The following is a 144,179-nucleotide window of genomic DNA, read 5'->3' on the forward strand; positions in this document are numbered from 1 at the left end:
GACTGTTGAAACTGTATTTCTCAGCTGTATAAATTGCAGGCAGAACATTTGGTTATATCCAGAAGGCTGTAAGCAGCTTTTTCAGAGCCTGAACCTCTATAAAGGTATAGGTAAAGGGTAAAGGGACCCCTGACCGTTAGGTCCAGTCGCAGACGACTCTATTAATTAACCACCCACATTAATAGCTGGGAGGCATTGTAATCTAAGACTGGATAGTCTTCAGAATACCTATATGTAGTGGGCACTGTAACCTCAGCTCTTTAAAATCTAGGCATGCAATATAGGATTGCAAACCACTATAGGATTGCAAAAGATATCGAACATAGGACATATGAATCCTACTGCCCACACTCTGCCTCTATCAGGAAACAATAAACATAATTAATGCAGCAATATCTCATTTTCTAACATTTTCTTTAAGTAATTGGAAACAGCACCTTGTTAGTCCCCAGTGGTCCTATAGTTCTAAAGGTTAACTCTGTAAGATTCACTTCAATTAGCAAGATATTCCTCACATCACATCAGACTCTCTTTCAATTTCAATAATCAGACAGTCTGTTGAGTGTGCCAGCCCTGACCAAGCGTGGCTTTAATGTAAATTTAAATCACAACAAATGTGCAGTTACCAAAGATGGAGTTTTGTACGCACAAGGTTTTTGAAAATAATGGAGTCTTTGTGCTAGAAACAGTTCAAGAGTGAGCAAATATGGTAAAGAAGAATTCAAGTGCAACCTGTGTTCATCTGTGGCACAAAAGGCTTGGGCATAGAGGCTTTGGGATTATAGCAGACCTGCCAAAGAAAGGTTTGGTGAGAAGAATGGAAATTAAACCTAGCAAAGTTGACCTGAATAGTGAAATATGTGGAAGTTGTTTGTTGAGGAAGAGAACAAGACCTTCTATCCCCAAGCAAAGCCAGAAAAGTTCCACATAGCCTTTGCAACCTATTCATACTGAAAAATGTGGTCCAATTCAACTGATGTCTCATGAGGAAAAACAACAAAATGTGAAAATGACTTTTCTGCTTGTATATGTTGATAACATGATTTTGGTTACTGTGAACAAAGATTGTACAAAAAAATTGAGATTTTTGAGAATTTACATGCTAGATTAAAATTGATTAATTCAAATTAGGCATATGGACTGTAAGAAAAACACTGGGGTCTAATTTGAATCTGTTTATAGTACAGTCAAACCTCTTCTTACGTCTGTCTCCACTTGCGTCCATTTCACCCAATGTCCGCAGCAAACCCGGAAGTAACCGGAGGGTTTGCCGCCGGTCGTGCATGCGCAGAAGCAGCACTCACCACCTGCGCCTCTCCCAGCAACCCGTTTCAACCTCCGAAACAGATTATGGTTGCAGGTAGAGGTTTCACTGTAGTTTATAGGTGTATATAAACTATATATTGTAATATATTGTAAACTATATATTGTAATGGCACCACAGTCTCTGCTGCGCTTTGTTCCAAAGGAAACAGAAACTTGGGGTAAGCCCTTGGATTCTCGCACTGGGTGGAGATGGGGTGTTGTGTAACACTATTTTAGATGCATGGGATGCATTCTAAACATATAATATATAACATCGAGGCCATACTAAATGTGTGAGGCAATCAGCTGTAACCTTCCAATCCTCTTCTGGTTTTCTCTCACCCAGCCCAGCTCTCATATCCAAAATGAACTAGGCAGACCAAAGCGAAATACACTAATTTCAGCAAATCTCTATGACATAAATCTGAAGCTCTCTTTTTAATATATTTATATATAGAGGGTAGGAGTTAATTGTTTCTTTTGATTTCAGAATGAACACATCCCATGCATCTTGGGGAACTGTGGCATATGGTATGATTACTTTCCCCTGCAGAGTGACACCTTTTGTTTATATGGACGTAAATACAATGTATAACCCTCTCATGTGGTGTTGCCACAGCTAAACAGAAGACAGGCACAGGGAAGCTCACCAAAGCTTTCTTCCTGGCAGGGGTGTGGGAAGGGGTGTGTGGTGGGTGCGGCTACCCCGGGTGTCACCAGTGAGGGGGGTGACAAAATGATAAAAATATGAGGTCGTTTTTTAAAAAAGAAATGGGCTCACGAAACTTTTTAGTTCAGTCCAGAAACATAACATAATGCGGCTGGCGCTAGGCGCCTGCCCAACGCCTCTCCCGCAGCTGCCCTACAGCTGAGGGGGAGGTTGTGGAGAGGCTCCACGCAGTGCCCCTGCCTTGGCTCGTCCCCAGTGGTGGAGCTTCATGCTCCTGCACCAGGGGTCGGAGAGCAGGTGGGGGCAGGGCTGGCTTACGTGCTGGGGGCGTGGCGTACGTGCTGGGGGCGTGGCATGCCACTCTTCCCGCATCCCTCTTCTTCTGCCAGTGCTCGCCCCGCCCCCATGGGTGGCTCTTCTTTCTCTGGCTTCATCCCCCTTCATTCTACCCTCTTGCCTGCCTACCATCTTCGCGTTGCTTCCATCTTCCCCCTAGTTGTCCTCCTTCCTTTGCTCTTGGATTTCTCCCCACTCCCTTCGCTGCTCCCCACCCCCACATCTCTTTGATCTTCTCTCCCCTCGCCCATCCCTCTGTGGCATGCCCCATCTGCTTTGCTGGAGGAAGGAAGTTGGAGGGCAGCTGCCCCGTCCAGTCAATTGCAGCAAGGGCTGCGTGCGGCTCTCTCCCTTCTGCCTCCTGCGTCCTCCTCCTTCTCCTCGCCCTAGGCTCCCTGCAACCTCAGCAGCAGCAGCGGGAGCAGCCGCTGCGGGGGCGTGACCAGGTAGGAGGGGCTGCGAAGGGGCGGATCTCCCAGCAGCACCACTTAATGAAGTGGAGCCCCAGCCGATGTGTGTACCACACTGGGCACCAAAGCAGCTAGCTTCCCGGAATTACCTATAGCACTTTGGCTACTTCCCAGGCTGTGTGGCAATACAGGAAATGGGACAACTGACATCATGGCTCATTCAACACCAACATACCCTCTTCTGGAAACCTGAGCAATGGTGAGTGGAATGGAACACGAGATTTCTGGTGTCACTAAGTGGTGCAGGAAAAAGCCATGATAAAAGGCTCTCATCCGTTAACGGGTTTGCTGTGAAAAGTTTACTGGTTATGGGATGGAACATGTTGTTATCCTTTTTTAAAAAAAGTTAATATATTTCAAATTACCTGTCTCATTCTACTTTGGAGGGCCCTCATAAGCATAAATGTCTGTGCTGCAAAGTGAGATGAGTAGTGATTAAGACTAAGTGGATCTTGTTAATTCAGCAACACTTTAGAATAATTGAACATGAATAAAATGGTAACATTAAAATGAACTTCTGGAGGAAGTACATACAAATCCACATTAGCTGCATATTAAGTTCATCATGACTAACATTATTACAATTAAAACAAAGATGATAAAATAATGACTGGCTACTTATAATTGCGTTGTTACTATTTCTAATCTTGCCACTAAGTAGTAAAACGTTTTGGGGTTTTTTTAAGAGAGAGAGAATGGGAAGACAACTGTTGGAACTTTCCTTCATCAGGAGTCAAATTCTCATGAACCTGCTTGATTATCAAGGTCTTAATTAGAGGCACTGCTCAGAGTGTTTCCATTCTCTGAGGTAAGATTAATGGCAGACAAAGAAGAAAATGAACTTTCTGGTTGGGCTGTCTTGCGACTCTTCTGTCTCCTCAATTTGCCAAGGAGAGTTAGCTGAAGACAATGAGTAGTGTTTCCAACTCCTTGATCAGATATTTGGCTTTTCTTATTTACTTGAAGCTGTTTTAAAACTGTTTTAAATTATGTTACATTTGTTTTGTCCCTTCTGGAGTTCTAGTGTATGAGTTTTTCATCAGGAAAGGAACGTGTGCCCTGGGTCTCGACGAAGCTAATTTCTTTAAATGAGGGAAATTAGCAATAAGCCAATTTCCCTTACCAATCCTAAGTGGGCTTGGCATAGTGATTTAATTGTGGGATCATTTGATCAATATTTGACTTTTTGCAGTTTTACCTTGAAGTTGATTTTGTCTCTAGGAAGATGACTGGGTACAGATGCCCTCCTGCCTAGACTCTGCTGCAAATATTTGCAACAGTATTCATGCAAGCAGAACCAAGAGAAAGTCCACATGGTTTTGGGTGGAACCAGCAGGATATAATAGTTCTCTTAGTTCTGTTTATGCGTACAACACTGTCTAGATCTTAACGGAGACGCTTCAAGAGCCTATTGCCACAACCACCAGCATGTTTAGGAAAGGAAAGGCAGTGAAGGTTCATGGTAGAGGAACATTTGCAGCTACTGCAAGTTGGAATAGATTTGAGAAGCAACTATTAAATTACATTTCCAAACTGTGAAAGTTGAGATTTGCCTCCTGCAGAATCACAGCCATGGATCATAAGCAATGTAAGAAAGGAGGCACTCCCTACATTATTACTGAGTGCAAAGCCAAAACAGACTCTCATCCTTGTCAGCAGACAGACCACAAAAGTATATACTAGCTGAAGCTTGAAAGATGATGTCTCCAAGGACAGCCCCACTTGGAGTGCATTGCATTAGTCTATTAGCAATGCATGGGTGATGGCAGAAACTCATGCATCCATATTAATCTCTATTTAAAAGGTTTCCCTGTTGTAGTTTCTACCTGTAGTTTGGGAACTATTTCAGATTAGAATTACCTCAAGAATGTGCATACCTTGAGATATATAGGCAGATCTCACAAGAGTGGAAGCTGGGATTTTGCTGGATGAGAAGTTTTTTAGATTATGTCACAGCACAACATTATTTGGAGGGGAAAAATAGTGGCAAGCGGGGCCAAGGCAGAAGTGAGCAAATGCAACAAACAAACAAACAAAGAAAGAAAGAAACACCTATATTCAAAGCCTTAAATGCTCCTACAGTCCTTGAAACAGTGATGGATTGAAATGTGAAGAGCTAAACATTATAAGAAAAGCCAATATTAATGTGATTTCAGATAAACATGTATTTGTAGATTACTATATATCCGCGGTTCACATAAATGTCTGTTCTTTATATCTGCTTTATAAGTCAGTGATGGCAGAAATGTAGAAGTCAGTCTGTTAGTATAAAAGGTGACATTTTTACATGGCTTTTTCATGATACCCCAAGCCTATACACATCTACTTGGAAGTAAGTGTGCTTGGGAACTGCTAAAAAGATCACTTGGGTATTGCTGAATAGCTAATGATGGAGATTCACAGCTTCTTTGTGTGAGATTTTTCCTCATCTGACATATTTGGGTCAAGAGCACTGAGAGCTAAAGTTCAAACACAGGTCAGCGCTGTTTGGTAAATCCTGGAAACTGACATAACCTGTTCTATCACTTTAACCTCTAAGACTTCTGGCTCGGCATATAGTTGTACATTGTGTGTGGTATTAACAGTGTTTGACCCATGCTCTCAAAGCTGGACACTTTCAGGTGTCTTCATCATTAGTTTACACAGGTCACTGCTGAACCAAAATTGATTTAACCTTAAATTGGCCTGTGGTGTCTGTCCTGAAAATGTAGGTGAATGGCTGGAGACACCCACAGGATGTTACGTTGAGTTGCAGTCAACTGAAGATGGCAGTCATGTCCAGTAAAATGTCTGAAGGCAGAGATCTATTTTAGATGCATACGACATATACTTGGCCATTGTTGTTTTGTGTTTGCCAAGCCAGTTTCCTTTGTCTGCCTGGGCTTCTGCTTGCCTTCTGCTCTCTTACATTTCTCCATCAGACAGGCAAGGTTATTTTTTAGCTTGTTTCTGACCTCTCTTGGTGGGTAGAAGGATAAATCTCACCCCGACTTCTCATTGAGTATACCTTGGTGTTATTCCTACTCAGTGCTTTTTTTTAAAAAAAAAAAAATGTTTAGAGGTACTCTCATTTTCCTACTCATATTGAAATACTGCCGCTCAATGAGGCCAAATTTAGATTCACAAAATGTTTAGGGTTATGTGTACCCCTGCATCTCCCCAGAAAAAAGCACTGTTCATACTTATTTTACAGTGTTATGTGTGCACAGTCCCAGCTTTGGATCAGGCTGAGGAATTGTGTATACAACAACCAATTTTTATGTGTTACTCCCCAGTTAGAGCAGGAATATATAGCTCAAATTGCTCAGCAGACCACATTTCCATTTCATTAACTTGAAGGTCAGATAGCTCACTCAATCTTTTTTGGTACAATTTTAATGCAATGCTTAATTTTCTTTCTGGTATCATAATTAAATTTTGGGAATACTCTTGTTCTTCTATACAAACTATAGGGTTTTCTGTTTACACCCTGCGTCCCCCAGGGATGTTCCCTCACTATTTGCCATTTTACTGTCCATTGGTCTTTGTAGCAATCACATTTACACCTTGCGAAAGTGTCATTGCAACAGATCACAACCATGGTACTTTTAGCAGCATGAGCTTCTGCCTAGTTTTTCCACTCTGCTCAGACATTAAGTACAGGTGTTTCTGGCAATCACTTTCAGAATGCTAACCTGCATAACAGCACATTTCAAATGCTGCAACAACACTACTAAAAGGCTGGCAGGAGATAAAGCCGAGGATGAGAGATGGGAAGGGAAAGCAGGCATGGGCAAACTATCACCAATGCAAGCCTCCTAAAAATCAAAGTATGCTCAACATTTAACAGAGCTCTGAGCTGCAGTGCATTAGTTGGGACTGCAACAGTGTCTGAAGAAACAGACCAGACCATTCTCAATCATACATATTATGTTTGTATAGTGCAGGGGTTCCACATGGATGCCTGTCTAACTTTTTTGAGGTGGTTTAAGAACTGTAGGAATCAGGAATATATCTAATCTGGCATCTGTATGGGCTACCCATGCCGTACCTCACCCAAGTCCAAACCAGATGTGATGTAAATAGTAGCTACGAGGGGGTCCATGCAAGAGGCAGTGTCTGCAATGATGGAACATGAGAGTTTAACAGTTCCGCCACATCATGGTATCGCCAAATTTAGTCACTGATGCTGCTATTTGTGGACAGTTTGCCTCTGTTCGCAACAATGGTGCGTTACCTTTACCTTTCATGCATCCTTTTTAATACGTCTGGATAATGAATGAAGGGGAAAGTTGTACTTCTCCTCTGTGCATGCATTAACTGCATTGGCAACACAGTTTTTTAACTACATGGATGCAGCTCACATATTCTTTTTTATGCTTTTGATTAGTATGTAAAAGGTGGGGCAGAAGTGTAGGAAGGTCAGGTGGTACCCGGTGCGAAAAATTTCTTGTCACCGCCCCCCAACATTGATTTTTTTTTTTTTGCCTGCAAAAATAGTTTTACATTATTTCATATTTTCTTACAAAGGAATGTGGATTATGCGCCTCTGATAACAAGGAGGTGACTGTGGACAGATACTTCAATCTACAGGCTGGATTGTGTTTTGGCTTCACTGAATTGAAATTTCAGCCTTCACGACATAGGAAAACAGCCAAGTAAACAGTTATTTTCATGGAGGAGGGTCAAGATATTAACTGATATGCATGAAATTTCTGATATAGCTATATAATCCCTAGTGTAGTAAGATAAGACCTTTGGAGCAGGCATTTTCAAAAAAAGGTTTTTTTATGAAGCGCCCTAGTAGGGCAGTAATTGTTCCTTTTTGACCCCTCCCCCCGCCCCCTTACTACGCCCCTGGGGTGGGGAAGTTGAAAATCTTCCCTGTAGTGAATTCGATACATTTCTGATGCAGGGCCAGCACATGCTTTCTGCCAAAGAACACTTACCCATTTGTGCCCTTTTGCAAAACACAGGAAGAGAAGTTCAAGTCACACATCCTCCATTAGCACTTTCAAAGTAATGCGTGAACTTGCTCTAAAACTTTATTGTTACAGCCAGCTTTAGATGTCAAAGCGAAACCAGATAGAGATAATTAAAGCTCATGGCATGCATTATATTTTTTAGTGGATACATTATTCTGTGGGTTTATCTGGTTTTGCTTTAAAAGCATTGTAAGTACCAATCCAGAGCCTTCTAAATAAATACATACATAAGGATTGATTAAAACGAGTAATCAGTTTTGCAGCTGCGAGTGTGACATCAATGACTAATTTGCAAAGATTATAACATTACATCTACTTAATTTTAGATCGTTGTTAACAATGCAGAAATCCAGTGAGAGCTGCCAAAGGGAACACTTTTAGTTTGGGCACTGAATTAGCAAATTTGGTGACCCAAATGCAACATCTGGGTTAAAGAGTGACAAATGTAATGATTCCTGGGGTTCTTAAATGTCAACATGACTCTTGGCAGTTATGTTTGAATTGATATTTGAAGAGGCTGACCTTGTGAGCCAGGATAAGAAAGTAGGCGTTTTAGAAAGGGAAACACAATCTTTTATTATATAGGCTGGGATTTGCTGCTATTGTAGATGGTTAGCAATAAAACAATTCAAGATCTACAGTGGCGATTATTCCCTTATCATCATACAGAACCATTCTGAATTCTGGATTATAAATGACCTATATAATATTTAAAAAAGAGAAGGATGTGGCATTTATTGGGGGATGGTAAAAAATACATGCAACACTTACCGCAGAACCGAAGATTTTGCTTTATCTGATCAAAGTAGTAAAGATTTTTGTGTGTGTGGGCAACATCCCTACCATCTCCAGAATAATTGCAATCATCTCACATCACTTGCCACTTTGCATTTGTCTGTATTTCGTATTCATTGCTGAATGATCAGTGAATCAGTGTCCAAGGCATTTTTGTGGCAGATTTATTTAAATTTATTGAGCTCTTTAACATCTATCTAGCCTCAACTACAATAAGCTCTTTATGAATTCCACTTTCCTTGCTCATAACTAAAAGAGGACATTGCACAAGGAATAACAAAACTACAGGCTATGAAAAGTATTAGGAGAACCCTATGTCAAAACGGACAAAGAAAAGCTGGTATTATGCTATAAAAATAATGGCTTCTCTGTCTCATGGGCAAGGAGAAATAACTTTTCCGCCACATAATAAATTTATTAACCTTCCCGACCTCATCATTCCCACCTTAACTGAGATACAGCATCAAAGACAAGAACATCTGTTTGACAGCAGCATTTTCAAATCTATTCAGCTTGTTAACAGGCACAATGGCTACAAAGTCTGTAAAAGTTACTGCATCAGCACCACCTTGTGGGAGTTTTCAAAAACTGCTAAATCAAATTGTACCACTTGGTTAATAGCGACAGCTAGATGCTGATGCCTACAGACTTTCATAAATGTATTGGAACTGATTATCGAAGGTGTTGATATTTTGAGCTCAGATATGCAGCATTACTGAGCCACATGTAGAGTGCTAGGTGAGGACACAATTTATAATCATCTGCAAATAGCTCAAACCCACCCCCATCTTTCTTACTATCACTCATTATCACAAGTGATCTTATCTTTTTTGATTTTATGCATCTATATTAAGAACATAATTGTTGCTTTGCTAGATCCTAGCCAAGGTCTATCTTGTCTAGCATTCTGTTTTCTACAGAGAGATGACTCTGCCTGCTGAAGTAGAGGACTTGGAAGTGCTGGCTTTCCCCCATTGTTTCTCTGCAGCATCTGATAAGCAGAGATATACTTATTCTGCACATGGAGGCTCAATTTAGCTATTATAACCTTGGTGAATCTGTCTAATCCACATACCTATCTGCCACTTTTAAAAAATCCATTGACTTTCAAGGGGGGGGGGGAGGAACAGCTTTCATGAACCAGTTGCTGAATCTCGGTTGCCGTCAGAGTTTGATTTAGAGTATTGTACAAGTATATTCCTGTTACCCGTCTGTGAGTCCCCTCTAGCCATTGTCTGAGTTTGCTGTCACATCATGGAATAATCATGAACATTTCAATTGTCAAGATGAGTGTGTCAGCAAAGTAGAACCAACACTGTAGCTTCTGCAAGGGAAGTGGACAGTCAGATTAACCAGCATTAAATCTGCACACAGGACCGGAGAATGGAGGACAATTACAGGAGAGAAGATCACAATGAGAAGCAGGGACCTGAAGGAAGGTGGGTGAATGGTCAGAAAATCAAGTGGCAGAACAAACAGGGAGGTTGGGGTGGGAAGATGAAGGAAATAAGAACAGTGGGGAAGGAGCATAGGAAGATCAGTGGTACAGCATCTGCCAGGTAGCCAATTTCCAGGTAGGGCTGGGAAAGAAACCTGCCTGAAGCACCTGCAGCGTTGCTGCCAGTCAGTGTTAACAATGCTGAGGTAGGTATCCCAATGGTCTGACTCAGTATGAGGCAGCTTTATGCTCCTGATAGCTGCAGCAAGCAGCTATGCTATAAAGCCAGAGGAGAGGAAAGGAAGAAAAATAGGTTTTACTTGTGGAGCCTACGAGGAAAAGTTCCTAAAATCAAATGGATGAAGGAAAAAGGGAGATTCCAGGACTTGACAACCAAGAGCCGAAACTAGGAATAAGACTGGTTGTGTAGTGCTGCCACGAAAGAGATCAACAAGTAAAGAATGTTTCAGTATCGGTGTCAAAAGCACAGTGAGCATATCTAGAATTCACATGCTGGTTCAGATGTCCATCTCCCTGCACATCGTGCAATTCAGGAGGCAAAGTATGATTTCATAAACAATAACATTAGTTTTTGTGCCCATTTTTATACATCATATGGATGTACAGAAAGAGCTGTCGTTACTTAGCTCATTTAGTTAGTTTCTCTCTCATAGAACACACACACACCTGTTCTTGCCGACAGGATTAAAAGGCCAATACTGCTGCCATTGGATTATGAGTCTGCTAGAGCACAGGCTGTTTATAGAAGGTTTAATCAAAGCCAGAGTGTGAAGGAAATTGGTCAATGCGGGTTTTACCGCTCCTCTCGTTTTGGTGACTGACATTCCCCTTTTTGATGGATTTATTTTGTTTATAGCAAATGAGGCTGCCCTTTCTCCATGAGCTTTCTCAAAAAGCACCACAGAACAGCAAAACATAAAACCCAACGAATGCTTTAAAAAGGAAGACAGAGATTTTATCAACAAGTACAATTATAACCACAAGATCTATACATCAAACCATTCCAAATCCATCTCTCACCAGATGCCTTTGAGCGGAAAAATGCAGATGTGGATAAAGCTTGCCAAAACCCAGACTTCTATAAAATAAGGAAGCTGCAGATTCCAAAGCTAGAAAATGTGTACACACACACACACACACACACACACACACACACGTCTGTTAGAAATCTGCTTCCTATTTAAAACTGGGTAGGAAAAAGGGAGAAATGATCATATTTCTTCTGGTTTTCAATGCTGGAAAAGAAGTGGTCACACAGACAACCAAGTTAGAGATATCAGGTTTGCTGAACATAGAACAGCTGGTTCTATAGGAAAATGTAGCGAACTGGTACACATCAATTACTGCTTCAGCAGGCTTCTGACATCAGGAAAATATTATGAGCTCAAACTAGAGAAAGGTATGCACATGAAAATCACACTAAAATCATTTCCAGCAATGTGGATGATATTTTATTGGTCGCAATCCTGCCTAGTTGGTTGTGTTTATATTTCATTGAATCTCGTGGGACAAAGGAATCTCTAACTTTTGAATGTGTGAAGTGTTAATACACAAATCAAAGGGACACTTTAAAAACACATTTGCAGGGATAGCACACAGCTGTATACATGCCTAGGTTCGTAATGAAAGTATGTACTTGGAACACAACCCGTTGTGTAGTCAAATATACTTCCACAGGCTGTAGAAGTGTGCTTAACTCTTGTGTTGGATTGTGACCTTGTTTCTCTACTAATCCTAAACAGGATTTCCAAAAAGATGGAATCATGAAGCACTTATTGACAAGGACACTGCAAAAGGAAATACAGTAGCATTGTTATTGGCTTAGTAACAGTTCCATAGACAGATCAAAATCAGGTATCAGACTGCCATTCTTACAGGCAGAGCAAAGGCATAACTTTAATAAATAACAGCTTCAAAGAAAGCACTTACTAGTTTTAGGTTCCAGAAACTATAGTTTTGGGCAATAGAGACTATATTGCAACTGTTAGATTGGGTCAGCAAACAACAGCTCAAGTGCAAACTCATGAAAATGTACTTTGCATTTTACATTCATTCTGCCTAATTTTCCAAGCTTTATTCCACACGGATGGATTAGATCTTTTCTAAAACATTTCCCTAAGCTATTTAGGCTCTTAAACAAATCAAGTCATAAAACTACTGATCAGCTTCTTTGTTTAAAGTTAGCTTCAAATACTTATCAAGCATAAAAGAAATTGCAATAAAGAGTTTGCAGTGGTAAAATAACATCCATTCTCCCTAGAGCAACGTAATTTCAATAGAACGTTTTTTGCCATTTTAGGGTGGACAGGGCAATCTATTTGCTGCTCTCCCGTTTTGCTGAAGCCAGATCATGCTATTAAAAAACTGCCGGAAAGTTTATTTCACTAATAAAGATACAAAGCCATCTGCAACTTTTCAGGTATTCTTATTTTGGTACAATGCAGTTGCACGCTCTCCCATTTATCCAAGAACTCTTTTTTTCAGTTATACTACAAAGGCACAATTATCAACACCCTGGCGCCCATGTTTATCTCTTGTGTATACTACTTATCTCTCCTGTCTCCCAATTCATTTTGAAGAACAGCAACCTTTCTCTGCCCCTTCAGCATCACTTATGGCTATCATCATCTGACTAGACTGGTCTCTGTTGCTAACCAGAGTGAAGATCTTTATTTATGTTTTTGTTAATTGCCCCATATGGATTTTTTTTTTATAGAAGATCAAGTGCAGTTGAAAACATTTAAGTTATCTGCATACATTTAAGGCAGTTAAAAATTGACAATGAGTCCAACACTCCCCTCTCCAGGTACTGCACTTGTTTCTTCTTTTATTTGCTAATGAACACTTAATATACAGTGTCATCAGACATTCCCCTACAACTCCCAAGATTCCTTTCTCCATCAGTAATTTAGAATCTTCCTTGATATAATTACTCGTTTGGTTTTCTGTTGTGTTAAAAAGGTAAAGGGACCCCTGACCATTAAGTCCAGTCGTGACCGACTCTGGGGTTGCGGCACTCATCTCGCTTTATTGGCCGAGGGAGCCAGCGTACAGCTTCTGGGTCATGTGGTCAGTATGCCTAAGCCGCTTCTGGCGAACCAGAGCAGCACGTGGAAACGCTGTTTACCTTCCTGCCGGAGCGGTACCTATTTATCTACTTGCACTTTGACATGCTTTCGAACTGCTAGGTTGGCAGGAGCAGGGACCGAGCAACGGGAGCTTACCCTGTTGCGGGGATTCAAACTGCCGACCTTCTGATCGGCAAGTCCTAGACTTTGTGGTTTAACCCACAGCACCACCTGCGTCCCTTCTGTTGTATTACCACTTTATATATACTTTCGTTTGCCATTTGACCACCCAATAATTACACATTATATGGAACATGGCTATTTTTAAAAATAAAAAATTGTATACTCTTTACATTTTAATTGTCTTCAACAATTCATATTATGACAAGCAGATCAGCGGTGGTGCTAATTGCAGAATTAAACCCAAGCAGACATACATCTGCACAGGATTGTGGCCTCTGAAAGCTAGCAAAAGTTTCAAGATAGTATGGTAGGCCAATAGTCACATCCAAGTAACTTGGTGGGAAAAAACCATTTCATCCAAAGAGCTGGAATGGACTTGGGCCAAAGTTGAAGCCAAGGAATGATGTTTCAAGAGACAATTATGAAGTAGGGACACAGGGGTGAGAAGACAGGGGCAAAATCAAATGAACAGACTGGAGCAGGTGAGAAGGACCATGGACAAGTATCAGTGTCAGACAGGAACCAAGACAATACAGATATGTAGACCAGATAGGGATGATTCTTGCATTGATTAAAGGAGGAGGAAAAAATCAGGAACTTCAAAGGAAGAAGAGTTTTATTTTACAGTATTTGAATTCATCTCAGATACTGTGGAGACACATTCTCATTTATTTCCAAGATGTACCAGATTTTTCTTTTGAAGTAAAAGGCATATTAGGTAACCATGTTTCAGACTGATAATAGCAGGCCTGAAGCCTAAATATTCTGCTTGTCCTAGAGGGGATTTCCAGATATACAGCCTAAAATCCACTGAATTAACACAATACTACTGGAAACAAAAGAAGTTTATAAACTGAAAACTTTTTTCTGTACGAAATAAAAACTAAAAAGCAAGAACCGTATTCAAAAGCTGTGGTCAACCATTTCCCCTACCCCAAACAATGGGGAGACATCACTGTCACTTACAGCAATAGACGCTATTAAATTCCCTGTGAAATATTGCATCCAATGAAACCTCTGTATAGTTTTGCAATGAGAAATATAGTGCTAAAGCTGTTTGAAATTGAAGAATTAGAGCTGTCTGCACATAATTTTTTTTTAATTGGTTAAACTTAATTTAGCTAATTGATTTGCATAGACCACAGGAATATTACCAATAAATATTTTTTACTGAGATAATAAAAAATGTGACAGACAGCTTACAAATTATCAGCCCTATGAGAGTGAAGTGACCACCTTTGTTGGCAGGTGTTGGTAGGAAGAGGCAGGAAAATGGCACTTGGGGCTCCCTCATCTTCCCATCCCCCACTTCCACAGGCCTAGTTCCATCCTCCTAAGCTGGCACCTGGTGGCAGAGAGACTGGCTTTTCGCAGACCTGGGTTGGTGCTGTGCTCTCTCCCCTAATCTGCTTCAACTAGAGCCTCACCAACAACACTTTTGAGAAAGGCCCCTGTCTGATAAAGCAGGCAAAGAGTCAGGCCATGTGTTCTAGCAGGCTCACATGATACATACTGGTGCTGCCACTGCTGTGCTGAAACCATTTTTGGGGGTAGGCAGCAAGCAGGCATCAACTGGAATGGTGCAGAGATAGCAGCAACATGTTGGATGGCAGTGCTGTGTGTTTCAAGGGACCTGCCTTAAGTGCCCTGTGCTAACCTGTTCTTCTTAGGTATGGTGGAGGGTGCACTGAAGCAAGATCAAACTCCCAGTGTATTTAGCTTCTGCACATGCATATTTGTAGACTATAAGTACAAGTCATCACAATGCATTATAAGAAAGCCACGCTTTTGGGGGGAAAATTCAAAATGACTACTAACTGAAATATTCTGTTTGATACTATTTTTTGGCAAATGCTTCTAAACCCAGGAAATCAAAGAGCAAATAAATGATTGGGCACTTCTTATCATACACAGTTCATAAAACATAAAAAAAATCATAAAACATAAAAAGAAGGGTGATATTTTCTTTTGCCAAATGACACCTTTTGATCTGCAAATCACACATCAAACTGTATAACAGGAAAGCATGAATAACTGAACTGTGTAACAAAATTGTTTAAAGTCACTCTGTTTTCAAATGAATGTGTCCACTTATAAAGCACCCTTTATGATGCACTATGTTATTTAGTTTTAAGGAGGAACCCCAATTTTGTTATTTCCAGTCAAATAAGTGGCAGGTATTTCTGCATGAATCCAGCCTGCCTTGACATTGCTTTACAACTACAGTCTCAGGAAAATGTTATTCAAAGTATATTTATTAGAATAATTATTTCTACTAATACACTCTTCACATCTTTTTTTACTTATTAAATAAACCGAACCACCTCACCAGTACCTTGAATTTTACACATTGTAACATTCTAAACTCTTTAGATACATTTGTTCCACCACATTTTTTTTCCTAAAACTCAGTGAAGACAAGAGGATTCAGCCTTGCATAAATGCATTTATTCTCATGTTTTCCTTTCTTTATACATGTGATTAATCGATGTAGCCACTGTAGCATATTCATACTTGTTTTGTTCTTGTTCTTTTCTAGTTGGTATATAAATTGCTCAATATTAAAAAAAAATCAGGTGGCTCTTCTAATCACAATAATAGTATTTTAAAATATTGAGGGAATGAAAAATTTTGTTCACAGGGAGTGCACGAAGTACAAAAAGCATGTCACTCTCATCTTCAAGCGAAGTACTGTTAGGGTGCTATAAGTGGAAGGGGATGCTCCTGCTGGTGGGTGGCGAGAGAAACCTTGATCCTGATGAAAATCATGCTGCAGAATATGGACTACTGATGTATGAATCAAAAGTAATCTGAAGACAGAGGCCAAATTGAAGTCACCATTGTTTTCTAACAGTACAAGTGTAATATAAAACCAGTCGGTTCTCCCATGTGTTGGAAAGCCATGTCCCACTATAGGGACATATCACCACATGTTGTGGGAGTGTCAAAAAATAGAAACATTCTGGAAAAAATGTATGCACAGAAATATATTTGATGACAAGGCAGACAGTCCCCATGACCCTAGGACTCACTGCACTTAACTTGCATGGTCAGGATATGTTGCAAATTTGAAATAAAGAACTAATGACACCTCTATTAACCTATATTAACATAACACATCTATTAATCTATTAATTCAGTGTGTGGTGGCCATGAAGAAGGCAAATACCATGCTAGGGATCATTAGTAAAAGAAATGAAAATAAAATTGCTAATAGCACAATGACATTATACAAGTCTAATGTGCAACCACATTTGAAGTACATTTCTGGTCACCTCACCTCAAAAAGGATATTATAGAGTTGGATATTATAGAGTCAGAAAAGGGCCACCAAAATGACCAAGGGGAAGCAGCGACTCCACTATGAAGAAAGGTAGCAGCATTTGGGACTTTTCAGTTTAGAGAAAAGGCAAGTAACAAGCAACATGATAGAAGTTTATAAAATTATGCATGGTATGGAGAAAGTGAATAGAGAAAAGCTTTCCTCCCTTTCTTATAACACTAGAACTTGCACAGATCCAATGAATCTTAGAAAGATTCAGAACAGATGAAAGAAAGTACTTCTTCCTGGAGGAGGGGGCTATTGAAGGCTAATAGCCTTGATGGCCATGCTCTACCTCCACAGTTGGAGGTGGCAATGTTTCTGAATACCAGTTGCTGGAAACCACAGGAGGGGACAGTGCCCAAATCCTGCTTGCAGATTTCCCACAGGCACTTGGTTGGCTCCTGTGAGAACAGGATGCTGGACGAGATGGGTCAATGGCTCGGTGTACAACCATTTCACATGTTGGGCACATTTATGTTTGCAACCAGAACATATGCACTGCATGCAATTGAGTCAGGTGTAAACTTTCTCCTGAGAAAGGATTTCTGTGTTAAAGTCAGATTCTGCCTCATTATATAGAAGGTGAAATTTTGGAAGTTTAATCATTCATCATCCTGCCGGTCATACACAGTGTTGGTACAGCCGATTCACAATATCTCTTTTGCCGCTATTCTATAGGGTTCAATGTGAGCTGTTTAGTCATTTTCAGCAAATTTTAATGCATGTGTGTTCAGTGCTTTTATTGGCACTATCCTTCTGAAAACCAGTCTTTTATTAAACACCGTGGAACACAATCAGTCCTACGTCTTCGATGAAGAATGAGGGAGCAACCCCCCCCCAATATTAGCAATAACAGTTATTATCTTATTTTCCACACAAACCTTTCTGCTGCTAAACAAAAACAGTGTCAAGAAGCACTTTGCCACACTGCATGAAAAGCCCAAAAAGTATCAAACAACAATAACTTTTGACAAAATGTGAACAAATACAAAAGCAGGGATGAAACAAACCTTCATGGCTTTCATTATCAGAAGTGAAACATCACTTACTTGCAACTGTGCCTTGAATGCAGCAACAGGTTATATTGAATTGTAATATTTTTAAAGGCTACCTGAAGTACGAGATACTGTGCAACTTGCACAATACCAAGCTAAGGATTTAAATGGGGCACAAAGTCTGGCAATGGTATGGTACACTGTGTAAACAGCAAACACTTAAAAATAAATTAAGAAGAGGGAATTGGAAGGATGTGTCACCTGTGTGCCTATGTACAAAATAAAAATAAGAAAATAGCACAAGGCTACCTGATCACCAGCAAGTCAGGAACAAATAAAGCAAAATTAAGCCAACTCTCTGTGCTTTTAATAGGAACAATGCACAACAATTGCTAGGATCCAAACCAGCATGGGAAATAACTAGTCAGCAATTCCTACCCAACTTTTGTAGATATATATCGAAAAATGCAGCATTTTTTTCCCTCAGTGAGGCACAAATGTCTATGCAAACAAGAGTGAAGTTTTCATATGTCCCTAGTGAAAAGTAAATGCTATTAATCAATACTATGTATCTCTGCTAAACATACAAGCTCCAATAACTGCATGTTTCTAAAGAAGCAAGGGAAATAAATAAATAGAAAATTAAACCTAGATTTCAATTTGGCTTCTATTCAGTTTCTTTCGGATGAGTGTGCCCAAAAATCAAACCATGTCTGCCAGATGTTGAGAGAAATTGTGGGGCAGGGGTGGAATGCATATGCAAGCCCACAGTTCTGGCAAGGAGAAAAGAGGAGTATAGTGAGGCTGAAATGATTCTTAGAGGATAAAAGAGGTTAATCTGGTCACTTTGGCAGGAAGGTGTGGGGATGGGAACATGCTAAGGCAGCTTGGTGACCCTTTTAGGCTCCCTTAGGGGTGATTGCAAGAGGCAGTGGAAGACAGAAGTGCCTGGCGTGCTCTGGTCCATGGGGTCACGAAGAGTTGGACACAACTAAACGACGAAACAACAACAACAACAACAGGGGTGATTGGTGGTGCGTGAGGTCTGCATCTAAGGGATGTATGGTCTGGGATGAGGATAAGGGCCGCTTCTGAGGTTGACCTGCCTCACCAATGCAGAGTTGCAGGTCCCTGGGGGGTAGTGATGAGAGAAGGTCTCCTTACTCACCTTCAGGGTGTGGCTGGGCTCAGGGGTAGCCAGATATGGTTCCCTGGGCCCAGCAGGGGTTTGGTTGCCCTTAATGCTGCAGCATTTTCAAAAAGACAAGCAGCTCCCACACCCATAGTTTTCCTCTGCTGGTTTGGTTTTATATAAATATTCCCTTATTCAACCCAGCTATACATCTCTGTGTGTTTATTTGGAAGCAATGCTGTTTTGCTATCAGACATGCACATACTTTGTCAAGAAGGAAGTCTTGTTCCGTAGACTATTCCATTTCTACAGTATTTTCAGAATATGAAAACTACCAACGTATACTTATTTGGAGATCAATTGAGTGACATATTTTGTCATAAGGAGATTCTTGCACAGTTCAAATGGCCAAGAGAATTAGCCCTCGGCATTGTTATCTGATCATTCAGTTCAAGGTGACAAACATTTAACCACTGAGGAGTTTAATGACATTCACAACAAGTCAGACCAACAGCCTACACTTGCATGTCCTCTGCCTGCTATTGGAGAATCAATTCTAGAATCAAGTTCAGCAGGGGAGGCACTTGGTAGCCACTTAAGGCCGGAGCTGATCTTGTAGTGTAATATCACTATAAATAATCCTGCAGTGCTACAGTTCCCACCAGTCTCTGTAATGGATAAAAGAGGTGAAGGGAGCCAGGAAGTCAGGAACTAGCCACATAGTCTAATCTAGATTAGGATAGATTATTTAGTCTAATCTAGAGATTAGACCAGGCTTCCTCAACCTCGGCCCTCCAGATGTTTTTGGCCTACAACTCCCATGATTTCTAGCTAGCAGGGCCAGTGGTCAGGGATGATGGGAATTGTAGTCTCAAAACATCTGGAGGTCCGAAGGTGAGGAAGCCTGGATTAGACTAACTGTTACTGGAACAAATAAGTTAAAACTATTCACTCTCTAAAGAGAATTGTTAAACAAACCCAAGAGACACAAAAATTCCCACATGGACAACAATGCTACAAACCAACTGAGGACTTTGACTTGGAGACTCTAATAATACAAGGCAACATTTATATGGCACCAGTAGAAATGACAGGAGGTAGGATCACAAAGCAGCATTTTGACAACTATGAGAAAGATAATTATGCACCTTTCTGAACATCACTTTCCTTGTCGCCACAGCTGGCACAGGTTATATTATAGGCTCCATGGATATATTATAATTTATTTATCAAGGTTGTTCAAATGTGCATGGGGATGCAGATTTGTCTCTGCACCACCAACAAAAACGCAACATTTCTGTTGCAAGGATATTGGTGGCATGTGTCAGACCCCCCCCCCCATCACAAACACATGCCATGGCATTATTTAAACTTTTTATTTGTTTTATTTTATTTAGAAAGTGAGTGCTCCCAGTCTTTCCTTGACAGTCATTACCAAATGCACCTTTATGTTCTGTTTATAGAATCTAGAGTACTTTGTGAATGAAAAATTATGTTCAAGCTCTGTAGTTTCATACCAGAAATGTTAGAAATACTGATACTGAGCAGACACACTCAAGAAACCATTTTCTGTTTTTAAGAGGTCTATAAAAGGGATGTAGTTTCCATTAAATAATTGGTTTTACAACAACAAAGAGCATCTAGTTTGCTAAGTAGGAAAATGACGCTTATTTCACTGTGTAAGAAAGTCATTGGGTCCTATCAGACACCAAAAAATACACTAAATCAAACAGCACTAAATGTCTTGCCATCCCAGATCCCTAGGATTCCAAACAACGATGCAAAGAGGATGGGGGAAGCAATAGTAGGACAAATGCACACTTCAGCGGCATAACCTTACACACAGAAGTACAAAGGTGAAAGAAAGGACAGCTCTGAAAAGGAATCAAGATTTCCTTCAAGAAATATGCTAGGAATCTAGAGGTGAAAAGCACAAAGAACTCAATTATCTTCAGCAGCTGACTGATCTGCTTTTTCTTCCTTGACATCCAGAATTAATGACCTTAATTTTGAGCTTCAAGATGTGAGGAAAGGGGAACCTGACAGAAACGTCTGGACCATTAAGTGCCTTCAAAATGAACTTATGTAGTCCTAGAAACACTCTTTTCATTACTTTTCTAGCACTGGAAGAAAACAATTGAGAGAATAAGTTGTGATTGGGGTGAATTCTTTCGAAAACCATGAAAGATTTTCCAAATTTACCAGTGTCAAAGCAATGTGGTGTCTTCATCTCTCTCTCTCTCTCTCTCTCTCTCTCTCTCTCACACACACACACACACACACACACACACATGTTATGTGTAAGCACTCATTCATAATGTGCAAGTTCGAATCTTTAATCTACATAGAAACACAGGGATGCTGGTTTTTATTGAGTCAGACCAGTGGTGTACATCTAACTCAGTTATTGTCTACACTGACTGGTAATGACTTACCAGGGTTTTAGGCAGGTGCCTCTTCCAGTCCTGCCTGGGTATGAACCTGGGAAGATGCTCTTCCTTTGTGCTATGGGTTTCCTGCCATAACCAGAGATCTAGAAAACCTCTGTATGTGTGGTCTTGTGTTGAAAGTGGAGTATATTCAAGATGACATTGGAGAAAAAGCAACCACTGTTTTGATGGGATTGCTGGGAGCAGAATATTAAGAACCTTATTTAATATTCTCCGCTATAAATCCATAAATGCAACTCTTCCACTTTGCCTTCAGTATTCATTCAAGACAGAATTCAGCAGCAAGTTTGATTCATCAGACAATGAAATTCAAGTCAGATTGCAAATATGTTGAAAACAAATGTTGCTGACTTGGCAATGAAATGATAATATTTTCAAACAGCTATGCAGGAATTAGAGATGTCATAGAATTCAAATGGAAATGGGAGTGAAAATGGCTGTATGTTCATCAGAGACCAGGGAAGGAAATCACACAAGTGAGAACAGTATTCACTATTGTTTTTTTCTAATCTGCAAACATTATGCAAATTATTACGTTATTTACTCCACTGTTTTTGACATTTCTGCTCAGATTTCTCCTCAAGCCTTACTAACTGAAACTCATCCAACACAACAGGACTGGACAGTTTTCTGGACAACTCTTTCGAGATTTATCTGCTATAACAGTGGAGTCAAGCTCCCCACTGATGCAAGTGATTTTATTCTCAAAATGCTCTGTAAATAATTCCTTTCGGAGAGTCTGTAAAAGGCCCCATACAGTCCAGAAAAGCTCTGCTAGACAGCACTGTGAGAATGGATTTCTTCACATTTAGAAATGTCATACTGAACTCTGTCAGACTTACTTACAAGGATAGAATCAAGGTTGCATCGTTTATAGTTTAGGCTCATGTATGAAAATAATTACCCTGGCTACTGTTACATCTTCATTACCTTTATTTACTTTTGCTTATTCCAAAGGCCCTCTAAGCTGCAGGCCACGTTCCAGGGAATTTATTCATATTGTAATGAGTATGCAGATAACATAAGCTATTATCCCAGTGTGTTCAAACTACTCCATTTGTTGTTTGCGTACAACACAACGCTCAGGGAAATGACAGCACTGAGTACTCTCCTATAACTCACATATACGAGAAAATAAAGTAAACCAAAATCTGCCATACTATTTTCTTCTGAGATCATCTTGCTAACATGGGTGTTTTGAGAGAATAAACATGAAAAACCCCCAGAGATGAAGGACCAAACTTGGGAAAGTGATATGACAGTTAAGGATAGGCAGAACTAAACAGTTCAGCATCTTCCATCTTGTGTCAGGGAAATTAACACACAAAGCCCCTGACAGTTCAGTTTGTAGCTTGTAACATACAGGAAACTATCTATTTTTCTGCCCTGTGAAAATGAGTGGTGCACAATGCTGTGAAAGAATTTCTTATTCCTTTGAAGCTAGAAGCTGCAAAGGTAACCACATTTCCTCAGTGGGAGTGATCCCCACAGGAACTATAGCTGAAGCAAGGTGATTTTCAGCAGCAACAAATTCCCCCTACTTACTGAAACAGTAATACCAAAAATTAGTCACCATTAGGGCAAACTGTAACAGGCCAGCCTGTAGCACCCATGCTGTTAGCAGGTGTTGATCATGCTGGGAAAAGGTTAAGTGGATTCTGTTGACTCACTGAAGCAGGTAGAGTTTTATGTCCGTGGGATGCCAGAAAAGTAGGACTGGTCTAGCAAACAACAAAGCTTTATGCTGAGAATTGCTAAGGTGCGATAGCTACAGTCACGGTCTCCAAAGAAATGTCAAGCCGCACAGCCAAGTTATAGCTATTCTCATCATTAAGCAATGAGGCTAAAGTTATGACATTGTCCCATGAAGATTGTGCACTGCACAATGAAGGGATTTGTTTTAGAGCAAAGGTTGTGAGGAACAGTTCATTACTGTTCTGAAATCAAATTTTAGAATATCAGAGAGAAGAAATCACTGCTGACAAAGCAGACTTTCCACTGCATGGAAAGGTGCTGTCTAATACCGACAGACCACAGGTCGGCAATTTTTTTGGTACTCAAAGGCCACATGGAGATGTGCATGGACACTTTTGGCCAGGACAGGCTCAGTCAGAGCATGAGACTCTTAGTCTCGAAGCTGTGGGTTCAAGCCCCATGTTGGGCAAAAATATTCCTGCATCGCAAGGAATTGGACTAGATGATCCTTGTGGTCCCTTCCAGCTCTACAATTCTATGCTTTTTGACATGCCAGTAGCTGTGGAACACAAACACTCTTATTCAGTACATATGTCTCATAGTTTTACATGCTTGTCTCACATTTAAGCACACACACACTCGCTTAGTCACATTCACACTCGCACAAACCCTACCCCCTTTCAAACACAGGATCGTGTGCTTCCCATCACACCCACACCCACCCACACACCCTGCTGGGCCAGTTGATGGTTTATTTTGCAGTTCAATTCAGCTGGGCAGCAGGAAAGAGATCACTGACCCTGCACTCATAGGGAATGGAGCAAGTAATATCCTGCATTAGTGAAAAGGTGAGTGAGAGGTGACATGATATCAGTTCATAAAATTATGCACAGCTATGGTATAAACCACTGAGCCTTGGGCTTGCTGATCGGAAGGTCGATGGTTCGAATCCCCACGATGGGGTGAGCTCCCGTTGCTCGGTCCCTGCTCCTGCCAACCTAGCAGTTCGAAAGCACTCCAAAAAGTGCAAGTAGATAAATAGGTACCATTCTGGTGGGAAGGTAAACAGCGTTTCCATGCGCTGCTCTGGTTTCGACAGAAGCGGCTTAGTCATGCTGGCCACATGACCTGGAAAAACTGTCTGCTGACAAACGTTGGCTCCCTTGGCCTGTAAAGCAAGCTGAGTGCAGCAACCCCAGAGTTGTTCGCGACTGGACTTAACTATCAGGGGTCCTTTACCTTTTAATGCTCTGCCTCCATAGTCAGAGGCAATAATACTGCTGAATACTGGTGCCAATGGTGGTGCCACTTCTTCACCAGCACTGGATGTGGCAGTACATACAGTGGTGGAGGAAGCAGAAGGAGCGGCAGAGCTAAGTCACACTTCCTATTTCGCCTCAAGCGGTGGAACAGGATGCACCAGCCCGACATCATACCCATTCCACATTTGTAAGAACTCAATTGTTCAGTGTGGAAGAGTCTAAACTTAGGGACGCCCTACCTATTGAGATCAAGCAGATGCCTTCACTGTACCCTTTTTGAGGCCTGCTGAAACATTATTTCTTAGACAAGCTTACCTATTCATATGCTTATAAAGTTGAAGTAATTTTAATCTGTTTTAGTATTTTAACATTTGTATAGTTGCAAATTTTGCTTGCTTTTATTGTTTTATCTTTTGTAAACTGCTTTGAGTTTGTTTTTACAATTCATTGGTGCATACATTTTATGAAATAAAGAAAATAAAAGAATAGATATGCTCTGAAACAGAAACATTCTTCATATACATATGAAACAGGTGCAGATACATATATTTCTATATAACCCTCCCCGTCAAAGGGACATTCGTCATGGTATATTTTCACTTACTGAGCAAAGAAAAGCAAACAAACAACATGTGAAAAATACCAAATTCATTAACTGATCCAAGATGCTAATTCAATGAAGTCAATATAGGTAGATCTTAAAAATGAAATACCTTGTTGACTGACATATAAATAAATAAATTGAAGAGGAAACCATGATCAAAATATGTTTCATTTATTCCAATATTTAGCATAAACATATAATAAAGCATTCAACAATAAGTGCCCAATGATGCCTGACCTCATCAAGCGTATTTGCCTAATTGTGTGTCCCTTGTGGATTTTTCATAATAATATACAGATTTAATTTAAATAGTCTTACAAATTCATCACATATATTCTCTGAGGCACATTTACTGAACTTACTTTTAAAACTTCTAATGAAGTCTCCTGATATGAATTTTACACTCAGCATCATGATTTGAATTAAATATTATTGAAGGTGTTCATTATTGGTTATGAAATATAATTAAAGTGATGGGCAACTTTAAATAAAGTAATAGGCAGCCAATTCTCCTGTAGTTCTTAATTCAAATAAGATAGCAACCTATTGAGAACTCTCCTTAAAGGTTACAGGTGAGATAAGCACTAGTAATCTTAACATAAAGAATCAAGGGTTATTAGCTTTAACTAGTGCAATTTTAGCCACAAAACAGGAGAAATTGTGTATAGTAAACACAATCAAATATTTGAGAAAGCTAGAGTTGTCAGCAACGTCTCAAAGATGTGCAATTCTTAATGCTGAAAGTGAAAATTTCCTATTTCCTATTGTGGATGTCCTCCCCCCCCCCCCCCCGAGACTCCAGCAACGGCAACAGACACACTCACAGATTTGCAAAGAGTATTGTTGGATTCACAATGAAGGGAGCATTTTTGTGGGAGCTCTTGATCAGTTAACCTACTTGTAAATAAACAGTTGGATCAGCATGGTATTGCTTAAATGTGTGCTTTTGAGTGGAGACTGAGGCACTGTTAAGCAATACCACAGTTAAGCCAGAAGTATGAATGGGAAAAATACAAAAAAAGGGGGGGAGGAAATGGGCATGCAATGATAATTAATGATGTACAGTAATTTATGAACTGTGATAGTTACCTAGATCTATCTCATTAAAAAAAGGTAAAGGTACCCCTAACCATTAGGTCCAGTCATGACCGACTCTGGGGTTGTGGCGCTCATCTCGCTCTATGGGCCGAGGGAGCTGGCGTTTGTCCGCAGACAGCTTCCGGGTCATGTGGCCAGCATGACTAAGCCACTTCTGGCGAACCAGAGCAGCGCACGGAAACGCCGTTTACCTTCCCGCCGGAGCGGTTCCTATTTATCTACTTGCACTTTGACGTGCTTTCGAACTGCTAGGTTGGCAGGAGCAGGGACTGAGCAACGGGAGCTCACCTCGTCGCGGGGATTCGAACCACCGACCTTCTGATCAGCAAGTCCTAGGCTCAGTGGTTTAACCCACAGCGCCACCCGCGTCCCTGATCTATCTCATACCTATGACAAAAAGTATCCTGAATATGTGATTTTAATGATTAGGAAGACATAGATCTCTGCAGGAATAAGTGGAAAGCTATTGGACATTGATAAATAAATAGATTCCCACATCTTGGTTCAGAATGTTCTCTCCTAACATGAGCTAAATTAGGCTCAATTTGGACCAGCCCTAAACTGGTTCCATTTAAATACCTCCTTCTGAGCTCCAGGCTTCTTTTGTTTCCAGTGTTCAAAAAGTTTCCTTGTTTGTTTATTCTAGCTTTGTCTGGCTCATGTTTTAAAAAACACTGGAAAGGAATCAAGGTTCCTTTTCACAGAGTTGAGGTACAGAAAATGAAATAACTGCTGAGGCATTTCTGATTTACAGGATTGTTATTAAGGTCATAGCTGTGGAACGATTGCCGGTATTAATCCAGACAGAAATATATTATGCAATAACTGTCTCCATTTTAATACATAGTCTAAAATCCAGTTACAATATATCAACACTTTACCGCTTATCTTCTTAAGGTTCCTCCTAGTTCAGAACACAGACAGGTACGGTAGTTTGTTCTGGAAAAAGTTTTCCCTTCTCAACTTAGTACAAACCCACACACCCACAAACCAGTTACTGCACCACAACACAATAGGCCATTATCAGCAACTGATATTCATAGTCATATGGACACTGACAGTGGAGGGACAAGACAGCCATTGTGGCTAGTATCTGTTGATAACCTTATCCTCCATGAATTTATCTGTTCTTAAATGGCTTCAGTCCTGTAGTCCAGTCCTAATTGCCCCACTGGCTCTGTTAAACATGGCACTGATCCAATCACACCTAGATGGGAAAGGGTAATGTATGTGATTGGTCATGCTTTTTAAAGAAGCTTTACTTTACACAGAATGCTATATGCTGTTCTTCCTGCCACATAAAGGAAGCAAACTCTTTTTCTACTGCTTTAAAATACAGTGGAACCTCAGGTTACAGATGCTTCAGGTTACAGACTCTGCTAACCCAGAAATAGTACCTCGGGTTAAGAACTTTGCTTCAGGATGAGAACAGAAATCGCGCGGCGGCAGCGGGAGGCCCCATTAGCTAAAGTGGTACCTCAGGTTAAGAACAGTTTCAGGTTAAGAATGGACCTCCAGAACGAATTAAGTTCTTAACCCAAGGTACCACTGTATGTTCCAGAAAACAATCGTTCAGAGACTTTTATTCCACAAGACACATCTAAACATCCAGATGAGGAAACATTCTGTGAAAGCTTCCATGGGGCTAAACAGTTAATAGTGAATAGGAAGTGCTTGTATACATGCTGTAATAGCAATTTAGGGTGAAGTTTGCCCTTTTCGTTTCAAAACAAGAACCCTGTAATACACAAGGGAAACAGAGTGGTGAATATGAACGAAAATGAAAACAATATTCTTCTTCAGAAAGAGCTTTCTTCTCAGATGGTTTATGAGAAGGGCACAAATAACTAGCTTCAGGTGTAGATGGAAGGACAGTGTTTCTAATGATGGAGGTACTTGAAATCAGATGGTTATTGTTTGCAATAGCTTTCAGCTCTATGAAGATTTATGACCTGGTCTCACTGAACAACCACTGGCAGTGCCCTCCTCATACCCTCTCTAAGGGTGTCTAGTGAAAGCAAAGATGCTCACCACTTTACAGATCAGGCGTTTCAAGTCTTACAAGCATATTGCTACTATTTTGCAGGTCTATTAACTGTAGTAGCTCTCAGCTCCTATTCACCAACTCCACTGATCTAAAGATTATTTAATCTTAAAACTGATTTCTGTTTCTCTGTGTGTCCATTTAGTTATTCATTGCAACTGATGAGCAAAGCTGGTTTCCTTGGAAAGCAATTAAGACCAAATATCTGAATTTATAAGAGAGTAATTCAACGCATGTTTATTCAGAAGCATCTCCCACTGTGTACAGTGGGGCTTACTGACTGGTGAATGTGTATAGCATTGCAGTCTCAATCTGTTAATTTATTCGCTGTTACATAGAGCCAATAATCTCCTTTTAGAAGTAATTGATTGTTTACACATCATTTTGAGAAGTCTTCAACGGGCATGGAATTGCATTTAGCACCAATACATTGCCACATTTGATTGAAATAATAATAATAATAATAATAATAATAATAATAATAATAAATTTATTTATATCCCGCCCTCCCCAGCCGAAGCCGGGCTCAGGGCGGCTAACAACAATAAAACAGTACAAAAGTACAGCACAAACAACACTCTAAAATCATTCATTATAAAATACAGGAAAAATAATCTGCATTGTAAGGGCATTTAATATTGCTTTCAGAACTGCACTTTTAAAAGAGGGTTGGGAGTTAATATACAAATTTAACCCAGGGGCAAAATTAAACAAGGAATTTTCATTCTGCTGTTGGTTAGACTACAGTAGTCTATAAACAAAAACCTTCACATATAGGTTTGTACTATGGCTATCACTCCCCATCCTGAAACTAAACACATTTACTTGAAAATAATTTGAAAATTACTTTCAATTGAGTAATATGTGTTCTGGATTATAGTAGTAAAGAGTATGAAATAATGCTAGCAATGATTATAAATTGTCACTAAGTGGAGCTATATAGTTATTTGGATGACCATCTTGCACATAGTGAGGAAGCTGAAAAACCATCTGTAATTAATTTCTGCAGGAAGAGGTTACACTATGTTTACAAAAACAAACAGCAAGAGATGAAATTCTGGGAGAAACTTCTGTGAAGCATTTATTTTTATGCTTGTTAAATCTAGTGGCCAGGATCCAAGAAACATAAGCGGAAATAAGGACTCCTCCATGAGTTTTCTGAAAATATAAGAGGAACAAAAGAAGCTAAGGCAACCAACGTCTCCCCCCTTGGATGTTCAAAAATTGATACACAATAAGAATGAATGATTTTCTTATTTGGGCATTTGTGTGCAGCTCATTTCCCCATACATTAAAGCACACTATCCGCTTTCCAATAGCACGAGGACCAACACTGCCTTTCAGTGGAGGGCTTAAACCCAAATGTGGTGTTTTGCTAGTATGATTATTAAAATAAAATAACGATTAGTAAAATAAGGTCAATTCCAATTCAAAACATAGGCAGAAAGAAACACTGTTCATGCAGAACTCTAAATCATTCTGTTGGGAGTCTATAGAAGTACAGCAGGCTCCCCACTATAGAAGTTCAGTTCCAACAAGTGGAAGGTGGTAGCAGGATTGGGCCATTGAAAACATAATAGAGATAGTGGGGCCAGTGAAATTATCCCTTCTTATGTCATTGTAATTGCAGGAGATTTATCTACTCTCAGGCCTGCTTCAGAAGCTCCAGCTGGTGCAGAATGCAGTGGATGGCTGACAGTATGTGACACCTCTACTAAAACATCTGCACAGGTTGCCTATATCGTACCAGGCCAGGTTCAAGGTACTGGTGTTGATACGTAAATCCCTGAACCACTGGCTCCATGATACCCGAACTGTTATATCCCAGCCCGATCACTGAGATCATTCAGAGGTGTGCTGTTGGTAGCCCACCCCATGTTACAGAGGCTCGACTGGTCTCTACTAGAAGTCAATTTTTCAAAAGAGAATCAAATGTGCCATTCTGTCTGTTTCTCTTAAATAAGAAAGTATGGGATATACATTCATAGATCTAGAAGGATCTTATACCACAATATATCACCACCACCACCACCATCATCATTTTAGCACTATGCTACTTTCACTAAGGCTCTGGCTATGTTGTCCCCTGGAAATGTTAAGACCTGTAGTTCTGATACTGATAGGCAAGCTTTTGAGTTGTTCCAACAGTCAGGCCCCAGAATTAATTACGTGGGAAAATCTGTCAACACTTCTGTTTTATGATTAAGTATTTTCAGTACTGGTTTCAGAAGGGTGCAAGTCTCTTGTCTTGACAGCCAGGCCAATAGCTCCCTTCATGTCTGAGATACTTTTATCTGTGGGCTTGGTTCTGGTTCATTTGGTTTGGTTTTGTTTTTAAAATGTATGCTACTGTTTTACTTTTTCCTCAGTTTTCCCCTCTCAAAGTTCATCCAATTCTTTCTCACCTTCCAGCTGATGCATGAGTGCTCTCTCTGGATGAGTTACAGGTAGGTAGCCGTGCTGGTCTGCTGTAGTCAAAACAAAATTTTAAAAAAAGTTTCCAGTAGCACCTTAGAGACCAACTAAGTTTTGATATGAGCTTTCGTGTGTATGCACACTTCTTCAGATACACTGAAACAGAAGTCACCAGACCCTTATATATAGTGAGAGGGTGGGAAGGGGTATTACTCAGAAGGGTGGTGGGAATGGGTGATTGGCTGATAGGTGTGGTAAACCTATTGACGCAATTGGTTTTACAGGAAAAAGCAAGGGGTGAGATAGCTAAAAATAGCTTTATCATGTATAATGAGGTAAGAATCCAATGTCTCTATTCAGACATGTCTCCACGGTTTTAAGTTTGGTAATAGGTTGCAATTCAGCAACTTCTCTTTCTAGTCTATGTCTGAAATTCTTTTGTAATAAGACAGCTACTTTGAGACCTAAGTGGATCTTACCTCTCATATGTGCTTCAGCTTCCTAAAATTTAGCATTGGGAATTTTTGAGATTGAAAGGTGTATGCACGTCTCTGTTGCCTTTGTATCACCTGCATTTCAGGTAGAGGCAGCACACATGCCATGCACAGCTATACACAGACACAATGGACATTAATGCAGGCCCACTAATCACATGTAATTGATTAACATGTAAGTTTGAGCTGATATAGGTATTAGTGCATTCTGAGAGACATTTCACACTGAGTTTTGTTTTTGTGTTTTTAACATCAAGCACATGTTTACAGATCTGCAGTGCTCAACACACCCACAAAAGGTAAAATGGGAAGAAGCCCAAGAGCTAAATAAACAGCACCTGCTTTCTGTGTTTCTGTTCTTTCAGCACTTACTTGTATTTGTATGGGTACAATTTTCAGGAATAGAGTAGCCGGGGAATTTATTCAGGTGTGCATAGGTGGATGTTACTTTGGTCCTGATTTACTGCTACATGAACTCTCAGTGTCCTTTCCACAAAATACTACACCTTCATGGTCATGTAGAATTGTGGTACTTCCCTTGAGGCTAAAAGTGCAGAGAACAGCTCTATTACTGGCAAGTCAAAATGCTGAATGTTTCTCATACCGATTGCACTGAGACCTCCAGATTTGACCAGGCAAATATTTTTCATTTTCAAAGCATGCTGCATGTTATTCTGATGGTTTCGCTGCTAGGTGAAATATTCCCCAGTCCAGTAAATGCTAGCTGGACTTTGTTTGGCTAAATACATTTTCCAACGTGATGTAGAAGAATATGTCACAGTAATTTGTTCACAACATTGCTCAGGGTGGTGATTGTCCAAAACTAGCTCATGGCTTTAAGCATTACATTCCTCTGACTGCTAGGTAATGTTTCCCATTTTGGCTTGTATTTACCTTTGTTACCTGGTACCCCACCGAACATTGATCTCCAGCTTTGTTAATATAAAGCTGCTATGTTTCTCTTTCCAGAATAATTTCCAGAAGCGAATAATTACACAGAAGTAGGAAGCTGCAGCAGGTGCTTCACAATTCCTGGCACAATAGTATGGGGATCAAATCAGTGTGGGGAGCAAAACAGCTAGTTTTACCTGATTGCTCAACAAGCTCTCTTCCAATTGTAAGAGGCTTAAAGGACTGGGTCAAGTTTGTAGAATTTTGTGGAATTAACTAAATAGTTTTAATTGAGTTTTGAATATGTGTGCAATTAATTGCTACTATTTTGAATTTTATTATGTTAATATCTTCATTAGGAGGTCATGCAAACCACTATTCTGAATATTGCTCTTTATAAGGTAGAGTAGGGGGCACTGGGAATGAGTTTATGGAACCAAGGGGAATATAAGAGTAGAGGTAGCAATAACCAGTGAAGATATGTCGTAGGCAGGGAGGGCGGTGTAACATTCTCTAGGCTACATAGCTATCATTTTATGTAATATATATAGCATATCAATTATGCAATAATAGTATTCTGAATGAGTTGCAGTAAAACTAGCCTAGAAAGAAATAATCAGCATGATTTTCTGAGCTGAAATTTGGGGCCAGCAACTTTTCTAAATAACATTTTAAACCTCCATGTATATTAATGAAGATAATAAAGATATGATAACACAAGAATTAAAAACCCTTTCAATAATTAATGGTTAGGTTGATCTCATAGATATAAAACCATCTAGGACAACCCATGTATGTTTTAGAAATGCCACTGCAATGTCTGATTGGCTTGATGTCTAGTTTCACAATGGAACATGATAGCGTTCAACTATATGTAGCAGCTTAAAGACGAAAGTGGTCTATTTTCTATTAGTGACACAGGTAACTAGAGAACTAGTCACTGCAGTATCAAAACACTGATGATAAAGGTCATTCAAGCCATGGTCCTTTCCCTTCTCCCACCTTTGTGCCACTGACTGGATGATTCTCTTGATGCGTAACTTCATCATAGAAAGAAAAATAATAGTGAATGGATTTAGCCATTCACTTTGTTTTAGAGATACATATTACTGTATTTTGTATCCATAAAACTGGTCTACAAAAAGATCAAACACAATTAAAAGCTTTATATTTGAGTAAATACTAGGATAGAATGCATTCGCATGCATGAGCATACTTTTTGATCACAAGTGCAATGTTCAGCCAGTTGGCGAAGGAGGTGTGTGTGTGTGTGTGGGTGTGTGTGTGAAAACTTTTAAAAACAACCACCACCCTAGGCAGACATCTGAATCAGGTACCAAGGTCTACATGCAGCAGTTTGCTTGTTAATAACTAAGGTCTAAAATGAGTCAAACAGAAATAGAATGCTGAACAATTAAGATTCTTCCCATAAGCCCATCTCTATCATTTTATTAAAGGCAACTGGGAAAAGCCTTACTGAATTAGTAATTCTAAATTATATTTGAAGAAAACAAATTAATGCAATAATTTTCTTTTTGAAATTAATTAAAATCTCAGAGGATCCTATAACACATTTTGTCTTTACTATGCAGGGGGAAAAAAGTTACGAAAAGCCTTACTATGCTGCTTTAGGCAAGAATCATTGTTTCACAGTCACGGGGAACGACCAGTATTCCCATGCAACCAGCTTGTTGTACAACATGCACATTTTGCTTTTACATTTATGCAAGCATGAGAAATGGATGCTTCTCTGATTTGGCTGATTTTTAATGTGATGGTATTTGAAGAGATACCTACTAGACTGAATAAACCATGTACATCAGATCATATCTCTTTCATTATCTGGAAGGGGGGAAAACCAGGTTATTGGTTAAATGAAACCATAGCTATTTATTTCTAATTCTTGGACTTCCACATGGCTCTCTCATTGCTAAGCCTGTGCATGCCCTTGTTTGCTTGTTACATGAACTTGCAAATGGCATGTGGAACTATAGAGGTATGATCTTTAATCTGGTGCTCATTTTGTGCCATGGAATATTGTGCCCCGTATATTTACTTGAATTGCCTTTTTGTGTGGGTAGATGGAGCAAAACCAACTAAGTGGCAATTTGGATTGAAAAACAGGGCGGGGGGGGGGAATGCTTATTGGTCATTGTGTAAAATTGCTTTACAGTTTGCACTGCCAGATGTAATGCGTACAAAAAAGGAAAATAGCTAGTTCAAATATAGATACTAATACATGCTACCCAAACCACTGTTGTCCATGCAGTTAACTTGTTGCTATAGACATAGCACCAGACAAAGGCAGGCACTCTTATGGTTGCTGTAAATGAAGCAGAGAATGACACTAACAATCTGGCAAGTTGAATTGGAGGCCTAAACACATGAGGGGAAAAGTTGCAAGACATGGGTTTGGACCATGGAGGGCAGAAGGATAGCGGGATTTAGGAAACAAAGGTGACAGGGAGAGGACAAAGGGATGAAATATTGAGAAGTAACCTGTTCTAAGGAGAGGGAGCAAGTTCCCCAATTTCCACTGTGATCTGAGATTTTAGCATCATGTCTATACAGCGCGGTTCTTTGAGTGGCTAATCACAAGCCTTGTATGCCACAGTCTGCCTCATTTAGTATTTAACTGATACAAATTGAAGATATCACTATCAAGTTATTCAAAAGAATAAATTATTGATGTTGAATTAAAATTGGTTTTTGCAGTTCTTGATCCCAGGAGTACAAATAATTTCTTAACAATGAGGTAAGCCAGTCTATGCTTTCACACTCATTGCACAATTCCCTGCTGGGTGAAGGAAAGGGAATCATGTCTTTTCGGGGTATGTGCAGAGTGCCAGCTGAACCAAGCTCCTTAGTAACACCATGCAGATTTTTTGAATGTTTGTTAGAAGACAAAAAAAGGGCAGTAGTTTTCTAAATTGGCATAGAATAACGTACAAAGCCTATATTCTTTTATGGTTTTCAAACTCTGAATAATGTTATGGGATGCACATGGCACAGATTTCCATTTTGTAGATGGGAGAATTGAAGCTGGAGATGGAGTGAATTAATGAAAGCCACCTACGATGTTCATGGCTGAACCTATAGCCAAGATTTAATCCATTTATCAGATCAGCTCTGTGAGATATTTTCACATTGAGCAGGCTTGAAACGACTTCCCCACATCTTGGGAATGGCTGATGCCATTCCGATTACATCCTGGGTGAAGTCATTGATGGTTGTCACATCTGGGTTTGATAATGCAGAATAAGTTCCACTTAAGGAAGAATTTACTTTCCTATTATATCATATTTTCCACAATGGTTTGATCAGACACCATGAGGAACGTTGAATTTGCTATAGAAGCACCCAAGACTGACTAGTGAAATGGCACCATGGGAGTTTCACTCATTAAAAGATCCATATCAGGAAAGATTCCTATTGATTGTTTTAAATGAATTCATATCTGGCCAACAGACTTGCCCTTGGTGACAGCTGGACAAGATTTAGAAACTAGGAAAACTGCATGATCTCCCAATCTTACTAATATACATAGCAGACTAGCAATCATGGTGGTGGGGTGGCTGAGGTGGGTGGGGCAGGTGGGGCTTTTTTACTGACCCGGCTTCTCAATGATGTGCATCACTATTACCTTCCCTCCACAGCAGTACCTATTTATCTACTTGCACTGGCGTGCTTTCAAACTGCTAGGTTGGCAAGAATTGAGACAGAGCAAAGGGACCTCACTCCATTGCGCGGATTTGAACTGCTGACCTTCTGATCGGCAAGTCCAAGTGGCTTAATGGTCTATACCACAATGCCACCCGTGTTTCTGTGCGCTCTGGCTTCTGTCACAGTATTCTGTTCCACCATAAGCGGTTTAGTCATGCTAGCCACATGACCCAGAAAGCTGTCTGTAGACAAACGCTGGCTCCCTCGGCCTATAGAATGGGATGAGCACGTAACCCCAGAGTCGCCTTTGAGTGGACTTAACCATTTGGGGTCCTTTACCTTCTTTTTTTTTTACCTGTATCACTATTAGTTACCAAGGGGAAGAGGGTCAAGGCAGCAGGGAGCTTGGTGTGGTGCAGGCAAAACCGTGGAGCTAACCCACTGCTCCAGCCATGGTGCCTGCACTGATCTCCCTGTTGCCTTGTGCCTCTTCCTCTAATTAACCAGCAGCAACACATGGTACTGGGAAGTCAGATCAATAATGCAGAGCCACTCTTCCCGCCACTACTGCAGGCTATTTATTGACAAGCAATTCTCCTGAACTCTACAGGTTCAAATTGAAGACCCATGAAGAGGAGCAGCAAAAATTCAAGTGAAAGTGAGAGTAAGAATGTTTTGTGTACATTTGATTGTAAAATAAAATATATGCAAAGGGACTTGACAGGAAGTCAAAGTTGAAGAAAAGATTTTGGAAGATAAAAGGGGGAAAAATATTTACTTTCATTATTATCATTTTGTGTGCAGGTGTGGGTGTGTGGGTGTCTGCACATATGTGTGTTTTTGTATGGAATGTTTGGGAAGAAATAAGACAGTAAATAACAAATAACAAGCTAAATATTGATGTATGTAATTTTTATTTCTTAATTAAATTTAGTGGTACTATGGCTGTATTGTTTTTTGTAACATAAAATAATTCAATAAAAATTATTAAAAGAAAGAAAGAAAGAAAGAAAGAAAAAGTAAGCTCATTTATCTTGCTGTCCACCAATATGCAGATGCTGCAAATATCACCCTATCTAAAACATTGATATCCTAAATAATCAACAAACAGGCAACCACTCTGATGGCTAAATGAACAAGAGATTATACAGAGATTCTGTTTTGTTTTTTTAATTTCTGGTTGAGCCCAAAGATTTCTGCATGTTCTGATAATGATAGTTATCTTTATTTAATTGATTTATTTTTTATCCCACCCTTCACATAACTTACAGATCAATAAAAATAAGACAGTTCCTGCCCTGAGCCCTACATTCCAAAAGACTCCATTTATAAAACAAGGACTAGAATATATAAGAGGCTATTGTAGAAATGTTGTCATTGCTGGTTTGTTTGAGAGAGAAAAATAACTAACTTAGCTAAGACAAACACAGAAGGCCAAGTCAACCAAAATAGCCTACAACACACCAGACTAAAACATCCCTATTGTCTTTTCATGAACCACAACAGCTCAGAAAAGAAACAAGTCATGATCAAAAATTCTAAACTGAAATTGGGGCTCCTTGGTGTGTCCCGTATTGTCTACCATTCTAAATGCAGGCAGATGGAAAATTCTGTGCCCTGCTTCTGCTGAAGGACTGACTAGAGACAAGGTCAGAGACTGCATGAAAGGAAAGTAAGGCTGTGTACTTGAAAGCAAAGCACCTTCTAATGCCCCATCATCTCAGTGAACCACTGGAATGGCATTCAAAAGCCACAGAAGGAGATTCCCCTGTTTCCATTTCTCAGCTCTATGCTAGATAGATAAATAGATAGATAGATAGATAGATAGATGATAGAGAGAAAGAAAGAAAGAAAGAAAGAAAGAAAGAAAGAAAGAAAGAAAGAGAAAGAAAATATTTATACCAATTAATATAAGATGTTGGCAACAGTGTGAAAAACATTAAACACTGGAGTTTCCTATAATATACCATTCACCTGAGAATCCAAGAGAAGCATGGAACTAAATTAAGGAGTATTTGATATGATTATCCAGAAAGCAATTAGTGCTCTTTAATATTTCTCTACGCATAAAAGCTTTGCATCACTCCAGCCTCAGATATAGTCTCCTACTCTTCCTAATATTAGCACTAGCTGTTTTTAAAATTATTCTAACCAGGAGTGCATGCTGATCTTCATTCAGATTGAAATATTGATAATGCCAATATAGGTGGCTTTAAATAAAAATATAATCGCCCTTTGAAGATGAAGAATTGAATTGTATGAAGGCTTAGTCAAGATTGTGAGAAGTCAAATATTAATAAAGATGAAAACAATAACAAACTGAAACTGCCCCTCCAGATATACCTTTGCTCATTAGACTCCTGTGGCCAACTGAGCATTAACAAAAAATATCCTGATTTTTTTTTTTTTATAAAAACCCACATGCACACTATTGTTAAAAATGAATTAAAATCACTTTGGAGCCTTATTTTTGACCTGGTTTCTAGATGGCCAATTAATAATAGAGTGAAGGGCAGACCTCTGCCCCAAGAACCACTGAACATGGTTAAAAGCCTCACCGGGAACCCAGTATGGTTGGGAAGGAAGATGGTAGTTGTTGGGGCAGCCCAATATATTTTGGTGCCTGCTGCCGCCGCTGCATTGGAGGGGCAGAAGGCTCTATAAGGACTTCTTAAGGAGAAGCCCTTGAAAAGTTTCACCACACCACCGTGGGGTGGGATTAAGCTGGGGGAATTCTTGCATCATCATCATCATCATCATACCCCACCCATCTGACTGGGTTTCCCAGCCAATCTGGGCAGCTTCCAGCAGATATAAGAACACAAAATCTTCCTTCCTCCCTGGTGGCAAAGCTGGGCAGTGGAACATCTCCCCTCTTTCTGTCTTTGAAAGATCGGAAGTGTTCTATAGAGCTTTGCTGCCACTCCCTCTCCACCCCCTAGGGGCAGGGGAGACAGGTGGCAAACCTGGTCAATGGAATGCTGGGCCGCTTTGCTGCCAGCACCTCCCTTACCTGGGCTGTTTCTCTGCCAGCGGCAGGGTAGGGCACACGTGGGGGTGCTGCCTCTTGCTTCTCTGCTGCCTGAGGCGGCTGCTTCACCCTGCCTTATGGGTGGGCCAGCTCTGGAAGTTGTAATCTTCAATATCTGAAGGGTACCCTGTAGGGGAAGTCCTTTGCAAGGGAGCAAAAGATTTGCATACCTTATTGGGGGAAGATACTGAAGATTATAGAGAAGAGATTGTTCAGCACCACTGAATCTCACACAAGTATTGTTTGGATAGCACAGAAATGAGATTTGACCAAATTGTCTTCCTTTAGCTAGAAAATAATTACGAGCAGCCAAAATTTGCTAGCTGTGATCTGCTTAAATTCTCACTGAAAGAGAATGGTTATGAGATGTGGTATGTTGCAAACTACTGCAAAACTTACAAAGCTGGTGAAATGAAGAGACAGGAGACAGAAAAAAACTGAAATGATTTCCTTTTCTCAGTTATATGAAGAAAAGTTTAATTTAGAATTATTTAACCCCCTTTCACTGCTGACGTAATAAATTACTACTATAATATATATATATATTACATTTATGCAGATTTTATAAATATTTATTTATCTGTTTAAAGTGATTTGTTGAAGATTTAATATAAATCTATACCTAATTAATGGAATATAATTATATATAATAGTTTGATTTTGAATATTATGAATGTAGTATATGCTGTTATATTTGTTATCATGTACAGTATGTTTGTTATCACGTAACACTTAAAAATAAAAAGGAGTTTATCAAAGCACCCCACATTGATTTGTCGTTCTCTAGGGTTTGTTTTCCCCCATATGTAAACTGCCTCTGTATGATTTGTGTTCCTCAAATGTGTGCTATAAATGATGCTCCAAATTACAATAACATCTGTTTAGATTGTGAGCTTCAACAAACTTTCACCCAGCTCCACACGTGGCTTAATTTAAGCAGTAAATCTATTTCCACTGCTTTGGGTGGGGGAGGGAGGAGAGAATTAGCCCTGTATGCACTCTTAAACATCTTAATCTTTCTGAGCAGATGGGATTGTTACCTTACACACTGAAAATAACAATATTCTTAATAGATCCATTAAAGAATCAAAAGGACTTCTATCAATTAATGACAGTCTGGCAAAATTAAGAGGAAATTTCACTGCCTTCATTTATACCTGATTTTTCTGAAGATAAAATGCAGAAATTGGTCTTGGATAGGTTTAAGTTCATTTGTTTTTTTTAATTAATAATGAATAAAAATATTGTTAAAATTCAATTGAGTTAAAAGATGAAGGCAGCATAGTATCCTTTTCTTATTACTAATGTTTTATAGATAGGGGTGAATAATACTTCACAGCTAAAGGGTCACATTTGCTCCTGTAGAAGCTTCCAGGTCCTGCATTAGGGTTAGGAAGAGCCAGATGCAAAACTGGCCAGAGCAACAAATCTAAACTTTACCTCTGTACAGTTAGCAAGTTTTTGCACACACTGTCAGGACGATCGCTGTCCTTCAGGCATTTCCAGATTTCAAGGATGCAAACTAGCCAGGCAAAACTGCTCAAGAAGGTGTGAAATGTGGCTGGGGAATGTGTGGCTTGGGGAATGTTTCAGATAAGGCCAGAAGGACTCCATTCAGTCCCTGGGTACAAGGTTCCTCACCCCTGGTATAGACTGATCATAGAATCATGGAATTGGGAGAGACGACGAGGATCATCTAGCTGAACTCCCTTCAATGCAGAAATATGCAGTTGTCCCTTACAGCAGTGGTTTACAACCAGGGTGCTGTGGCACCCTTGGGTGCCTTGAATGATGATCGGGGTGGGTGGTGCGGGCAACACTGGTCTCTATCCCTCTTGCTTTCCCTTCCTTCCTCTGGTGCCCTCTCACATCCCTGCCTCCCAAAGACTTATGAAGCTCTTTGTTGCAGCAGCCCTGGCTACAAGCTCCCCAGGTAAATGATGCCTTTGGGGATAGCCGGGGTGTGTGTGTGTGTGTGCTTCCCAGGCCCCTGTTGGGCAGTGCGAGGAAGCATCTCTCTTTGAGGAGGCAGAACAGCTGTGGCTGCCCAGAGGAGAAGGGAGAAGAGGAGGCTGAGGGAACCCCCCCAGAAGGGAGGGGTGCGCAGCTGACAGCTCTGCAGGCACGGGGTGACATAACTGGGCTCCTGAGTCCCACAGGGGTGCCGCCGAAAGACTGCAGTTGGTCAAGGGAACTATGGACCCCAAAAGGTTGAAAACTTCTGCCTTACGGGGATCAAACCTGTAACCTTTGCATTATCAGCACCACACTCTAAACAACTGAGCTATACAGCAGGACTGTTTCTGAGCAAGGCACTCCATCCTAGGGCTTCTTTATTTACAACATATTTTAGAAGACCTTGGTAATAGTTTATTTATTTCTTAAATTTCTACCCTTCCATTCCAAAGGATTCTGGGACAGCAAACAGTTTTTTTCATAGATTCATAGAGTTGGAAGAGACCCAAGCGCCATCTAGGCCAACCCCCTCCAATGCAGGAATCTCAGCTAAAGCATCCATGACAGATGGCAATCCAACCTCTGCTTAAAAACCTCCAAGGAAGGTCAACAACCCACATTTAAAATATATTATTGTTTTTGCCTGGAATTATTTCATGTAATAAATCTGTTAAATGCAGTAATTCAGGGTGCCTTACTGGCAGAGCTACTTTTTCAACAGTCTCTTGAGTAGCCGTGAAATCCTGGTAGGCACGGTCAAGAGTTCCCCAATCATTACAATTTTTTACAATTTTCTGTTATCAGTTATCAAAAATGAAAGAGAGGGATTGTGTTTGAAATGACAATGAAAACATAATCCTTTGAACAACAGGTGTATCGTCCCTTTAAGGTGGCACAAAATTATGAAGCTTGGTAAAGTGGATCTCCCTCTTCCCCTTTTGCACTCACTGTTTTTGCATCTGCTTATTGTACAATTGTACGGTGGGATATGGGGACTTGAGGCTTTGTGGCTGAAGTAATACAATTCTATTTTATATCTGGCAGCCCTCTCTCACAACCCTCCCCCCCCTGCATCATGCAAGAAAGAAAAAGCCTCATTAAGGTTTCAAGGGAAGATACAAGAAATCTGAAATGCACTTTTCCACATAATGTGCTTTTAAAAATTCATCACCTTTCCTTCCATACTTCTGGGTTCACTTCTGATTTCTTTGCCACAGGGCATGTATCTCCAACAGGGAACACAACAGTAAAACAGAACACACACACACACAAACAAACACAAACCATAGTGCTCCGGCAATTACATTTCTACCTTAACAACATACCTAATGGGTTTATTTAACAATGTCTGTTATCTTTGGCATAGAAAAGAAAATAGGTATTCAGAAGTCATTCTATTCAATCCCAAAGGGTATACAGATACAATCTTATGCACCTGGATTGAACTACCTTTATTCTAGGTATTTTTTAGGAAACTAGCCATTTTGCTATCTGAATAACACTTACTGTACTGTACACAATGTTAACATTAAAAATGTATATGAAGAGAGCAGCTGTTCAACTGAGTCCTGGTAGGCATGTATTTTTATAGACATTCTACAAGCACCTTATGGTAAGACATGGTCCCTGCTTTGAACAGTCAGAAGTAAAACAGCTATATGGTATAAACCACTCTGTCAAAGTAAAATGGGGGCTTATTCATAGACTCATAGAATTGTAGAGTTGGAAAGAGGTCACTAGGGTCATCTAGTCCAATCACCTGCAATGCAATCTTTCGCATAATTGGGTTGTTGGTTTTTTTTTTAAAAAAAACCCCACAACAAATGCAATTAAAATGATTTTGTGTGATGTGTTGAGTTAACCCTGTGGTTGTGTAACATGTAGTTATAGCACGGGGCATGGGGAGGAGGACTGGAACTGGCTGGTAGGCCACATCCATATGTCCCCATACTTTCCATGGGCCAACTTTGGCATGTGAATGGGACTGGCCACCTGTCTGTCAACTCAGTCTTTATAATATCAAATGAGGGACACCAAAGTTCAAAGGAGTAGGAGTCACTTAAACCATCAATCAGCTGATGGATGGTTTCAACTACTTCCTTTGTAGGTATATTCCCAGTGCCAATGAGCTGGTTGGTGGTGGAAGCATGAACAGAAGTTTCCATTGAAATCACATGGTAAAACAATGGAGTAAGGCTTCCTTTTAGCAAGTGGGATTTGATGCAAATTGGTGCAGTATGGACTTCCCAGTGGGGAGTCCCTAATGCAGCCAATTGTCACGGGTCCCTCTGTCAGCACCGATCAACTAACTGGCCCCACTTGCAAATGAACAATTAGAAGTTCACTTCAAACTCCTAGTTGCTTCTTTGTAGCCACCCCATATCTTTTGCAGGACATGAACCAGGATCATGTGGCATATAGGAAAGCCTCCACCAAGAAAAAAAAATGGGTTCACATTGGCCACCATGTGCAATGAAGAAAATGAAGGGATGAACTTCATGGTGTCAAAGCTTCTGCTTCTGTTTTTTGGGGGGCGAGGGGGTCAGGACTGAGAGTGAAGTGGAATACCATTGAACTAGATCTGAGAATGTGCATACATGTGCACAGAAGTTACAAAACCTCCTGAAAATTTCAGTGGATAAACTGGTAGCATTCTTCATCAACATACAGCAATTTTTGTGGAAGGCACCTTATAGATCACTACAACCAAATCAGATCATTGTGAAGAAAGGTAGAGGAAATCCATAATATTTCTAAGAATTAAGATTATGGATATAGGGAAAAAGTAAAGAGAAATCATATTGAAAAGCACCTGCAAGTTAGGGCACTTGGCTTCTAACCATAAGGCTTGTGAAATGCTTGATGAAAAGCATTTATTGGGTCAAATATAGTTTAAATGTTTGTGCCAGAAGAACATTTCCCCACGTTAATTTTAGAAGTACATATTTATTTTTGCAGAATGATGCTTAATGATTTGCAATCATATCTGCGTCTGCCACAATGTTTGGAACTTTTTAATAGCAGAACAGATGGTCCTAATTATTTAAGTAAAATGCAACAAGCCAGTCAAAAAGAATTCAGGGTATTTCATTGTGAGCAAGATGAGATTTTTCTCATACTATTTTCTGCATGACAAACCCTTCAGGCTTGAAGTGTATTGAATAGAGATGTCTTATGTGTTATGTATGAACAGATTGCAAAAAATAATTTCTTAACCTTAGGAGGATTCACTATTGTAGAAAACGTTCATTTTTCCAGGAGTGTCTCCTAGGAAAAACAGCGTACTCTTTCCATCAACTTATTTTCTATTTTTGAATTGCTGGTATATAGCCACATTTCACATATGAAATCTCATTTCCTAGTTTTATGAAATAACTTAGTTACAAAACATTACAACCTTTTCAAAACTTGGTTTTTTGCTAAGAAAAACCCTCTTCCTCTTAATACCTAAGAGTAAATATGTGTTTGCCTAACAATAACAGCATTAAAACAATTCCATTCATTGTGCATATTCTTTCAAAAGGCCCATCCATGTGACCAACTAATTTTAAGGAGAACGTGGGAGAATGTGATCTGGGTAGCAGGACCTAAACACATGGATCAGCTGTCCTGCAAAGAGCCACTACAACCTGATTACAGTTCTCAGTCTAAGGTTGGATCTACACTTATGGTTTTTAAAGTTAAAAAAAGGGTTAAGGAATGGTTGTCATGACGTAGGTGACATACTGCTTTTAATGTTCTTAATGCAGTATTAAAATGTGACACCAGAAGGCGCTGCAGAGCAAACAGCAGACAGCAGCAGGGAGAAACAGAGAAACCAAGGTAAAAAAGATTTGATTTACAAGTATGCCCTGTGATGTTTTAGAATAGTATACTGTATCTAATATCGTTCTAATAATGTTAAACAGTGTGGATCCAGCCTAACTACAAGAATCCAGCTACATAGAAATTATTTCACTAAAGATGCAGCTGAATGCATACTTACATGGACATAAATTTCATTGAACACAATAGGACTTATTTTTTTTATGAATAAACTTGTTCAATGATTACTCTGTAAATAATTGAACCCTGGTTTTGAAAGTCAAAGAAGTTGAAGCCTGAGAGTAAGCAGAAGGTTTAGCTTCAAAGAAGACTCGTACACAAGTAGAAAAAAATATTAATGTTCATTTACCAGTTTTTTATTGCTTCAAAGGCATTAAATGATATTCTTTGCATAAACCTAATTAATGTATTCAAAATTTGTATTTAAATATTATCTCATTTTTGTTGTTAGAATAGCACTGTGAAGATAACAGGTAAGATTAAAAGGGATTAATATTATTAAGCCTTAAATGCTACAGATAAAACTGATTTAATTAGAGTTAGGACAAAAAGAAAGCATATCAGCAAATTATTATACACCTCTCCCATGTATTGAGATTATATCCTAGAAACATGTTGTAATGAAATCAGTATATATAAAAAAGTAATCAAAAATTAAAAGCCAATCCAGATTTTTCCAAAATGCTAATACAGAGCAAACACCAAAACCACCTATTTCTGGTTACAGGAGTTAATAATGTTTGTATCTGGAATAGTCAGCTAACAGTGATATTTCAGGCAACATCTGAATTAGTCTGAAATAACAATGGAAACAACCTTACATATGCCCCCTTGCTTTGCTAAAGCTTTGCAAATAAACCCTAAGCATAAGGTATACCTTAGCCATTAGGGAGAATGTGTGCACCACAAGTATGATGAAGGTCTAGAAGGGTCACTTAGTGGAATCTAGTGTCTTCTATTATCAGATACAAAAAATCAAAAAGCTAATCATCCCTGCCAGTTCTCAGCTGCTGAATATGGTTCCAGTTACAGATGGGTAGCCGTGTTGGTCTGCCATAGTCGAAGTAAAAAATTCCTTCCTGTAGCACCTTAAAGACCAACTAAGTTAGTTCTTGGTATAAGCTTTCGTGTGCATGCACACTTCTTCAGATACCTATCTGAAGAAGTGTGCATGCACACGAAAGCTTATACCAAGAACTAACTTAGTTGGTCTTTAAGGTGCTACAGGAAGGAATTTTTTACTTCAGCTGCTGAATGTCCACCTGAGCCTGAAATTTAGCATGGGGAAAAATAAACACCTATGTTCCTCTAGATTCCCTTTGATTCCCCTCCCCAACAAGTGACGAGGCTGATGTAAGAGTCAAAAGGTGTTAACAGCTACCCAATATATTATATTGCTTTGTAGACATATAATTGCTTTTCCATCATACCTTATTGTTTTATTATTTGTATTTTTAAGCAGTTAATCTTCAGGTGTCGAGGAATAGTGTAGACAATATCAAGCACCTGAAAATGATGCACCTTAAGGTTTCTTTCTCAAGTTATAGAAATACTAAATTGATACGTAAATAAAATTGGCTTGCCCCTAAAGTATTGCCCCTAAAGTATTGTCTTTGTAGAAAGCTGTATTTTAAAAAGGTAAAGAGTTTTCAGTGATGGTGGCACATCTTTACTTGTTAGTTATCATTACAGATATGTTCTAACAACAAAATGGGAGAAGATGTAAATATCATTTTGTATACATTAGCTTGGTCTTATTTTAAAGTTAGGGGGGAAATGATGGCAAATCAAGTTTCAGTGGTACTTTCTCGTCATTTTTATTATAAGATACCTTGCATACAAAAACAACATATGACCGAGTATTGTTGACAAATAACATGTGGGTACATATTGATGGCTACGTATAACCTTCAGTATTAGATGCTGTGTGCCTCTGAATATGAAGTGTTCAGATTCACAAGTGAGGAGAGAGAGTGCTTTTGCACTGAGGTCCAGCTGGACTAGATAACCCTTTAACCTGATCCAACAGGAGTTTTATCCCATTATGCTAAGCCATGTCTGTTCCCTCCATTTTCTATAGGCAGTTCTCTCTTGTGCTTTGGAGAAGGAAAAAAGGGGGTGTCTAAAGAAACTAGAAACCAGGCGGATGGTAGGAGACTATCAATTGAATAAATGTTTGAGAGCAGAAGAGTAGAAGAGAAAGAGAAAGAGAGAGAGAGAGGTTGGGAAGAGAGTTTTGCTGTGCACTGCTTATAATAAGTATCCTGGAAGGACAGAATACAGTTACCGTGAGGTATGGCGCTGTAGGTTAAACCACAGAGCCTAGGACTTGCCGATCAGAAGGTTGGCGGTTTGAATCCCCGCGACGGGGTGAGCTCCCGTTGCTTGGTCCCTGCTCCTGCCAACTTAGCAGTTCAAAAGCACGTCCAAGTGCAAGTAGATAAATAGGTACCACTCCAGCGAGAAGGTAAACGGCATTTCTGTGCGCTGCTCTGGTTCGCCAGAAATGGATTAGTCATGCTGGCCACATGACCTGGAAGCTGTACACCTGCTCCCTCAGCCAATAATGCGAGATGAGCGCCGCAACCCCAGAATCGGTCACGACTGGACCTAATGGTCAGGGGTCCCTTTACCTTTACCTTTATGGGTGGGTGTATGCAATGATGCACAAAAACTCCTCTTCTTTTAATATACAAGGACATGTTGGGAGGAATGAAAAGGAAGGAGGTATCTTTCACTTTCAGATTTTTCAGACACCACTCTATCCCTTGCTGTTTAGCAGCAAAATGCTCAAGTTTGGAACTTACCCCCAGCACTATGCAGCACACAGATGCCTCAGCCTAAACCCATGAACAACACTTCCAGGCTGGGGACACCCTGAAAAGAAGCACTCCCCTTAGGAGCTGAAGAAGACACACTGCAATTTCTTCTTCTTTGCAGGTTTCATTTGCATCTCTGTATACCTATGGAGGCCCCTTTCCCCAAGGAACAATACAACTGTGGTTTTCATGATCGGTGATGATATTATATGACACCCACTGGAGAATTTACATGCCCAAAGCACGCAAAAATGTCTAGCAAATGCAAATTTAGGATTATCCTCACAGGTTTCCAAATATTTAACCGCTGAAAGCAGAACACACTATATAAAGCGGATTCTCTATACAGAATGGTATGAAATCACCATGGAAAATAGAATTCAGTGGGTTTTCCCCCCTGATAAGAATGCTTAGGATTGCAGCCATTAATCATTTTATGGAGGCCATAGAAGTTGATCACGCAACATTTTCCCCAACCCCCTGCAAGTTAAGCAGGTGCTGTTTATTTAGAGGCTGTTGGTATCATTTTTTTTAAAAAACAACAACACCAACCCAGTTTGTTTCTATTTCATCGTCAGAGTTATCAAAGCATTAAGTATAAAGAACTAATATCCTGTAGTCATATTTTCCTTAGATTAGAGTCTAATTTTCAAGCAGCGAGGCTACCTGTTTCTTATCATTGCAAACAATCAGTGATTCTGATTACAACACAATATTATAGCAATATTTCATACTGGGATCATTTCTGCAGATGTTCTGTATTATTTCTGTTTGCTCAGCTACAGCAGTGAGCAGTGTTAGTAACATATATGATGCAAGCAAGACCTCTTGTGCCCAGCACAAATAATCTGCAATAACGTCAGCCAGAACTCAAGGTTACGTTTATACTTTTCAGGCACATTACACTCAATGAAGCAACTTTAGTTTCTTTAGTTTTGTTGTCTAAGAGTTTTGCTTTGTTTTTGTTTTAGTAAGACAGTGTATTGTACAATATTATATTTACAAGGAGTAGGCAATAGCACAGTGGCCTAATGCATTTGGATCACTATTCATCCCTTACATTTAATACATTTATTTATAGATTTGTGATATAGTCATAGGGATGCCTTATATGACTAGTCCATCTCATTCAGCATTGTCTACTCCACACTGACTGGCAGCAGCGCTCCAGGGTTTCAGACAGGAGGAACTCGCGCCCTACCTGAATTGAACCAGTAACCTTCTGCATGCAATTCAAATGCTCCACTACTGAGAAAAATCACCCCCACATTGCAACACACATTATATTTTAACAAGCACAGAGGTCATAGAATGAAATAATTGTAGAGTTGGAAGGTACCCCAAGAGTCATCTAGTCCAACCCATTGCAACGCAGGAATATGCAGGTGGCCCATATGGGGATCAAACCCATGACCTTGGTGTTTTCAGCACTACACACCAAAAATTAACATGTAAATTCAAAACAACATTGTATACATGCAGGAAATTTATAAATGTATAATACACACGTCTCATGTGCTATTGTATAAGTACAGTGCTACCTCAGGTTAAATACGCTTCAGGTTACACACTCTGCTAACCCAGAAATAGTGCTTCAGGTTAAGAACTTTGCTTCAGGATAAGAACAGAAATCGGGCTCCAGCAGCATGGCGGCAGCAGGAGGCCCCATTAGCTAAAGTGGTGCTTCAGGTTAAGAACAGTTTCAGGTTAAGAACAGACCTCCGGAAGGAATTAAGTACTTAACCCGAGGTACCACTGTACGTACGTATATCAGGAGATCTGAGCAGACTAATGCAACTCTTCTTCATATATGATTTCTGGCAAATACAGCAGATGGCCCAACAATGGCTAATCTATGGACCTCTGTATGCTGTAGGACTACAACTCCTATCATCCCTATAGGCCATGCCAGCTGGGGCTGATGGAAGTTTCAGTCTCACAACAGCTGGATGGCCAGAGCTTAGATACCCCTGTTGTAATGGTAACATGAGCCCTATTCAGTCAACACTTTATAAGCATATGGGAATAACGTATGGCAGGCATCTGAGGTTGTGTGTGCCACCCTCACCCCAAACATTCCTGTCATTTCCAATTCACATTTTGCTGTGTTGAGTGAATTTGGTTAGAATCTTCCCTGAGAACAAAGTCTAAATGACTTGGGCCCCAAATATCTGAAGAGGTGCCTCCAAAGGTCTGACCTTGCCTTACTTTACCTTCCCATCTGTACCAGAATCCCACGGCAAACAATACTCAAACCAAAACACAGCCATCTTTCAAAATTTACACTTCCCTGACTTCTGCAGTACAGTTCTCTAGACAAGTAATGTGTACCAAAATACATACACGAGGGTAAAGTTTTGCAAAGGTAAGTGTATTAGGCAAAATTGCATACAAGCATGTGTGTGTGTTTATGCAAAATGATGTTGAAATGTGAAGAACTGAATTTAAGATTCAAAAAATGAGTAACCAAGGACTCAGCTAAATTAGTCAAAAAGCAACATTTTGAATTCATTATAAACATGCAACACAAGATGGCGCCAGAGGGCAAAATAATTTCCTTTGTGATTTTTACATAATGTTTTTTCTTTTGCTATAACGATTTAATTTCTGACTTATTTATAGCGTTTCTCCTCCCTGTGTGTAGATCTGTCCAGAGTGAAACTGAAATTGACAGACTTGCCCATTCTTAGCTGCAACTGACCAACATCAAATGAGATGTATGTCCCACAGCCTTTTGTCAGAATCTGCCATCAGAAGGGGTGGCTCATTTGGTTTCACCACCTGAGGCAAAACGGGAAGGTGCTCCTCCCACACTGAAGGCTCACTTCTTGGGTTGCACAGCTGCAGCTTCTGAGTTCTGGCAAGATATTGTGAGAGGTCCACAAGATCCTGCTGGAATCCACTTCCACCTCTCCTTGCTTCTCTGGCGGCAGCAGGTGTGCTAATAATAATAATAATAATAATAATAATAATGCCCTGCAACTCATGGGGTGGGAGGTGGGCAGAGCTTAGCTCACAAGTTGGTTTTACACATGGGTAGAATCCCTGAAGGTGGCTAGAGTTGCAAATATTTCCTAAATCATATACTGTTTCTTTTTCTGAAAGGCTAAGTGTAGCTTACAGCTTCCAATGGCTTTGGTAAAAGTATTTAGCAAGTGGAAAATTAGGTCAGGACAACACAGTCTGATGTTCATATTTGCAGCATCATGATATATCTGTATTGCAAATTCGTGCTTCAATCTAGCCACAAAAGCTCTGATTATTGGAATGCACCTAGAATGTCAATAAAAACACTTAGCACAGCAATTCCTTCCTTAAGAAGTACACCCTTGGGAATACTGCAAGTAGGAAAAAATGAGAGCAAAGCAAACAAGTGCCTGCCCAGAGCACCAAAACTGGGGCAAACGGATCAGATCCAAGCATTTATTGTCATTTCCCCCATCTGTATTACATTCAGTCACCTGCAGCTGGCTTTTAAATGCTGCCAGGATGCTTCAAGACTTCACGCTTCGAGGCCACGTCAAGACATCTTGACACAGACTGGAAGTAGGATGCCTCAGGGTAGCCTTGAAGCAGAGAGAAGGCGGCGGTGGATAAATGAATGAAAGTAGACAGAGAAACTAAGAACAACCGAGTACTATGTTGCAAGGAGCAAGGTGATTGCTCAGTGTATCAGAGACAAAACATGTGAACAGGGGCAGAATTTGGACTTGCCTTAAGAAATGTGTGTCCATATATACTGTGGCTGTCAAGAAAAAAGCAGCGTTTCAAAAGAAAGCATTGCCGCATGATACTGCTGATTGTTTCATAACAACTGCAGGGTTGGCCTAAGGTTTCTTGCTGCTCTAGGCAAATTAGCATTCTCTTCCCTCTGTGTATACACATCCGATCGTATGCTGAGCAGCGCAACAGCAGCACACTAAATAATCAAAATGTGTCAGGTATTATTTTCTGGTTACCAGATTTAACACCCTTAAGTCCTTTGCTTTCCCCCCTTTTACAACTGAGTCTATGCTTGGGCAGCTGATGGCGATCAGAAGGTTCTCAGTCATGATCCTTGAGGATCATGATGGCATTACTTAGCAGATGAGCTACTAAGCTGCTTCACTGCACCTCCTTCAAGAGTGCAGCAGTGCCTCATTCGACATGGGTGTTCCTGGAATGGTAGACAGTTGCTTAGCTTGCTATCTGATTGCACCAGCCCTTGAACACTGTGTGGCACAAAAGTGGTACCGTATTTCATCCCCTAGTCAGTTGGGTATTTTTAGGTTTCTTGCTTTGGGTTCTGTGATGCTGACCCAATATTATAATTCACATGCAGAAATAACCTCTTATTACGGATTCAATTAATGCTTGGACTGAATCTCTTCCTAATCAAATATGGCTTTTAAAAGTGAACAGTAATTTCAACATAGCCATAAAATGTGGAGCAGACATGATAAAGCAAGCCCAAGGATCATACTTGTTAAAATTAGTGGAAAGACACTTCTATTTGTAGAAATATCTGCTTAGATCTATTGTAAAACAATTAAAAATATTTCTTATGAGGGATTTATGCTATGTGTCTATTATACCTTTTGGGGTCATGAGACTTCATTCAACAGTAATTCGGGAGAAGGTCATTCACATTTGATGCAGGTTTGACAAAATCTGAAACATAATTTCTACACCCATAATTGAGTCCATAGGCTAAGGCTGTGAATACTGATGAAGTATGCACTATTCAAGAAATGGTGCTGAATGCTGGAAAATGGAGGGCTGAGGACAGGAAATGCAGAAAAGACCATAAGCTGATTGGAGCAGAGGTCTGTCTAAATAATGGTTTTGCAGAGCCCATAGCTTACCGTTTAAATAAAATATTAGGCACACATTAACTTATTTATTTATACTTTGTTAATGAAATATTTCATACCCTGAGCATGAACATGTAACACTTTATTTATGAAAACATGAAGACAAATAGCTCTAAAACTGTTTAGATTATACAGGTTTTTATAGGGAATAACTTTGCCTGTAAGAAAAAAATAATCATAATCAACACATCTATTTTAACTGGTTTGACCTTATTGTTCATTGCTTGTAAGTACATCTGATCTGATTAGACACAGGGGCATTGAATTTCTTAAGATAACACCCAAATGGTTTGCTACATCGTATGCAAGATATTCAAAATGAAGATACTTCAAATACGAAGAATTCATCATACATAATATAAAACACGAGGAAATATTTAATGATCTAATAATGAAATAGATGACATCTGATTTTTTAAGGTATAGGACAGTCAAAATTGGAGAGTGTTTAGTACTGGGCATTCTGTAAATGATAGTCGGTTATTATTTCTACAGTATTTTAATAATCTGATCTTGCTAGCATGACACTGCAAAGACTGTGTGCTGTTATTTGAGAAGGTAGTCCTTCTAGTTGCAGTAAAATTAATAGTCTGATGAGCCAGATGTGTCCAAGGCTTCTGAGACGCTGCCCCAGACCAGAAGAGCAGAGCCTAATATAAAAATTTACCTAAATCTGCAGCAGAGCACCCACAGTGTCTGAGCATTTGTGTGTCCATAATCACGTTACGCTAACATGTATACAGGTGTAACTATCCGGGGCAACGCCTCTTCTGCCACCACCATACCTGCTGCTGTCGCTGCTGCCTGGACCACCCACTCTCCTGCCAGCCCACGCCCTGTTGCATCTGCCACTGGCAGAGAAGTGCCACCATCGTTGGCATCAATTTCAGGTAAAATTGAGCGGATTTGGGGTGAAATCTCACCCAATTTTGACGCAATCTCACTCAAAATTGGCACCACTGGTTGTGGGGCTTCTCCACCTCTGTTGGAGGCAGCAGGGCAGGTGGGGCTCCCACAGGGGTGCTGTTTTGGGGACACAGCTGGATATTAAATGTAGATAAAGGAGTCTTGATTCAGGTTTTCATTTCAACAGGACAGTGCTTTGCAAATTGAGGGAGGGAACACTATATTAGTTACAAAAATACTAAACAGCTGTGTTCTTATAATAAAATGGGAAATTGAAAAAAAGAACAATTACTATTACTTGCTTCTTGATTGGGTATGGCTTGATCTACATATGAAAGGCAATCATGCAAAGTTCTTTTGAAAAAAGGAATCCTCCAATTAAGTCTGTGTTTCTAATAATAATATTATATGCATATACAAGAATATGCATACAGAAGACATGCAAATAGGCTGGGGCAGTGAGTTCTTCAAGCCTGCTGCTGACTTTGGGAAGCAGTAACCAGCCTCCTTCCATTTGCAGCAATGAGACAGTATTTACTTTACTTTGTCCCATATAAATGAATGACTGCCTTTCAATACCATGAAGGAGAAGTAAAACCTTCCCTAATCCATGAAACTGGGTGGCCCAGAGAAGACAGATACCTTGCAAACTAGCTAGATTGGCTACCAACATATGTAAATATTGCTGTTTCGCAGGCTGCATACATGCATAGCTGACTCACATAGAGGAACTACCAGTAAAGGCAGTTCAGCGCAGGTGAGGCAGATTTCCCCCCAACACATGATCAGTTATGAGGCAGAATATGGATTGGTCATTTGATTTTCATTCGGAGGGATTGCACTGATTTGCAAAAGCAGGTGTTGTATATAGGTTTTTAGTTCCCCATCAGGGCTAATTAAGTATTTAGGAAAAGTAATCATTTTCAGTCTGTACCACTTCAAATGTAGGGTAACAACCACAGTCGAAAGCTCTTCCATCTTTAAAGATAATGTGTTCATGTGATGTAAAAATGCCTGGGGAAAGGGTACTGGCCTATCCTTCTCCCTAATGTGTTACCTTTCTGTTTTCAAAGAGTGAATAATTCAAACATGGAATCATCAATTGCACAATGAACCATGGAACTGTAGAGTTGGAAGGGACCCTAAGGGTCATTTAGTCCAACCCTCTGTGATGCAAGACTCTCAGCTAAAGCATCCATGCCAGATGGCTATCCAACCTCTGCTTAAAAACCTCCAAGCAAGAAGAGTCCACAACCTCCAATGGGAATCCGTTCCACTGCTGAACAACCCTTACTGTCAGAAAGTTCTTCCTGACGTTTAGTCCGAACCGCCTTCCTTGGTACTAACCTCCAGAGAAGGAGAAAACAAGCTTGCTTTTACTCCAGGTCAATCAGTTTGGATCAACTGTTACTGTCATATGTCAGTGCAACAGTAAAGTCTGCTCTATGCATGAATGCTATCATGCTACTCTGCAACCTTATCATGATATTATTACATGAAAGGGAATGTCTGAAGGAGCCTTTGTGCTGCAGTGAATTTATTTTATAATACAGAGTTAATTTATTTAAGGGTTCATATATACAGACCTAAGATCATCATTCCAACTTTACTACAGGAACTGTTTGTTAACCAAATTAAATGGATTGTTTAAATATCTGCTTAAAAGCAGCTGAAAGATTAAACAAGTTTCCCCAGGAAGGGAAGGGAAGCATGTGTACCCACCAACCTACTAACACACACCAACCCCAGAAATCAAATACCAAACACAGGAACTCAGATTTTAAGGATGGGATGAGCAGCACAGACCATTTTTGTGGACTGGGAAGCGGAGACAGCATTTGGGTAGAGAAAGATTATATTGTTGGGTAGACAGAGGGAGGGAGGGTCATCTAGGAAACTAGCCTTACAAAGGAAAAAAATATTGAAGAATTCTTGGGCCTGCTCTTTTTACCAGCGGGTACCACGAATGACCTAAGCCAGGTACAGCAGTCAAGCTATTGTCATGTACATCTCTACATCTCTCTAGGCTTCAAAACCTGTCTTTTAGGTCAACTAATCTAGGAGTCCCACTAGCAGATTTTATCAGAATAGTTCCCGGACCACATAAATTTATAGCTTAAGTTGCCACTGAGAGGAAAGCATTCTCAGCTATTCCTCTGGAAGTGTTCAGTGTACCATCTGGTCTTAGCAGAACAGTTTTGAGTGTTGCTGCTTGAGGATGTGGACAATCTACTTGAGAGGGTGTGGTGTACCATTTGTCTTCATGATCCTTACCCTTCTTGGTTGATAAAAGCCAGATAAAAGACTGTGCAAATCCAGGAACTAGTGAATGCATGTTGCACTGTTAAGATGTTTTAGATTTCCACTCTCAAATATCCTTTTTGGAATATTAACATTGGATTCTTCAGCTATATAACTGAGATGCAAAGTTGCCACAGATATCAAGCTACATATTACTTCCCTAGCCAGAGGAGGAGAGGTGGTGAAGCAGGCAGTGAATGAGCAGCAGGGACAAGCCTAAGTGATGATGGCTTGAACTGATTTTTATTTCACTGGTCTGTCAGTTTAGTTCCAAAGCTTGGCTCTCAGCGCAGGTGAAGAAGGCACAACATCTTTTTTTATTTTATACCTGTTTTTGCACCTACATTTTAATACTCACAGACTTTAAAAAGCTTATTGAGAGAGCATGGATATGTCAAAATAATTATTTGAAATGTATTGCTACTAATCTGACTTTCTCTCCCCAGGAAACAAGATTAGAAAAGTTAGTTGAAAACTATTACACACATTCATTGTGTTTAAAATATGTTGTTATGCTTTGAAATTGTGCATATTATAGCTTTGGTACAACATGACTTTAATTGGCAGGAACATTGTGCCAGAAGCTTGGATTTTGCCTCCATAAGGTGCTGTGCAACAATTTCCTATGGTATTAATAGATTCTTTCCAAGGAATGCAGTGTACTACTAATTCCTTGCATTCCATAGTGTGTCCGCTTGCTGATTAGAGCAGAGCTCAGCTTAGCATTAGCTCTTGCTTCTTTTGGCCTGCTCAAAATGTCTTTTAATTCAATATGCACACTCTAATGCTGTATTTGCTTGCATTCCATCTAAATGAGGATTTACCTGACTGTCACAGAGTACTGTCATTCTTAAATCAAATTTTCATTGGTTTCAGGCAGACAAACTATGATATTGCAAAATACTGATTTTAATTTTTTATCCTAATCCCATAGTAAGGTTGAGTCTTTTCCTAAAATACATTTCAAAAACACAATATTAGCTTACTAAAAAAATTCCTCAAAATGATCGCTCGCTAGCAGAACTGCTTTTAGTAAAAAAAAAAAGTATTCAAATAATTATTTATGAAATATAATGCTAAAGAACAAATGTGGTAAAAATATTGCTGTATATTATATTGTTTTGCTAACAATTACACTTTTGTCTTATTGGAATGGGCTGAATATCATTTATTACACATTCATTATTAAATAATAAATGTGAGGTTGTGTGTGGAGTTATCTGTATTCCGCCCCAATCCTCACTTGCCTTTGTTGCAACCCCCTCTTCTCCCATGCCTTTTTCACTGTTATCTACCCAAACACTTTTTGTAAAAAAAGAGAGGGGGGAAAGTGTTAGCCTGGAATGCTGTATTCCAAGGTAAATGCAACATCCTCTGAGATAAGAGAAAATGCACACTTTGAAAGTAATCCCAGGTATGCGGATTAAAAAGATAACTTGAAGCTTCATTTCTCTTATCTTATCACATCTTTGCTCCCTCACAGGAGTAGAAATGATAAATGCACCATACAAGAATGGCACATGGCAGACACACTAATCAAGGCAGGACCTCTCTCAGACGAACGATGGAAGAAACCAGTCAAGGAAAATCTGCCTTTCTTTCTCTTTAGTGACAGGTTCTTCTCTCAGCCATCAAAAAGATTTATATGGAAAAACCAACACTGCTAGACAATAAAGCTTCTGAGGAAGAAATAGGTGTTGGACTGGTGGAATCCTTGGATAAACTTGTTAACGTAACAGAACTATATCATCAAACCCAACCTATCCCTATGCTTACAGACCAGAAGAGATATCCACAAGGCAGTTTGACATTTCGTTCATTAAAATGGTGTTGACTCTGGAAGAGGAACTACTGCTGTAAAATATTTACTTGAGTTCTCTTTTTCACTTAGTACACCAATGTTAATAAATCCATTGGTATATCAATATATGTGCTTATAATTTGTGATATGTATCCCCCCCCCCGACTTTATGCTTCCCTAAGCTCCCAAAATGTCATTGGGGTTACATAAAAGAAAGCTGACTGCATGCCATTTGAGCTGGAACACCCTCAGTCTGACATGTTTTATTGTTGATTTTGCCTAGTCTTTAAATAAAAATAAAAATGAGCCTTAAGTCCAAGTTTCAAAATCACTCCCGTTTGAATACAAACAGTTTGAAAATGAACACAAATACATAACTGGATTGCATTTTACTTTTTCCTTAATCTTTATCTCCACATTTATTAAGAACTGTGCAGTGAATGTTTTAAAGGCAAAGGGCATGAATAAAATGCATGCATGCAGTACTCATTTGTGCCTTTTGTTTTAGGCACTGTTAAGTATCACCCTTATAGGTAATTATCTGCTCTCCTTGGTTGTTCTATCTATTCACTATTCTGTTTACATAAAGAATTTCTCCTGGGAGGTTTAGTTCTATCTCAAAAACCATCAATTTCTGGGTAATCCTGCTGGATATGAAGTGAGATATGGCACACAGAGGTGTGGAAATGCAGGAGTCATCAAAGTGTGAATAAAAGTCACCTTGAAGAGCTAATATTATTTTGCATGTTGCCTAAAGGGTGCCAGTTGTTATCTTTTGGTTCAGCACAAAATGAACAAAACACATTTTGACTGCTTAACTTCAAAATTAAATTATACTTTGAGACCATCAGTTTATAATTGAAGGCAACATATTAAATTAATTTTGGGGGAAAGTATGTTTCTTAACTAATGTATGTAAAACAACCTTTTAGTTGCTCAGTGGATGACCCAATATTTGTTGCTAAATGTGATTGTTCTGGACAGTACTACCATAGCTAATAATAGTGTTGATTTGTCATGTGTGTGAGAGGGGACTACTTAGTCACTGACTTAAAATTTTCTTTTTTAAAAAAACCCCCACTGTAATCCTATACAAACTTGCCTGTGAGTAACCGCCATTGATCTTAATAGGATTTACTTATGAGAAGACATGCACAGGATCACAATTTTAGTCATTGTAATGTGATGCAAATTGTCCATAGGGCTTAGACGGCTAGTGATGGGTCAGGATAATATCTCTGTACATCTAGAAAAATGTAATCGTGTTAAAGTAGTCTCTCTTCTGAAAAATGTAGCTAGAATATTTGTCATATCTTCCATTGCATATAAAGCTAGCAGAGTGAAATTATTCTATTCTATTATTCTATTTTTTAATTTTTATATTTGTATCTCTTTCTACGGAGCTTGCAGGAACAGGTTTCCTCTATCAGGTTTCCATCAAATTAAGAGTCAGTCGCATCCCTGCTCACTTTCACAGCCTGAAAAAAATCTATCTTTCATTCAGATTATCAGTTTTAATTAAACTTCTCTGTGTTGGCTTGACCCAACCTATTTTAAATATTCTCCTGCAATGAGGCATAACACCATCTGTTTGTAGGATTTTGTTACTCATAACAACAAAATAGCCATGCAAAGTCAACCAAGTTCAATGTTCAGTCCCTGGCAGTGGTCAATGAGATGTACAGTATAAGCAAAGTTTAAAATGTAGGGCAAAGTGGTGATATTTGTCACCTATTGATTCCAAGTATCTGCCAGGCAGTAGCTCTGGCTGTTGTGGCTAATAATCGCTGAAATACCTGCCCTAGCGACTTTAATCCTTTAAAAGACACACACACACTGACATAGCCGTCACCACAACATGCTGTAGCAATGATAAAACAGTCAAAATAATCAATACACATACACATACAGAGAGAGACCATAAACATACAGGTCACTTGCAACTTAAGCATGTTTAACATTGTGATTTCAACTTTACACAGTTGATGACTGGCTGGTTCAAATCACATAAACAGAATGCATGGAAGGTAGAGAGCTTAAAAGCTATTTTGCATTGGGTTTTCCTGGTAATGGAAGAGCTTTCAAGCTCTCAGACTTGCTTACAGGGCTCTGGGAAGCTCTCTAGTGGGCTCTGGTGAGGTTTCGCTTAAAATAGCTCTCTGCCTTGATATTTGGCACACCAGCTCCAGAAGGTAAGTTTGGTCATGTTGGGGGTGCTTCCAAGGGATTGGTTTGAGCATATGCATTTTTGCTTATACGTGCCATCCCCTGAACGTACCCCCCAAGTAAGACGCTGGTGGCCTGTACACATAATCTCCTCTGCCTCAACAAGAAGCCATTGAAATATAAAGTTAATAATTCAAATCTTTGTATTTCACATTGACCCAATTAAAGCATGATTTAAAACAGCAATCTGGCCTCAGTGCAGTGCACATACTAAGTTTCCATGAGAAGTAAACTGGGGAAAAGTCATATCCTCATGGAGTACATATGGCACCGGGTTTTGTAGTGGGTACTATGGCAGGAAGAGAAGCAAGTTCAATTTAAACAGAGAGCAGGAGAATGAGAAAGTCATGTTTTGTATATCTAATACAACTGAGTGCTGTTTTTTTCTCCTTAGAAAAAGCAGTTTCTGAGTTTTTCTCACACATTTGGATCATTTGCCAACCTGGTGCCCTGCATATGTTTTGTGCTGCAACATCCATCAGGCCCAGTGATCACAGCCAGAAAGATACACTGGTTTTAACTTGTATGTTGAAGGAGTTACTAAGGGGGAAATGGACATGTTCATATATTTTAGGTATCTAGAGTTGTGGGTGGCTAACACATCAAAATCAAGTGCTTAATATTTCCTCTGCAACATATTTTATTGCAAAAGATGAAATTATTAGGATTTTTCCTGGCAGACTACATTCACACCTAGTGCATGGAATTCCAAGGTGCAATCACTAAAACAAATTTTGTCATGGCCATTTATCAACTGTTAGAAGAGAACGGTTTTAAAAGATCCTACGACATTGTGATGGGCCTCAATAGTTAACCTCCACATTATTTCATCACACTAGGAAATAGTCTGTTTTCTAAACCCATTAAGTGAATGAGTGAAGACAGGAAGCCACACCTGTCTAATTTCTCTCAGATAATAAAACATTAGTCTTCATTTTTTTTTGCTAAAGAAGAATGGAGTACTCCTAAACTGAAAAAATGCATCTACAGATAGCAAGAAAAAAATTATTGTTTTGCCTAAGGCAAGCTTAATATCAGCTTCTTTTATTTTTATTTGATTGATTTTGTTTCAGCAGAGCTGATTTATTTATTTTTTAAAAACAGAGCTATTTCACTATTAACCCATCTCAAGATAAAATATATCATCTAAAGCCCCAAAGAGAACAATTTCACTTTTTTATTTTGTTTTCAATACAAATATTTTGCCAAATAATCCAATATTAATCTTTTTATTCCCTCCCCAAATTTCAATAAAAGTTATTCCAAAAATAGAAAAATACAGTTTTTTAAAAATCATTTTTATTCTGTTTTCTTTGTGTTCTGATTTTTTTTTTTTTTTTTGCATTGCCATAACCAAAGAGTGACAACCCCAATGTCACTCACCCACTAAGGATGCTGATGGCACTTAAAGTTTGAAAACTAGGATAGAAATCACAAAAAAACATTGCAAAAGTTCATTAGCATTTAATGTGAATTTCTCCTAATATTTTATATGCCATTTTGCCTAATGTACTCATTCTTTGCAAAGCCATTTTCCCTAGCACAATGCATTTTTGTATGGTATTGTCATTGATATTTGCAGTTTATGCCTGTTTTCCCCTAGTATATGCATTTTTGTGCATATTACATGGCTGATGAACTGCACTGCAAAATTCATAAAAGTTCAAATTTTGAAGGATACCTGTGTTTTTGGTTTGTGTATTGTTTCAGATAGTGTGTATTATGTAGGTGTGTGTATTACATAAATTTACCTTTAAATGTAAACTGAATTGAACAAACGACGAAGAACACTAGAAGAATAAGAGGTTCTTAGCAATGCCAGCAAAGGGAACAAGACATATCAACTACACATTGCAAACAGGTAGGCTTGCATTTGAATGGAACTTTATTTGCAGAAATTCTGACCGTAATTCAAAGAGCTACTTTAGATGTACCCTAGAGCTTAGATAGTTGCCTATTTACTGAGTCAGACCAGTAGCTGAGGGTTTCAGGCAGTGTACATTCCCAGTCTGACCCGGTGATGTCAAAGAACTGAACCTGGGGTCTTCTGCATGCAAAGCAGATGATCTAACATTGAGCTATGGCCCTTCCTGATGGCATATCCAGTAGGATTGGTGACTTCTGCTTTAAACATCAGAACCCTATGCTGCATCACAAACTCCCTTCAGTTTCAAATTTGTTATGTGCCATAGTTGTTTGTGTAAAGAACAAGTTACAAAGCTTTTTGGCTCCAGGCTTTCAGGTTCCTGGCAGTTCACAACACAACATAGCTTTATTGATTGTGGTGATTTGTCTATATGCATTTTTTATACCTGACTTGAAATATATAGTGTTTTTCTACTGTCTTAAACAGGTGTGGGAAATCTTTTTTTGATCCAAGGGTGAATGAGGGATGCCTACCATGGGGCTTTTAAAAAGCATGCTACCTTTTTTTCAATACTAATTGCTGGAGCAGAGGGATCTTCCTTGGGAGTGCAGCTGGGATTAACCTTTCCGTTCCCAGCTTCACTTGCCAGGAAGATCATTGTGCCTGACCCAGAACAACTAGGCTTTTAATAAAGCTTGTTTTGGAGCCAATAAAACACACATTTCTTCCAATATTGTAGCACAGGGGACATCCAGGATGGTCACAGGGTACGAAGAGAAGAATATTAACCCTTCCATTTCCAACTGTGAGACAGCAGAAAATGCCTCCTGAACTGAAATTAGTCTTGGTGTTTCCCCTTTCTATTGGCTTCATTAGAAGATTTTCCCCAAGACTATTTGCACTGGGAAAGAAGAGAAAATGGGAAAGGAATAGATGCTGTAGGCTAGATGTGGAGAGAAGGGGTTGCAGTTCCCTAAACCTGATCTAAAATATATCTGCATTTTATGGTTTTATAGCACACAACAGCACCTGAAAATAACTAAGGCTGCAATCCTATCTCCATTTATCTAGGAGTAAGCCCCACTAAATTCAGCAGGGCTTAACCTCTATGCAGATATGACTGGGACTGCACTGTAATTTCCTTTACTAAATACTAAAAGTTCTTCCAAGAAATCATGTACTTAACCATCATTATTACTAGCAGACCAGAGCACTGTCAGAGCAAGTACTGATATACAGCCACATTAAACCAGAAGAGGCTCGCAGGAATGTTGGACCTGCTTCAACCATTCCAGCCTCCCCACCACCTTTCCTTTCCTGGTAAGCAACAGTGACCCACCTGCCAGGAAGCAACTATAGAAGCTCCACTCCACCTGGCAAGCCACTTTTGCAGAATCACCGTACAAAAGTGATACAGAAAAGTGGCAGTCCTACATGCTCTTGGAGTACTTATGAGGGAACCGCTGCATGTCTGAAATGTCACAATGTCAAGATAGCATTTAAGCCAATGTATGTTTGCAATGGCTGGAGCCTAGGACTTGCTGATCAGAAGGTCAGCGGTTCGAATCCCCGCGACGGGGTGAGCTCCCGTTGCTCAGTCCCTGCTCCTGCCAACCTAGCAGTTCGAAAGCACATCAAAAGTGCAAGTAGATAAATAGGTACTGCTCCGGCGGGAAGGTAAACGATGTTTCCGTGCGCTGCTCTGGTTCGCCAGAAGCATCTTAGTCATGCTGGCCACATGACCCGGAAGCTGTACGCCGGCTCCCTCAGCCAATAAAGTGAGATGAGCGCTGCAACCCCAGAGTCGGCCACGACTGGACCTAATGGTCAGGGGTCCCTTTACCTTTTTCTTTGCAATGCACAATATGAGAGCCAAATTCACATTAGATATGAGGAACACTATACCAAGTGTGACCATTCAAAACTAGCACAGGAAAAAAAAAGATTTCTCTCACCCAGTGTGAGACAGGGAAGTTACACCAAGCATTCTGGAAAAGCTGAGAGGTCATTGACAGTAAACCCCCTCCTCCTAAATTTGATGAATTTATTGTTGAAAACACTTTCAAACATGAGTCATAATTGGAAACCTGGATATAAATAAACTGTGTGAGAGAAAGAAATATTGGGATACAATGAGAGAATAAATCCACTATGAATGTCCAGTGTGAGTTCAAATGTGTAAAATATATATCAGTGGTTTGGATTGTCTAGCTTGTGGCACTGAAGTTTCAAAGTAGTGTTCTTTAAAGATTGATTCACTAGTAGATAAAAATGTGACATTAAAGCCTTTAAAAAATGAAATAATGAGCTCCTTGCAGTTAGAGGTTGCCACAGCTAGACAGCAAAACAATTACATTCTGTGACAGATCACAGGAAAAATGGAAACATTATTTAAAGTAGCTGCAAATTTGCAATCTTAGCACAGTGATTATTCCTTGTCGTTTTAGAAAAGGGTTTTTCCCTACTGTCATGAATCTCATTCTAATAAAAACCTTGCAGAAGAAGTTCTCATGATTGCTTTACCACAATTATCCTGTATGAAACAGTGAACATGTGGGTCATTTTAGGATAGTTAAGTAACAGCTAATGTGTTCAATCACTGTATTATTTTTGTAGGTTTTTGCAAAAGGATCTAGGATACAATGACACTTTTATGACTGGAACAGAAGTTTTGATGGCACTTTATGTCACTTTCTAAAATAGCCTTCTTCAACCTAGCACCATTTAGATGACTTGGACTACAATACATATATGCTCCAGCCAAGATGACAAATTACATACCACTGATGATGGAATTTTACTCCAAAACATTTGGAAAGCAGCAGGTTGCAGATAGCTGGTCTAAACATTCTCTTGTTCTTCCTAACAGGTATCTGCTAAAAGCTAGCACAGGTGAAAGTTTAAAAGATCTGCTTGAATATAACGTGTTAAAAGGGACATACAGTTGTACCTTAGAAGTCAAACAGCTTAGTTCCTGAACGTTTTGGCTCCTGAATGTCGCAAACATGGAAGTGACTGTTCTGGTTTGTGAACTATTTTTGGAAGCCAAAGGTCCGAAGGCTTCCGTGGCTTCCGATTGCTGAAGGAGCTTCCTGCAGCCAATCAGAAGCCACACTTTGGTTTTTGAACGTTTTGGAAGTCGAATGGATTTCTGGAAATGATTCTGTTCGACTTCCAAGGTACAACTGTATATAAGAAACACAAGCTGAAAATGGAGCATCCAAAATATAGAAGAAAGAAAATGTTATGAACTACGCTTAGATTAACTATCACTGAAACATTGCAAAGTATATTACTGTTTGCACCAGCTTGCAATAACCCAGCAAAGGGCTGGTTTTCACCCCATTAACTGATTAGGCTGTTATTTTAGTGAACTCTGCCTTCTTAGCTTTTGTAGCATTATACATTGCAATATGCTAAGAGCATCATCACAAATCAGTAAAACTATCTTTATAATAGAGGTGATATAGGTCAAACAGTATTCTTCGAGTCTCCTCCATAGTTATGGGCTCCATAGTTATGGAACGAATGAAGTGAATTGTGTGGAGAGATGGGGGCTCTGCTCCAACATATCTGAATACAAAGGGAAACTATATTGCTACAAACTTTTTTTTACTTGCATTCTTACTAGAGTGATGTAGTGTATTGTAGTCCATCATGAATTAAATAACCCCCCAATGAAATCTCACTTTACCATTTCACTTTGTAGCCCATGGTACGAGCCCCCTCTTAGTGAAACTCTTCTGGCTTCCCTTAAAACGTAAGTAGTAGCTTGATTCTCACCTAACAACAGTCATCTACCCATTAATATACAACACAAGGGGGGGGGGAGAGGATATGCCATTTACCACTTGAAAGGCTGCTTTAGGGAGATGAACAGCAGTTCTTTCTCTTTCTCAAAGAGACAGTTAAATTAATCCATGTCCAACACATTCTGAAAAGTTCCCAAATACATTATCTTTTTTTATTTTAATTTTTTTGCATAGAGCTGAATCCCTGTTTTGAAGATCTTCTTGCTGGAATTTAGCCTAGCATATTGCAACTTTGTGGAGCCAAGAAAACACTCAGGGACCACTCAGTTGCAGATGTTCATAAATATCCACAATGAATGCTGGATGGGAATGTGACTTTCCCACATAATAATTATTGCTACATGCTTAGCCCTTTTGGCGTGCCCTCAAATTGCTCCAGTGGCAAACATGCTGCTTCTGAAACCTGGAGTTATTTGTAGTCATTACTGCTAGTAACCATGGAAGGGAGAGGGGAGGAGGAGGAAGGAAATGCAACACCATGCACACAGGGCAAATCCCACTCCTTCCACTAACTTAAAAAAATAAAATCAAATGTGATTAGGGTGGAAGCAGAGATAACCCTTTAGCTATCTCAATACAGTGGCCTTATTCCCGCATTTTGGTAAACCAAACTGTGGTTTATCAGGACTGTGTGAATATCCTGGCTCCTGGAGGGGAGCTTGCTCCTACTTTGTCCTCCCTGTCCTTATTGCACAGTGCAGTCAAACCAAGGCTTCACTTAGCATGTCATCTGAACCTGGAATCTTTAACAACAGGAAAACCTTGGTTAAGGAGGAGAGACCTTAAGCAAAATCCTAGTTTCGGATGGCATGCGAAGTCAAATGCTGGACTTAGTGCTAAAAGAACCAGGAGAAAGAAATAGGATGTGAGCTCCTCTCTAAGACCTAGTACATTTGTCCGGTCCTAGTAAAATGTAATTTGGTTTACCATGACTACTGAATTACACAAAAAAAATGCCCAAGGAGATCCATAACTCAGGGTTTCAAAGTCACAGCATTGGAAATAAGGCTGCTATGGGGTTTTCTCTTTTTCAATGCCTTGAACTAAGCCTGGGAACCTAAAAATTGCAGGATCTTTAAGAAAACTAAAAGCCATTTAAAAATATGTATGTGAGTATATATTTGTGTGTGTACATTCCATTAGTGAAATCCCTTCATCTATAGATCTAGAATATAATGTGTTCACAGCTGGCATGAGTTACTGTGTTAATATCTCAAATATAGCTTAATTTATAACACTTCAAGAACTAATGATATAGCATTAATCATGTTTGGTAACATAAAATATATGTCTTAAGTTAATATGTTTGGAATTGTTTAGGCATCAATTGGGTTATATGTGCAAAAGTGGATAAATTATTTCTCAGACCAGGTGTTCTTAGACACAGTACAATTTCTTCAAAAATAATTTCTGCCCAAAGGCAAGTACAGACAGAGGAGCCTTCAAGTAATTCTGTGTTCCTATTGTAATTTTGAAATTCAGTGCATTTAGTAACCAATGTCTCAAAGGAAAAAAACAACTTTCATTTTTGTCTCCCACAGCTATTCCAACAGGGAAAGGTCTGGTTTCTGAAAATGCAGCTCATTAAAATGAAGAATTTTCCAGACTTTGATATATACAGTTCACTGGGGACCTACTACCTGTGCACAGAGCTGTTAGGTCTAATAGGAGGTGGCTGCACAGCAGACTACATCTTGATTACATCTTACATTTATAAAATATGATGAGTTGTATGTGGCACTCTTACAGCAGTTTCTAAAATACGGAAGATTTTTAAAAAAACATTCACCTGTCCATGAAAAAAATCTGACATTACTTTTAACTGTTTCATAAATAAGTGTTTGGGCTAGTAAAACATAGCCTTAATTTAGCTCAATTTATTAACTGCCCAGTATGACAACATGTTTGTTGATATTTTGAGACTACTTTCCTTATCTAAAACACGTGTCTCCATCACTGTCCTTCAATGGCATTGTAACATCATCTCCAGCTATTAGCTATTGTTCTACTGCCATGTACTTTCAATCAGGGGCTAAATATAACAACCAGTGATATGCATACCAATATACAATTTGGACAAAAGCATAAGCATTCAAGCGCAGCTAGTTTGTAATTCATTTATTGGGCTTATCCAAACAATACTGATCTCAGAGTTGAGTTCAGAGCTCTCCACTCTTTCCTCTAGAGATACTTCTCTCATTGAGCAGGTGACCTGTTCTCTCCTCCCACAGCAGTCAGCCTCACCTGTTCCACTGCTAGGCTAGATGTTATATCATTAGCAGGGACATGAGTAACTTTCTGCTCTTTCTGATTACAAGTAATATTTGAATTTGCATACGCCTTTTTCACCTTCAGGAAAAAAGACCCTTTCCTTTGTCACTTTTCCATGACTTGGCTTTCTTCTGTAGGTATCCACATGCCATCACATTTATATTTAAGTATATTTTAAATTACTTTAAACACACAGTTTCTAATTTTGATTAAATATAAATCTGGTCATTCATTCATTAAATGTATATACTGCCCTTCATCCGAGAATCATAGGGCAGCTTACAATATAAAACCACAAAAATACATAACATAGTAACAACAAAAAAAATATCTCCCACAGTTTGAAAGGCCATAGGTGGTTTAATTAGCCAAAGGCATGGGAGAAGATGAATGTTTTTGCCCTACGCCTAAAGATATTGTTGCACACCACCCCAGTCTCTGAGCGGTGTGAGATTCTAGGGGTTCCACACATGGTTGCCTAGGGTTCTTACTTCCTTTTGGAAACTGAGGCACAGCAGAGAAGATGGTGTCATTTACCATTCCCTTTTGATCCTTTTTTTCCTGAATGACCCATCAACCAGACTAGCACCTCAACATAGGACACTAGCCGGGCTTAATTAGCTTTTGATGCTTGCTAATTCCAGGACATTAGAAGTATTTATTACACAATTTAAAACTAGGTGGCAGATTTGTGTGTATTAACATCCTATGCATTAATTAAATGTCAATGCCTGCTGGACCCAGAAATTTAAGGATGTCTAGCACCCACAACCACAGAGCGTAGGACTTGCCGATCAGAAGGTCGGCGGTTCGAATCCCCGCAATGGGGTGAGCTCCTGTTGCTCGGTCCCTGCTCCTGCCCACCTAGCAGTTCGAAAGCACATCAAAGTGCAAGTAGATAAATAGGTACCGCTCCAGTGGGAAGGTAAACAGCATTTCTGTGCACTGCTCTGGTTTGCCAGAAGCGGCTTAGTAATGCTGGCCACATGACCCGGAGGTTGTACGCCGGCTCCCTCAGCCAATAAAGCAAGAGTTGGTCATGACTGGACCTAATGGTCAGGGGTCCCTTTACCTTTAGCACCCACAAACTCATAACACTATGTAAGGAAAGGACTGTTTATTGAGGAGTGTTTTTTTACCTCTGCCTCCTTCAAGCAGGCAGGGCCACCTCCTCTTGCAGGGAGGCAGTAATCACCACTCAGGCCCAGCCAGATGTCCCCTCCAGTTTTTATCAGGCAAGAGCAATGAGAATCCAGAGCACAAGCAGCTGCTCTGATCAGTCCAAGCACCTTATCCATGTCCTCAAGCCTCACTAACTGAGAGTCATCCAACATAACAGGACCAGGCAGTGCTCTGGACACCAACTGAAATTCATGTGTTGTAACAGCTGAGTCATGGTGCCACTGGATGCAAGAGTCCCCCCCCCAAAAAAAATGCTTTGTAATCAAGTCACAGTGAGCTGCCATTGGTTCTGTCACCTCCTTCAGGCCAGACAATAAAAAAGCCTCATATTAGCTGGAAAAGCTCTGCTGAATGAGAATGCACAATGAGGATGCAATGGAGACAACAGAATACTTCTTCTTTGCAGCATTCAATGCCTCTAATTAGGCTTGATAGTGAGCCCTCACCATCAGTGTTTGATGGCATTCGACTGGAGCTTTCCTCCACTCATGAGTATATCAGGGTTATATCAGTACATATGAACAGAATGCAATAGGGAATACTCAAGGCATGTGACTAACAGTGCAATCCTATACTTGTCTAGCTAAATGTAAGTTCCATTGAGTTCAGTGGAGCTTACTTCCTTGAAAATGGACAAATGAAAGTAACTGCTTGGACTGGGGCAAACAAAGTATAAAGTTCTGCTCTCCTTTATGCAGGTGAACTACAATGTAACTTTTATTCAAATGTAGCCCCCTTAGAATGTATTCTTAAATTCTAACAAATTTACTTTTTACTTTTAGTCAAGTTGTTGCTATATCTACTGAAAAACCAGCCAAGGTCTTAAATCTCTTTAAACTCAAAGCATCAAAGTAACAGATACATACCACACTAATTCCTGAATAATCTCAGTTGTATTTTAAAATGCAGTTCAGAAAAAAATAGCATACACTCTTATATATCTTTGTACAATCTTGTACTTTCACAGGCAAACAGAATTTTGCAACTGAATGACTCAAGATGATATAGTAAGGTAATTCCTAGCTATTATGCTGTAGAGGTTTGATGTGGAGTTGCAAAACTGCAATCCAACCCCATCTGCTGACATTTTTGGGAAACTGCAGCTTAATCCAATTGAGATAGCACAATTTAGAAAGACCAATCAATGTTCTGCATGTTTCTTTATGGAATATAACATAGTACGATCACATACAGTATACATTATAATCCACAGGTGGGAAATAAATCGTATCAGAAATTCAAATGTAATGAAGAGCTTTTTGTAATAACACAAGTTTACAAGAGGAGCAGCAATGTTGATAATCTCATAGAATCATAGAGCTGGAAGGGGCCTTGCAGATATTCTAGTCTAACTTCCTGCTTTCCAGTTTCTACTAGAAGATCTTCAACAGGGAAGGCTTCCACATTCCTGGCTGCTACTGTAAACCCACCCTCTCTCATCATTCCATCTGTACCTTAACTCGATCTCTGCTGCTACTGTTTTGAGGCAGATTGTTCTGAGTGAAAGAGGGAAAACAATCCCACTTTAAGACTTTTTTTTAGCATGCTCTGGAAATTCAATAATCTGTTCTAGAAGTACCTAACAGTTTGACATCTCACCTAAATGTGCTGACAAATTAGTAAGAACCAAGTGCCTATAGGTGGCATGCAACAAACTAATTTGATCAATGTAATGCATTTTGGCTGTACAACAGAACCCCCCCCCCCCCCGTTTTCTCCCATCTACCCTCTAAATCTGCTTTGGAGATTCCCTCAACCCACCTGAGCAGATCTGGAGAGCGTGTGGGGCATGCATGATGAGGGGAGGGGGAAGTTCCATTTCACAAATGGAAATCCTTGTGCTAATGGAATGAGTGCATTGTATACTGTTTATAATGCCATGCATATCCTACTATATAACAAAAATGCAAGAGTGCCATCATGCTACAGTTTGCTTGGCCACAGGCAGAAGGCACTGTGAACTACAGCATGACAAGAGGAAGTGAAAAGACAGACCAGATGAGTCACAGAGGGATATCAGATTTCCATCAACCTTCAGAATCAGTATTCATCATTAAGAGACTCAAGTAAAAATGGTAATTACTCTTCATTTGAAGCATACTGTTTGCCTGATCGTCTTAGGCCTGAGGAACCATAAAATTGGAAGCTGTTATATGAATTCTATTAATAGAAGTATTTAGAAGTCCTAGAAAATATGTAACTAATTAATATTACTTGGGAAACTTGGCTGAATACCTGAAACGATTTTACTTGATCAGATGATCCTTGGCCTCCCTTCCCTCTAAGCCATATTTATGTAAGAATAGTGTGTTTTGCAGAAGCTAATACTGTCACACACCATATTAATTCACATATTATTTTGTAAAATGAGTCTGGAGATTTTGTGGGTATACTCATGTAGTATTACTATCCTGGATGAATGAAAAGATGGATTTGAAATAAATGTGACCACAGAATGGAATATTACTGTTGTGATAGCCATCTTAAATAAAGAGGACCTAAAATAATCAGAATATGAGATTGGAAAACTACATTTCTTGGAAGGAAAACGCCATGTTTCAAGCCAGTTGTGTCCGCTTGCTTACAGGCACCCTGATAAAGTCAAGGATGACATCAGGCCTTGCAATCCAGAGCTTATGTGTGACCATCAGTCTATGGTCTTGAAATTCAAAGAATATCTGCGATGATCAAGAGACTGAGCAGAGAGTATAAGAACTTTGAAAACACAGCCATTTGGGGGTGAAATCTTCTGCAGCACCTCATGGAGCTGTGCAAAGCTTTGTCTTTATGCCATTCAATTTCAGTTGACTAGACATCTAGTCAACCATCTTTGCTAACTATATCCTTGCAGAGCATGTGTGAATTGGTTCTCTTATTGAGGATATTGAATAAATTAATCATTTTTGAAAACCAGTACCTTTACTGTGGTTTCTGTGTCCTCCTTCTCCAATCCCAGGTTGTACTCGCCTCTGACATTCCTTTCTGCATACTCTTCTAGACATTGGGTCAAACTGCCTAAAGGGTTGTTTTACAGCACAATTTGTATGGCTCATGTTTTTGGCACTCTGAGCCTAAAATTCATTTTCATCTACAGAGGTGCGAATGGAGACCAATATATATTTTCCCCTCTGAAGCAATGCTGCCAATTAATGTTCGTGGGGAGGGATTCCCCTATAGTCTTTTGTAAGGTAGGCACATTTATTATTTTGCTCATATTTAACTTAACTAAACAGAAATAGAATGCCAAAACCAAAACTCCAACTCTACAGATAGACTAAAAAGATCAAATGGCTGTGTTAAATTTCAATAGAAAATAAAGCAGTTACCTGAACAATGGCTGTATGCAACAAACTCGTAATATATTTTTCAAACAATCTACAAAGCAGCAAGGTGGGCTATAAATAATAAATTTGAAGCCATATGTTTTCTGCATTCACCACCTTACTGGAAATGCATGCCTATCATGCACTCGTAAGGTAATGGGGTGGATAATTTGAAGCTAAACCACCTTATCCAAAGTTCTGCTGGGCTCTTGTGATACTCCATCTTTTCCCCATTTTGTATTAAAAAAACAAATCTTTTACTCCCCTTTGGAACAATGGGAAGGAAATAATGAGACATTTCTTCTGGAATTAGGGCATTTTGGGGGAATAGGAAATCACTGGATCCTAGAGAAGAAGGCCTTGGGCTGAACCCGGCATACCTCCAAACTGAACTCCTCAAAAAGGAGAAAAGAGGATACATATTTGCATAAAATTTGCATATGCCACTATATATCCAGAAATACAGAAATAATTACTATAATTTAAATAGGAAATCCTAATACCAAGCCCAGTACATTAACATGATCTATTGGGGTTACTGAGGTACCCATTGCTGTTGCTTGTCTCCTTGTCCTGCCCAAGGTGATTCCCTTGGAAAGAGGGAAATAGTGGCTTGAGCCACACGCTTGCCAAAGGCTTAAACTTCAGCTTCTGTGTCATCCTGTAAAGCAATGGCAAGGACATGGATTTATTATCCATCCTATATCAAAACTGTAACCATGCAGGGAAATGAGGAGGCATTACAACACAGCAGATAGGAACAATGGTGCAAGATATGATCTATTTATAACAAACTGTGGCTGAACCTATCCAGTTTGGCGTGAGGAGTGCTTCCTGCTTCACCCGCTCCTGGAGCTCCATATCTCTGGTCACCTGTTACAGGTTGGCCTCAAAGGTGCCAGGGAATACCACAGTCCTGAAGGCAAGTCTCAAGATTACACCCTTCACCCTTAAATGTGCCCAAGGGTCTTTATGAAACCTTAACAACCTGATAACTTCCCATACCTATTTAATGGCTACACCCCTCCTGGCTAACTAAACCAACTGCCAAATCCATGCAGAGTAGGCAAAATATGAAAAGAAAAACCACCATCCACCAGGAAGGCCAATCAGCTGGCAAGCAAACAATTCCTATTTGACTCCAATGCCTGTACAGTGGTACCTTGGGTTACATACGCTTCAGGTTACATACGCTTCAGGTTGCAGACTCCACTAACCCAGAAATATTACCTCGGGTAAAGAACTTTGCTTCAGGTTGAGAACAGAAATCGTGCTCCGGCGGTGCGGCAGCAGCAGGAGGCCCCATTATCTAAAGTGGTGCTTCAGGTTAAGTACAGTTTCAGGTTAAGAACAGAGCTCCGGAACGAATTACAGTGGTGCCCTGCAAGACGAATCCCTCGCAAGACGAAAAACTTGCTAGACGAAAGGGTTTTGCGTTTTTTGAGTCGTTCCGCAAGACGAATTTCCCTATGGGCTTGCTTCGCAAGACGAAACGTCTTGCAAGTTCTTGCGAGTTTGTTTCCTTTTTCTTAAAGCCGCTAAGCCGTTAATAGCCGCTAAGCCGCTAAGCCGTTAATAGCTGCTAAGCCGCTAAGCTGCTAATAGCCGTGCTTCGCAAGATGAAAAAAACGCAAGACGAAGAGACTCGCGGAACGGATTAATTTCGTCTTGCGAGGCACCACTGTAAGTACTTAACCTGAGGTACCACTGTACTGAATAAAGGGAAGGAAGGTGGACACCTGCAAGATGAAGAGGCCAAGAGAAAGGCAGGGTACTTAAATAGCTCCAGGTTGGCTTCACTCCCTTCTCCGGTGGCAAGAACCCCACACCTGCTGTACCCATCTTTGTACATGCATCTTTGTGCTGAAGCCAGGTGGCAGGCCTCACATTCCCTCAGCATCCACAAAGGCCACTCACCACCATAGCCACAGGTGTTTTGGGTACAGAAGGTGTGGGGTTCTTGCATGGTGCGGACACACTAACCTGTAATCTTCCCTGAAATAAGTGCTTTTGGGATCATTTTATTACTTGGAAAACAGTTGTGTCAACTGACTCTTTAGTGTTCAGCTGCTTCATCAGGAGAGGAAATTGCAGGTGGAGCATTTCATTAATTTTTATACAAGTTAAAACAAGTCACCCAGAGATGCCTTATGTTTCAAGCCATTAACAGATTGCTTTAGGAAAGGTCAGATCATTTTTATCTATTAAACGCAAGATATCTACAGTATATGCCAACACATATATAAAACGTTAAGAGATTGCTTCTTGTTCAGTGGGGAGAGAAGAAAGACAGGAGGCACAGATTTCAAAAGACAGGCACAGTAATATCCATCTGTCCCTGGAGTAAATGTTACAACACACTAAGAGGTTCCGTCAGAGCCCATTGGTTTGTCAACATTTATATATTTGGGTTTTCCCCCCAGACAGTATATAGAACCGTCAAGGAAAATTAGATTTGAGACAGAGAGTAGACATGAGGAAGCACAGGAGAATTAATAAAGTTCAAGAACAGAATAAGCATTTGTGTTATCAGAGGGCCTTTCAAATGGGACCTCCAAACAACTTGGAGGGTTTTGTTTTTTAAACATTGATTATATTGGTTGAGCATCCACAACAATGGGTGCTCTTCTGTGAGAGAAAGTAAGAGAAATATGATTCATACAAGCCCTTTCGATTATTTTTCTGCTTTACTATTTACTTTGAAATGATTTTATATGAGCAGCTCTTTCAGATATTCTCTGCTGCATAATATAAAATTTATTTTTGCTACCACAGCAGCACATTTTATGATAATAAGATGGTAATCCAAAGGGTAAAACACAATGCAGCAATCAAAATAAGTACAAATAATTAGAGCCACCTCCATCATGTGGAAAATAACCCACTTGGGTACCACTGAGCATTCTGAGTCCATTCACATTCAAATGTGCTCTTCCCACAGACTAATCTCTTAATCAGTCAAATCACCACTGCTGTGAAAGACACCAAATGAAGAAAAGTTAATATATCTTTATGCATCTGTGGTGATATCCTACACAAATAATTTAAAACAAATATGCATGAAAGTCATGAGAAAAGGATCTGCAATACAATAGCTAGGGTTTAGATATATCCAAAAAGAATCTCTCAAAGATGAGGGAAAGCAAATACAAACAATTATAACTGATGTTTAGAGCTACCAGCTTAGGAGGGGAATTGGTTTTCTGAACAGGAAAAGAAACATAGATTGTATATAAAGTTTTTGTAATGCAGTTTAGGACTTCTTGAAAGTTAGGAAACAAGAACCAATAAAATAAAATAAAATATGAAGGTCTAGGCCTGGAGTAGTAGAATTATCTGGTCTTAACCAGATCATTACAAATTGAAAGGTAGGGATGAAAAGATCTGTCAATTCTCATTCTCTCTCTCTCTCTCTCTCTTTCTTTATTACACTTTTCTTTGAAAATACAAATTAAAAATAAATCAAACAAAATAGATGCAAAGGTTCTCTCAGTTTCTCATTTTTCCAATCTGAAATCTGGTTCTCCGCATTTCTGCTCCATTTGTGAATTTTCTTTTAAAAAATCCTTACGAAAATTTTTCATTTAATGTGAATTTCTCCCAACAAACACATTTTTGTATGCAGTTTTGACCAATGTACACATTTTCACCAAGAAAAATATTCTAATAACATGCATTTTAGCATCAGAACCATAGTGTTTGAAGGGACCCTTATGGTCATCTAGTCCAACCCTTGCAATGCAGGAGACCTGCCCATAGCAGTCCCTGGGTGAGCTCCAACCTCCAACCTTCTGGTTAACAGCCAGATACACTGACTCATTCATTGCACCATAGGGTAGAGGACCTGAAGAGCACCCAGAGATGGCAATTTGAGGTAGATTCAAGAAAGCAAAAACACAAAAAAATTATTCAGACTTTAAACCCTTCGTGTGATTCCCCCCCCCCCACCTCCCATCCTGTGGAACCTCTCCCATGCTGTCAGGGACTGGCTGGATGATGAGGAATGCTGGGAGGCTTCAGCTGGAGAAGCCCCTAGGGAAGCCTCAGAAGAGGAAGGCTCAGAGCAAGGGGAGTGGTGGTGGGACACTGAAGACAGGTCAGAGGATGAAGGGGGAGGGGCAGAATGGTTGGATGCTGAACAAGCAACAGGCTTGAGTGAGAGAGACGAAGAAGAGGCGGAAAGCATTGCAGATGCAGGACAGACAGCTGAAGAGGAGGTGGCTGAAGCTGCAACAGATTCACAGAAGCCTGCTGATCCTACTGTATTCACATCCCCTCTCCCTTGCCTCCAAGGGCACGGACAGCTTTACATGTAGCAGAGCAGAGAGCATAGAGAGCAAAGGGCCCTCCTCCCCGATGATGTTTTAAGACTGCTGGGAAAACAGCTGGACCAATCCGAGGCTTAGGTGGAAGTGGGAGGCACAGATCATCAGTTCTGGCAACTATTTTACCGCGTCAAATCTTGCCCATAGGTTTCTCTGTATTCTGTTCCCTTGAATAAAGAATCAACTTTACTGCTTGTCTCTGAGTCTCGGTGCAGACCTGCAGCTGAACCATCTCTGACAAATGCATAGGCTTCCAAAGTGCAAGTGTCCATGCCAACAAGTGGATGTCCAGAGGACAAGGGGCACACCAGGCACCCAGGGGCCAAGGCTGGCAGCCACAGAGATGATGAAGCACTTTTGTGCAAGCCCCGCTCCATGCCCAATAAACGCAGGACACCTTTGCCCAGAGGTGCTGTGGCCCATAGAGTGCAGCAAAATACTGAGCAAGCTTTTGCCCAGTATCTTCTCTGTGTAATGGGCTCATGGGGAAAAGTTGTCCCATGACCCCTTGCTGAAGAGAGGAGGGGAAGGCTGCTTTCCCTGGATCTCACAGCCATTTTGCTTTGAGAGCTTCCCACCCACCACCCTCAGGTTAGACCCTTCACTGGGCAATTTTGGGTTGTAGGTTGACAGGACTAGAACGGAATTTTTCTCTCTTAACCTGATTGGCACTTGGTGGGTTTTTTTCCCTTCCTCCCCTCAGTGAAATTATGGCTTTCCTTTGCTAGGCGGAATAATGTTTGTATGAGGATGGAAATGGCATTGGTCAGGATCAATATAGTATAGAGCCCCCCCCCATAAGGGGCTTAAGGGGAGGATTGACCATGGCAAACCCAAGCATGGGTTTGGTAACTGCCTGGTTGGAATTTGCACCACGACCAGGTTCAACACTGGCCGACTCCTGTTGTACAGGTTTGGAGCGATCCAAACCCAACGGATCCATTCCATCAACATGGGGCTTGTGGAATGATAAACTGATCCTGGGACCCAATGCCATGCCAACCCTTGCCCTGACTGCTGCTGTCAATAAAGATTTGACCTGATTTTATCCCATTACCGTTGTACAGTCTGGTTGTTTTGTTGTTCTCATGGGTCACATAATGCGACAGCCTGGGCAATTAACATGTGAATGGGGCTATAATTAACACAGAATTCATTGCCATGAGATCTGTTTATGGTGGTAGGATTAGATGAATAAGATAAATCTAGTCATGGTTTGACCATACAGTTTTCAGAGGTAGTATGTTTCTGATTACTAAATGCCAGGGACTAAATGAGGGGGGGGGGGGGGGACATTATGGTATTTATCAGAGCTTCTGAACATTGAAAGGTATTTATCTGTCTCCCATCAGAAGCAGGCTTCTGGACTGGATGAGGGTTTGCTTGATCTTATGATCTTAAATTTCTTTCTAAAGGAAAACAATAAGTTTTTATTTGCTTCCAAGAACAGGACAAAGCAGTAGACGACCAACCATGCTGGATGAACTGGGAAAAGAGGATGTAAAGACTGAAATAAGTAGTGTTTCCTGGTCTTAAGAGATCAGAGGGTTCCAATGAGACTTTAAGAGCCAATTCTTACACATTCACAGTCATACTGTGTGAGCCAGGGGTCTTCTTGGTTCATTTTACCTGGGCCTTTGGAAAGGTATGGGAAGCCATAAAGTTTTTGGATAAGATCAGCCTCTATTTCAGGCACTGTTCAGCATTGTGCCTATTCATAATGTAGAAGAGCTAATCATGTCATTATAACTTACATTGTACCACAAATAACTCCATTCTATTCAGTACTATTAGCATGCAACAGACTTGAGCATACTGAAACACAATATGCAGAGTCTATAGACATCTATTTGAGGTTTCTTATTATCAGCTGAAGTAGCAGCACTCTGAGGTGTAATTGACCCTGCTGTGTGATCAGTCATATAGCCAGCACAGAATTTTATATGTAGAAAAGAGGAGGAGAGCCTTTTTCTTTCAGAAAAAAGACTGTGGGAAGGTCTGTCATATTCGCCAAGTACCATAATTAGAGACTTTTAAAAAAAGTACACATACAGACTATTTGCAACAATTTGTTTATAGCAAATTTTGGAGCACACTAGAATATATTTGAATCATTTCCTGCTCCTAACAAAAACTAATTATCATTGAGGCAGTGTCTGTGATAGTGGAGACACAGCATCTAATAATTTGCCCGGGAAATGGAATATTGGATATATTGGACAAAAGTCTGCTCTACACAGGTGACAAGGGAACAAAACAGGAAGTGCCAGGACTCAGATTCACTTCTGTCATTCAGGGGAAATGTTTTACAATGTCTGAGGAGATGGAGCATTAAGGGCAAGATCGTTACACAGTTCATGGACCAGGGAAACCTTTGCAAAGAGGGTAGCTGTTGGCAGAGTGAGCTCAGACAGGTGTCTGTGTGGCTCTAAGCTGAAAATGACATTCTTGGAAATGCTCAGGATCATCTGTTCCAGACAGGACAAGGGTCTGTAGCTTTTATGGAGCTGCAGTTTCTGATTTTTCATGGTATGGGACACAGCACCATAGTGGTGTTGCAACCTGCATTCAGAAGAAAACAGAATGAATAAAGGAAGCATGACAAGTCCCATGTATTAAGCTCTGTTCAGGATGGAACAGTGGGGCAGGGGAATAATATAATTTCTCAGAAGCAATCTATTTATACTTGGCTTTCCAGGCTTTATGGAACAGAACAAATAATGGAAAGAAACGCCTGTAACGTCCCTTCTTTATACACCACACTAATGTTTCATACTCCAACTCCATACCCTTTCCGGTTTTCTGAAACTTTCAACAGAAGTCTCCTTCTGTGAAACTTTTTTGGAGTATATTTAATAAAGCTAAGGGCTTGCTAAAATTCAAGACATGTGACAGTACCTTTACTAACAAACAAAAGTTTTGCAAATGAAAAGCTATGAAAAGTAAATGCAGGCTTTGATTCAAAGATGCAACTGGAGAAAAATAAAGGATTGGGGTCTATAATATTAATTTTTTAATTCTCCTGTGTTGTTCTTGAAACTCATGTGTGTACCTGAGCAACTATTGTGGTATGCAGCATCTGTTGATCAAAGCTGAAAATTAAATGCTTTATTTCAATTCATATGCATAAGCACAGTATGACTCACACTATCAGATACAAAAATGACCAAAAAATTATTCTGGATATGGAACAATCCAATATAAATTACTCATAAGTCTTTTGCATCAGGCTGATGGTGTGCATGTTTTTTCACAAAGCAGGTGGACTGAGCTGTGTGCATAAAGAGTTTGACATATTGACATTCATGAATAAGAGACAGGGGTGGAACTTACTGTGCAAAATATACAGTTAGTATTGAGTACAGTAGTCATATTAAGTTAACAATTTCAGGTTTCATATAACAAAAATATACAGGGATAATCATGGTGTTCTTAAATTTATGATACTGCAGGCAAGGATAAAAATTATGTATTTCTTAAAATAAATTTGAAGGAAACCCTTGAATATAAATTGCATTTAGCATTCAATTTCCATGTTTTCAAGCCCAGAAACAGCATAAAAAGGACCATAAAACATTAATGAACCTGGCCTTGACATTTAAATTCTATACATTTTAATGTCCTTTTGCTTGCCTTTGATTTCTTTAGGGACCTTTTGCTGTATACGTAGCATAAATGTTTGTACATATGCTTGGTTCACCCTACAGGAAATATGACAGCAACTGTAAATATTAAAATGGTCTGAACAAAGTATAACCTTTTCTTAAATGGATAACTTAACTTGAACACTTCCTGACTTTTTCCGCAATGAGAATGTATTTGAAATATCAACCCTATATAAAATTCAACCTCATGGCAGCCAATTTAATTCTTAGAGGGTACTATGTAGAAATGAGAAGCTACAGGAATTTAATCACACACACACACACAAAATAATTTCTGATTTTTATACAAGCTTATTTTTTGTAAAGCACAACAAATGTGTTGTAGAATACAATGCATGTAATGCACCAAACTTACAGTTTTATACATACATAAGAATATTTCTGTATATGGGTCAATGATACATACATATAACTGTTATATGTGCTAGCAGAACTGTTTAAGCCAGATACCATCCACTGTTTTGAATGCATGCCATTCTGATCTCCTTATGGAGGAACAGCAGGTTATAAATAATTCAGAATATCAATCTAACATGACTTATATTAGTGCAAACATTTCCACTTACCAAATGGACCAATCTCCCCTCTTCTCTCCCTACCATACTGCTTTTGGGGTTCTCCTGACCCCTCCCCAGAACAGATCTGAGGCAGGTGGGGAGAACACAGGGGGAATATGAGAGGGAAGACCTGTTCCTGTTTCACCATACTGGGAGGGGCTGTTGTGGTTCTGGTGTGGCCATGGCAGGGGCTGGTCTCCTGCTCCCTTGGCTTTGGCACAAGTTTTTGGCATTGGGTTGGATACTTAGTCCATGCGGGTGCAGGGTGGGTCCCCCTGGTCTGTTGTCATGGGGTATCCCCTTAAAGGAGCTGTGTGTGTGTGTGTGTGTGTGTGTGTGTGTTCCATGTCCAGACACCCAACTTGGGCCTTAGAATCCCCTTGGCTCAGTGATCTTGCTGGGTCACCCATGCAATGCATGTCACAGGGTGACTCTTAACCTTGGTCAACTCCGTCTAACCATCAGCTTGTGGACGGGCTGGTTGATCCTAGGATACACACCAGATGCTTGCGTAAAAATACCTTTAATAAATAAAGTTGCGCCCTTATTTCATTCCAGCATGTTGCCCTGTCTCTTCTGTTGCATGGCTGCCTGTATGTGCTTTCACCCTGCCACTGGCTCCACTACGACTGGGCCTGCAAAGCTCCAATGCGCTAGTGGGAGTCCTTGCACAGGTTTCCACTGGCATACTGGGTAAGCATACTGGCACAAAGGCTACAACCCAGAAAGCTGCGTTGACTTTCAATCAAGGTATTGAATATACACAATAGTATGTACGTACATATGTATTTGTAGCAGGAAACTATAATGCTTTATTGCAAACAAAACAAAACAAAACAAAAAACACCCTACCTTTAGAAGTCCTCCAAAATGTCTAATTAAAAATGAGATGTGATGGGATTTTCTTTGAAAAACCCAAGTTCAAAACGCAGCTGAGTTTGTGACGCTAATTCCGATTTCTATTACAGTTATTTCATCAAGATGGCAAAAATACATTAGTGATTTTTACATGAATGCATAGAAAAGAATGGTATTTCTGTTCTGCAATTTCCCTGCTGGGGGCAATATCACACCACTTCTCTTCAGCAAATAACCAGAAATAACAAAGTAGCATAAAAACTGAAAACATATTTAGAAAGAAAAAGGGAAAGACAGTAAAATGGGGGCATAAAGCACTGAATATGCCTTAATGAAATATTTTCGAAGTTCCTCTAAGTGCAGAAAGCCAGTGGAACTTTGGCCAAAAAGCCACTATGTTTTTTATTACTAAAAAACACAAGAATCAAGTTGTTTTAAAGGCTGAACAAGAACAAAAGCATGAGAGGATGTCAAAACAAGCTTACAGGGTGTGATTTTTTTAAAAAAATGTTTATGTTTCAAGTTTCCCTTTCCAATAATTTATCTATCAATATTGTAATACATCATAATGACCACAACTTAATTCATTTCTGATCTATATAACTTTCCCCCCTCTGAACTAGAGACACTGTAATAACAAAATTCTCCGTGTGAATTCTCCCTGAGTTCCAGAACAGGCTTGGTTCTGAAGTGAAACTGGTATACAGTGGTACTTTGGGTTACATACGCTTCAGGTTACATATGCTTCAGGTTACAGACTCTGCTAACCCAGAAATATTACCTCGGGTTAAGAACTTTGCTTCAGGATGAGAACAGAAATCGTGCTCTGGCAGCGCGGCGGCAGCAGGAGGCCCCATTAGCTAAAGTGGTGCTTCAGGTTAAGAACAGTTTCAGGTTAAGAACGGACCTCCAGAACGAATTAAGTACTTAACCCGAGGTACCACTGTATGCGGAATCCTCCATTGGCCAACATGGAAAAATGCTTGCCAGCTGACTTACAGCACTGCACTAGATACATATTCAGTTCTCTCTCTCTCTCTCTCTCTCTCTCTCTCTCTCTCTCTCTCTCTCTCTCACACACACACACACACACTCTCACACACACTGCAATTTACAAGTTAAATAAATGTTAGTACCTAAGAAAATGCAACGAATGCCCAGAACAAAACTTGCCTCATTGGCAATCATAATAGCCTTAACTTTCCACAATTATAGAATTTACTCAAGAGTACAGAAGGACATAATCAAGTGGCAGCAACAATTTTCTTTAACTAATCCCATTCATACAAAGCAGTTTTCATTTTTTTTTATAAAAAAGGTACAACACATCCATGTTTTCCACCTAGAATATATCACTAGCATAGACTTCTGCAAATATTATATATTTCCCCTATTACCACATTCCCATATTACACTCAATGCTTTTACTTCCGTGACTACTCTACTGACTATGATGATTCACTGGTTTTGGCATTTAAACAGTTACAACCCCATTTCATTACTCTGCATTTAAGGGAGTTGCACACAGACACACATGTGCAAGTGCAAGTGCACACATACCCTTTCTAGAGTTTAAGGTAGTAATGGCAGAAGTATTTACTTTCTAAGTTATTGCCTGTTAAATTGGAGGTATTTTCCTGCACTGCAGCATGGTATCACCTCATCCACCCATCTCTCTTCATTTCACTTTCCTTTCTTACTTCTTCCAATGATCATCTGCTTCTCATGTCTTTTTTCTGCTTTCACTCTCATTGAGTTGGAGACTTACCTTCACATTTCCCATTTGATTTGTTCGTTGTTCCTACCTAGAGGGCAGCATGTTCACAATTTCTGGTTTTAAGAGGGCGATGAAAGTTACTGTCAGTTTTCAAATTAGGGTCTGTCAGTTTTCAAATTATAATATTTCCCTTCCTTTTTTGGTTACTAACTTCGCTCATGTGTGAAGACAGGAAGAACTGACAGATTCTTTTTTTCTCTCTCTAAGACTACTAATTGTGCCTAATCTTTGTGGAAAAAAATCTACACTGGCCTTACATGCAATGATTTCCAAATAGTATGCTGGCATCTACCACAGAGCTAACATAATCTTTCTGGATGCTTCAGTAGGTTCCCTGTTGCCTATTACAGTCATGATTTCAACCAGAAATTAACATTGCATTCACATTCGTTAATCTTCACTGCTGTAGGTTTCTGAAACAGCACTCTGAATGGAAACTACGGTTTGAAAACAATATTTCATTAAGTACATATATAACATATTCCACCTTGCTCTTTTTTTATGAAAGTTCAGATTATAAATCCTTAAATAAATAAATATCATGGGTATTGTTTATTGCAGGCTGTCATTCTGGAATATATGTACTGTGTGTTGCCTCCATGAATCTATATCTAAAGAACATTTGTTGAACGTAACATTTGCAGGAAAGGCCTTGAGTGCTAGGTTGTAGTCTGGAGGTCAAAGTTATGGCTAGTTATAAATCTTTGAAGAACAAGGCACAGTAGCAAGCAATCAGATTTATACCTTCACTCCATATGTTATAGCTACTAAACAAGTTTGAGATAAAGAGTTTTCCTTAAAAAATTAGTATTAAAGCATTATGAGTGAAATTCAGCTAATTTTACTCAGAAAAGACCCACTGAAATTAATAGACCTAACTTAGTCATGTTCTTTCATTTCAGTGCATCTACTCTGGGTAAAACTTTATGGAATACTATCAGATAATTTTAATAAACAATTTTATTTTCTTTAATTAAATGTGTTAGACTTTGCTCACGTTGTAGAAACTGAAGACAGGGGAAGCTGGGGTAAAATAAGAACTTATTAGACAGTTACAATGAATCATTATCACAATTTCTATTCAAACACTATTTGGAAACAGGTCATATTGCTATGGCCCTAGTATTTCAGCTAATCATCTGATATCTCTTACCAGAAGATAATTTAAAGATAGCACAAAAGAAGGTTACTGATATCTGAGAGTTATAATTCCTTAATGGGAGCTCAATTATCAGATAACAGCAAATAACCCCAAATAATAAGTTTCTGAGGAACATTATTGTTATGCAGGGGTGGTGTGTCCTGTTTCTCCAGTTAAGGCAAGAGCTCAGTGAGATCTCACAATATTTCCTGGGGTTCTCACAAGATCTTTTTGGAAGCCACTGCCACAGCTGCTTCTCCTTGCTTCTCTGTCATCACTGTGGGGTGGTGGGGGTGGTGGATGGGACACCTATGGCACTGGCACCCACCTAGATTCTGCCACCTGAGGCAGCTGCCTCAGTTCATTTCATGGACGGCCTGGCCCTGTTGTGGTACAAACTTAGTTGAGCTCTACATAAATCACTGTAAGAAGAAGTGACTCACCTACTTGAAGTAATAACTGTGCATAGGAACAAGTTTTATCAAGACAGAATGCTCTCCAGAATGTTAAGATGAGACTTTGGTGCACATTTCAAAACAGAGTTAGCCATACTTTATTTTTGCTGCCATCATTTTTAATTAATGTTTATTTAGTCAATAGCTATTAAATAACAGTTTAAAACAATTGTGCACATCTGTGTACTGAAGCATTATAAACATTGATCAAAGGTATTCAATTTTTAATAAAACCATCTAATTTCTGTCATTTTGTGTTAACACTCACATAATTATTTTTCTTTTTGAGGCATATACCCACATTTTATGTTTGAAATTGCACTGGATCTTTGATAATAAGGAAACCTAGAATTATTTATTAGGCATCACACCTATGCAGGTGTTCATCTGAATACACAAACATTACCCTCCCCCCCGCCCGCCCCCCCAAAAAAGCTGAGGGAGAAACATTGTTATCTAGTCCCCTGCCCACTACTCAGATGAACAAATTTTATTTTATGCAGTTACTTTGCTATGGAGAAACACTGAACAATGTGAGCCGATATCTGGTACAAATGAGACACAAACCTGCCACCTCATCTCATAAGAAGGAAGTCTGATAGTTGCAAAATGCTTTGAATAGTAGACTGAGATGGAACAGCATGCTCTTTCTAACCTATGCCTTTTAAACTGCATTTAACTGATCTACTCAGAACAGAGATATGGGTGGCTGAATCCAAAACAAAACATCAACAGTACCAGTATCAGCTTTACTAATAATGAAAAAATAAATAAGAACTTTAATTCCCAATTCATTTTCAACACATTTCCCTCTCTGGGGAAAATTATGTAAGTTACAAAACAAACACACAGACAAACAAACAATGCAACATATGTAATTCAACACCTTCCACTGAAATAAATAAAATATTATAAAATCAACATTGCCTATAAATAGCCCCTCAAAAATAAAATAGTTTACTAATGTATAAATAATGCTTTGCATCTCTAAATAAAACTTATTACAAAAACATACATATTATGTATAAATCTTTCTTTCACATTAAAGATTTCAGAAACATACTTGTGAATCTACTCTGCATTTGTGTGTGGGTATGTATACCCACACCCACCAAACTATCAACCTGCTCCTTCAAAGGAAGTGCAACCCCATTCAGAAAAGGGAGGCAACACAGTTCCCATCCTGAAAAACCACTGTCCCACAGAACATCTGTTTTACCAGGATTCAGCTTCCGATTACCTGTTCATGTGTTTGTGTCTGTGTAAGCAACCTCTAACCAGTTTACGAAAATCATGGTTCAGTACATGTCCACTATTTCTGCAGACAATTGTGTGGTATCCAAATCGTATCCTCTTCACAGAGGGCACGCCTTGGGTGAGATCACTAAGACTGACTTCACTGTTTGTGTGGGTGGGATCATTTGGATAGTCACAACAACCCGATTGGGTCCCTCAGTTGCTGGGGTAATTCTGACCAATGGGGTTGAGAGAATTTGCAGCCGGGGGACCTATTTATACTGCTGCACGTTGCGTCGAGCTCACTCTTTACATGCATCGGATCACCTGCCCACTCTCCCTATATTTAGGGTCTTGCTATGACTTTGCTATGCTGTTGTGGGTCGTCTGCTTTTGCGCCGGGGCCTGGTAGAAATTTTCCCATTTGGCTGATTGGCTGGTACCACTTGGGTTTCGCCTGCCGCGTGGCAAATCGTCACAACTTTGTAAGGTATGGCAGTTAGGCATTGGTTCAAGGTGTGGTGAGGGGAGGTAGTCACACCTGCCCCTCCCAATGTGCAATAGGGGCTTCTGTTAAAGGAATGCAGGTGCTCGCCATGCTTTTGTCCAATCCCCTTCCAGGGGTTCGGGCCATGCCAGAGCACCTGGGAGCATTTTGGGCTGAGGTTGCATCTGTGGTAGGACCAATGCTCCCCCAGTATGTTTACCCTTACTGACTTCTGCCGGTGTCCAGTTGTTAGTGCTGCCCTACCGGAGGTGGAGGTGCAGCTAGTCGAACCAATGCCTAAGCAAACCACTCAGTTGTGGCCAAAATTATGCCAATAACCTTAAACTAATATTGGTGTCAACTGTGTCTTTCTTTGGGAGGTCTTAGGGGTCTTCACATGCAACTAAATTATACTTGAAGTAGGCAAACTGTAGTCCATGAACCTAAGTCCATTGACTTCAATGGGTCTAATTGCAGTCTCACTAACATTACCGGTTGCAACAATACCCTGCTTGAAAGGAAATAATCGTTGAAAAAACAATGTATTTAATTATTTCATTTCATAAAATTTAAACACTGCTCAACTTTTAAAAAAGAACCCCAGCTCAAAGTGGTTTACAAAAGATAAAACAGTAAAATCAATTTAAAAAACCACAAGATATTATAAGAAAGAAGACAAATAATCAGAAGAAAACAAGGATACAAAAAGGATGAGTTTTCTATACTTCTTCTATTGTGTGATTACATATAATAAAAGGAAGCAGAGCTGTGTATCTGCACCATAGGGCAAGCTTTCTATTTTTACATAGCAGTTACTGACAACTGAGGGTAGAAAGGGTTGTAATTTAAATTCAATTCTAGTGAAGTTCTTGTGAATAAACATCTGCAGCTGTCTTGATGAAGCAAGGCAGCAAACATTCTTTCTGTGATGCCTTATGCGCTTCCGTCACAGAAAGTATCTAGCTTTTGTTCTGTACTAAAGATGACAAGTTGCAAGTTTTATGTCAGATGATATTGCCTTTCACTTCTGATTTGTTATTTTACAAATACAGAATGAAAGAAGGCATGATAAAATGCGGAGACAGAAAGCTTGGCTCCTCGTTCTTTCAAAGATCAATTCTTGCCACCATGCATGCAGCTTGGATTTGTCTTGGCCTGCTGAAGCTCTGAGAATTAGATCAGCAGTTGCTCTAGTTGGAGCAATTCAGGCTGCAGAGCCTTACTTGGACCTTTCTTATCCTATGCAACCTTAATTGAAAAAAGTAGGTCAGCTCATGTTGGTTCTAGCCTGGGAATATATCGGCTGCTGGAAAGCACATTAGACTATAAAATTAAATCAAAATATTGATTGTTTATTGGGGTTCAGAATGGCCTAAGAGTGACCAGGGAAACCTTACATATTGTGCTGGGGATGGGGAAGTACAGTTGATTTGTTGAAGCATGTTCAAAGATGCATGAATGAAAATAGCTTTAAAATGTCACTGGAATTGGTTCTAAAATGATTACTGACATATATGTAAGCACGTAGATAAAGGTTTTTAAAGATATACCCGAAGTAACTGATTCTAGTTCTTGTCACAGCAGCTATTTCTCTCACCTAGCAAAGCAGGTAATTTACACAAAATGATTCTGTAGGGTTCCAGACTGAGACATAACATCATAGCACCATCTCAATCACCACCATGACAAGTATGATCTCTGCACCAAAGAATGCTGAAACCCAGCTTGATATGGTGCCATAATCCTAACCTCTCCGTGATCACCTGCCTTTTTTTGAGGTTAAATGTTAGAACAATAAGACTAGCAGGTACCAAGAACTGGACCCTCCCAGCAGTGGCCTCACACTTTTAAAACACCTTCCCTGGGATGTATGCATGACATTCTCATTAGGTTGTGTTTTTTTTAAAGTTGATTTTTAACCATACTTGTTCTGCCTAGCTTCTTATTTATGGCTTTACTTTACAACCAACAAGAAATACTCACAGGATTTAAGACACTTTTGAGATAGGCTTCACCATACTGATCCATGTGGCAAATGCCTCAATCACAACCTCTTTCTAAAACCTATAAAATACTCTTCCTGCAACTAAAGATTGGCCTCCAGGCATTTCCCCATCCACCAATATGCACCCTATGCCTGTCAGATCACAACTAAATCACAGTGGGCTGTAGGCCACAGCTGCAACTGGGTTGTAGAGAAGGCCCAAGGAGCCAAAGAAAACACAGGGAATGCCAATGGATACATAATAAAGCTTTGCTTTTTGTCATGGACTGGCTGGATGCAGAGAAGTGTTGGGAGGTATGAGCAGGAGAATCCCCAAGGGAACCCCCAGACGAAGGAGACTCAGAGCCAGGGGATTGGTGGTGGGATGATGATGAGCACTCAGGGGGATAAGAGGGAGCAGACTGGGAGGAGAGGGTGCCGGAAGCTGAAGAGGCAATAGCGTTTGGTGAGCAGGAGGGGGGGGCAGAGAGCAGACCTGATTCCGAAGCTGGACAGGTGGAGAGCCAGGAGACAGAAATGATACAGGCTGCTGAAGAATCCAGGGAGTCTCCACCCCCCCCCCCCCAGGGAACAAGCTCCCCTCCCACTGGTCTCCCAGAACACACAGATGAATAAAAAAAGAGCTGAGGAGAGATTGGAAATGTGCAGATGCAGTCTCTGATTGCTTGGGGGGAAAAACCCTGGCGAGGAGGGGACCTACTCCTGACACAGAGTCTGCACAGAGCAAGGAGAGGGAGGCCATGAAGTCATTCTCAAACCCAAAGAAGCTATACTGAACATTTACCTTAGAGATATGAATTCAAACACCTGCTTCTGTTGAGTTGAACAATTTCGTAACTTCAGTTAAGCGATCCATAAAAAAGTGTTCAAAATTCAACAGGCTCATCGCCTGCAATTGTTTAAACAGAGCTCAAGAGAAAGATGAAGTAGTAAATGCTGCTCTTTTCAATATTTATGAATTAATTTGATTCCAGAATCATTAGCAGTAATGTACAGAGCTGCAATAATTCTGTACAAAAAAATTGACTGAGTGTGCTATTGAGTGAGAGCAGATGCATGTTGTTCACTCTGGAACACTTTCACTTCCATCTGCTTTTAAATGTAGGTAAAGAATACAAGTAGGTAAAGAATGCTTTATATCACCATAAAGCATGCTAACAGCTGTCTATATTGATACAATAGCTGGAATTTAAGAAAATATACATGAAATAGATATACAGTAATAAATAGATTTGCTACACTAGCAATAATGGCTGATAATTGGGTTGTGATAACAGTGAGGCATTTTGCTGGAATCTTGCTACAGCTCAGCAGAGATTGGGGTGGCCTGTAACATTATAGAAAACAGGATCTTATTGAGAGATGTGAGGAGGAGTGCAGTTTCACATTTTAAAAATAATTTAAATCGTAGCATGAAAACAGAAACAAAACAGGCTTTGGGTCTGCTAAGCACATTTACTGTTCAGTAATAGAAGATTAGGCATGTTTTATTGCATATATAATATCTATCTAAAGTAAAAATGATAAAATGAGTAACTTTAACCATGCACATGTTCTGTCATCCATCTCCATCACAGATGCTAAGTGTTTGCCCTGCTCTCATCATCATCATCTGCTCTCTGGGAGATCATTTGGGTGTCACTGAGTTTTGAAACCCTGGACTTCAGCCAATGTCAAGCTCTAGATGCACCACTAAGCACAGCAATCCAACCTCCCTCTCCCAAAAAAGGTTTCCTCTACTTATCTTTTTAGTGAACTCCTTTTAACAAATAACATGGAGAAAGCGTAACTAATAGCCAGTAGTGATGTATGGAAGTGAGAGCTGGACCATAAAAAAGGCTGATCGCTGAAGAATCGATGCTTATGAATTATGGTGCTGGAGGAGATTCTTGAGAGTCCCATGGACTGCAAGAAGATCAAACCTATCCATTCTTAAGGAAATCAACCCTGAGTCCTCACTGGAAGGATAGATCCTGAAGCTGAGGCTCCAATACTTTGGCCACCTCATGAGAAGAGAAGACTCCCTGGAAAAGACCCTGATGTTGGGAAAGATTGAGGGCACAAGGAGAAGGGGACGACAGAGGGCGGGATGGCTGGATAGTGTTCTCAAAGCTACCAGCATGAGTTTGACCAAACTGCGGGAGGCAGTGGAAGACAGGAGTGCCTGGCGTGCTCTGGTCCATGGGGTCACGAAGAATTGGACATGACTAAACGACTAAACAACAACAAGCCTAATTCTTTGTGAATTAAATCGCCATCCGAACCAGTGGCCATCAGCACAGTTTGTAGCACTACATTATTTGGTATAGTTAATAGGGACAGTGTTGGATTATAGAATGGCTGGGGAAGGAAACTCAAAATTCAGAAATGGTGCACCATTTACAAGTAAGGGTGGACAGATCAGCCTATTACTGATCAATGTCAGCTTTACGGTGTAGAATGAATGAATGCCTCCTCCATTCCTAACTACAAACCAAAATCCCCTCCAGAGTTCTGCTCAGCTAGTAATTCTCAGCAGAGTTGACGTGTCATCACTTCTGTTGTTTGTTCCCTCCATCTCCTCCTTTTTCAAACATTTTATTAGTTATTATTTAAAAAGTGATCCAAATCTTTAAAGCAACTACACAGATTAGGGTATTAACAAGTCTAAGAACAATGCATATGCTGGAATGGATGGAAAACTGCCATTCTCTGAGTGTGGGCCAGATGTCAGGGTTCTAGGAACAAAAAGTTACACCATGTTCCAGAGGCTACCTTGTGAGTAGTCATATTAGTGTTAAGCCAGTGGCCCAGTTCCCCAACCTATTCTGTTAAACAAGATAAATGTAATTCCAAGTGATTCTTAAAGAACTAAATATATTCCATTGTCCTCCGAAGCTTCTTTCTCCGAAAACCCTCATGGAAGATTTCCAAATCTTAATCTTTTGCCCATTGTTGCTTCAAAATTGCGTGTTAGGCTGCTAAAAGCAAGCAAATTTGGATGGCTTTACGCAAGAGCTATCAAACAGAGTGTTAATTATCTCTTTCCTCCTCTGCATCACTATTTCTCTGCATCCTGCTCCATATTAGGAAAAACAAAATTATGATGGCCTTACTCTGCTAGATCATTGTCCACCACTGATAAGACTTTTCCTGCAGGACAGTGTATTTAAACCACTATTAATGAGATTTCAGGGAGAAAGAATATAAGTGCCACAGGTCTTCTGCCTGTGTTGTTTTGTCCTACAGTGGCTTAAAAAAAATCATTTCTTCAATATTTCAAGACATCACTATGTCTAAATATCAAATAGTCTAAAAGAACTGACCATCAGCTGAAGCACTTCCACACAGATGTGCAAGCACACATATACTGAACATTAATGATTGTGAACATATATAAAACAGAAAGCTGAACTACTCCTTTAAGAACTAGACTCTTGTAAGTTTAGGAGAGCTTTATGCATGAGAGGGTTAACTAAATCAGGAAGAGTACTGATAGTGATGTTGTGAGGAAGTTGACAAATCCTTTTTTGTGAGATTCTTTGCTCTCAGTGGCTGAATTTTCCTTAAGTCTTCTGAATGGCTATGATATAGCTTGAAAGGGGTGGGTGCCTTAAACCTTCTACCACTTCTATCTATGATGTAATATTGGCTTCTTCGTGAAAGGATATAATGTAAACTGCAGTTTAAATCAAATACTATGAAGTCATTTAGAGAGAAAACCAAGAGATAATAAATCCTGGCATCATCATAATCATCCTAACTATTATTATTATTGTTGGAGGGGAGTGACTGCCTTTCACTGGAGATATAATATTACAATGGGTTTATCTTTCTGCTGAAGTGTTTAAATTTGCCTCCACCTCTGCTCAACTTGTAGATTTCTAAATATATGCAAATTTCACAAATCATAAGTCTGTAATGATGCTCTTTCTAAAGAAGCCAATTCTAAATAACTGTTGTGCCCCTGAACTAATTGGAGATGTGCAGACAACATAACAGTATCACTTGACTTGAGAAACCCTCAATCTGTCTATGAAAGATTAGTGTTTAACGAGCTTCTGTAGATTATTTTCTGTTTAAATTGGTATGATACTGCTTTAAATGTATAATGCATTCGGGATCTAAGTGCCTAGAACACCGCAACATACATTAAATATAATTGCTATAAATATATTATTACTATTATAGTAATTATAAATATTATATTTGTAGCATGTAATAGGTTTTTAACTACTGTATTTATGCTTATTAACGTCTCTATTATTCTGTATAGCTGATTGTTTGTGCAGTGAAATTTAGCAAATATTTAACATTGCCATTGCTGCTCACAAGCAGTACCAGGCTATTTTGTACCCTTGGCAAGGCTAACTACTTGTACCCTTCCAAAACATGCTAACTTCAGTTTTCAAAAACAGATGGCTTGTAGAAAAAAAATGAAAAGTACAAAACTTGAAACTGCTAGATTTGTTTTAAACTGCAAGAATAAATAATAATAAAATCATCTTTGATTATCTTTCTCAAATACAAATAAAAAAGATTTAGCACAAAAATCATTTTAAGTAAACTTGTGAATTCCTTAAGGTCAAGTGCTGATTCTTCAGCATGTTCAATTGATATAGTTGCCAAGCCAACTAGTCTCTTTTGCAACATCGTTGAACATATGTAAGTTTTTATAAGTTTGAGCTTTGGGAAACTATGTTCACCCTTGGCTGTGACACTGGAAGTGTGAGAAGGATCCTTAAGGCAACAGAAACATTATCCAGGATTTTTTATTGTAGTATGAAGAGAAGTACTCCTTGTAGTAGCACAGACTTTGAAAGTCTTTAAACTATGGCTATAAGTTCACAGCACAGTTCTTCAGCATCAATATATTTATTTACATTGTGCATCAATTATCCCCCCCCCCCAATTCTTGCAGGCCTTAAGAACATCTTCAATAGATTTGTTGTTGATACCGTATCACCAAGGGCCTTGGCTTCAATTCAGGAATTATTTCTGGACAAAATCTTTGGGCTTTAAGATCTCTCTTAAGGCATCATATGTAGTACCAATATGATATCTCATTTGTGTCAAGGCACCAATAACTCTCCCATCTTGTTTCACTCAATGGTTTAACAGTTATGCCTAAGTACGATACATGGCTAGTTAGAATTTGGCAATTCCGGGGTGGCGCCATCGGCAATGGCGGACTCCCTCTGAATTGGAGGGACTAGCTCCGCGCGAAACGGGTCTTCTCCGCTACGGCGAAGCGGGGACCCTTTTAAAAATCACAGGCGGATGAAGCCTGTGACCATGGGACTTGGCGGGCACCCTTAGCGCCCCCCCAACCCGCAAAGGAACCCACTAATGGGCTCCGAAGCGAAGAGGGGGAAGTGGCGCGGTGCTGTGAGTCAACTGCTATTTCCGTGGAGCGAAGCCGCACAGCTGCTGCCTTTTTCCTGGGACAAATTGGCTTCTAAAATAAGCACCCGTGAGTACTTAAACTTTGAACAATTGGACTTTAAATAAGGACTTGCGAGCAGAAAGGAATTGGACTTAAAAATTTTACTTCAATTTGGTACTGAAACGGGAAGGTCTAAACAGGAAGTCAGCCTTCCGTTTCTTTGTAGACAGAATAAAGCAAAGACAACGTAAACTAGAGCTCAGAAAATTGCCTCTAAAGGATTGGCTTTCATCATTTAAAATTGTTGAACCCCCCTTCGGCAGCAGGAGAAGAAGGGGGATCTTTTCTGGACTGTTTAAACCTGCAGAAGTGAGTTTAAAGTAAAGTAACTTTCCACCGTCCTGATCCTGGAGCGGGGTGTCAGGACTGACGTTTGAAGCTCATCGACCAGAAATAAGCGCTTTTGACAGATAGCTAAAAGAAGTGGAACATAGTGATTCCATTGTTTCCTTTCACATCTTAAAGGAACAAATATTGACAAAATATCTGAAAAAAGGAAACTCTGTTGCTAGACTTGTCTTTAAAAGAAAGATTAAACAGAAGTTTTCCCCCTAGAGGGAGACTGTGAAACTGTAACCAACTCCTGGGAGCTGGCATCTGTTACAGATTACAATCGTGGGAATAGACATCTGACCTTCAGGACAATGTATTCAGAAGCTCTGTTGTGTGCTTTCTATAAAACAAATGCCCTACTGGAACAGTTACATGAGAAGACGAATTTGATGGCTGATTCGATTAGAAATTTTGAACAGGCAGTGGGAAAATATGTGGAGCCCACCCAGGAATTAAATGAGGAGTGTGTCTTGACAGAACAGGCCCTACAGGAATATGAGCTTTCGGATTTGACAAATGAACTTGGAAAAAGCCAGATTTGGAAAGAAAAAGTTTGGTTTGGTTTGGAAATGGGGGGTTGGATAGACCCTCCTATGAAATTGGACTTTTCAAGTCTGGCAATGGGCTGTGAGATGTTTGGGATTGTGGGGACTCTTAATTTTGGAGGGATTCTGAAACATGTTTTTAAATACCACATGGAATTTAGTGTCGATTATGGAAAAGGGGCTGATCTGTCGAGAAGGGTCAAAAATACTGCTAAGTTGGAGTTCCCACGAGTGAAAGGAGCAGGAGACAAAGGAAAATACAGCTATAAATATGAAGAAGAGCTGCGGAAGGGACATGGAAGGGACTTAAGGGCCTCGGATATAAGATTACCAGGTTAATGCGCCAGATTGATGGGATAATAAGGACTGACAAAACCCAGGACCAGGAGGAAGGGACGCTGGATGAAGATTGGATTTGTTTTTATTTCTTTTTTTCACTACTAGGACTGTTTTATAAAATTGATGAATGTTAGAAAAATGTTGGAATGAAATTACTTGGCTTTAGTAAAAATGTTTAAAGAATTATGCAAGAATATTATGGTTATGAGAAGTTGGTAAAAATAAGATTTAAGTTTTAAGTCTCAAGGTGTTTTTTTTATAGTAAGATAAGATTAAAATAGTTTAAGGTAATGTAACGACAGAATATTATGAAATATGGAAAGGATTTGCTGTGACAATTAACAAACAGGATACAAGGAAGGGGAGGAGGAGGAGGTCAAGGAAAGAGGGTAATGACAGTTGAGGAGTTGAGAATAATGGATTTGTTTTTAAATGTTTTTAAATGTTTGTGGCGTATTTTTGTTTTTTTCTTCCTTATTTTGAATTTGTATATGTATGGTTGGAAGTGGTTTGTTTTTCTCTTTTTCTACTTTGTTTTTCTTTTGTAACTTAAAAATTCCCCCCCCCCCAATAAATATCATTTAAAAAAAAAAAAAAGAATTTGGCAATGCTGAGTCGATGAAGAGAAATAATTATAGATCTGTTGAACCAAACAGAATAAACTAGTTGCTTCCAGACAACACTGATTACCAAGTTTAAAGAGTGTGAATTACAGGGCACAAAAAATGCACGGGAGTTTATGTCCAGGACACTTGCTTGCCCTTTTCTTTGTCTTTCATGTTACCATTGACCACATATTCTTGACCACAGATTCTCAATTGGTAATCCTATTTCCTCAAGCTTTCCAAGAATAGCTTCTGTAATAAAGGAACCAGTAGTCTCCTTTTGTAGAACGAATACCAAGAAATAGTTTCTTATAATAGCCTTAGGCTCAGACATCTCATTATCCAATGGTTTGATTACATCAACATAATATACAATCGTGGCCATTTGTTCCAATATGACCAACCTCAAGTGTGCAGTCTAGAATAATTCTGTGGTATTTGGCTGAGTTTACACATGCTAATTTCTTTCTGCTTTATAGCACCTGCTAGAAGCTGTATAAGCTCATTTGGGATATCTATTCCTAGGTAGGGAACCACTGTGTCTGGATCTTTAATGCTGAGCAAATGTTTGTTCATGGTAGGATCAAAAATGGCTAGATATTCTACAAACTTAAAAAAAAAATTTCAATTGCTAGCACTTTTCATTTGTACCACAGGATGCCAAGTTTTGCAAATCAAGAACTCTGAGCGATCAAGCATTCCAAGATTTGTCACCAATATTGTTTTTCTTGCTTAACTTTCTGCTGCTTAATATCACCTATTGTTTTTCATTTAAAATTGTGAGAAAACAAACAGGTATAAAGATGGGGTTAAGGATGAGATGTGGGATGGGAACTAAAAGTTTTTTTGCCATCTTGCCGGTGATCAGTTAATTATACACTGACTGGAACTGAGTAGGTAGGTACGAGTATTGGCATGGCAGGAATTTGTGTTTCATTCTTTCTAAGTGTTGGAGGTACAATCTGAAAAGGTTGGGGAGGGCAAATTCTTACAAACCCAGCCTGGAGGGAATACATGGACTGTGAAAGAAAGAAAGAAAGAAAGAAAGAAAGAAAGAAAGAGTGATGTTATTGCATATGCATGCAAGCACATACAAATTTCACACAACCCATTTTGTGAAAAGAACATCTGCTTAGATAATCTATCACACATTTATGTGGATTGCAGTATTTTAAAACCTTTTAAGAGAAATGCAAGTCATCACAAAGTTTGGCAATATTGCCAAGAGAAAATCAACTTGACCTCTATCAAGGCTTTTTAGGGAAATGTATAATCTATATGTGATCTGGAATTGGTCCAGTAAAATGACAGAAATGAAATAGCCTTCTTGATATTACACATACATACAAACATATTTGTGTCACTTAAATTATGATGAAAACTGACACCATGACCTCAAATAGTTCTTTCAAGGGCACAAACTTGGATGGCTAGTTTTGTGCCTCTTTCCATGCCCATTGTGTACCATTTTCCTTATGAATAAATGCACTTCCTTCAAAAGGAGCGCAGGGGGATATTTTCATTTGAGGCTTTTCTTGTTGAACATTATGTTTTTGTTATCTTCCAAAGAAAGAAAGTTTAACATTATATGTAATCAGATAAAACACTAATGGAACAATTCCAGCTTACTACAAACTTGCTGTTGGTCCATTAATTGCTTCTAACCTAGTAAAAGCTAATGCAAATGAATCTTACATTACTAAAGATGAGGGAAATAGTTGAGAACAGTGAATAGTGAGACCACGAGGCATATTTTATTACATTACAAGGAGGTACTGTATGCTTTTAAAATGATCCCATCAGTATAGGAGTTGTAATAAATTTCTGAGTGAAACAGACTTGTATAAGAGATACAACTGCATGAGGTTGCAGTTCTTGCTTGTAACTTCGCAAGCAACCACCCATCAACAGCCCTAGAAGGAGACATATGCAGCAACAGCACAGGCTTTGCCTCTTCCTGTTAACTGAAGCACTTGCGAGCAATATATTTTGAAACAGTCCTGCCACCAAACCAGCAGGTTGCAGGAAATACTATAGCGTTGTCTCATCACCTGCTGACAGATTCATGTGCATTTGCCCTATTCTTTCCTTCAGTACCACATTCTGAGGCTTTTATGTCAATGTTTTGTAACATAGGATTCATTATACCTCTTGTGATTTCAGCTTTGACACTTGCAGGGGACCTCCTGCTGATGGAAGGCATCTATGACATTCTTCATAGAAAGCAGACCTTGCTATTTACTATATTTAACTGAGCAGGAGGGGAAACAAATCTCTAGGTTGTGCTCTTTTGGGTGGAAGGCAGAAAAGCATGTCAGGCTACAACCCTGCAGAAGTGCAAGTATTTTAGACAAAAGGCTTAGCATTAATTCACACCTCTTGGGTTTGTAAAATATCTACCATGACAGCCAGCCGACTCAGGGCAAATGTAATAATTATTCAATTAATTTCCGCTGTGGGTCGACCTTGTACTTGAAGTCAGAAGTAAACTAGAAAGTTAACACCAAAAGCAACATATTCCAGATGGATAGCAAAGTCTGCCAAAGGGAAAAAAAACAATGAAGAGTCTTGCCATTGTAAAGGCTAACAGATTATTCTGAGATTAAACCTGGGACTTTTTGCATACAAAGCATGTGCTCTATCTCTTAACCACAACCCTATCTTTCACAGGATGCTTGAACAGAATAGCGCTCTGAGTAGGTCTGTTGGCAAGTTCTGAATTCGGGACCCACCTGCTTTATCTTCAAGGGACTTGCAAAAGTAAATTAAAAAGCTGAAGGATGGTCCTTTTCATCATTCTTGAAGAATGCTGGTTGTGAGGCACATGAACATGATATCTGTACTAAGAGCATCTAATCTCCTTCTGTTTAAATCAGGATGGTGGTGGTAATTTTTTTTTAAAAGTATTTAAAATAGACAAAAGAGAAGATCCCTTTCCCCATCCAACTCCATGTTGTGCTAACTCTCCCCCATGGACATGGGTCTCCAGCAGGAACAGTGATGGAGGGTGAATGCTGGTGATGAAATGAACAGCAGCAATTAAAATGTGCATTCAATGGCATGCAGTTTTTACAGGAAAGTCTACCTAGGAGATGAAAGGAAGCTTGCACATATATAATAATATTGCATAAAGTAATAATTAGGCACCAGGCAAAAATGTTTCTCTTCAATTAGGCATTCAGTTGATTAACATTCTATGGCTTTTTAAATGTGTTTGGGTGAGAGGGGGTTATTGGCTTGGTTTTTGTTTTTATTATGCCTTTTGTATTCACGTTTTGTATTTCTCTGTTGTGAAACACTCTGGGATCTTCAGATGAACGGCGGTATACAAATTTAAGTAAGCAAAGAAAAACACATTTAAGCACTAAAACTTTAGGAAAGTAGCAGGCTGTAAACTGACCAGTAGAGAATCTTCCCTTTATATAGCTGTACAGTATATCCTGAGACTGTCCAAAGGAAAGAATGTTAAGTACAGTTCAAATGAACACTCTAGACAGAGGGCCTTCTCGGTAGTGGTGCCTGCCCTGTGGAATGCCCTCCCATCAGATGTCAAGGAGATAAACAACTATCTGACATTTAGAAGACATCTGAAGGCAACATGACTGATGTTTTAATGTATTTTTAATCTTTTGTTGGAAGCTGCCCAGAGTGGCTGGGAAAACCCAGCCAGATGGGCGGGGTATTATTATTATTATTATTATTATTATTATTATTATTATTATTTCTTCTTTGGGATTTGAGAATGGAACCCAGCTACTTAAAAATGTCCTTAGGCTGCAATCCTATACACACATCTGGGAGTTAATCCTGTTGAACTCAATGTGGCTAGATTTTAAGGAGATATGTACAGTATGAGATTGCGCTGTAAAGGTTTGATACTTGTTGTTGTTTTTTAAAGTGATACGGAACAATGTTAAATCCAAAGAACAATAATATGTACTTTTTTTTGGCAATTCACATCTTTTTGTACTTGTTAAAAAGCAACAACAAAGAGGGAAAGAATGTATCAGTTAAGTAAAGAGAAGGGTATTGACTTACACTCTGAAGAATAATCCATTGATTATCCCTTAATCCATATTTAATTATATGTCAGAGAAAATATTTATAGATATAGTTGGATGTGGTATTAGATTTTAATGTCTAAAAACCAGGTTTTTTGAAAGAGCAGCAGATTATTTAGTGCAGAATTGTGGACAGGTGTGTTAATAATAAGGAAATTACTGTTTGAAAGTAGAATTGTTACCATTCAGTGTATGAAACTACCAGAGATACAGCAACTATTATGCTCAATGGGATTTATTGCTTCAGCCTGTTTATAAATCACTCAGTACAGAGCAGCCTAACCATCTATGGAATGCAGGCAGATGAAAGAAACAACATCTGAACCACAGCATACTTGGATGGTTGAAACAGTCATGGGCTCATGGCTTTCCCTAAATAACCCTAGGAAGTGTAGTTTATTAAGAGTGCTGAGAGTTTTAAGGATACCCCTATAGCCTACACAGGGGTACAGTGAAGGCTATAGCTCTGACTGGGTATCTCCTAACAGCTCTCAGTACCTTTAGCAAACTGCAGCTTCCAATGTTCATTGGGGGAAGAGCCATGGCTGTTTAAGGTAGTATGATACAGTAGTATGATGAGTCCTAACGTTGCAGTGGATTTTTAATGAATGAGAGGGGTCGCATTATTGAAATGTATTCCTAAGGAAACATGAAATATGTAGGGAAGTGTGGTAGAAAAAGAATACCTATAGATGATTGGGAAGTTGAGTGTCAGCTCCAACTCCATTTCCTAAGGTTCCACAGGGCTATTTCCTTGAGTAGCCCCATGTGGTCAGCAATTTTAAGTGGAAAGGTGTCTGTCTAAATCATATGCACTCCCACAGGATGCAATGATGACCATTAACTTGGATAGCTTCAAGAGAGGAAAAGGTAAATACATAGAGGGCATTGGTGTTTAGTAGCTATGATGACCAGGTTCTGCCTCCACTTGTTGCTCAAGAGGGATGTGTGTGCTTCTTTGCTCAGTTTCTGCTTGCAGGTATCCTACAGGCATTTGTTGGGCCACTGTGAGAACATGATGCCGGATTAAATGGACCACCAGCTGACGCAGCAGGCTCTTATGCTCTTATACACAAACATATTTAAAAAGCAGGGAGGCATTGAAGAAAATATTTTGTCCAAGACTTTCACCAAAGACATAAATTAGAAAATCACTGGATTTAAACCTTTCAGCAGCAGTAGTATTTACAGATAGTATTCACACAAATGCTGGTCTTGCTGTGCCTCCCATAATGCAGAAGTACCAGTAATGCAATTAACATGCGGACTGGAATGTTTTAAAAGAACAAAGCACAATCATTGCCATTCTGAACCAAAGTCTAATGTACTGTAGTTATGAAGTTTATATCAATTTCTTGCTGTGCAGCAGTCAAATCACAAATGACAAATAACTCTGGCTTTAATTTTGTTTATTCTCCCCCTTAACCGTTTGAACACTTATAACAATATCTTTCATTTAAATTATCCCAGTGCAGTTCAATAATATATTTTAAAATATAAATATGTTTTATGCACATTAACTATGGTGAAAATATGCTGTTTATTTGATTAAATAAATGGAAAACATTTGTCCACCTGAGTATATGTACAGATTCAGCTGGGGGAATAGTACTTGTTAATAATACAGTGCATTTTCTGTGTGGTACTGAGACAAAGCCTTATATAGTGTAATACCATACCACAGCATTTATTTTTATTTATTTAAAATATTTATATCCTGCCCTATAACCATATTTTCAGGGCTTATTACAACAAGATAATAGAAATCAGGGTTAGCCAAAGTAGTCCACATATTGCTGAACTTTCATCAGTCCCAGTCAGTATGGCCAACAGTCAGGGATGATGGGATCTGTAGCTGCTACCCCCAATTTAAAAACAAGAAAAAAAAAAGATTTGTTATGAACAATATTAAAATCACAGCTCAGGTCTCCTACAGTGTATATTCATGCCTCTCCTCTCTGTTTTACACTTTATGTCAGTGGTTCTTTTCTCAGATTACAATGCAACATGGATAGAAGCTATTGATGTTTCTCAAGAGTATTTTCTTAAATCTGGGTTGCCAAACTTTTTTGTTTCTATCATATCAGGAATGCAGACGTCATTGTAAAGTATTCATTATTCATTTTTTAATTGTTGTATAGAAAACTTGGCTTCTTTAATCTGACAGTGTCAGCTTTGGGAAAAAGAGGCATACCCTGAAAAAATACCAGCAGGTGCCAAGCCACATGGCATCCTGTGGAAATAATGGTAGTTCAAAAAGGTGGAAAGGAAAATGGAAGGGGAATTAATGCAAATTGGAATTAAGGTAAATTAGTACAGGCGCTGAAGACTGCCACACATATCCTGTTTTGCAGTTCAATATCCACATCCTGTTTGGTAGTTTCCAAATCTGCCAGAAGGAAGCTATAGTGATTTAGGATTGAGCAAACATTCTGCAACTCATTCTGGTACAATGCAGAAACAGAAAAACTGAGACAAAGAAACAGCAGGAAGTCATGTACCATTTGTCAAGCCAAGACCATGATAAAATGAAGAAAATAAATTAATTCCAAACACTGGAGACAGGATTAGAATAAAGGAGGGGGCAGAATAAAAATCTCCAATTTGGATTTCACAACCCAGTAAATTGCAATCATTTAAAAATTTACAACAATAAAATAAAGAGCAATTTGACATTGTAAAGTATTATGTTATTATTGTGAGGAATGGACAGAGAAGAAATACAAATAACTTGTAGTCATCTCTGATATTCTTACTAATAATAGCCACAAAACAAATCTTTGCAAGCATACAAGGTCAGTATTGTTAATATAGATTTTAACCATTTTAAATCATATAAAAAGGCTATATCTGATTTTATTACAACCTCAGCTAATCCAGATCTTTAGGGGGGAAATCTTCAGATTTTTTTTTTTAAAAAATAAAGACACCTTCATAGTGAGTGATGGTAATTGGTCCCTGGGATAATGCACAGTAATACAGAGAGCAAAAACTTATGTTACTATGCATATTTATGAATATGAGCTAACAGCACAATTTTAAGTGATATATGTATGGGTCACAAATATTATTCAAGCATGCTGTAAAAGTGTCTTGTATCAAACGCTTTCTCCTGTAATACATTAAGATAACTTGACATTTCTATACATCTGTAAGCAATGCAAAGTGTTCTCATGTCTGAGTATTTTTTTCACATCTGTTATAGTTTTCTCTGTCATAGAAGGGAATCGGAAAACTCCTATGCACAAACTATATCTCTGAATGATTTCAAAAAGCTTTAGGAAGTACTAGGAGGGACCCTATGGTCAGAAATACTCCAAGAGAAAGGAGTGCAAGATGGATGGGAATTTCTTAAATGTGAAATATTGAAGGCCCGAAAAGAAAGAAAAGTGGGGGGCATATAAGGAAACCAGTGTGGCTGCATAAGGAGCTTATAAATGAGCTGAGATTTAAGAAGGGCATGCACAAGAAATGGAAGGAAGAGGAAATAATAAAGGAAGAGTATACACAAGTAACCAACAGTTGCAGGGAGAAGGTCAGGCAGGCCATAGCTCAGACTGAGCTCAGGCTTGCAAGAAAGGTTAAAAAATAATAATACAGGTATCTTTTACTATGTTTGAAGTAAGAGGAAGAATAAATTAGTAGTGGGTCCTCTGGATGGAGAAAATGGAGAAATGCTACAGAGTGATAGTAGGAGGGGTAGCCAATGCTGCAGAAGACAGAATTGGAATCTAATATGACCTTAACAGTCTGGAGAACTGAGCCCAATATAACAAAATGAATTTCATTAGGGACAAATGCCCCATTCTATACTTAGGAAGGAAGAACTAGCTGCACAAATATAAAAGGTGTTGGACACCTGACTTGTCATATGAAAAGAATCTAGGGGTCTTAGTAGCTTAGCGTAGTGTGATGCAATAGCAAAAAAATAAAAAATCCTTAATGGTATTCTAGGCTGCATCAACTGCAGTATAATGTTCCGATCAAGCAAAGTCATAGTACCATAGTACCACCAAGGCATAGTACTGCCTTGGTCAGACCACGCTTGGAGTATTGTGTCCTGTTCTGTGTGGCACAATTTAAGAATGATGTTGACAAGCTGGCATGTGTGCAGAGGAAGGTTATCAAGATGATCAAGGCTCTCGAAAACCAAGCCTTATGAGGAACAGTTGAGGGATCTGGATATATTTAGCCTGGAAAAGAAAAGCCTGAGGGGTGATATGATAGCCACCTTCAAATATCTAAAGGGCTGTCACAAAGCAGATGGAGCAAGCTTGTTTTTTTCCTGCTTCAGAGGCTAGGACCTGAACCAATGGATTCAAGTTACAAGAAAATAAATTCCAACTAAACAGCAGGAAGAACTTTCTGACACTAAGAGCTGCTTGGCAGTGGAATACACTCCCACAAGAGGTGTTGGACTCTCCTTCCTTGCAGTTATTTTAAGTAGAGGATGGATGGCCATCTGTCATGGATGCCTTAGTTGAGATTGCTACATTCAGGGGGTTGGACCAGATGACCATTGGGATCCCTTCCAATGCTATTATTCTCTGATTCCTCATCCTGTAGGCTATATTCTTTATCCTTCTAAAATGTTAAATCAAAGCCATCATTTTAATTGCAATACAGATACTTTAAACCAACAAAACACGCTTATATGTTTTCTATTGCAACACATTCCCCTTTATCTATTCTATCTTTTCAGCAGTAGGCTTTACAATGTGTTTCTTTTTATATCCATTAACAACAATACAATGTTTGTATTCACTAAGTATTAGCAAAAAGCTGATTTGTGACTCGTGTGCTTTTCTTTATCATGTTTCTGTACAGCACGCAAAACTGAAATCTGTAGATTTCTCCTGTCATGAGATGTGTGAATTCCATAAACATTTGTAACTTACACATGTCACAGGAGAGACAGAGATACAGAAGCACCCTGCTTTTCATATAACATGGAATTTCAAAGCAAAGGCACAAACTGTTAATTCCATTGTCTTGTTTCATTGTTGTCATTTAGAGCAATGAAATTTAGGGAAGCCACAGTGGAGGAGAATTCCTGTGCAACTCTTCATCACCCACTGGTTTTCTAATACACTCTCCACAAGGTATCAGATAACTCCTTTATCGTGTAGAAATACTTCTGGAAGGAACCTATCTGCACCCAAGTGAAGAGGGAAAGTGGTTGGCTGGGAAAGAGTTAACATTCTCTCCACAACTCCACCCAGTGTTTTTCTATTTCAAATTGTATCATTCTGACCCTGCAATGGGCCTTCAGGATTTAATTAGTCACATTCATGTGCAACATGTAAAAAGGTAAAGGGACCCCTGACCAACGACTCTGGGGTTGCGGCGCTCATCTCGCTTTACTGGCCGAGGGAGCCAGCGTTTGTCTAAACATACATGTTGGAAATTACACATTCTAAAGTTAATGTGGAGGGGTTGTTAATGTACAAAGTCTTCTTCATGCTAACATAACATTATGTGCAAATAATAATGAGGTTAAGATATGATTTTTAAAATTTGTTATAAAGGAGAACAGAAAGCTCCTACACTGTCTTTGAATGATTATCAGTAGCCTATATTATGTCCTCCTAAAATTTTACATCAGAAATGACAGTATAGAAATTAAAAAGCAAGGTTATGTTGTCTCAGATAACTTGAATTATGATACAATTAATATGAAATAGAATAATTTTATTTAGTTCCCCCATTCCAGATCCTGAAAGCAAAACATAATGAGAGGTCACTACTATTTCATTAATTTTTATGCAGAGGTTTCCCTTTACAATCAATAAACACTTAAAATCAATTATGTACCTCCTATCAATAATATTGTAGCAGCATGTATTTCACTGTAAATAATTACAATCTCTTTTTAAAATCATGGTCAATACTACATCTTCCTTTTGCAATTACTGAGCTACCCTAATTACAACATTAATATTTCTATTTTGCAGCGAAAATTCAGACCCTTTTAATCTAAAAGCTCACATCAACAATTCACATGAAAGTGGAATAGCCAAAATTATATTTGTAAGCACATTAGCATTTCCCTACATACTTATAAACATTTCTATTTTGATAACCAAAAGGTGGGGGGAGAATGCATTTATTCAATGCATTTTAAATTAAAAGACTGCATAATGAGAACAATATCCCTTCTTCTTTATCAGTTAATACTATTAAAACTGCACCACTAAAGTTCTGGGGAAAAAATCTTTGTAAAAGGAATATGACAAGATAGGCCAAAGAAAGGTAGCTTTTAAAAATTCATTCAAATAATACCACAGTCACATATATGAAATAGTATCTTTTTATAACAAGTTATAGCAAACAGAAACACTTACTGTTATTTTCTTGTAGCAGAATCTGTATTCACAATGCCATCTTGAAGTTATTGCCTGTTAAAAAGTCACCAAAACACGAATACATTAATTTAAAATACAATAAACTCTGAATTGCACAGCTAATAAGAATATTTTCATCCCATAAATAAGAAATATAACAACCATAATATCCCCATTTTAGTTTCATTCCATGAATTAAGAACAACAAAAGCAGGGCCAACTGAAAATTATGTCTTAATACCAAGAGCGTCTTAGCAAGAGCTAAGAAATGCCACTTAGGGAATTCGGACGAATTCAGCTTAACATACAAATTCAAAAATGGAGAATATACACTTAACCCTCTCTACAATTTGAATTCAAAGCCATAAAAGTTCAATGTCATATACAATAAGAAGCAGCCCAGTGTGTCTCCTCATTGTGAATGGCTCAGATGGCCTTCCAGTGTAAAAAATAAAGCAGTTTACAAAATGAAACTAGCACAACAAAAACCAGAATCCCAAGGTTCAATAAAACCTATACTAAGTATCAGTGCCCTGGAATGCCTTGTGAAGGGGTGCGGGGTGCGTGTGTCATTCTACAATGTAGAAACCATCATTCATCAATGTGGAAAACTCTTCTTCAAGGGATCTTGGCTAGAGTTATTGCCAGCTAAACACAATACGACTAGAAGCGTCTTTTAGAATAGTGTAAGTCAGTGGTGGCCAAACTTGGCCCTCCAGCTGTTTTGGGACTACAGTTTCCATCATTCCTGACCACTGGTCAGGTTAGCTAGGGAGTTGCAGTCCAAAAACAGCTGGAGGGCCAAGTTTGGCCACCACTGGTCTAGGTCAACAACAATGCCTGAAACAGGGGGCTGGTGCAAATCACTCAGCATGAACACAATATCTGCAAAGCATTCCATTAAACATCCTAGCAGCTGCAGTTTGCACTAGCTGCATATAGAGCATGTTGCAATAATTTAATTTAGAAGTTAAAAATGAGTGGGTCACTATGCCCAAGCTGCCTCCATCCAGGACTGGGCATATCTGGCACACCAGCCGAAGGCAATGAATCGTTCTCATAATAATAATAATAATAATAATAATTTTTATTTATATCCTGCCCTCCCCAGCCGAAACCAGGCTCAGAGCGGCTAACATCAAATGTATAACACATTAACATAAAATCAGACAATCAATTAAAATACATCCTCAAATCAGATCAGATCCTAGATACCAAGGCCATCTGAATCTCCAGTGGCAAAGAGGGATCAAAATGTACTCTCAAGCTATGAACCTGCTAATTCAAGAGGAATGCAGTTCCTGCCAGAAAAGTAAGGCAACATTTTCCCCAAACCTGAAAATCAGTCCCTCATAGGGCAGCTGATTAGTAGGACTAAGCTTCTGTCTTACTGGGACTAAGTTTATTGGCCATCATGGCCAATGCCACTTGGCTAGTTCTAATCAGTCACAATGGGCAAGGTTAATTGTACACATATGGTAGGCTGGATGTAGGAAGCACCATGTCCACATTCCCGGGTTACAATAGCTGTGGCCATCCTAACTACCCCATTCACATTGTGAAGCTGCCATGCAAAAGAACTGTTGGATAGCTACTCAAGGATGTGATGGAGCCAGCTTTACCTTCACTGCCACACAATATACTGTAAATGATTTTTCACTCTACAAATGCCTAGTTGTCTTCACCACTAATTTTACGACACTTGTGCTTTATCCATCATCCTGCCTGTTTCAATCACCAAAATTCCTCAGAATACCAAACGACCACTTTGGTGCCAGAAGGGTTGCTCAGGATCGATTGTGTTGATGGCATGACACATCTCACCATCCACAGTAAGACTGGGGCATCAACAAGTTTCCCCATTCTTTCTCTCCCCTTCTGCAACAAATCAGGAAAAATCAATTCCCTGTAGAGGTCAAACTCCTTGTCAAACCCTTGCTGTGAAAGAGATTGTCTTGACTCAGTTTCATCCTTGCCTTTGCTCACAAAACTCTCTGTTTGCACAAGATGTTTCTCCCCTGCTTTTTCCACATTTCCAATCAGCATTTGCATATCCAGCCACCCATAGTTTCTCCCTGATGGGTAAACTAGGGCATAAGGAGTGCCCAGGACATTCGTCTGCACTACCATGATGATAACAATTTGAGATGAGAATATCACTGCGGCATCACTATGGGTCTGGACCCCATGCTGGTAAAAGGCAGCTCAAGGCAAGCTTGGGAGGCTAAATATATTAAGGGAGGTTTAAGAATAAGGGATTTCCAGCCTCTACCTTTCCCTTAAACCATAACATGTAGTTACAGGGAAATGAAACACAGCCAGCCAGTACATTCCAACCTTTTATTTAGTAGCAATAACTGTTTTTCCATAAATGCCACCACGATATAATTGTAGAGTTCTGGATCTCCCAAAATTAACAAACTGTAGAAAAGAACTATTCATGGACATTTAGCTGCTTCCAAGAGCACAATGGGACTTCTTCCCCAGGTGCCCATGCACCCTGTCCCCAGTTTGGCTCTAGACGGTTGGGGGATCCCCGGAACTGATTTGCGCAGGTGTGGGGGGAATATGAGTAGTAATTTAGGTTGGCTCTTTTGTACAATGTGGATGCATATGTTGCTTCTCTTGACAGAACTTATATTAATTAAAGTTATTCATTAAGAAAAGCAGCAGGCAGAAATGTAATTAAAATGGCAAAGTACAATACGCTTTTATGCACTGGTTGGCTTGGATGGCTGTGTGAAGAATTCCAGTTTTGTCGTTAAACACCTTGGTCAAAAATAATGCAATTTCTTTTCCTTATTCACAGCAGCACTGGCTCCAACATGTGTAAACCAGCTCCTTTATCGCTGTGTGATGTGATGTCTTATATACTGAACAAGCCTGTTCATTTTTCTCATATGAGAAACAGCTGAGAAAATTTTACTTATTACCTGCCCCTTTTTTTATTTCGCTCTATCTGGAGAGCAAATGTTCAGCTGTAAGAAAGGTCTTCACATTGCTGGCATCAGCCTACTCTCCTCCACCCCATAAGGAATCCCTCCCTGACACAAGCACACAAGAGGCTTGTTGTTAAGGGTTAATTTCATGCTAAAACTCCTTCTGTGATAGGCCCATGCTCAACCAATGCTAAGCAAGGATTCGGAATCTTCCCTAGCGCAGAGGATTCTTTAAAAAGCCCCACTCACCTCACAGAGTGTTTGTTGTGGGGGAGGAAGGGAAAGGAGAATGTTAGCCGCTTTGAGACTCCTTAAAGGGAGTGAAAGGCGGGATATCAAATCCAAACTCTTCTTCTTCTTCTTCTCAAGTATTTGGGGGTTCCATTAAAAATAAAACAAATATTCTTAGCTGAGTTATATCAGGTGGTGGCATGTTATTGAAATACATTTACATGGAGGTTAGGAGGCCAGCAGCACTGCACTCAGGACCTCAGGATCGCCATTCCCTTTTTCCATATTGTACTAAGCTGACTTTGGACATGCATACATGTTCTAAATATCATTTGCTTCAGGCCATCCAACAAAAACAAAGATAGTTCTGGTCAAATGGTTTGCATGTTTTTCCATAAGCCCATCTGACTCCTCTGTGGCTATGAGAATGAGAATGAATGAGAAGCAGTGATACAATGAAAACTTATAATTACATGATTTGCAATACAGATTTTCCTATCTTACAATGCTTAGATGTGGCCTGACTCAAATGTTACTTCTCTCAAAAGTTAGCCAACAGAAAATGGAAAACAAGATTCTGCATATGCAAAGGTAATACTTTTTCATTTTAACTGATGTTTAGTTCAAGGCTTGACATTAACTGGTACTCATACAAAGTATATGTCCTCAAGGGTTTTTCAAAGCTTCAGAGACTGATAGCTCTTACTTTTATGCAGAAAAGATACTGTGTAGCCCCTAAATTTGTTCAACAGCTTTTAAAATCCACAACCACCCACTATGAGCAATGTAAAGATACAATCACATCAACATTCTTTCTTAATAATATTATTAAACAATTTATTAGAAATGTTTTGTTGTATTTTTCACCTATCAAAGGGACCTAAAAAGGTAAAGGTAAAGGGACCCCTGACCATTAGGTCCAGTCGTGACTGACTCTGGGGTTGCGGCGCTCATCTTGTTTTATTGGCCAAGGGAGCCAGTGTACAGCTTCCGGGTCATGTGGCCAGCATGACTAAGCCGCTTCTGGCGAACCAGAGCAGCACACGGAAACGCCGTTTACCTTCCCGCTGGAGCGGTACCTATTTATCTACTTGCACTTTGACCTGCTTTCGAACTGCTAGGTTGGCAGGAACTGGGACTGAACAACAGGAGCTCACCCCATTGTGGGGATTCAAACCGCCGACCTTCTGATCGGCAAGTACTAGGCTCTGTGGTTTAACCCACAGCGCCACCCACGTCCCTTATCAAAGGGACCTAGTCAATGACAAATAATGCATTCTGGCAATGGAGATAATGTCAATGTTTCATTATATTTATACACCAGATATGCAAGTCATATTCTGAGTGTGTAGGTGGAAACTAAAAAAACAACAACCCCAAACATTTACAATTGACAAAAATAATCTAGAAACTAATAGATCTTCTAAACAGCCTTCAGCTCACAGTAGTCCATCAACACAAAGCCTGTCAAAGAGTTTATTGGAACCTAAAGATTACATTTTCCAGAAATCACTACTTTAGATTGTACTCAATACAGGACAATGAATTATGAAATCACAAAGTGACAGATTAAATATCCAGCTTTAGGACACGCTGTCTGATCCAGTCAAATGAAATATATTCTTACTTCTGTTTTGCTGATACCAAAGACATATGGATGGTATTTCTATTCACACAAATTATAGCTATGGTGACACTGCAGTGTACTGTATGTGGATATAAGTGTCTCCTTTCACATTTCTTTGACTTGTAAATTTCTGTTATCTACGATAGTTCCTTTTTTTCCTTTTTACCAAGTCAGGCTTGATTGGAAAATGAAGGTATATTGATTCAGAATGGGGAAGGCTACTCTGTAAACTTATAGGAGGAAAAGATAATTACAGGTAGACAGACAGCTAGATAGATACAAACATATAGATACACACACCATTGTACCCTCCTGAATGGCATCTAGTGTGCTGATGACCCTTAAAATTAAAAGAGCGTTGCACTCAGCACAATTCATGTTATGCCTATTCTCTAACATTTGGTGCATGTATGTTGTGAGGTTTACTTCACACTGCTTATCATACACCCACTATTCATTAGTTACTACTAATGTGTAACTAATGCACATTTTCCTTATCCTATATGCCCACATGCACTGGATTTTCTAGGCAAATATGAGCATTCAGTTTTAATGCCTATGGCAACATTAGCAACTATGTTTGATTAAGAGGAAAAAGCTTGGAATGCCTGAGCCCTGGCCTAGAATTGGTGCCTTTACATTTAAATGCCATGAGGCACTTAAAGAGGGTGCAACTGTTACACTCTATCTTTATTTAAAGTAATAACCCTTATTGTGGTCCTCCTCTTTTTCCCCAACCCTACCAGACTCAGTTACTCAATAATCTCTTGCTCCTGATCAGTACATTGCAGTGGTACCTTGGGTTACAGACGCTTCAGGTTGCAGACGCTTCAGGTAACAGACTCCGCTAACCCAGAAATAGTACCTTGGGTTAAGAACTTTGCTTCAGGATGAGAACAGAAATCGTGCGGCGGCAGCGGGAGGCCCCATTAGCTAAAGTGGTACCTCAGGTTAAGAACAGTTTCAGGTTAAGAATGGACCTCCAGAACGAAGTAAGTTCTTAACCCGAGGTACCACAGTATATGAAGCTGGTGCAGAATCAGGTTACCAGGCTGTGGGGCAACTAAATTGGGTCATGTGACACTGATCCTTAAAGAACCAAATCTGGCTGCCCCAACGGAAGATTTTGGTACTGATATACAAAGCTCTAAATTGCCCAGGACCCACATTAAACAACCACGTACACTCCTGTACTCTGAAATCAGCAGCGAAGGCACTACAGTGGTACCTCGGCTTAAGAATAGCCATTTACGAACTATTCAGTTATGAACTCTGCAAAACTGGAAGTAGTGTCCCAGTTTGTGAACTTTACCTCGGTCTAAGAACGGAAGCCGAACAGTGGAAGGGCACCGGCAGCAGGAGGCCTCATTAGGGAAAGTGCACCTCGGTTTAAGAACGGTTTTGGTTTCAGAACCGACTTCCAGAACGGATTAAGTTTGTAAACCGAGGTACCACTGTACTCATTGGGCATGACCCACAGTAAAGCGTGCAAATGGTTGTTTATGTTGTACATTGGCCTGGGCACCTTCAGGATGAAGAGTCATATTTATAACAAACAAACCAATTGGACGTCATCACAAGCTCAAAACCAAAGCTAAGTACTGTACAGATGCAGCTTCATTTGCTCACATCCATCCCTTGGCCTCTTCTCATGTTTTGCTTCCAGAGCTGCCAACTAAAGTTGCCTGCCACAATCTGAAACATGAGTTTCAGAATCTTGTGATGCAAGCATTAGAGAAGAGCATGAGACTCCCAAATACTTTCTCACTAAATCTTATCCAGGTAAGAATTATCAGCTTTGCTATCCCTTATTCTGGACAAGACAGTATAGAAGTGATGCTCACTACTGATCGTGTTAAAAATAAGACATTACAGTTTGGCTAGGTAAGGATGCACTGATTCACATTATAACTCAATTATAGGAGAGATATTTATAATATTATCTTTACACATATCACCAGGGAATTGTCACTGGCAACATGTAATGAAGGACCGTGTCATGTTGTAACCAAAAACCAGGGCCCTCGGGGTGTACCGTTATTGCTTTAATAGATAGCTAATGGCTCAGTAGCATTGCTTTTTGGCACCTGCCCCATAAAGTTCCACTTAATATATTATTCATTTCAAAGAAGTTCAGGCCTGTACCTACAGTAATCAGTTGTAGTTCTTTCAGAAAAGCAAGGGAGCACGTATAAATTCTGGCCAGACACTTTATTGCTTGATCATGCCCAATGCTGATTGATGGGGAAAATGCATTATTGAGCTTCTAATAATAGCGCCTCAATGCAAGGTGGTTTTAAAAAAAAACCACATTGATGCTTATCTTAGATTGGGTTTTTCTCTCCTACTGGAACAACCCATACCTAATATAAAAACTTTCTTGAAATGCTCAGGAGAAATTTTTTCAGGGGACACGCAGGGCAGGAGGGAAGAAATCTGTTTTGCTGAGCAGGCTTCTGCTCATGCAAAGGGTGGGTCAAAGCCATGGAAACTACCACTAGATTTTGTTTATATAATATGGTTGGCAAATGGTAACAGCTGGCCCAGATTGCTGAGTCTCAGCTCTGTTGGGGTATATATATGCAGTGCTATTTTTCTAGAAAAAGAGGTGCCAGAGCTCACTGTGAATGCCTCCCTTGTTTTCTTATAATGGCAATGGTTCTGGTGAGTTCTGGCTGAAAAAAGCAGCGTATATATGCTAATCCTTGGTTCACATTTAATTCGCAACACAATTCCCTTTACCTCCAAGACCACCAATTTCTGAGCTTATCACTGTGAAAGTGACTCTCCTAAACTGTCTGATATTATAATTCAAAACCACACATGAGCAAAATCTCTCTATGCACCTTCCCAATACAAGAAAGGGCTCTATGTGCAGAAGCACTTTATTTCTACTCAAATAGCTGATATGGAAACACACGTGAGGATCTGGGTGCATATCTCCATCTACCTGGTGAAGCATATCTTGGCGTTACTGAACTTTATGTACCGGTAGCTGCCAATAGGAATGCACATTTACCACCCAATTGTTATATGAGAGTTGGGTCAGGGTCTGTTTTTTCATGGACATTTAAAATGAAGTTTACACTGAGCAAATGCTGGTAGAAGCAACAAACTTGGATCATAAAATGATGCCATAGTCTTAATTCTCACTGTGTTTAAACATGAAAAGAGAGAGAGAGAGAGAGAATCACAAGCAAACCTCTCCCAATGTGAGACACTAACAGTTTTAGCAAGTATCACATCCAGTAGCTTCTTTATGTTGCTGTAAAATGCTCAATCTTTCCCCCACTTATAGATCTGGCAGCCAGTAATGAAGAAGGAAGGTCAGATCTACAGCAATTCCATTTCTGCTGATCTTTAGTACTTTCAAGGTGACAAATTCACTTCCTATTACTGAACCTGTAGAAAGTGGTGTGCATGGTATAGTTTTTTTTAAATTCTGAAGCTAGAATGAATGAATGAATGAATGAATGAATCTTTATTTGTGTCAGCCATTGGCCATAGCAATAAAACAACAATATGATATACAAAGAATAGAAATAAAAAGTCAAATATATAAAAAACATTTTAGGGTTTTGAATCAATAGTCCTGATGCGTTATGGAACTACACAAACATAGATGCTTCTTTGTGGGGTGGTGGTGTAATTTTTTTTGGGGGTAGGGAATAAACAAACAATAAAACTTGTCCAGAGGTATTGAAGTCTATATGATTAATGTAGCATAATTTGGGATACAATAGACTAATCCAACTATTGTACATTTGAAACTGCTGTAATATATATTTTACTTTAAACTGAATCTGTGGAAAATATATTTGACTTCAGTTACCTTACATTAAAATATTTACTCAGTAATTGCTACTATCACACTTTTGTAAAAGCATGGTGTTGCCTCAAAAAGGGGTGGTAACCTTTTTGGCCCAATAAACACAGAGTAACTGTAGTAACACAGAAGCCTGGTTAAGCGGGGGGGGGGGGGGGGGAGGGTTAATGCAAAGGAAACTACAGTTTTCACTTTTTAATAAACTACAATTCCAAATGAGGAAATTCCTCTTTTACTTTAGAACGATAACTTCCAGTTAAATCTATTTGGGTTTGATTCTGGTTTGTCTTAAATAAGTTTGGTAAGTAAAAACAATAGTTTCCAGGTTCGTACATAATGGATATACAGTCATACCTTGGGATAAATACGCTTCAGACTGAGCGCTTTCGGGTTGCGCTCCGCGGCGTGTTACTATTGGGTTTCACCGCTCGTGCATGCACAGACGGTCAAAATGACGTCACACGCATGCGTGGAAGCGGTGAAACGTGGCCCGCGCATGCACAGACACATCTTACGTTCTGTTCAGGATGTGAATGGGGCTCCAGAACGGATCCCGTTCGCATCCTGAGGTACCACTGTAATGGGGGACCAAGCTTTGTGAAAGAGTATGTTTTGACTCCTTTACTTGTGTGTGCAAGGGGAGGGAGATGACATAGTCTGACGCTTTCTGCACCTCATTCCTGGTGCAGAATCATGGTGATCCCTTGCACTGGACAAAATGAATAGAAAAATGAGGAATGGCATTTTAAAACAGAACAAAACAATGGAACAATGTTGTTACTTAAAGGTGTTTCATGGAGAATAGCAAATTTGCTCCCTACCAGTCTTTTAGCTTCTCAGGAAATGAATCAATTTTTCTAGCGCTCATAAAACAGGTATATGGCAAAAAAGAAGGTGCTATCTTGACTACTGCAGGAAATGTTGAGGCAATTACTGTAATGACTCATCGTAAAGATTACCCTTTTATGAAGTGTCTGGCTGCATATTGTCTGGCAAGACTCTTTTGTTGTTAAAAATAGCATCAGATCTGCCTTGTCCATCTTAAATGTTCTGATCTTTCATACTATAAAGTAGCTTCTATCTTATTTGACAACTCAAAAACTACACTGCAGCATAAAATCCAGTAGATCAGAAGTCTTGTGCTCAAAGCTCCCTTAGGCGAGTGTTGAAAACCACAGATAGGATCCCTAAGGTTTCTGGAATGAAGCATGGTAGAAATTGCTTCATGTTGCTTAATTCAGAAACATTAACATAGCACAAGCAATGGACTCTAATAATTACAGCAAACACATACCTGTACTTTATACAGTATACAAATTGCTATCCTGTAAAATGCATAATTACACTGTTGCAAAGCAATTCATCAAAGAAACTTAACTATCTTGTTATACACTTGAGAGCATTTCAAAATTCATTCCACAATAGCCGCTTACCTGGAGCTCCGGGGAAGCAGTGATTTTCTGCCTGATGCAGCTAAGGCTTGGATGTTGCGCCCATCCGTTGGGGGATAGCAAAGCCCTCCCCTTCTGGCTGAGCGGTTTTGGTGCAAAAGGCCCTTTCAAATGGGCCAATCAGTGGGAGGGCTGGGCTTGTGACAGTAGCCTGGCTTCAACCAGGTGCATATACTTATTACAAATTCAAGCTGTGACCCAGCTCTTCTGCTCAATTCACCGTTAGATTCTTTACCCACACCTTGTTTGTGTGGTTAGTGTTAGGACCTTGCTATGGAATACTCTGTCACTGTTTTTGGGGCCAGGGAGAATCCCCCTCCCCAGCAAATAATATGGCCTGTCTGAAGAGGGTTTTTTTTGCCTACCTCATTGCAAATGTCACAACTTTGGTGGATAAGACATTGGGTTGGATCATTAGCTTATCAGGTACCCTTTTAAGGGGTCTAGGAATCATGTTGTTAACAAACACCAAGGAGGCTAAGGAAATGCTGGATGTAGTACAGGTGTAGCAGAATAAATAAAAGAATTAAATCAAGAAAAGGGATGTTTCAATATAAAGAATAAAACCCTTAGCAATTAGATATATTAGATTGTGAACAAGTCTTCCCAACAGAGGGCTAACCTCCTTGCTGAGTTATCTGAAACTATTTCAACGTCTAGATCAACGTCTAGAAAGCACACAGTTGAAAATGAAGCTATAGTACATGGACATTTATAATAACCTGCAAGTCAATTTTTCTTTTCCATTTTCTAATGTGCTTTGAAAATATGCCTACTAGTCCTGAAGACATTTTTCACAGTGTATTATTGAATGATTAACAATTGTTATGAAAACAAAATGAGATATGACGATAATAAATAGAATTTCTGGGGCTACTGTGCTACATGAAAGGCATTTGCAATACAATAACATTTTATTTGCACATGAAGTTTCCTTTCAGTATATAAACCAGTTAAGCACCTATGCTCAAACCTTTTGACCAATTAGGACTTGAATGTGTAAAAGTCTTTGAGGATCTAGACAGACTCATTAATGAGCTGAATATGCAATAAATAATATTTACATACCAAGTTGTGAATAAATTAATGACTTTCTAATGAAAATTTGTGGAGGTGTTGGAGGTTTTTAAATAAAGTGGTTTTCAGTTTTGAACACACACACACAAATATATATGCACACATACAGACACACCACATGAACAACTATATTTGGCTTTAATTAAAATCTTATCAGATTAGGAGCCTATCATCATCCAAAGCCTTTGTCCATATCCATTGTCCACACAAATTCATGTGTCTACAGAGCTAGAGAAAGTGATGGGTGGGTTTGGGTTTTTTTAAATAATTCAAGTAACACACAAAGAAAGCATTTCATTATTAGTTGAAACACACACACACACACACACACACACACACACACACACATCCTGATAGTATTTCTGAAATAAAATACTACATACATTCAATCAAATAAATCAGTTGATGCTGGTAAAACTCAAATATTTGTAATTTAAATAGCCACCTGTAGCTTTACATAGCATAAGTTTATATGCTACACATCTGACTGGGTTTCCCCAGCCACTCTGGGTGGCTTCCAACAAATTAAAACAAATTTTAAGGACCAAGACTGTAATGAAGACTTTTCTATCTTTATCAGGAGACAGACCATATGCAGTGATCATTCATTGAATGCATGTATGTACACAGGAGGCTGAACTAACCAGCTGCCCCTGTATAGTTATCCTAGTATGTAAGACAAGTGACATTTGAGTTGTTTGGAGACCTTGTTTTTTACGCACAATTACTTAGGAGGAAATCTCACAGGATTTTTGAGTAAACATACAAGGAACCAGTCTGTAAACTCTTCTGTGATTCAGCTCTAATGCTGAAATTATAATATTTTAGATATGAAATGGAAAGTTCAGTTCACCTAAGCTTTACATTTTGATATCAATTTATCTATTTTACAGTACTGCTTATTTCTCCAGAGACTAGTATCATGCAATTACTTAGTATCAGTTATCAGAGGTTGCCTTTTGATGTCTAACTGACCACAAAAAATATATCCAAGTTTATTAATAGTTTAAAAACAAACAAAAACTTCTTATATTCAAAATACTGGAGAATGTACACACATTACAAAACTTTAGTGATCAAAATCAGCTTAAGGAAGTGTGAGGGGAAAGGTATTTACTTGTCTGTTTTTGTTTATTGTTGCTACCATGTATTCTAAAAATCAAACTGTATGAATTAAGTCAAGCCAACAGTAGGTTGTAAACCCAAGGTGCCTAAGGTGCCCATGTTCCCCTAACTCCCATTAATATCTTCTGCACCTTCCTGCATTTTTATGCTATTGCAATCCCTCCAGCTGTGCTATTCTGCATCTTGGAGTGCTGTTTGTGGTCAGCTGAGAGGGAAGTGAGATGTGGCAATACCAGGCATGTGCCCATACAGTATGTCTGCATCAAGGCATGGTCAAGGGGATTTGGAGTCTCTGGCAGAGGCTGTTTTCGCCACTTAGGACCCAGACAACCCACCCTCAGTTTCTCCCGTGCAGGACTGCCAGAAGCATGTGGAAGGCACGGGGTGGGAGTGGGGAATCCTGGCACTTGTACTATGCTTTCTTCTGTTCCTTTATGCCGGATGGGATGGGAATATTAGACATTTTTACATCTGCTGATCTAAATTACAGACTTATGGCGAATCCATGAGACCTTGTGTTTTATGCAATGACAACCTGGCCTTTTGAAATGCCCACCATTTTTTTTGCTATCACAGATTGCTCTGTTTCTTGACTCACATATCGTTCCTGACAACATGAAAAGAAATCTGAGTATGCGTTTCATATGGCAATTTGCCTTGTTGCCAACCTGCCATTCATTAGCCCTTGTGTTCCTGTTGCTGCGCCCCCACAGATTCCGACAGCAGGAACAAGCCCTACTTGCTAGATACTGAGAATGCTGCAACCCTCCCTCTTTCCTCCACCTCCTTCTCCAATAGCCCAATTTGTCACTATAGCAATAATATAATGAAGCCAGCTTTCAGGCAAGGCCATACCCTGCAGTTCCCAGTGTTGTAAAATTCCATTTGAACTCCACAGGAGTTTTGTCTTACTAAGCACACCAGGATTAGTCCCTGATTTATAAAGCACTGGATGCCACATCTTCTAGGCACTGTTTCTTAAAAATTAATAGCAGATTATATAAAACTTTCCACAATGAATAATGTTAAAGAGACGTACTGCTAACACCAGTGATAGATTAGTAACCCTGGGGTGGGAGGCAGCAGGAACATTTGAATTTTTTTCCCTTCCTTTTGTGATTAACCTCAGTAGGGAATTTTCTTTCCGTGCCCCCCCCCCACATTACTATTTCATAGACACTTCCTAAGTTAACAAGACGGCTGCTACACTGAGATCTCCGTAGGTTTGTTCTTAAAAGCACAGTAAAACCTAATTTAATCACAGTTTCAAAATATCATACAATAAAACTAATTTAATTACACTTACCAATGGCCAGTAGCCTCATTAAAATGTTAATGAGGCATCTAATTATTAAATTGCTTAATGATTGCTAATAGGACTAAATGACAAAATAAAACTTAACTACAAATTAAAAATGCCCTGAGCAGTAGTCGGATCTTACTGCTTTCCCCCAGCCCTTGCTATTAAGGAAACAAGGTAAAATAAAGCCACAGAGACCACGAAAGCTGGAAAGAAAACAGAGAACCAAACATCTATTGCTGTAATCCTAGGCACAAATAAAATTAATAAAACCCGTCAGTTCTATGGGTATATGTGTATGTATCTAGGATTTCCATCACTTGCATGCCGCCCCATAACACAACATTCTATGGGTGTTGTAGAATTTATTAAGAAACTAAATATAAAATAAAGCATAAAAACACAACACCAAAACTGAAAAATACCACAAAAGCAGATTAAAAGTGCATTGTACCTAGATGTAGGGTCACCTCCTGACAGAAACTTTCCCACATGCAACAGGGGAGAGGCACATGTCAAAACCTGCTTCCATTCTTAGATCCCACATATTGCCCTGAAATATTGGATGAGTAAAAGTGGTGCAGAGCAATGGCTAATCTTTGTGGTTTTATATCCTTCAAACACAGTTAAACCCAGCTAGATAGGCAGGGTATAAATAATAAAATAATGATGATGATGATGAATTCTGCTTACAGGAATCATTGGCATGAAGCAATGGGCAACATCCATGGCTCAGTGGCAGAACATCTGCTTTGTGTGCAGAAGGTTCCAGGTTGAATCCCTGCCATCTTCAGGCTAGGCTGGGAAAACCACTCCTATCTGAAACCCTGGAAAGCTCCTGTTGGTCAGTGTAAGCCAGGTATGTCCAACAGGTCAGTCGTGATCTACTGGTCGATCGCTGGGTGTCTGTGGTCAAGCATAGCCGAATGCAAGATTCTGCCCCCCCCCAATCCAATGAGTAGATCACTGCCAGTTTTTTTTATAGTAGGAGTACCGGTAGATTGCAGTCTCTTGGGAGTTGGCCACTCCTGGTGTAGACCAAGGGTCAGCAAAATTTTTCAGCAGGGGGCTGGTCCACTGTCCCTCAGACCTTTTGGGGGGGGGGCTGAACTATATTTTGGGGGGAAATGAATGAATTCCTATGCCCCACAAATAACCCAGAGATGCATTTTAAATAAAAGGACACATTCTACTCATGTAAAAACATGCTGATTCCTGGACCATCCACGGGCCAGATTTAGAAGGCGATTGGGCCAGATCCAGCCCCCAGGCCTTAGTTTGCCTACCCATGGTGTAGACAATACAAAGGTAAATAGACCAATGCTCTGACTCAATATAAGGAAGCTTTCTGTGTTCTTATGTAACACAATACAAGTGACCCTTTACATTAACTAGCAAAAGTAACTCAGAGATGAGCAACATAGTACAAAGGTGAAGACAGGGATTATAATGCATGATGAAAATGGTTTGCACAGACATTTCCTGCCTTCAGAACAAATGCTTTGGAATGCAGCAACTGTGTGCTCAAATTCTCTCTTTTTTTTTTTTTTAAAAAAAAGATTATTAAATTCTCAGTATACTTTTATCACACTTAGGAGTTGCTCTATGATACCAGTTATGAAGACTGGCCAGTATAAGCAGCTTTAAGTTGGAATGGTAAAAGTGAAGCATAGATCAATGAGAATAGAATGTCAGCATGCATCTTCTCACTGGAAGGGAAGGGAAGTTAAAGCAAAGAGTACAAAGGATGTCTTGTCAATTAAAACCTGCTTTGGTATGAAGATAACTGCTCGCAGACACCAAGAGATTATGGATAGGGGTGCTGGATCAAAGTTTACAGAATATGGAATGCTGCAGAGATCTGATAATATTACTTCTTTTGTTTTTCTGTTACTAAAATGCCTTATTGCACCATATTTTCTTTGAAGCATATGAAACACTGAGTGAGATGCCATTACATTTAAAAAAGAGAAAATTATTTTTTTCACTTTTGGACTGCATAACAGAAGGAACAAGTTCAAAATTCTGATATTCTATCTACGATAAGACATCATGAAATATTAAGCACCACCAAATTAAGTTTTTGCTACTATGAATAATATGGTTCTTCAATCATGAGAAATCCATGTACAACAAGAAATGAGTTGATAGGCACTCAATGAAATCTGGTCTTTGAACAATACTAAAAGAGGCAATCGGGGGGGGGGGGGATATTTCAACTTGTATTTGATTCTTTGACAGAAACATTTTGAGAATGGCTCCAGATACCAACAAAGAACCAGAACTTTGTGGCCCAGCTAAAGGTCCAGTATTTGGATAGTACAGAAGTTACATGAAAACATTCAGTATTAACTTTTAGGCTGGAACTAACACATCAAAGAAGTGTTTCAGGAAAACGTGTTCTAAATTTTATATGAGAAATCACTCTGGCAACAATGGAACTCCACAGCGCCCTCTGGTGTCACCGTGTTATAATGCATATACAACACATATAAAACACTTTTTCTTTACCAGTCTAGCCGTATCCCTAGTATCAATAAAAATGAATGGCTTCCGCTACAGATTTCAGCTTGCATATAGCAGCTGCTTCAAATGTGAATAATTTTCTTAATTGGTATAACTTCCATATGCAAACAGCATATAAGTTGTCATATATAACAAATCATATACATCTATTTTGCTGTGTGTTCACAGAGTCTATATACAATAGGAAGGTGTATCCACGTATAGCATTACAGGAGTACCTACATGTAGCAAAATAACCATATCAAAATTACCATGAGCAACAATCACATTTGTATTTTTTTTTACTTGGAAGTACATTCACCACTTTCAAACAGGCCTCCATTCTATCCTTCTTATAAAAATATGTCGCTTTTTAATCTATAGGTGTGGAGGGGGGAAGGTCCCTGCGTTTGTTTCCCTAGGTATTATAAGTCAGATGTTACTGAAGAATGTCCTGTTTGTATGCCATTTAGAGCACATTTTATGGGGGAAAGCATAGTAACCACAGTGGGAATGTGAGCAATTATTATTTCAATAGTTTTCTCTGCAGGTGGAAGTTGTATAAGAACTACTAAAATTCCAGCAGTCTTTCAAGGACTGTGAGAGAGTGTGGTGATGAAGTGCAAATCAGAAGAGCTTGAAATATGACCCTCCCAACTGCAAATGCCTCACCCAAACATAAGGCAAGCCCCAAATTTGGACCTGGTATTGTATTGTCTCGTATTGGGAATTGCCAACACTTCTTTGAGCCAGCCTTCCGTTTTTCCCTACTCCAATCTTGCTAGGAGGGAGGAAGAGTTCAGATGACAACAGCAATAACTGTTTTTCTTCTTCTAGTTACTTTTAACAACTAGAATGTCCAAGACCTGTGTCGCAGATTAAAGGATTCCTATGAAACATAGTTCTCTAGAACTTGCAGAATTCTAGACACTGGAAAGAGGGATAAAGAAAATAGGTGATAGAAGAAGGAGGAAGAGAGGAAGAGTCCTTGCTGCTTTTTCCTCTCTGATATGCATACCTAGTAAGAGAAGTGGCAGAAGGGTCTATAGGAATTCATGAAGAAGTCAGAATACCGGTAAGTCAGGTGACTGCCTCATCCCTTGAAAATCCTTGGAAATGCCTAAAATTCATGCCCACTCCCCACACAAGGAAATAATCCACTTGTAAAAAGCAAATAGAAATTAACACAAGCCAGGGTGAATTCACCTATCACTAAAGTAAAGTAGATAAGATCAGAATAGATTATGTCTTATTTGGGTCATTCTAAAAATAATTCAGGTTGTTCAAAGGTGTTAAAGCCTGTGTTACAGGGTTGCCTTTCCTTTCTTCCTTATAACAGGGTGATAAAAACTTCAAAGTGCTAAAAGGTGTATGTGAAGTAAGTGCCTAATTACAAAGAAGAAACTCTTCTAATAAGGCTCCCCAACTGTTAGAAACTTAACAGCTATGAACTCTGACATATGTTAGTAAAATTCAGAACCTCTTAGCAACAGGTTTCTTGTTTAACAGCAGCATGATACAACAATATCCTCTAAGGGAGTGGTTTTCCATCACCAAATGATTTATCATGATTGTGAATGGATTTACAGCTTTTTACTTGGTGCAAGTGGCAATTTAACTGCTTCTGCTGATTTCTGTTTGGTTCTGAATCCTTACCATTCACTGTAATTTTCACTACTAAAGCCACACTGTCTAACTGGGATCTGGGACCCCATTAGTATTTGCAACACCTCTGCTCAAGATAGTAATGTGATTATGAAAATACAAACATCTGCTTCTGTCAGAATACAGGAACTAATAACTGTATTTCCCCCCATGAGTAAAGGTGTGTAGTCAAAGTATAATGGAGATAATCCTGAATACATACATACATTCAGTTATTCATAAGAGCATGTAGCATTAACACAGCAGAGGGTTGGCTGACTTCATGAGGATATTCTTTGCTTTCCCTTGCTCTTCTAAAGTTCTGTTTAGCAAGGATAAAGTACTGGGAAGGGCAAAACACACTGACTTCCTCTTTAAGCCACCGAGGGGAGAACTTTGCTCCTTTGGGTCTTGAATTTAGTTAAGTAAAGGTAAAGGTTGTTGTTGTTGCTGCTGTTTAGTCGTTTAGTCGTGTCCGACTCTTCGTGACTCCATGGACCAGAGCACGCCAGGCACTCCTGTCTTCCACTGCTACCCGCAGTTTTGTTCAAACGCATGTTGGTAGCTTCGAGAACACTATCCAACCATATCGTCCTCTGTCGTCTGCTTCTCCTTGTGCCCTCCATCTTTCCCACATCAGGGTCTTTTCCAGGGAGTCTTCTCTTCTCATGAGGTGGCCAAAGTATTGGAGCCTCAGCTTCAGGATCTGTCCTTCCAGTGAGCACTCAGGGCTGATTTCCTTAAGAATGGATAGGTTTGATCTTCTTGCAGTTCATGGGACTCTCAAGAGTCTCCTCCAGCACCATAATTCAAAAGCATCAATTCTTTGACGATCAGCCTTCTTTATGGTCCAGCTCTCACTTCCATACATCACTACTGGGAAAACCATAGCTTTAACTATACAGACCTTTGTTGGCAAGGTGATGTCTCTGCTTTTTAAGATGCTGTCTAGGTTTGTCATTGCTTTTCTCCCAAGAAGGTAAAGGTACGCCTGACCATTAGGTCCAGTTGTGGACAACTCTGGGGTTACAGCGCTCATCTCGCTTTATAGGCCGAGGGAGCTGGCGTTTGTCCGCAGACAGCTTCCAGGTCATGTGGCCAGCATGACTAAGCTGCTTCTGGCGAACCAGAGCAGCGTACGGAAACGCCATTTACCTTCCTGCCGGAGCGGTACCTATTTATCTACTTGCACTTGACGTGCTTTCGAACTGCTAGGTGGGCAGGAGCTGGGAATGAACAACAGGAGCTCACCCCCTCGCGGGGATTCAAACTGCCAACCTTCTGATCGGCAAGCCCTAGGCTCTGTGGTTTAGACCACAGCGCCACCCGCATCCCTTGAATTTAGTTACACCAGAGCTAAACCTTGTTCAGCAGCAAGTCTTCTGCTGCTGCTTTGCCTAAACCCAGCAAAAGGAAAACAAGCCTTTAAAATAGTGTTGTATGCTAGATTGCCAGGTCTTGTGATTTGCCAGGTCTTAGGTTTAAGATCCAACCTAAGTCCCCCCTCTCTGATCCCACCCCCACATTGCCCCCAGAAAACCCCTTTTGGAGGACTTCCAGCAGCCTCAGTTCAACCAGCTTTGGCTCAGTTGCTTGAGCTGGGATGAGCAAATTACATCAGCGTGTTTTGGGCTGAGCTGGGTTTAGGGATTTAACATCACCTGAGCTGGGAATAAGGTCAATGAGCGGGAGATCCTCTGAATCCTAGGCACCATCTCATCAGATTTTGCCATAGGATTGCCCTCTTAATCATTCTGAAATACATTTAATGGGAATGGGAAATGAAACTGGGGAAAATTGTTAAACCATATATCTTCTATAAGAAAGATTCTTATTTAATATAAATACCAGCCAAGGGGAAATAAGATGTAGCATGATATTCTAATATCAAATAAGCAATTTGTGATAGCATTCCTTTATTATGAATGCCTATTATAATTTCACATAAAACTTAATTGAGGTCATTACCCCCTAGGCAAGTTATTTCTAAATTATTTCTTCAACTAATTTTTTTTTTATGCATTTTCCACGCATCAGTACATCTTTCACATCTATATTCTTTTTATCTATTTAGAAGATAATAGAAGGTCAACCATCGTTTGGTTGGATCATTGTGCTATTAAGAAGATACGTATTTAAATACATGTATGGAGAATGTGATCTTCCTTTATGTAATTATATGAGAGAATCACAAGACTGTCAACAGTTAAGATGAAGAAATATTCTGAAGGAAGAAATAGGCTTGCTCTCTTGGCAAAACAAGTGATAATGCTTTTACATGTAATTTAGAACAGGCTCACAGAACTTGTGATACATCAAGCAAACAACATAACAGCTTTGTATGGCGGACTACTGGGAGTTTTGGATATCTGCTGCTCTTGTTGCCTGCCTGAGACTGCAAAATCACAGAGATGTAAACCACATTGCAGGTCATAATAATTAGCTGGCTAACTATGCAAGTTTTGATGGTTCAGGGCTGACATAGACAAGACTGTTATGAGTTTGTGGGTTGGTGCTAGATCCATCCACCTAAATGTGTTATGGGTTTGTGTCTGATCCTCCCCATAATTTTTGGATTAGAATTAAGCAAAATTTGATTGAACTGTACCAAACACAAAAAAATCCTGGGTATTGCTTATGCAAATACACCAGGCTAGCCTAGAGGGCCAGCTGAGTGCAAGCCACTAAAGAATAAAACAGAGTACCATATTTTTTGCCCCACAGGACGCACTGGCCCATAAGGCGCACCTAGTTTTTTGGGGGGGAAATAAAGGGGAAAATTTTATTTCCCCCCCCAGGCGCGGGGCTGGGGCGGGGGAAGCCCGAGCTTCCCCAGACCCCAGAACAGGCAGCTCTCCGCAAGCCGTGGGAGCCCAGCGCGGGCTCCCACGGCTTGCGGAGAGCTGCGCGAAGCTTGAAGCCTGGGCGCACTGAGCTCAGCACGCCCAGGCTTCTGCATGCAGGCAACTCTCCGCAAGCCATGGGAGCCCAGCGCCGGGCTCCCGCAGCTTGCGGAGAGCTGCGTGAAGCTTGAAGCCTGGGCGCGCTGAGCTTCCCCCAACCTCAGCCCCCAGAACGGGTCCCAGAGTGGTGGCGAAGTTGCGCGCAGCTTCGCCATCGCTCCTCGAGCTTGCAGGGCAGGGGGCGGGGGAAGCCCAAGCTTCCCCCGACCCCAGCCCCCAGAACGGGTCTGAGAGCGATGGAAAGAGATTTGGAAGGCCTCATCAGGCCTTTCCCATCCAACTGCAGCAACAAAAGAGCTAAGCAGGTAGTTGTGGCAAGGCTTTTGAACATGAGCACTGTGAGCTGACAGTGACTGTATTCTGAGCCTGAGATTTATGACCTTTGGAAGCTTCACTGTTAGAAACCCAGTTCAAACCACAATTTCCAGTTCAGGTTGGAGGGCAAACTAAAGCTTGTCATATATGAATGTCTTGCAAAACTATACATTGAAACAATGGACCAGGAAATGAGGAAAATAATTAGAATGTGAAAGGAGACGAGGAGGAAGGATCGCAAGAGCTCTGTATACTACCCTAATGTCTGAACTAGTTCAAAGTCTTGTACACATCTTATGAGGGTTTCAGAACTTCATTCATGGTCATTTCTCCCAAAGGAGAAGTTATATTTATTCAATTTGCCTAGTATGTCAGAAACTGAGCAATGTAGACACAATCAATATCCAAAGCAAAATTTAGGTTTTGGTGCTGCAAGGTACTTTTTCAGGTTTTTAAGATGAGAATCAGGGGCCTCCAGCTAACATATCTGTTTGTAAGTGGTTCCTGTCATGAGAAAATATATGTGAATAAGTGGGCAGGATTGACCTAATGAGTCCCATCAGGCAAGCCCTGTGTGAGGGCTTCCACTTGTGCAATTTCCCCCCCTCCTCCCCCATGCCCTCCCTGCACCCCCAAAACTGGCTCTGGTGTGTGTCAGGAGAACCTAGAACAACGTGCAGGAGCTGGAGAGAGACGCTTATTCACTGTGATTCCTGTATTGCAGGGGGTTGCATTAGATGACCCTTTGGGTCCCTTCAAACTCTACTATTCTCTGATTCTGGGACTCCGTATGGAAGTGACATTCAGCACAGTATTATGCTGAATTCAATCCACTGCATTTAAAAGAATGTGCTGGTGTATGATTGCTGTTGGTTCAATTTTGCAGTATATTATACTTCCCTTGTAGCTCTGAAAGAGCCCACCCAGCTGGCTGTTGGTTCGCTCTCTTTCACTTGATCGAGAGTGTGAGGCATCTCCTTGGCTTTTGATTAAACTCTGAAGACACACACATCAAATCTGCAGTCACTCTCACTTCTTTAAAAACTCCCGTTAGCCCTATAGAGAAACCTCATCTTGTTCTACTTTCAGCCATGCTGTTATCTAAATTCCAAACACAAAGTATTCATTATTTCTGGTGACATTGCTTGACTTTCCAATGGCACTGACAGCTTCATTAATGACAGTAAAAATAAAAAATATGAAGAAACAGCATATGCAGAGGAGGTTTAGTACCTATTGACTCCATAGCTAATGGATTTTTTTTAAGGGAGGGGAACAGATGGATTTTTCTTTGTTAACAACCACAGCTTCACAGTCATCCTGGGGACCTATAGCTTCTGTCAATGAACACGACAAAAGTACAGCTGTTGAAAACAACAATTAAGACTTAGAGCTTCGAGGGAGAGATATAAGTGTGCCCTATATTAACTGCATGCGTTCACTTTCATATTTTTGCAATCAGCAGAACATGCTGTCAGGACAATAATCTACAATGAGTGAAATAAAATTAATCCTAAATGATTTCCAATTTTGCAGTAAATTACATGTATGCATGATACTAAAAGCACACTTGGAAAGAAAAATGATGGTAGTCTGTGCCAAGAAGGGATTTTACCTGCATGTTGTTTCTCTTTTCTTGTATCAACAATTTCAGTGATTCAGCTTGTAGGGGGGGGGGGAATAAGAAATTTGAATACATGGGAACACGTTTAAAATAAAGAACTGTTCTCAGGTGCAGACTTCTAGTTAGGACTTTCATCACTTTCAAAGTGGATTTGTAACCTGATGGATGTTCGAAGCCAGGTACAAGTTAGTCACATTAATGTGAAGGGAAAACGCTGTGGAGGTGTGCAGAACAGTAAGACAGAAACAGAAAATGGAATTAATATTGCCACAAGTCTATTGAGGAACATCTCTTGCACAATGCACAGTGAAGAGGAGAGGGGGGTAAGTAGGCCTTACAAAATTCCCTAGTCTGGCAAAATGATACTCCCATGTGGCTGTGACATCATAAATTAGGTCATTTTATTTTTATTGGCACTGAAAAGGAATTTCCCATACCAAACTTTTATTTCTCCCACTCTGCTGCCACCTAGGGCTTTGGGTTTTTCAGCTCAGAAAGATGAATTCTGGGTGCTTCAATTGTTTTGAATTAGTTGAAACTCTTGACGGTTCTAATTCTTATTGCAACACAGACGGTTCTAATCCTTATTTTCACAGGCATGAGACAATGCAAAAGGTAAGAGGGTATAGGGTCACAGTATAGTTGCAAGATATTGGGTTTTACAGGAAAGGATCTGCAAACCTGGAGGGAGGATAGGAGATAACATGTGGTTGCTGTTAGCTTGAAATGCAGAGCCTAACACCTTCTTCCTCCTGTAAGGAAATGAGTTGTGAAGTTTAACTGCCTAATAGTAGGAACGATCTTTCACTGGCTGCTAGTTCACAAAGGCAAGTCCATTAAAAAGATAATTGAAAAGACTTCCCAAATAATACTTACCATATTTGTAAGCAGAGGTGTGAACTTGTGCCAATGACTGAGGGGGCCTGGTGCTACTTATGTGTTTCTCTATAGGGCTAGCAGACTCAAACTCAAGATCAAATGAAAGAGAGACAACCAGCAGCCAGCTGGGTGGGCTCTTCAGAGCTACAAGGGAAGTATAATATACTACCAAATTGAACCAACAGCAATCATACTTCAGTCGAGATGCAAAATGCCATGATGCAACTGGATGCCCTGTGGCATTCACATATATAACACTGGGCAACAATTTTTTACTTTTTGAATGTTGTCTAGATTTCTACAACTGATTTAGGGTATTTTTGCACTGCTGAATCAGGAAATGGCAACCGTTTCTCTCCATCAAGTCAGGTTTACTGTAAACTGAATGGTGGGCATTGATAAAGGTAAGTACACGTAAAATGCATGTTGCTTCACCATTTTTCAAATTTCAGGGCTTGAACTTCCATTTCTTGGAACTCCTGGAATGCTCAGCGGCAGGGAGGTCTCTCTTCAGAGTCCAACAGTAGTCAGCCATCATGACTGCGTCCCAGGGACCCTGATACCTGGTCTCCATCTCTTTCATGTCCTGATGGAATCTCTCCCCCTGCTCGTCACTCATTGAACCCAGGTTCTCAGGAAACCGGTCCATATGTGAAAATAGGTAGTGCATCTTGACGCTCATGTTGCAGCCCAGGTTTCTGAAAGCAGTCAGCATGTTGTTGACAAGTTCTGCGTAGTTTCTGGCCTTATTGTTGCCAAGAAAGTTCTTCACTACCAGAACAAATGCCTTCCACGCTTCCAGTTCCACTTCATTCATTGACTTTCTGAACTCTGGATCTCTGATGAGCTGATGGATCTGAGGACCGTCAAAGATGCCAGCTTTCAACTTCTCCATGGTCAATCCTGGAAAAGCCTGGCACAAGTAAGTGAAGCAGTCACCATTCTTGTCCAGAGCCTTGGTGAACTGCTTGATTAAGCCGAGCTTGATGTGCAGCGGTGGGAAGAGTATTCTGTCTCTGTCCACCAGAGGGTCATTGATGACGTTCCTTTTTTTGCAAGGCACCAATTCCTCCCGCACAGGCCAGTCCTTCTTCGTGTAATGCTGAGCACGGTCCCTACTGTCCCACATGCACAGAAAACACGGGTACTTGGTGAAGCCAGACTGTTGTCCCAACAAAAAGTTCACCATCTTCAGGTCAACACAAATAAACCACTTATGCTGATCATAACCAATTTTCTCCAGCACATACTTCACCGCTTCATAGTTCTCCTTCAGTGTAGTCGAGTGAGCCAGGGGTATAGAGGCAAACTGGTTGCCATTGTGTAGCAAAACACATTTCAGTGATTGCTTGCTGCTGTCAATGAACAGTCTCCAATCTTTGGGTTCGTACTGTGGCACTCCAAGCTTGAGCAGAAGCTGTGCAATATCTGCACAGTACACCAAGTCCTTCTCTTCCGAGAAAAAACGGAGGCACTCTTGATGCCTGTTGAGGAAGAAGCTGATGCGAGCACTGTCAGAAAGGAGGTTTTTTCCCTTCAATCTGGATGCCAACAGTTCGGCAGAGTCCTTTGACAAGCTAAGGTCATGAACTAGATCATTCAACTCCTTTTGGGAAAATGGATGTGGAGCATCATCTTCAAGAACCACTTCTTCTTCTTCATGTCCTTCAACATTGGAGGCATCTTCGTCACTAATGCCAGGAAGTTCCCCGAAGATAGGCACTGGAATTTCATCACAATGAGCTACAGGACGATGTGCTGATTGAAGATCAGGATTAACTTAGTTTTGATCCCCCAACTTTATGCTTTGCCGCACCAATTTATGGAAGATTTCGAGGTTTTATGACTTCAAACTGATCCCTTTTCGACATAATCACCCAGAACTATCGGACCTGAATACTTCTTGTCATTAAAATAACCATTTCCAATCAAAACAATTATTTGACATGGCATTTTACCCCCACCAACTTCTTCTAAAATGCTCCACACAAGCGTACATGTGAACAAAAATGTAAAAAAAACGACATGTGGCCATAGCTCAAAAACTTGACCTGATTGACCAAAACCAATGTGATTTTTGGATTCAGCGCATCAGATTCGTCCTAAATCAACTGAAAAAAAGCAGACAACAAATTTGTTGTTGACCAGTGAATCAATTCTGAAACAAGTATACTGGTTGCTTATTGTTTTCTGGACCTGAGTTAAGAAGTTAATAATAAAAGCCCTAAGGGACCTAGGCCCAAAATATGTGAAAGAATGCTTCCTCCCACACCAGCCTGTCCAAAATTTAAGATCTATGGGGAACTATCTGCTGATAGTCCCCACAGCTAATGAGATTTGTGTGGTAGTGCCATGTAGACCGGTTCTCTGCAGTGTCCTACCCTCTAAACCATGTCTCATGACAACACTGGTGTTTTACTGGCAGGTGAACATGCATCTTTTTGCCCAAGCTTCTGGGAAGAATTGGGTTGTATTGGGCATTTGAATTCCTGTTTCTGTTTCTGGCTTTATTTGTCACTACAGTGGTACCTCGGGTTACATACACTTCAGGTTACAGACTCCGCCAACCAGAAATAGTACCTCGGGTTAAGAACTTTGCTTCAGGATGAGAACAGAAATCGTGCTCCGGCGGCGCAGCGGCAGCAGGAGGCCCCATTAGCTAAAGTGGTGCTTCAGGTTAAGAACAGTTTCAGGTTAAGAACAGACCTCCGGAATGAATTAAGTACTTCATCCGAGGTACCACTGTAAATGCTCTGTTTACAGCTATTTAGTCTTATTCTTCAGCTTCTGGTTTCGACTGTGCATATTTGTACTCTGGGGGCCTTCGAGCAAAGGGTGGGTTAACAATACATTTAATAAATGAATACATTAATGTAGCCTTGTATATCTTTAGCAACAGCTTTTCTGCGAGAGGTTTGTGAAGTAAGCCTGAGCCATGCACTAAATACTGAACAAAATTAACTCATTGGTATTGATAATTACCACTGTACTTTTCAAATCCATTGTCCCATGCCTAGGAAAAAAGTCAATTGCGTTTAAATTCCAGCAGGATAATTTAATCATGCGCAACTTGACTTCCATTTGATGATGAAGATGATGTTGATTAAAAAACAACTACTCTGCTATTCAGCCAGTAACTCTTCAAAACCCTCTAACAAATAAAATTAAATTAAATAAAACACCTGTTAAAAACCCATCAAACCCATCAGCAACAAATTAAAAACAATAGTCTCACTTTGTATCTACTGAACAATATTGGCTTTCTGCCAAAAAGGACACACAGAAAGAAGAACAACTTGATTAGGCCATGAAAGCATAGATTGATTTATACAAACACTCTTTAGCAACATCTCTTAAACGTTTCAGTCATCACTATTTCAAAACAGAAAAGTAATTGCTAGGGTCCTATCTGACTTTAAGTAATTTCTTGGCAGTAAAAAAAAGAAAAGAAAAGAAAAAAGTGTGTGGGGGGGGGGAGTACCTTCAAACTTGAGCAGAGTCTAACCAAGCCTATCGTAATGTATAACAACAGAAACTTGCATGATCTGTTAGATGTGGCACATAAAACCTGTGTTCACTTCAGCTACTCTGTGAAGCCTCATAAAATTTTGAGAGTAACAGTAAGCTAACAATATACTTCTGCCTCAAGTGAAGCAAGAAATACCCATCAAAGTCTTCTTTCTACATGCTCTAAAAGCTCCAGAAGCAGGCAAGAAAATCAAGACCATAGTGATGTGCCATACAGTTCTCTGAGTAAGATCAATGGGGCTATGTGCAGCAAGCAACCTTTTTAGCATAGCTCTCACAAACCGCATGAGCTGAATCCAACATTGCCACAAATGAGCAGATCTGAATATCCAACATCCAACAAATGAGCAGACTTGAATCTGCAAAGTTTGTGCTTTCCCAGGGGATGATGAAAAAAAGATATAAGCGTTTGCAGGTTAATTCAGTCAGTATGTGTAACATTAGAATTGCCTGATACTGAAACAGTGATTAAAAAGAAGATATACGAATTGTTTAAAAAAGAAAAAAGGAATATAATAAAAATGAAACAGCGTGGCAGGCCACTTTTAGGATAACTCAGTGGCAGGGAACTCTGGGCTGACACCTGAAAATCAAGAAGACACAAATTAAAATGAAAGATCAGACAGTAAGCTTCAACTATCAATTCAATGGACTTATTTTTGTTCTCTCTTATTACATATCACATTTGATACGTTTTATATGTGATTCTTATTACCTGCTGTATTTTGTGCAAAATCTAAATAAACATAGTTTTAAGAAGAAAATACCATGAGAAATATTTTAAAGAAATCACATTAAGGCTACCTTTTAAATGACGTATTTTCAAACCACCATAGACGTGTGTGTGTGTGTGTGTGTGTGTGTGTGTGTGTGTGTTCCATTATAGACAGCATTGTTAGGTGGCACAATGGGTCAGTGCATCTGGCTGTTAACTAGAGGGCTGGTGGTTCAAGCCCACCCAGGGACGGCTGTGGCCAAGACTCTTGCATTACAGGAAGTTGGACAAGATGATCCTTGAGGCTCCTTCCAACTTTACAATTCTATGAGTGACAAAATGCCATTTTTTCATTGGCCTATGAAGAGATTCAGTGCTACATTGTGTTAGATTGCAAGTGAAGGCACAACTGACTTTAATGCTAGAAATTATCCTCAAACCATGCCGTACTTATGATTGGACTGGTGGCATTTTTAAAAATCAGGTTTTGCTTGTTTGTTTGTTTTGTCTGGCAACCAGCGGCGTAGCGTGAGTTGTCAGCACCCGGGGCAAGGCAAGTAATTTGCGCCCCCTAACCCGGGGCAAGGCAAGTAATTTGCGCCCCCCCAACCCCTAACCTGCCGATCTGAGTCGAGTTGCTGCTGGCGCTGCCGCCCAAACCACGCCGCTTGCCCGGAGGAGGAGGGGGGCAGAGAGGCGAGGAAAATGCAACATGGCCCAGCAGCTGCAGCAGCAGCAGCGGAGGCGGGGCTGTGAGGAGGGGCTGCCTGGCACGTCCTCCGCGGCCCTGACGCGCGGGGCTGAGAGCCGCTGCCTGCCGGACGCCTTCAGCCCGGGCGCGCGCACAGCTCGTCGGTTCCACGAGACATGGGGCTCTGCTACAGCCTGCGCCCGAGGCTCTTCGGCGACTCCGGAGGCAGCGAGCGCGCCCCCCCAGATGTTGCGCCCGGTGAGGCCGGCCCCCCTGGCACCCCCCACGCTACGCCACTGCTGGCAACTGTACAGATTTGTGTTGATGTTTGTTTGTTTTTGTTGTTTTTTAAACAAAGGGCTTAGTCTAATGTACTCAACTTTTCTATTCAGTAGTGCTTTAAGAAATTTAGGGTCCCCTAAATGCTAATTGAATTAAATTACTCCCACATCCCCAGTGACCACGGCACAGGATGACAGCATATATTGGAAAGGCCTTTAGTTGGCTAGGATGCTCTGCCTCAAGGCTAGGAGGCCTAAAAGCAGAGATAAATATGAAAATAGGAAATAAAAAAGACACAAAATCTCAATGTGTATGTGAGTGTGTGAAAGATAGATCGGGAGAGAGAAAAAAAGCAACCTTCTTAATTGGGCTATGTACATAAAAATGCATTTTCTTTAATAGATAATAGGGCTATGGAGATTGCTGCTTTTACTGCAGTCATTCATCTAGCTGACAGTTTGTGGTCATGGCAACCTGCTTAATTGATGGCTGGCAGACTTGGCAGCCAACTCAAAAAGACTCAGCAGTGAAAATAAATAACTCAGCTGGTCATTTTGTTAAGACAGGATAATTCAGGTAACTTGAAAAGCAGGACTATGCAGTTACAGATAATATTATTTTCCCCTGAAACTTAAATTTGTTTTCTTGCTATGAGGATTATAATCTGTTGTTGTTGCTACTGCTGCTGCTGCAGTTACACTTGCATTCCTTCAGTTCCTTAATATACTTTCATTTCTACAATACAACTTTTCTTGGAGCCTTGGAACTCTCATTTATTTGAAAGTATTGTATTCTGGTCTCTTAAGTTTATTCACTTATATCTGCTAACATCTATTCCAGCTATCTGGCTGTCACCTGGAAACAGCAATATGGATCTGTGATGAAGAACAGATCTAAAGGCCCCTATCTTGGAAATGGGTTTTCATATAAAATAAATCCTCCTCCAAGAAAAGTAGCATGCTGTGAACATGATCTGATATCTGAAGAAATTGGTCCAGTGATGGTAAAAGTCTGAGGGAAATCTTGGGAGTGTCTTACGAAAAGTGTAGTGGAAGGGGGGGGGGAACTATATGCATGATTCAACCCCAAAGTGGGCTATTCAGCAACACTGGGCCAAACTGCATGTAACACTAAATGTAAAACATGAAGCTTCACTTTGGTTTTGGGTGCCAATGACAACTTTTCTCTAAGCCTCATAGCAGTTCCAGTAAGCTGGGTGGGCGGGGGATCCAGACTGTGGCTGGGATGCTAAGGGATTAACCTGGCCTGCACTTGTATAGTGTGGTCCAAGTAGGGAACCCCTATGCCTTTAATTAAATCTCAAAAATGAAGACATAGGTGCATGGTACACACTTGATGTAACATGTAGCTTTCTGCTCTGTTTTCACAGTTCCCATTCACCCTTTCCCAACAGGTGGGCGGAGTTTGCGGCCCCGAGTGGGGCCACCTGGCCAGGTACCAACCCCAGGTAACTGTGGGCTTGGCCCACCCTTGCCAGCAGGCCAATGGGCTGCCGGTGGGGGCGTGGCCTGGGAGTAGGTTTGGGGGCCAGTCCCCAGCCAAGACTCACTAGTCTTTTTCTCTTCCAGGATCAGGACCTGCTTTTTAGCACTCTTCAGCTGAGGTAAGTAACTTTTTCGCATAGGCTGCATGGCAGCCCTTTGTTTTTGTTGGCGGCAGCGAGGGAGGACGCAGGGTCCCTCCGCTGCCACTACTTGCTAGGGGCACTGCAGCAGCCAAGCAGGTGGTGAGTGCCCGACTTGTAGGCTGCTTGTGCCCCTTTGTTTTGTCAGCGCAGCAGGGGAGGCCCCAGGGTCCCTTCGCTGCCGCCATTTTGCCAGGGGTGCTGCGCCACCGAGTAGGTGGCGAGCGCACCGGCTCGTTAGGCCGCATGGCAGCCCCCTTTCTTTTGTCGGCGGTGGCGGGGGAGGCCGCGGGGCCCCTCCGCTGCTGCTGCTTCGCCTGGGGTGCTGCGCCCGCTTCGCACTACAGCTGGGACAGAAGCTGTGAAGAACTACAAGAAGAGGAGGAACTCTAGCATTTGGTAGCTTAAAATGGGCTGTAGTATGCTTTACCCATCAGCTGCTTATTAGGACGGTCTAGTCTACTTTAGGATTAGAAACCTGTGCAGTCCTCATGGACAACCTTGAAGGAACACGGAGTAAGATTTCATTTCATTTCACTTTTCATTTGCATACTGCCTTTCTTTATTACTATACACAAGGTGGTTTACAGCACTAAGATTGTATGGCAGCTTTGTAGCTCCTTATAGGACACTATCCTTTGGAGTAAGGGCCTGCTTCTGAACATGCCCACTCAACGCTCTCCAGAATTTGTTGTTTCAGGCTACACTTCTCCAATGCAAGCTCTTTCTTCACTACCTTTCCCTCTGTACAAGAGGGGTATTTTCAAACCAACTCTCCAACCAGCCTGCCACAATTTTTCTTTTTTGTGTGCATATTACTGCTACTTAATTCACAGAGTTCTCCATATGGTCCATAGCCTGATTTTTCTTGTCACTTTTGCACAAGAGAAGACTGGAAAAAGACAGAAAATGTGGTAGTGGAATATTTGGGACAGAAAGATTTGATTGTTGAAGAAGCAGCTTTAGATAGCTGTTTATCTGTCATGGGAAAAGTGAGTCAAGAAGGAAGCCTTCTCTTCCCCACATCAGCTGTAAATATTACCTGTTCTTTTAATTTTAAAAAATCAGAAATAGATTGAGGGCAACCGTCTTCTTTTTTATTCCACAGGAGACCAGAAAAGTGAGGATGTGAAGAGAAAGAGTGCATAAAAGTAAATATCAGATAACTAAGAAAATCCTAGTCAATATATTTTTTCTTCAGTCAGGCTATTTTTAATACACACAGCCCTGTCTCTTTCTAGGAGACATATGTTATTGGAAAGATTAGTTTTGCAGTGCCTATTGCTACTGCCAGCCTGCATCAAAGTAAATTTAGAGATGTGCTGACAGTCTAATACCTTTTATCAGGCTTTACCTGCAGATAAGAGGTGAAAAAACATGTGTTGAAGGCCACCCTTAAAAACTCCAGGCACTCTCATCTTCCTGTAAGTTTATGAAAAGTGAATATTTGGAATACTTCACAGTATGTCCTTGCACTGTATGTACTGTATAGATCACCAGCTACCAGATGCATTTGTGATACTTTGAGCATTTTTTAAGAGGGTGCAATTATGACGAATAAAGTGCCCCTACAATTTGAACACTGTTCAATGCATTGCCGTGACCATAATGTACAGATAATACTGCAGATCTGTGTTATCATGAATAATGGGTAAAATAGTTTGGGGTAGACTAGAAATGGGGGAATGATGTTAGAACAGAGCTTATGCCCTATTTGTCAGAAACATGAAAACACACATTTAAATTCATATACATAGAAATACCGTCAACACACAACATAAATTTTAACTCAAAGGCGTGGAAATTGTAAACCTCCAGATGTTGCTAGACTATAATATTCATCATCCCTGACCGCTGGCCATGCTGACAGGGCCCAGCTTTGTTCCTCCCTTCTGGTGCATGCTGGGAGAATGGAAGGGCTTTGCATCCAGTGGATCCACATCCTCACCAAATCTGCCCATGATCATTGATTTGTTGTCATATCCACTGAAAACGCAACAGTGGCAGACCTTTCCAAGGCAACAGGGAGGACTACCAGGATGGACCACCAGCAGAAACAGAGATCTGTAAAATTCTGTACCACAGAATCCCGCTCCTTCAGGTACCCCTGAATGAGCAGTTTAAAATAGTGAATTTGGCAGGCAGTCCTGCCCTGCAATGCAGCCAGCCACATGGTCTTCAACGCTGCCAGGAATGATGGCTGGCCTCAAAGGGCCACAACCACCACCCACATGGAATAGAGGCCACTTTCCTCTTTCACAAGGCCTTTTAAAGTTTGAGTTTGCTGGTTATTGTATATGTTTTAAAGATGTTACAATGTATGTGTTTAGTGAGCATTTTCCATATTGTCACTGGCTCTGTGACCATCTCTGGTGAAGGACAGGAGATAAATCTCATCAATATATAAATGTGTAACATGCAGCCTAAAGAAGAAACAACAGAATCTAGATTGTTTACTGTTTCTCCCTCTCTCTCTCTTTAAAAAAGGGTATGGGATGAAATTCAGAGTATGAGTCCTCATTCTTCAGGTGTCTTTAAACAAATGATAATTTAAATAAAATATGTCATGCTGTGGTTTTGCTGTTGCACATCCCTAAAATGGAATTCCTGATTTTTATTCAGTATTTTAAAAATGGGTTTGGGGTGAAGTGAGAAAAATATTTTGGGAAATCTAAATGCTAAAAGAACTGAAAGGCAAACCTGAACATTTTCTGCCATTAGGAAGTAGCCCCTACATTGCACACTGCCACCATAAAGTAACCCCCAAACATGAATAAATCATTGTATTTATTGACACTAATACATATGTACAGCAGTACAAATTTTGTTAACGGTAGAGTTTTGCCCAGTAAATCAATAAAAGTGATAAAACTGCCCCTTTTTTGGCTTTGTTTTGTACATGTTTTGTAAAGTATGTAAATTCTTCAGATTATCCACTAGAAGGAGCTAGATGGTAACATCTCAGACAGAAAAATCATTTCTCTCTCTTTAAAAAGAGCCAGGAAAAGACTGAGCAGAAGGTTACAGGTTAAAGTTTCCTCGATTTTCCTTACTGCAAAAAATAACACCACTACCACCAACAAAACCCCACTTGAATTGCTTTTAGCAGGATCATATGTCTAGTAATGAAAGGTGACATTTATACTGTTAAATGCTCAGCATTATTTTCCTGAACAACTATGGATCAGTACTGAAAGAACGTATTTCAAAGAAGATAGAGGGAGAGTGTGTATGTGTATAAAACTATCCAGACTGCAAAACTGAAAGTAGTTGTGGCCAATAAATGCACTAATAAAAATTCAGGCTACAATTATCTGTGGATTGAAAGTATATTTAGAATATTAAATAAGATCATTTATATGCATATGTTTATTCATTTCTCATGTACACTGTAAAACATCTTTTATGAACTTACTGATCTAAGGTATGGTCTGAAGAAGGTTAAGAAGGTCTGAGATTGGCCAAAGTCTGGATCGGTGTCCACCTGGAAAACAACTATAGTGGTACCTTGGGTTAAGTACTTAATTCGTTCCGGAGGTCCGTTCTTAACCTGAAACTGTTCTTAACCTGAAGCACCACTTTAGCTAATGGGGCCTCCTGCTGCTGCCGCACCACCGGAGCACGATTTCTGTTCTCATCCTGAAGCAAAGTTCTTAACCTGAAGCACTATTTCTGGGTTAGCGGAGTCTGTAACCTGAAGCGTATGTAACCTGAAGCGTATGTAACCCGAGGTACCACTGTATGTGCCACTTTGGGCTCCATGATAGAAGAAAGGTGGGATATAAATATAAAAATATACAATAAATGTGACTATAGTGGCCAGGCCCCTATCCAGTCTTTTGTGTCATCTTTTTCCTTTTGGAATTCCCGTACCTCATTAGCTGAAATAGCGTTGTGCCAAATAAACCCACAAAAAACAATAAATCCCTTGCATTTCCGCCCAACCATTTTCCATCAGTTGATGAGAAAATAATTTGCATTCAAAAATTCTCCAAGGAGTGAAAGCTTTTTGGTGAAATTCTAATGGCTGGGGGTGCAAGGTGTTTGTGTGTGTGCGCGCATAACTTTCTTTCAAGGTGTCTGTGAGCATCCTTTCATTCATTCTACGCATAATCTCTCTTGTAATCTTTATTCTCCAGCCTTTCCTGAAAACCCCATGGGATCCTCAGCAGGACTCTCCTATAAAAGGGGGGAAGTGGAGTGGCTGCCTCCTGTGCACCTGACAGCTATTCATCGTTATATTGTGAAGTTAAGAATTGTTTTACTTTTAATTATAGTAAATCAATATAGAAAGTGTGCTTTTTTAAAGTAAAAGGGAGAACTTAAAAATAAACTCAGCAAGCACACTGATCTTGGGCATCCAGTACCAGCTTCCTTGGCTTCTCATGCTTCAGCTAAAGCTCAGGTTGAAGATGCCATGAGGTAACTCCTCTAATGGGGCTTTCTCAGTTGAGGAATTACAGGCTCCACAGCATTGGAGAAATACCTAATGGAAAGAAAATACAACCACCCAATGGCTATCTCGCAACAATCACTTCAGCTCTCAGCCTGAACTCCACAAAATTTCTGAGGGAATTTCAAAAGAAAATCTGAGTACCCTGAGATTAAGAAAGAGAAGGTGAAGCAACTTTTTGCAGTAGGAAAAAGTATTTTGAGAACTTGAAATGACAGGTTTTGGCACAGTGCTAATCAGAGGTGAGATCCAGTTTGGTCATCTATCCTCTTGGCTACAGCTTTTGAACAATGAGAAAATGATATTGGAAGGCTGATTGTATTTGATCATCATGAATCTTTGATCATTGTGAATCTATCCGCTTAACATTTTGATTTCTGGTCTTCTGGAACCCCCGTGAATCAGTTTATTGGCATACTTTCTACATTTGATACCTTCCCAGGTATCATCTGTCTGTTCCGGGTATCATCTGCCTGTCTTGGTTCTAGCCCAGAATTATAGCAGCCTTGGTCCATTCTCCTTGGATCTAATTCTTCCAAGTCTTGACTTCTCTCTCTAAATTTAAGGCTATAATGTCCACTCATTCAATCCCTGACAGTATGCTGCACTCAAATAACTTTAATCCTTATTTCCATTTTTTTCAAAAAGTTTGGAACCTGTGCAGCACATGCTTACACATTCTAAAGTATATTTGGTTCCTATAAATCAATACAAGGATGGTGGGAGGATGGGATACATTTATATGCAGTGATTCTCTCACAGGTATATGCCAAAGAAGCATATTATCTCTCTGCTTGGCTTTCAGAGTTTCTGTGAAAATGTATTTCCTGGGTTTCATTCTTATTTTTATGAAAATTTCTTTTTCTTTCCTGTTCTTTGGAGTCCTTTTTCTGATAGGTCTTTAGTCTTCATTTCTAATATTTGTGCTTGTCTTGTTGCTAGTTATGGCTGGATGTCTTTTCATTAGAGAAATATTAACTTATCCAACATCAAGCTATAGGTCTGTGTTGCTGCTGTCCTCAGTGTCTCTCAAGGAGGGAGGGGTGCATCATTTTGTTTTGATGGGTTTTGACATACTGAAAATATCAGGTTTCATGACTGGAGAAAAAAGTCTGAAAGGTTGGTGCTATCACTTGAAGGCTTATAAACAAATTAGAGCGTTGGATCAGAACTCTCAGTCATTATGGTGAAGGTCTTAATTTGCATAATTTATTCAAAGCATTCAATTTCTTTCTCAAAAGGTTTGGATTTTTCAAGTGAGTACACGAGCTATAAATTCTTGTCATAGTAGGCCTTCACTTTTAAGCCAAAATTCTTCAATGGGCTCTCAATATGACTGCTGTTAACTTTTACTGCTTCTGAAAATATTAGGATACTAAATGCATCATTTATGAAAACATTATGATTATTTATAATGATGTTGATGGTGCTGCTATAAAACTTAGCTTGAAATATATTTACTTCCATTTCACTACAAATTCCTTGAAGATTTTATAAATACTGAATTTTGTTCCATGGCTTGGCAGGCCTCTTAATTATGGAACAGAATGAAATAATTTTTGTACAGCGTGACATCTTGCTTCTTTAGTTGTTGTCCAGCAGAACACATATTCCAGTAAGATTTAATTAGTGGATACGATGGTAAAATAACATTCTGTTTGTAAAGAAAGAGGGTTTTCCCACCTACAGTGGTTTGTTTTAAATGGAAATGTGTTGTTTTAAGAAGTCAGCCTTTATTTCAGATTCTTAGGGTGTGATGAAGGAGAACTCAGAATTTTCCTTAATTACAAACTTGTACTGCAAGAAGGTGTCAATAGTGCTGCATGCTTCAAACAGTTGCCTGCTTTGAATACACTAAATAATCTCAAACATTTTAAAATGACTTTTTTTTTGACACAGTACGATCACAAAATTGTAGACTTGTAGAGTTGGAAGGGACTCAAGGGTTAATTATTGAGCTTGTTCAACACACTCACCCATGTATCATTGGACAGATATTACAGATATTAAGCTATTATTAAAAACCCCATAAAGTTTAACACATGAATCTGATGAAATGGACTGTGGTCCACAAAAAACTGCATCTGCCTTTCTTTCTTTCTTTCTTTCTTTCTTTCTTTCTTTCTTTCTTTCTTTCTTTCTTTCTTTCTTTTCTGTGGAACTAACTTGTCCTTTAATGTGTGTAAACACCAAGGAAAAATTCATACCCACTGCCTTGTGGGACACCTTTAGGAGAAGAAAGGGGCAAGGAATAAACCCTACACAAATCTGGAGTGGAGTTCCTAAGATAGTTGCATGGTGCCTTGTATGCTTCCTTCTGGCAACTCCTGCAGTTAGGCTGATGCTAAACCTACTGCTCTCCTTTCCTCTGGTCCGCATCAGCAAGGCTGTCATCTGGGCATCTCCACACATCCTGCCCAAGCCTATGGCCCAACATGGATGGATCAAGCTCATTTTCTGCTGCTCCAGAGGTAAGACGCAGACCAATGGATTCAAATTGCAAGAAAGGAGATTCTGAATAAACATCAGGAAGAAGCTGTGATGGTGAAAGCTGCTTGGTACAGACTTTCATCATCATCATCATTTATTAAATTTGTTAGTTGCTTTATCATCTCCAAGGCAACCTAAAGTGACTCACAACCTACCTACCAACCAAGCAAACAAACAAACAAACTACATTGGAAGTGAGTGGACTCTGCTTCGCCGGAGGTTTTTCAACAGAGATTGGATGGCCATCTGCCAGGGATTCTTCAGCTGTAATACCTGTCTTGCAGGAGTGTTGAACTAGATAACCTTGGGGTCTCCTTTAACTCTACATTTCTAAGTCTGTAATTAAGAGTTTTCAGAACAATATTTGTTCATTTTTTGTTTTAATTATGTGTGTGTGTGTGTGTGTGCATATGCATCAGATAGAGAGGCAGACAAATTTTCTCATTATGCTGTGCCCTCCCTGCTCTACACCATTGAAAGAAAATAATAAAAACACACAAACACTCTGATCAAATCATACTCAGATGTACATACAAACAAATGTTAGGTTGCAGTACCATTCATCAAATCCTATAACAGGGAAGAAAAAAGAAATAAAAGATTATTGTTCCATATCACCAGTACAGTGCAGGATTACATGATGGTTGCAGGTTGTTGATGTAGTAGTTGTTCTTAATGCCTGTTAAAACTGAATTGCTTTCCCCTTGATTTCCTTATATTCAATTTAATCATTTATATATCTGTACAATGTATTCCATAAATCTGAATAAAAATTTGTCAAAGTTTCCCATTTTTAGAGGTCAGTGAAGCTGTCTGCTTAATGGAGTGTCCTAGAATAATCTATTTCAATTTTATCTCTTCCTCTCTTTGGTAAATAGTCTTATTTGGATTAATATCATGATTGTATTGTAAACTACATAATAAATAGATATAGCAATTTGTCTTAGTATGTATTAATAGAAGAAAAAGTGTATTAAGGGAAAAACACGCTGTAAATTACATTTGTCACCCTTAAGCAATCAGCAAGCACAAGAGTCCTTGCTCCAAAAGCTATTATTCACTCCTAATAGACTTGCTGTTTACCACGGTGTCCTGAACTACTACATCTTGTAAAAGAAAGCTATTGAGAGAAGCTATAGTGTCTGAGTCCTTGGTTATGTGGATTCCTAGATAAATTTTGATTCTGATTATCACAGTAATTCCATTAGAGGATCAATGAC

Source organism: Podarcis pityusensis, assembly GCF_964106645.2.
Source record: "Podarcis pityusensis genome assembly, chromosome: 9".
Lineage (NCBI taxonomy): Eukaryota > Metazoa > Chordata > Lepidosauria > Squamata > Lacertidae > Podarcis > Podarcis pityusensis.